Source organism: Loxodonta africana, chromosome 20 (assembly GCF_030014295.1).
Source record: "Loxodonta africana isolate mLoxAfr1 chromosome 20, mLoxAfr1.hap2, whole genome shotgun sequence".
NCBI classification, from domain to species: domain Eukaryota; kingdom Metazoa; phylum Chordata; class Mammalia; order Proboscidea; family Elephantidae; genus Loxodonta; species Loxodonta africana.
This window is the reverse complement of record NC_087361.1, coordinates 69,290,568-69,413,466: the sequence shown is the minus strand read 5'-3', so window position 1 is coordinate 69,413,466 and position 122,899 is coordinate 69,290,568. Positions and strand designations below refer to the sequence as shown.

At 47.2% G+C, this 122,899-nt stretch overlaps 3 protein-coding genes and 1 pseudogene across 5 annotated transcripts; 2 read left to right on the top strand and 2 right to left on the bottom strand.

Annotated features, from left to right (window-relative positions):
• The first annotated feature begins 36,939 nt into the window (after positions 1–36,939).
• CNTN2 (contactin 2) lies at positions 36,940–59,196 on the top strand. The gene is made up of 22 exons (XM_064273323.1): positions 36,940–37,092; positions 41,780–41,924; positions 42,056–42,231; positions 42,440–42,535; positions 42,945–43,154; positions 43,426–43,525; positions 44,686–44,861; positions 45,275–45,411; positions 45,895–46,024; positions 48,028–48,178; positions 48,280–48,407; positions 48,710–48,885; positions 49,399–49,519; positions 50,145–50,303; positions 50,735–50,884; positions 52,530–52,600; positions 52,897–53,131; positions 54,221–54,333; positions 55,986–56,172; positions 56,459–56,571; positions 57,953–58,121; positions 58,502–59,196. The coding sequence occupies exons 1-22, from the start codon at positions 37,023–37,025 to the stop codon at positions 58,609–58,611; spliced, it is 3,123 nt and encodes a 1,040-aa protein (XP_064129393.1). The 5' UTR covers positions 36,940–37,022; the 3' UTR covers positions 58,612–59,196.
• On the bottom strand, positions 59,003–69,374 carry TMEM81 (transmembrane protein 81). Its single transcript, XM_023548310.2, has one exon. The coding sequence runs from the start codon at positions 67,777–67,779 to the stop codon at positions 66,949–66,951; it is 831 nt and encodes a 276-aa protein (XP_023404078.1). The 5' UTR covers positions 67,780–69,374; the 3' UTR covers positions 59,003–66,948.
• A 123-nt stretch (positions 69,375–69,497) lies between these two features.
• Positions 69,498–117,858, bottom strand: RBBP5 (RB binding protein 5, histone lysine methyltransferase complex subunit). Of its 3 annotated transcripts, none has more exons than XM_010590251.3 (14): positions 117,713–117,858; positions 107,819–107,844; positions 106,596–106,768; positions 92,812–92,952; positions 91,872–92,034; positions 88,149–88,258; positions 86,840–86,959; positions 86,598–86,751; positions 86,430–86,501; positions 85,699–85,816; positions 84,011–84,080; positions 83,359–83,588; positions 77,395–77,586; positions 69,498–71,467 (listed from the first exon to the last, which is right to left on the bottom strand). In XM_010590251.3, exons 1-14 carry the CDS (start codon positions 117,729–117,731, stop codon positions 71,439–71,441), a joined length of 1,617 nt encoding a protein of 538 aa, XP_010588553.1. In that variant the 5' UTR covers positions 117,732–117,858; the 3' UTR covers positions 69,498–71,438. The 3 variants fall into 3 exon arrangements, with proteins under 3 accessions (XP_010588553.1, XP_010588554.1, XP_023404075.2); XM_010590252.3 differs by having other exon boundaries at positions 77,509–77,586; XM_023548307.2 differs by lacking the exon at positions 117,713–117,858 and adding an exon at positions 116,444–117,702.
• Positions 73,318–74,294, top strand: LOC135228321 (glycogenin-2-like; annotated as a pseudogene).
• Positions 117,859–122,899: the final 5,041 nt, after the last annotated feature.

Below are 122,899 nucleotides of genomic sequence, written 5' to 3'. Positions count from 1 at the left end.
GATCCCTGGTTAAGCTTTGCATGGTAAGTTAGGAGTAGCGTGTAAGGAGGTCCCTGATTTAAAAAAAAAGAAAAAATCAGAGCAGATACGCAAACCAATGAAGCAAAGAGCATGAAATGTCAGGAGACTCAGTGCGCTGGGAGACAGAGCCAAGTGAGGCAGAGCCCAGCTCCTGCATAGCCCCTCCCTTACACTAGCCAGGGGCCGCCCACGTGTCCCTATCCTGCACAGCCCAAGCCCAGGGAAGCTCCCTTCCTTCCCTACTAAGCAGGCTTTCCTGAGACAGGTTCAGAGAAGGGACAGGAGGACAAGCACCCAGGAGAGCCATGAGACTCCACCACTCAGTGTCTGAAGCCACACTCGAAACCAGTGCTCCTAAGATCTGTATATTAGTATTAAGTGGCTGTTCCATAAAGCTGAGGGTGGAAATGAAATCAGAACGAAGGCTACTAGCTCAGAACAGAATCAGATCTCAGCATGCGAAGGGACCACAGAGCTGATCTAATTGACTCATCGTCCAGACAACCCATTGCCGTCAGGTCGATTATGCTCATAGCGACAAGGAAACTAAAATCCAGGGAAGCTCACCCAAGATCACACAGCTAGGAAATGGTGAAGCTAGGGCTCCAACTCGGACCTTCTGGCTCCTCGCCCAGTGTTCTTTCATCCCACCACAGCTGCCTCTTTGAAACAAAGGTAGTACTTAAGATCTGTCCTGCTGGTTGACCCTCTCGTACCTCTTTACCACTTCTCTCCCCATCCATTCCTAACCCCTTATACAGAAACGGTTTTTCTGAGTCCAAGGCCAGTTAGTCTGTTACAGCTTGTGGTTAACCCCATCGTGCAGTTAAGAGCAGACCCGGGCCAGTAGACTAGAATGATGAGCTGATTGGTGTTTGTCACTGTGAAACCCAGCCCACTGACATGGTGTCTCTTGCTTTGTATCACAGCAGGCCCTCAGCATGCCTTCTTCCTCAGAAGTGAGGCTGTGGAGGGGCCTTTGACTACTCTCTGCCCTCTACTGCGGAGTGCTGAGGGGCTGCGGGGCCCAGTGAAGCTCTGCCACCCTGGGCTTTACTGGGCTGAGATGGGCAGATATAAAGACTTCAGTTAAGCAATAAACACAAAAATCTGGGAGAGGAAATCCAGGATTTTGTGCATACTCTTTCAAAAATGATGTAGATCTGATGACCCCACCCTGTGCTTTTTTCTGATTCCCAATGAGATGTCCTCAGTCAGTGTTGTCCCTCTGCCCGGCTCCCCAGCTCTTTGCCAACTTCACACTCCTCTTGAGCTGAGCGTCGGTCGCCTGTGGCATGGCTGCCTTCTGTCCTGGTCCCAGCCCCAACCCACACTGAACCCTGGAGGCCCTCTTCCCCGGTCCCCCACACACATTCTGCCCCACCATTCCAGTTTGTTCTTTTCAGTGGGGAAAAGCTTCCCCAACGTCTCCACCCTTCCCTCATACCCACACACCACAGATTGGTCTCATCTTCTTTCATTGGTTAAATACGTAACTTTCCATGGCGGACCTTGTTTTAACCCCTCTCACATCGTGGTCTTTCCTTTTTGTGAGTTATTTTGCATTAACCGACTTTGTCAGCGACAGACGTGTACGTGAGGGCGTCACACGCGACCTTCAACAGGGAAGACTTCTGGGCCATGGAGGACTGTCTAATACAAGGACTTATCAACTGACTGCATGAGCAATGAAAAGGCCAAATTATTCAGATTTTGGTTTTTTTTTTTTTTTTTGGAATCACTGTAAAAAAACTGATTTCTTTTGTATAGAGAACACTAAACGTATAATAAAAATTGTTCAAAATGGACTCTGGCCACTTGTTAATGTTCCTGGGTTCATGGGCAGGGGAGGGGCTTCAGGCCTACGGACAGAAGCGAATTCAAGGGTCTTTCATGGCCACCAAATAGCACACGCTTTCGGAATTCTGGGACACCAGCCCCACTTTAAAGTTGGTGTTATCCTGGTCTTGTTGTGGTCGTTAGATGCTGTCGAGTTGTCCAACTCACAGCGACCTCATGTACAATAGAATGAAACACCACCTCGTCCTGCACCATCCCCATGATCGACTGCAGATCAGACCATTGGGATCCATAAGGCTTTCAGTGGCTGATTTTCAGAAGTAGATAACCAGGCCTTCCTTCCTAGTCTGTCTTAATGTGGAAACTCTGCTGAAACCTGTTCAGCATCATAGCAATACACAAGCCTCTACTGACAGATAGGCAGTGGCTACGCATGAGATGCACTGGCCGGGAATCGAACTTGGGTCTTCCACGTGGAAGGTGAGATTGCTACCACGGAACCACCACTGCCCCCTTATCTGGCCTTATCCTTGCATAATTTGTTTTAAACATACAAGGACTGGTACGGGAATACATACAGCCATGGAGATGCCCCCAATTCAGCACAAGTGTGTGTGAGTGCACCATTTAAACGTGCCAGGTTGGGGGTTGTAGGAGAAGGGAGGAAATGTGCAGTAGAACTGTCTCCTGGCTCCCCCTCTTTTTGCACCCCTTGCCCTTGGATGGGAGAACACTAGCACACGACACCATTGTGCCTGGCACCAAATAGACATTTAATGTTGTTGAAAAGATGAGTAAAACTGCTTACAGCAAGCCAAAACCGCCTCTCAATAACACAAAGAACTCTCAATCAACAGCTATGAGGAAGGGAAAGAAGCCAGGAGGGCTGTGTTGGTGGAGGAGCAAGGCTTAACTTTTGCCACGCCTTCTTTCTTGGTACTTTTCGCCCTTAGATGTGCTACTGCTCACTGAGGAATTGCCAAAGAGCATCACCCAAGTAGGAGAGGTCAGGAAGGACCCCAGACGCTGTAACCACCTCCCTGTCCTCAGGATGCTGTGGGGGTCAGAGAGTGGGCAGGGCTGGGAAATGGCTCTGGTCATGTAGAAAGATAACTGATAGTTTATAAGCAGTAAGGGGGAATTCCCGAGTGGTGCGAATGGTTAAACACTGGGCCACTAACTGAAAAGTTGGCAGTTCAAGCCCACCCAGAGGCACTTCAGAAGAAAGGCCTGGTGATCTGCTTCCAAAAGGTCACAGCCATGAAAGCCCCGTGGAGCGCAGTTCTGCTCTGACACGCACGGGGTCGTCCTGAGTTGGAACTGATTCAAAGACAACTGGTTTGTTTTTTTGTTTTTAATGGGTAATAAGGGCAAAGGGATTCCCCCAGCTGTCTCAGACAAAGACCCACCAAGTGACCATCCAGCCCACCTGTGTTTACTCTCACTTTGAAAGTCCTTATAACAAAGCATTGATTTGAAAGGCTATGGCTTCATTAGATAAGAATGAGGCCCTATTTCTGGGTCTGGCTCCTGAATTGTTGGGTAACTTGTTGTGTGTGTCGGGCAACACCTCTGAACCTCCCTGTTCACTGCCTGGAATATGAGGAAGTCCTTTTCTCATCACTCTGGAGACCACAGATGTACCTGAAATTTACCCCTCACGTCCATTAGCGTCGTCCCCACCCTGGGTGCGAGCTCTCATGGCCTGCATTAGTAGTCTCCTGGCCTTCTACCTTGCCTACTGCCCCCTTGAAACTGTATCCAGAGGGACCGTCTAAAATGCAAATCTGATCACGTGACTTGAAATCTTTAGTTGCTACAAATGCAAAAAATCTAAACTCCTTGGCCTGGCATGCTAGATCTTTTGTGATCTGACCCTCACCTCTCCAATCTCATTTTCAGTACTCCCCACATGTACCCTAAATTCTAGTCATACCAAGCTATTTCCAGCGCCCCCGACATGCCACAATTTCTCACGCTTCCCAACTTTGGAAGTTCAATTCTACTCACAAGTATGTATCAATTACCTACTCTGTGCCATAAAATGAAGAAAGATATGTAGGATAGAGCACCAGTCCTCAGGGAGCTCAGATTGTCATGGGAAACAGTAGGCAAGCAGAGTGATGTTAGGGTGTCTTGGACAAAGGGCTCAATAAATGGGGTTCAGGGAATGAATTCGGGCCCAAAGGGGGTCTGCTCGGAACACTCTTTTCATCTTCCACACCCCTCTGGATGGTTCACTGTCATCACAGTTGATGCTCACAATCAGGCCTTGCAGCACCCAAGCCCCTTACCCCCTTCTCTCTACCGACCATCCCGCCTGGGCCCCTAGAAGGCAGACTGTGCCCTCTCTGCCAGGTCTCACACCGTTAACACTCAACTCAGGTGATGCCTTCTGAGGAAACCTTTGCTGATATCACTGTGCACACAAGCACATAAACACATTTGCACAGTCTAATTGGATCTTCCATCTGTGCCCCTGCGCACCCTGTTCTATATCTCTCAGAGGGGTTTGGCATACGACATTTATTTATCTGTTTCTTTCACTAAACTGAGAACATCTTGAGGGCAAGAGATCATGTTTTTCATCTCTATTCACAACCCCCAGTTGTATTTTGAGTGCCATCCAACCTGCAAGGCTCATCTTCTGGCACTACTGTATCAGACAATTTTCTAGTGCTATAAGCACTGGCCAATTTTTTCAGAAGTAGACTGTCAGGTCCTTCTTCCTTTTCCTTGGGGAAGAGCTGCCTCCTCAAAGTAGAGTCTTCCTTAATGACGTGGATGGAGTCAAGCTTTCTGAGCCTTCATTTGATGTTGCACGACTCAATATGAAAAGAGACTGCTGCAAACATCCATTAATAATCATAACATGGGATGTACGAAGTATATATCTAGGAAAATTGGAAGTCATCAAAAATGTAATGAAACACATAAATATCGATATCCTGGGCATTAGTGAGCTGCAATGGACTGGTATTGGGCATTTCGAACTGTACAATCACATCGTCCACTATGCCAGAAGTGACAAATTGAGGAGAAACAGCATCACATTCATCGCCAAGAAGAACATTTCAAGGTTTATCCTGAAGATACAAGGAAGACCAATCAATACAACTATTATTCAAATTTATGAAACAACCACTAATGCCAAAGATGAGGAAATTGAAGATTTTTACCAACTTGAACAGTCTGAAATTGATCAAACATGTAAGCAGGATGCATTGATAATTAGTGATGATTAGAATGCAGAAGTTGGAAACAAAGAATTGGTAGTTGGAAAATATGGCCTTGGTGATAAAAAATGATGCATGCCAGAGATCACATGATCGAATTTTGCAAGACCAAAGACTTTTTTATTGCAAATACCTTTTTCTAACAAAGTGAACAGCAACGATACACGTGGACCTCACCAGATGGAAAACAGAGGAATTAAATCAACTACATCTGTAGAAAGAGAGAATGGAAAAACTCAATGTCATCAGTCAAAACAAGGCCAGGGGCGGACTGCCTTACAAATCATCAATTGCTCATATGCAAGTTCAAAGTGAAGCTTAAGAAAATTAAAACAAGTCTGCAAGAACAAAAATATGACTGTCTTAGGCTGGGTTCTCTAGAGAAGCAAAGCCAGTAAAGTGTATAAATACATAGAGATTTATAGCAAAGAAATGGCTCATGCTGTTGGAGAGGTTGGAATGTCCCAAGTCCATGGGTCAGGCTGACTCATGTAGCCACAGAGGCTGGTGAACTCAAGATCAGCAGGTCAGACAGCAGGGCTCTTGCTCACAGGCTTCGAAAACTGAAGAATCCCAAGATTGGCAGGCCAGATGGCAGGTGAGCTGGTAGCTCTACTCCCAAGAACTGGAAGTCAGACAAACAGGAGTCAGGTGCAGGATCCAGAACGAGCAAAAGCCCACCAGCCTTGCCAGGAAATCCACCTATATTAGATGCAGGCCACACCCCTAAGGAAACTGCCTTTCAACTGATTGGCTACTCACAGCATATCCCATCATGGAGGTGATCAAATCTCCTCATGGAGGTGATCACATCATCACATCACTACCAAACTACACCGTAACTGCTAAACCACTGAGAATCATACCCCAGCCAAGTTGACACATAGCCTTAACAATCCCAATGACCTTGAGTGTATCCTTCCTGAATTTGGACACCATCTCAAGACCAGATTTGATGCACTGAACACATATGACCAAAGACCAGACCAGTTGTGGGATGACATCAAGGATATTGTACATGAAGACAGCAAAGTCATTAAAAAGACAGGGAAGAAAGAAAAAACCAAAATGGCTGTCAGAACAGACTCTGAAATGTGCTATTGAACATAGAGTAGCTAAAGTATATGGAAGATAAAATGAAGTAAAAGAGCTAAACAGAAGATTTCAAAAGGCAGCTCAAGAAGACAAAGTTAAGTATTATAACGAAATATGCAAAGACCTGGAGTTGGAAAACCAAAAGGGAAGAACACATTTGGCCTTTCTCAAGCTAAAAGAACCGAATAAAAAATTTAAGCCTCATTTTCCAATATTGAAGCATTTATGGGCAAAATACTGAACAATGTGGGAAGCATCAAAAGAAGATAGAAGGAATATACACAGTCACTGTACATAAAAGAATTGCTTGACATTCAACCACTTCAGGAGGTAGCATACGATCAAGAACCAATGATACTGAAGGAAGAAGTCCAAGCTGTACGGAAGGCATTGGCAAAAATTAAGGCTCTAGGAATTGACGGAATACCAGTTGAGATGTTTCAACAAATAGATGCAATCAATGCTGGAAAAGCCAACTGGTCTATGCTAAGAAATTTGGAAGATAGCTACCTGGCCAACAGACTGAAAGAGATCCATATTTGTACCCATTCCAAAGAAAGGTGAACCAACAGAACACAGAAATTATCAAACAACATCCTTAATATCAAATGCAAGTAAAATTTTGCTGAAGATAATTCAAAATGGTTGCAGCAGTACATCGATAGGGAACTGACAGAAATTCAGTCCAGATTCAGAAAAGGATGTTGAATGAGGGATATCATTGCTGATGTCAGATGGATCTTGGCTGAAAGCAGAGAACACCAGAAAGATGTTTACTTGTGTTTTTTTTTTTTTTTTTGATTATGCAAAGAAATTTGGCTGTGTAGATCATAACAAATTATGGATAACGTGGCAAAGAATGGGAATTCCAGAACACTTACGCTTATGCAGAACCTGTACATAGACCAGGACACAGTCGTTTGAACAGAACAGGGCGATACTGGGTGATTTAAAATCAGGAATGGTGTATGTCAAGGTTGTATCGTTTCACCATACTTATTCAATCTGTATACTGAGAAAATAATCCAAGAAGCTGGACTATAGGAAGAAGAACATGGCATCAAGATTGGAGAAAGACTCATTAACAACCTGAGATATGCCGATGACACAACCTTGCTTGCTGAAAGTGAAGAGGACTTGAAACACTTACTGATGAAGATCAAAGACCACAGCCTTCACCTTAACATAAGGAAAACAAAAATTCTCACAACTGGACCAATAAGCATCATCGTGATAAACAGAGAAAAGATTGAAGTTGTCAAGGATTTCATTTTACCTGGATCCACAATCAACGCCCATGGAAGCAGTAGTCAAGAAATCAAACAACGTATGGTAGTGGGCAAAAGACCTCTTTAAAGTGTTCAAAAGCAAAGATGTTACTTTGAAAACTAAGGTGTGCCTGACCCAAGCCATGGTATTCTCAATTCCCTCATATCCACGGGAAAGCTGGGCAATGAATAAGGAAGACCAATGAAGAATTGATGCCTTTGAATTATGGTGTTGGCAAAGAATATTGAATATACCATGGACTGCCAGAGGAACTAACGAATCTGTCTTGGAAGAAGTACAGCCAGAATGCTCCTAAAAGCAAGCATGGCGACGCTTCATCTCACGTACTTGGACATGGTATCAGGAGGGACTATTCCCTGGTGAAGGACATCATGCTTGGTAAAGTAGAGGCTCAGCAAAAAAGAGGAAGACTCCCAACAAGACGGACTGACTCAGTGGCTACAACAATGGACTCAAACGCAGCAGCAATTGTGAGGATGGTGCAGGACCAGGCAGTGTTTCGTTCTGTGTATATAGGGTCGCTGTGAGTCGGAACCGGCTCAACGGCACCTGACAATAACACCCATAGGCCTGTGCCTGCCACGTACCAAATGCCAGCTGAAGGACAGAATAAATGAATGAATGAATGGACAAGACGACTGTTCCTTTGAAAGAAATAGCTAGGTGAATTCAAAGGTTTTTTTATCATCCTGTTTGATGCAGATCTGACATTTTGGGGCTGTGGTCCATGGGCCCAGCCTTAGAGCAGGAGCCCCACTCAAGGGGGCACAAGTGGAGAGAAGAAGTAGGCATCTTGTTTGCAGAAAGCCAAACTCAATTCAACAGAGGCCAGACAAAGCGGCTGCCTCTCTTCGGAGCCCCGGAGCTCCTCAGAATATCTGTCATCCCTCATCACGCCCACCCCCCCACCCCCCACCCCCCACCCCTCCAACCCCCCCATCTCTTGAAGCCTGCGCCTCCCAGCCCATTAGATATGCTAATCTCCAGCTTGGAGCTGGATTAACCGACCCAGTGGGAGGGGACAAGTCATCTTCCAATCTTCATTAAGAAAGAAGGCTGTACCCCCTCTTGCCCACCTGCCCCCAAAGGGCTGGCATCTGGGAGTTCATTCTAGCCCCTCTCATCAAGGCCGCCTCCACGGCTCAGCACTCTGTTCAGCGGAGGAAGGCGGGGGAGGCCCATCTCAACCCCCTACCCCCACTTAATGCATCAGAGCCCATTTGTTTGATGTCAGCTCCTGCCTCGGTGCAATTTGGAGCCACAGCTGCGGCCCCACAGCCCAGCCCCAACCCCCTCTCCCACCCCAGAACCTGCTGCCAACTAGCCCCACACCCCACTGCAGAGAAGTATGGCTTTGTGTAGATCAAGGACTCGGCTGAGTCTGGTGTTGTTAGGTGCCATCAAGTCATAACAACCCCATGTGACAGAGTAGGACTGCCCCATAGGGTTTTCTAGGCTGTGATCTCTACAGGAGCAGATTGCCAGGTCTTTCTCCCATGGAACATTTGGGAGGGTCAGGCCACCAACTTTTAGGTTAGCAGCCAAGCACTTGATCGATGCACCACCAGGGCCCTTTGCTGAGTCTGGCAGGGTCCACGAACAGACCCTTGGCTCTGGCTTGGGTTCATGAGGAGTCGGCCTTACCCACACTGAGCCCAGACAGGAATTCTGACTGCGCAGCTGAACGAGCGGGGCTAGAAAACAGGAAGGTATTTTCCATTGAAACAAACAAAAAATAACATATGTTTAAAATCCCAACTGCCCCCTAAAAAGACTGAATCCTATTAAATGGAAGGCCCCTGAATTATTGAGCCATGGAATTGATCTGGGTAGAGCGTGTGCAGACAGCAGCTAGGGAGAAACCTGGATACTAGAGGGCAGAGGGGAGAAGGAAGGCCACAGCAGTGCTTCTCGAGGTGTGGGCATCATCCAGAACTTGTAGAAGTGCTGACCTACTGAACTAGAAGCTCTGGAATGGGGTCCCGCCAGCTGAGCTTTAACAAACCCTCTAGATGATGCTGATGCCGGCTCAAGTGTGAGAGCCACCAGATTAGAAAGCTCACAATGAGAAGTAGGGGCACTCTGGGGATGCCCATGCCCCCCAAATTGTCAGTCAAGTCACCCGATTCGTCAATCTGCTTTGTGAGAGGGGATTTGTTTATGCAAACTAGCAAAGTTGCTGAATTTTACACCCAAACAGATGCAGAGTGAAGCAGAGACCACATGAGAATGTGGGGGTCAAAGCACAAGTCCCCAGGAACTCACAAAAATCATGAGAGGGCCTCTGACTTTCAAAGACTGTGGCTATGTCACGGAACCAAGCCATTCATACCTTGGTGTCCCAGGGGCAAGCGGCCAGCAGAGGGGATTTGGGTCATAACACATTTAAGTGAAGTAAGAATAACGTTGGCACCTACTGCGTGAGGCTGAGTACTGGCGGCCTTATGGAAATTTTCTCTTCTAACCTGCACACCAGCCCTTGGAGGCAGGTAGCTTTATATCCTGTTACAGATGTAGAAACTGTGGCTCCACATAGCTGAGTCATTTGCCCAGGAAAGAGCAGAAACCCACTTCTGCCCAGGACTTTCTGACTCTAAAACCTCGGCTTTTTACTGCTACACTTGGGGTGTGACTAGAATCTCTCTGAAGAATTAGCCCTGGAATCTGTGCTTCAAAGGAATCACACCAGAGCTGTGCCTGCCAGCCCCCCAGTATCATCCAGCAGCTACTCACCCATCTTAGGTACCTCACGCTGCTGTCGCGCAAATACCACACGTGGGTGGATTTAAAGAACAGAAATTTATTTCTCACGTTTCCGGAGGCTAAAAGTCCAAATCAGGGTCGTGGCCATGTTGATTCATTCCTTGTAGGTTGTTGTTGGTTGTTATTCGCCGCCCAGTCAATTCCGACTCGTGGCAACCCCATGTGTAAAGAGTAGAACTGCTCTGTAGAGTTTTCAAGGATGTGAGCTTTCAGATGCAGATCGCCAGGCCTGTCTTCCAAGGCACCTCAGGGTGGGTTCGAACCGCCAACCTTTCAGCCAGTAGTTCAGCACTTATCCATTTGCATCTCCCAGGGCTCCTCCTTGTCAGTAGCTCAGGCATTCCTTGGTTCCTTGGCTTGCAGACAATCCTCACGTGGCGTCTGCCTTCCCCAGCATGTGATGTCTGTGTCTAATCTGCTAGTTTGATAACTCAGAGGTGATTAGGTTTAGCCCCTACCCAAGTCGGTTATGATCTAATTAACATAACAAAGAAAATCCTATTTCCAAGCAGGATGACATCCACAGGTATAGGGGCTGGGATCGGGTATCGGCGTTAGACTTCTAACACGTGTTTTGTGGGACACAATTTAATCCGTAACAACCCCTTACTACTCTGCTTTGCTCAGCAGGCTTCTGCCTCTGCTTCGGGGAAACCCAGGAGAGGAGTGTGGGTGCCATGCAGCCCATGGGATGAGGGGGCAGCACAGTGATGGGTGCTCACCCTTCTCCAAGTCTGCCATAAGTACTGAGTAAGAGCCAAGACTCTGCAGCCTGGTCAGGCACTAGCTGTGAGACCTCAGGCAAGTCACTTAATCTCTCTATACCTCAGTTTCTTCATCTATAAAACAGGGATTGTAATCGCAGCAGCCTTGTAGATTGTTGTAAGGATTACATCAGTGAAAATGTGTAAAGTTCTAAGAATAGTGCCTGGCACATAGTGGGGACTATATGGTAATTTGTTGAATAGACAAATCACCTTACACGTCTTCCTTTTCTGCCTACCAGATATTCTCCCCAGCCTCTACTGCTCCCTTCCAAAATTCTCCCCATCCTTCGAAAAAAACAAACAGTTGCTGTCAAGTTGACTCTGACTCACAGCACTCCCACGTGTGTCAGAGTAGAGCTGCACTCCATAGGATTTTCAATGGCTGATTTTTCAGAAGTAGGTCAGGTCACCAGATTTTTCTTCCAAGGTGCCTCTGGGTGGACTTGAACCTCCAACTTTTTGGTTAGCGTGCATTTACTGTTTGTGCCACCCAGAGGCTCCTCCCCATCCTTCAAGGCAGGCTCAAATCCCATCTTCCCCACCAACCACCTTGACACTCCTAGAGCTCTCTCCCTCCCAGTAGCTATCCTGGACCTCTTGTTCCACTTGTGTGGTGAAATGAGTACCTTTATGAGGTCTTTTGCCTTAGTTCTTTGGAAAAACAGCTTGAGAGATATGTCCCCTAATTCCTGAGGAGTTACCTTTGCCCTAATTTTCTACCCCAGAGGGTCTATTACTTTTGCTGGGTTGATTCACGTTTCCTGGCTGAGGTGTAAACAACTTGATTTTGATACTTTTCTGTCTGGGCCTGGGCTACAGCTTGCCCTGTGATTGGTATGCACCTTGCAGGGATTGGTCAATAGGCTATGCAAATGAGGTGACTTTTAGCCCACCCATGCCTACTATGCAAATGAAGGGTCTGTGGCCTACCGAGAAGGGATTGGTCAGTGGCCCTGGTAGGAGTGCCACGCCTTAAATTGACAAGCAGTTTGTGTATTTAAGCAGCCTGGCCAACAGAGTTTTAAGCAGACAGAAAGAAGAGAAGCAGCAGCAGAGACAGAAGTAGCAGGGCAACTACTAAAAGAGCTGTAACGTGGGTCAAAAGCTATAACACTAAGGCAGCAAGAGGCCCAGAAGGGGCCCAGCAGCAGAGCCAGTGGCGACAAACAACAGAGCCAAGAGGAGCCTGTCCTCAGGGAATCAAGAGGTGGCCTGGACGGTCAAGAGGAACTGAGAGAGCTGTCCTGCACTGAAGAAGGGAAACTTTGCCTGCGTGCTTCCTGATCCTGAGTTGTATCCTGTTACTTCCTTAATAAACCCTTTAAGTATCGTCTGTGAGTTCTACATGGCCATTGCAATGGATTATGGAACCCAGAAGAGAAGTAGAGAGTTTTCTGGAAGGGATGGCTGGCATCAGAATTGGTAAAAAGCTAGGAGAGTGGAGGTATGTCTGACCTTCACCTCAGAAATCAGCTTTGGGCGGATCTTGATTCTCATTATCCCCCCTGAAGTTAGACATATTCTGTTGCTACTGTTACTACTACGGCCATCTTACAACCTGGCCCTTGGCCTTCAACATGTTATTGTTGTTGTTAGGTGTCGTTGAGTCAATTTCAACTCATAGTGACCCCATGTGACCGAGTAGAAATACCCCATAGAGTTTTCTAGGCTGTAATCTTTATGGGAGTAGGCTACAGGCCTTTCTCCTACAGAGCTGCTGGGAGGATTTGAACCGCCAACTTTTTGGCTAGCAGCCAAGGGCTTAATGGTTACACCAAGACTCCTTGCCCTCCATTCCCTAATATTGCAGAGATGTGTTTCTTCTATGCCAGTCTAGGAACCTGTGAAGGGCAGAGCTGGTACCTAATGCCTCTCGCACTTTTTGTGGCACCCAGCCCTGTACCTGTGCACAGCAGGTAGTCCATAAATATGTTTTGGCTGATCTTTGGGACCCAGTGGTCCCTGCAGGGTAACCTGACCCCATTTGCATTCAATCTGTCTGCATTGCCTGGCTAGTGGTTTATAGTCTGCGTGGTATTGAAGAGGTAGGGGTGGGGGCGGGCAGATTTGTCTTCCTAAAAGCAAGTATACCAGGTTCCAAGTAGCTGAATGCAAGGGCCAGTGATGAATGTTGAGAGCTACAGGTTCATCCTATAGCCCCGTTAATTAACTTTCCCAAAGTCCCCTAAGTGCTCTGGTCTCTCTTTAAAGCCCAGGAACCCACTCTCATTTATCAGAAAGGAGTCTCTGTCTTCCACTTCCTTCCCTCCTGCCCCTTCTAGCTCCAGTCTGGCTGTTAGCACTGCCCTATACCCACCACATACTCCAGGAGGCGGAAGATGTCCAGAAGGCCTGGGCTTGTCCCAAGAGAGAATGACCACAGCACTCAGCCATTGTCCCCTCCATGAGCTCTCTCAGCACTGGCCAGGCCTGCAGCACTGGGCCAGATTAGATGGAGCTCAGCTCCTAGGGCTTAAAACCAGTTGCCATCCAGCCAATCCCAACTCATAGCACCCCATGTGTGTCAGAGCAGAACTGTGAGTCACAGAGTTTTCAGTGGCTGACCTTTTGGGTATAGATCACCGGCCTTTCTTTTGAGGGGCCTCTGGTACTTCCAATCTTTTGGTTAGCAGCAGTGTATTACCCATTTGGACCAGCCAGAGACTCCTAGGGTTTAGAGCTGGAGAAACCTCTTCCAGGCAGCAGGCGTAAGATTTGGGATTCCTTCCCTGTCCACACTGGGAACACCCCTCCCCTGGAAAGAGGAGTTTGGCAAAGCCCACTCTCAATCCAATTAACTCTGAGGTCCAGAGGACCTAAAATTTGCAGTCTTTTTCCCTACCCAGGGCCCAGCAACAACCTCCGTGAAAAACAAAACCCAAATAAATAAAAAAACAAAAAAGTCCTGGCTTCTGAGCCACAACATCGACCTCCTTCCAAGTTTTCTGCGTGGCAGGGGGAGGGGGAAGAGGGGTGTGCCCTAGCATAGCTGGTGTAGTCAAGGCCACGGACTAACTGCAGGGGAGCGAATGTGGCCTAGGGTAACACACTCGCTCGGGGGCCCTTCTTACCTCCCCATCACCAGCAGGCCTTACAAGGCTGGGTCCTCTCGGAGAGACCCAAGTTCCCTCCCAATTATGTGCACGTGGCTCAGACCCACAGAACATCAGCACTGGAGCCAGTCCTGGGCCACTCCCCTCATTCTACAGACTCCTCGCATCCAATGCTAAAGCCAAAACTGGCTCCCCAGGCTCCTTCCATATTAGCTAATGCATCCTTGGGGAAAGCAGACTCAGATTTCAAGTTATGGCAAACCAGACTGCATTTGAAAGGGTTGAGAGTTTTTCTGGAAAAAACACACACACACATACACACAAACTTACAAATATTCTTATTCCAAAAGTGTACAGAAATCATTTGAGATTTTCTGCTCTTGGACTCCCTGGCCCCCCAGCCTCCTGTCAAAGCAGACAGCTATGCCAACTGGGCTGGAGGGGCAATTGAGGACTGGGAGAGGCAGACTGGTGATTCTCAGGAATATTGTTCATTCTAAATGGAGGAGCTTGTAGGTGTAACTCCAGTTCCCAGAAGCAGGCAAGCCCAGGGTGGAGCACAGTCTCACCACCAGCTTCCCCCACTCCCCACATCCCAACCCCCAACCTTCCATTTCCAGTTCTCCAGCCCCTCAGAGCTGCCGGCCATGCTCTCAAGGGTCCATCAGGGGCTTTTAAGTGAGCCCCCGGCTTTCATCCTATTAGTGAGCACAGGAGTAATTACGACTTCATTAGCCAAATAGGTTCTCGGTTCAGAGACTCCTCCCCCCAAAACAAAACACACACCCGCTCCCCTCCATCTGAAGCCCGTCCCCTGAGGCCCAGGCTAACAATGCAGCCGGCTTCAGGGAAACCCAGCAGGAAGGAGAAGCAGCCAGGGATGGCTGGCCAATGGGGAGGAGGCCGGGAGCCCCCCTGCCCTCCTCGGTGGCGCATCTGTCGGCGCCCCCAGGAGCCCCCAGAGGGTTTTGACAGGGAGAGGGATGGCACTCAGCAAATGAGGGCCGCGACCCCTCACATCTGTCTGCAGCTCTCGCCCCCGGGCCCTGCTGGCCCACTGGGTCACAGGTTAACCCACGGGCAGTCTCCTCAGCTGGGAGAGCTCTCTGGGCCAACGCCCAGGGCCTCTAGAGTGGCTGGAGTCTCCGGTCTCCATCCTATGCTTCGGCTGCTGCAGCACCAGAGACAACGAACCCATAGGTCTGAATGTCCACTCTCCTCGGCACACTGGGCCAAGCAAGGACAAAGCTGTACTCCAGCACCACCGTCTGCTGGGGAACCCTTTAGCCAGCCCCCAGCCACCAAACCAGTCAGGCGAGTCCCTGGCACAGCTTCCCGTGGTCACTTGTCTGGCATGTCACACTGCAGTACTCAGAAGAGTTTTCCTTGGGTCTAAATTAACTTCACATTTCAGTTAAAACTATTCCCTCTTAGGAAATCGCTTATTGTCCTTCTCTTTTCCTCGTCTTTTAATAGGATTTAGGAGCATGGCATCCCATCCCCATGCCTCCTAGTAGGACCCAGCTAACCTGGTTGTTGTTAGGTGCCATCAAGTTGATTTTTGAATCATAGCAACCCATGTGACAGAGTAGAACTGCCCCGTAGGGCTTCCTACTTCACCCCAAACCTTCCTTATATACACCCAGCCATGCAGCATTCATCATGCCCTACAGTCTCTCCCCGGGAAGCATCCAGGATAAGCAGCAGCACCAGCTCTGGCCACTCCAGCCCACACCCCACCAGGAGAAGCCACAGGCTCCCTGCAGTCCTGCAGACACATGCCTCTTTGTCCAGGCAGCTTCCAGAGAGAGCTGCAAACTTCTTCTGGGGGCTTTGCAAATAACAGCTGGTGAATTCTCATTCCTGCTGTGGGCCCCTCTGCTTGGATACTCCGCCGGCAAGATGCCATCTGCTGGGGCTGGACCCAGAGGCAGGGAGATAGATGAGATGACCTCCAGACAGCCCTGCCATTTACGCGACTCCAAGCTACGTACAGCCTTGGCCCTGGCTCTGGCTCTAACCTGACTCTGTTGGCCTCCAGGTCTGCCATTACTTTCCCTCCCCCTAGCCCCACAGCCAGGCCAGAGGCCAGGCAGGGGGAACCCTGCTCCTTACCCTTCAAGGGAAGGGAGTCCCTGGAGACCAGCCCAGCTGTACACGCTGCGCCCCTGCTTGTGTTCCCTGAAAGCGACCGTCCTTTTGTTAATTCTGCAATTTCCCAAAGTGCCAGGAGCATCTCATCTGACAGTCACAGCATCTGTTCCTCGCTCTCCAGAAGGTCGGGTGGGAGCAGCGCCAGCCCCTTCCCTGAGGCTCCCCAGCCTCACACTCCTTCCTTCCATCAGTTTGGGCACCCTTCATCCAAGCCCCTGGGAGCACTACCAGCTTCTTCTCTGCATCCCTGGCCCCATGTCCATGGCTGGCAGGCACAGCCTCATACACGTCTCCTCCTCTGGGACCAAGCCCGCCTGCCCAAGCCTGTTCCTTGAGGCTCTGAAGGGAAAGAAGCTAGTCCTCTAGCTGAGGCCTGCCCAGGGACCCTCGAAGTGTAGGGGCCATAGGGTGCCAAGGAAAGGGAAAGCCCCAGGCTTGTCCTTCCCAATGCCCCCTCCCTCTGTGCACCATTCCTTCTGGATGCTCAGGTCCAGGGTAGTGGACATTCTGGCTGGTGTCCCTCAGCCCAGATAGCCTTTTGGGAGTCTGGTCTGGCCTTGCCCTGAGCTTCAGCACAGCCTTTCTCAACCTTAGCACTATTGATGCCACCACCCGTCTGTCAGGGAAAGCTTGCGTGTTGCTATGATGCTGAACAAGTTTCAGTGGAGCTTCCAGACTAAGACAGACTAGGAAGAAAGGGGTGCCAGTCTACTTCCAAAGATCAGCCAGTGAAAACCCTATAGATCACAACGGTTTGATCTGGAAACTGATCATGGGGCAGCATTTTGTTCCACTGTGAATGGGGTTGCCATGAGTCAGGGACAAAGCTGGTGGCAGCTAGCAACAACAATTCTTAGCTGGGAGGGCTGTCCTGTGGATCCTAGGATGTCTACCAGCATCCCTGGCCTCTGCCTACTAGATACCAGTAGTACACATATCCCCCACCCCCACCTATGACGATCAAAAATGTCTCCCGTTAAAACCTGTTGATTCCAACTCATGGTGACCCCATGTGCTTCAGAGTAGAATTGTGCTCCCCAGTGTTTCCTTGACTGTAATCTTACAGAAGCAGATCACCAGGCCCTTCTTCTGTGGTGCTGCTGGGTAAATTCGGTCAGCAGCTGAGATAGACCATTTACACCACCCAAAACCGAAAAAACAAACAAACCTGTTGCCATCGAGTCGATTCCAACTCATAGCAAGCCTGTAAGACAGACTAGAACTGCCCCATAGGGTTTCCAAGGAGCGCTGGTGGATTTGAACTGCTGACCTTTTGGTTAGCAGCTGAGTTCTCAACCACTGCACCACCAGGGCATCATCCAGGGACCTAAAAAACATTGCCAAATATCCCCTAGCTGAGAACCACTGAACTAAGGCAAAAAAAAAAAAAAAAAAATGATTCTGACCCTCACCCAGGTTTCTGATTGCTAGGCTCCAGGTGACAGAAGCTTATACCAGGGGTTTGCAAACATTTTCTGTCAGAGTCAGGTAGTAAATACTTTGGGCTACACAGGCCAGACAGTCTCTGCTGTAACTACTCAGCTGCCAGTGTGGTGTGAAAGCAGCCATAGACAGTACCTAAGTGAATGAGCGTGGCTGTGCTCAATAGAGTTTTATTTATAAACACCGAAATTTGAATTTCATATTATTTTTCATGTGCCATGAAATAGTCTTCTTTTCATTTTTTTTCAACCATTTAAAGATGTAAACATCACCCTTCACACGCAGACCATACCCCTAGCTTAAAGGATCTCAGATGGATCGAGACCCCAGGATCCCTGTTGACGTGCTCCCATAGGACTAACAAAGCCAAGGGCAGAGGCTGGTGTGGCCAGGGGCATCCCGCTGCCCTCAGGGGTGGGGGGTGGGGATCAGTCACCCCAGCCCCCTTTGACCTAACAACTCCAGGTGCTGTTTTTAGTGAGGCAGCCCCACTCACATCAATAGGACAACTACATAATTTGCAGGGCCCAGTACAAAATGAAAAAGTGGGGCCCTCGTCAAAATTTTATTGAAAATGTCAAGAAGACAGCAGAAGAGCATTAAACCAAGCCTGAAGCCCTTCTGAGCAAGGGACTGTGTGACCACACGAGTTGCACACCACCCAGGTTGCACACCACACAGGTTGCACACCCATGAAGCCAGCAGGGACCTCAGCCTTCCTCCCAGCCTCTACCCGCTCACAGCCTGTACCAAGCAGAGAGCTGACATGCCAGGCTGGTCTTCTGACCCTTGTGAATAGCTTCTCCCGCTGCCTTCAGGCTGGGATGCCCCATTGATGGTGCTCTGCACAAGGACAGCCGGGGCTGAGATGGTGAATGGAGGCTTAAATCCAGCCCATGCCCCCTTGCCAAGCTCTGCACACTGGTACAGTACCGATCTGCTTGGAGGAATCTGTACCACATGGGCTGGGAGTGGCCTTGTCTCCAGGGCACCCAGGGTGGGAGGGGAAGTAGCCAACTGTGCCTCAGCATGGCCCTCTCTACCCCCATCCTGAACCCGCAGAGAGGGACAGATGACCCAGTCATCAATCCATTTAATAAATAGGTATTGAGCTCCAGACACCATGCTGAGGAGGGTGCAAAGGCAGAGGCACCCCATCCCCATGCAGATTAGTAAGAGGGACGCCTATGAAGCAACGACACTGAAGAGGGCCACCTAACACCTACAGAGAGAGTCCAGGGGGCCACCTAACACCTACAGAGAGAGCCCAGGGGGCCACCTAACACCTACAGAGAGAGCCCAGGGGGCCACCTAACACCTACAGAGAGAGCCCAGGGGGCCACCTAACACCTACAGAGAGAGCCCAGGGGGCCACCTAACACCTACAGAGAGAGCCCAGGGGGCCACCTAACACCTACAGAGAGAGCCCAGGGGGCCACCTAACACCTACAGAGAGAGCCCAGGGGGCCACCTAACACCTACAGAGAGAGCCCAGGGGGTAGGCAGGTCAAACGGGGTTGATTCTTGAGGGCAGAGAGAATTTAACCAGGACGAAAGATCACTATTCCAATCAAGAACTAGCACAAAGAGAGAGAATGGAGAATCAAGCCATTTCCAGAAAGGGTAAGTGGGTCAGTATAGCTGGAGTGACATGGGGAAAGGCAAGCTAAACAGGGGACCAGATCACAAAGGGCCCTGTGTGTCACAGGAAAGAGCCTGGAATTTCACCTGGAGGCAAAAGCGACTGAGGAATGTTTAGCAGGAGAGTGACATGATCTGATTTGCATTTTTGGTAGCTTACTCTGACTGCAGTCTGGAGGGCGAATGGGAAGGGGTGAGACTGAAAACTGGAAGCCTGGTTAGGAACCCATGGTAGAATTCGGGAGGTAGAATTGGCAGCACTGAGAGGTTGGCTGGACGAAGGGGAAGGTGATGAGGGAGGGTGATGGGAGGGAGGAGTCAAGAAGGAGGGGAAGGTGTCATTCGTGGAGGCAGGAAGCCTGAGGAGTGGCAAGTAGAGAGTGAAGAGGGCACTTCAGGTCCTTTGAGGTAATGTGAGAGGCCCAGAGGCCACCAAGGGAAGACTTCTCACTTACCAACCAGCACAGGTCTGCACTCCAGGCCCAGGGCCCCTTCCAGGTCCTCATGCCCTCTCTTCAGACCCACTTCGAAGCCTGATTAGCCAGCCTCCCTTCCTACAGGTCTGTCTGCTCTGTGCACCCCACCCTGTCAGCTGCCTCCAAAGTGGACATTCCAAAGCATAAGTCTCAGCCTATGTCTTGCTTGCTCAGACTTCTCCAACAGTTCCTTGGTGCTCACAGATAAGCCCCTGCAAAGCTCATAAAGCTTTGGTGGACTGACCCCAGCCTACCCCTCCAGCCTCAACCCTGCCAGTGCCCTCCTTGCAAACCTCAACTCCAAACCAAAAACCAAACCTGCTGCGGTGAGTCAGTTCCGACTCACAACAACCCTGTAGGGAGACGTGCCAAACAACTTGCTCCCTAAGCTCAGCCTCATTTGCACTGGCTGTTCCTTCTTCCTGGGACCACCCGCTCCCCACCTCCTCCAAGCCCATACCACATACACCTGGTCTACCTGGGGAACTCAGAGTCTTCCTTCAAGACTCAATTAAAATGTGTCCTATTTTTCTGAGCCTCACTAGTCGGAGGCAGGTAGCCCCACCCCCACCATACTTTGTGCAAACCTCAATTGTAGCACTTGTCGTTGCAACCTGTCGTTGGGTCAGCCCCCCGCTCATGGCAAACCTCAGCACAACAGAACAAAACACCGCCCAGCCCTTTGCCATCCCCCTGATTGGATTATAGCACTTTCTGGGTTACACTGTGATTATTTTTAGTTCCTCCATTAGACTGTGAGCTCCTTAAGAGTGCACACTACATTCTATTCACTTGGTATCCTCACTGCTTGGCACCTGCCTGTTAAAGAGGTGCTCAATATTTGCTTGTTAAGTGAATTCATGAATGAATGGATAGATGAATGAATAAACACAAACAACCTTTCCCAACAATCTTTGGCCATATTCTATCAAGCACTTTTTTTGTTCCCAGCACTGTGCTAGGACTTTTAAGTCCTGAATCAAGCGAGATTCTTGGTTGCAGGCAGCAGAAACAGATTTTGACCATCTTCAGCAGAAAAAATAATTTATCAGAAGGCTATCAGGTAGATGGCAGAATCAAGAGGAAGGCTAACAGCCAATTCAGGAAGAGGCAGGAACCAAGGAATACCAGTCCACAGAGACACGTCACCGTTACGCCTTAAGAATGGTCTGGTCAGGACGTCATCACAGGCATCGCACAGACTGGACACTCCCTCCACTGGTGCCAGAGCCTGGCACTCCTACCATCACCTCCACTGCTGTCCAACCTCATCATGCACGTTGCCTCACGTGGTCCTCACAACCCTTGCGGCAGATAGTCTCAGCTCCATCTTACGGATGAGGCAACCGAGGTCTGGAGAAACTAAGGGCACACAGCCAATCGGTGGAGCTGCAGAGGCTGGGGTCAAGATCTGCCTGGCTCCCAAGCCCATGCCTTCCACTCTGCACGGCCTCCCTCCAGGGGCTCCACTCATGTTGTTCTGGTGTAAGTGGAGCTCCCTGGGTAGTGAGACTCAGCAGCCTTGCAACAGTGATGTGCTCAGCTTTTTTTTTTTTTAACGATATATTTTGGGGATGTTTTTGGCCCTGACAAATTGTAATAAGGAAATATAGCGAGAGCAAAGTCGGCACAAGAAGGCTGAGTAATTAGAGAGAGGGTCTACACGCTGACATGGGTTGATGGCAGCTACTTCCAAAAGGTTGTTCATCAGACATCCAGGCCTCATGGAAGATGGGGGTCCAGCCTGAGGCTCAGAGTGGTCTGTAGAATCGGGACAGGTACCCCAGTGTTTCCACTTGCTCCTCCACTCCATGATCCATGACGGCCCTTTAGCCACCCTAGGAAGGCTTAGTAAAGAAGACTCAGAGGCCTCAGCTCTGCAGCCCAACCCACTCCCAGGGTCCCAGCTGCTCCCCAAGACTGTTCCCTCAGGCATCCTCTGGTTGGCATGTTTCTTGCCAAGAACAGAAGCCCCATACGCCCCAGGAAGGACCTCCTCAGACCCAGATGCGGGGAATTGGAGCACCCAATCCTAGTCCTGGCTCTGCTTCCACCACTCTGTGACCTTGGCTCCACCATTTATTTCACCTTTCTGGGCTTCAGTTCCCTATGACTCAATCCCTCCCCCCGCCTCTGCCCTCCCAACCTCCCACCTCCCACATGGGCCAAATTGTTTCATAAAAAAGAACTCAGGGTTCTTTGAGCTCTTTGGAGAGATCACGTAAATGCAGGACATTATTAGCATCATTACTATTAAATATTAATAATGACATTAGCATTGGCTATTATAAATCTGAAAAAGAAGCTCCAAGAGTCCTAGATTGAAATGGCTTTAAGAGAATAATTAGGCCCCTCCGGGCTATAGACCCTTCAGGCCCTTCAGCAGAATTAGGAAGGCAAATGCAGACAGTGCTGAGTTCCCTCCCAACGGTCTCTTCAGCACAACTAGACTCTCCCTGGCCCCCAACAAATCATGCCCTTCCCAGCCCTGCAGCCTTTGCTCCTGCTGCACCCCACACCCTCATGCCAGGAGTACTTTCTGCACCCCGTCTCTGTCTATTGTTGCCAGGTGCTATTGGGTCCATTTTGACTCACAGTGACCCCATGTGACAGAGTAGAACCACCCCATAGGGTTTTCTAGCCTTTTTAATCTTTCTGGGAGCAGGCCATGAGGTCTTTTTCTCTCTTAGAGCCACTGGGTGGGTTCAAGCCACCAACCTTTCAGTTAGCAGCCGAGCACTTCACTGTTGCAACACCAATGCTCCTTAAATCACATCTAGGCCGGAGAATGGGGGATTGGAAAAATACAGACACTGATGAGATCATCCCTAGCCCCAAAGACTGCACCGTCCCAGGAATAAGAATCAGAATTTTGTATGGCACTTGACAGTTTAAAAACCCCTTTTAAAAAGCATCATATTTAACTCACATATTCTCACAAGCATTCTTAGAGGAGGTGAGGGAGGTTATTCCAGTTTAACTGGTGAGGAAACAGATTCTTGGGGCAATTAAGTGTCTTTAAGTGACCTGCCCAATGTCATCCAGCTGGGAGAGACAGCTGGGACTGAGCCCAGTTCTCTTGACTGCAACTCCCAAACTGCCCTAGCACTGCAACAGAGAAGGGCAGAGCTAGAAAGGCTCAGCCTCATAGTCCCACACCCTCATTTTACAGATGGGGAAGCTGAACCCCTAAAAGGCCAAAGGGATGTACTGACATTTATTGAGTGCCTACACCGTGCTAGATACTTGGTGTAATTCAATGCTCACGTCAACTCAGTGAAGTGTGTGTCTTAATCCCCACGTTCCTGACAAGGAACCTGAGGCTCTAAGGAGTTAAGTGACTTGCCTGTCACCACACAGCTTGGAAGTAACAGGATCGAGTGTCAAGCTGGTCCGACCTCAGAGCTTTGCTCTGTCTGCTTCCACGAAGCTGCAGATGGAGAGCCCCTTTACAGCTAGCAAACTGCTTCCAAAGAGATTACAGGCACTTTGAAGACCACATCCTACGGCTCTTGAATCCCCCACCATTTTAAACAGAGAAGCTGCTCTATAAATACATGGTCTCCTGGGAGCTCCAGAGAAGGGTCTGGAGTCCAAAATCAGAGGTAATGATGCTGAGGGCTGGAAAGGCCAGTCCATGAGATGGAGGCTGGGGACTGGTAAGGAAAGAGACCTCAGTGCCGGCATCAGAGCCCTGAGTCCCAGACAGGGTATCATCACCCTCTCCACCTGTCCCCTGGGGCTGGACCCTGAGGCTCCTTCTTGACTGTCTGGAGAGCCATAGGACTTCATTGCTATTGATCTGGTGGGGCTAGAGTAGGAAGGAGCAGATGGTCTGAGAAGGGTTGGGTGGCCCTCAAGATGCCTTCTGAGTGTCTCTCTCAGGGGGACACCACATGTTTACAAGCAAATTAGTGCCCCTTTTGATTAGCCACCTGATGGCCTCCGGTTGGCCCTTCTTTACCCTGTCTGGGAGTCTGTGAGACTCAACTTGGAGATCGGGTGTTCCAGCTCTAGACAGCATGAAGATGTATTCGTTATCCACAGAGAGAAGAGCTGGCCCTTACAGTCAACTGCGCTGAGTTCAGACCCCGGCAGGCACCAAAAAAGAGGAAACCCACCTGCCCCCTATCTTGCCCACCCCAGGAGGACAGACTGTGGGTGACTGAAATACATAGTGCGGCTAAACCATGGGTTCTGGAGTCAAACCACCAAGTTCCTCTTCTTCACTTGCTTAATGTTGCTTTAAACAAACTCCTAATCTCGCTGAGTGGCATCTGTAAAATGAGAATATAATAAACATGAGAACAACGATGACCCCTTGGGTAGGTAGTTTGGATCAAGTACTTAGCACAACTCTGGAGGCACTTAAAAATGTTAGTTATTTCTGTTATTATTAAACCCCACAAGCAAAACTCAGCTTAGACCCCCAAATGCCCACCGCACTCTCTTCTCAGAGACAGGAACACCTTAAAGGCTCCCATTAAGGATCCCCAATACCCCCCAAAAACCCCTCTGTTCTGGGCTCAGCTGAGAGCCTCAGACAGATGAGAAGACGAAACTTTGGGAAATATCTGTCCAAATCCAAAGCTAAGTGCTTTACCCACATCATAAGGGTATTGTTATTATTCTCATTTTACAGACGCTGCTTGGTGAGATAAAGGAAGTTGTTGTTAGCTGCCACTGAGTTGGCCCGTGACTCGCGGTGACCCCAAGCACAATGGGAAGAAATGCTGCCCGGTCCTGCACCATCCCCATGATCCATTGCAGATGGGACCCTTGTGATCTGCAGGGTTTTCATTGGCTGATTTCAGAAGTAGATCACTAGGCCTTTCTTCCTAGTCTGGAAGCTCCACTAAAGCCTGTTCAGCATCATAGCAACACTCAAGTAAATTTATCCAGAATCAAACCTGGGTCTCCTCCTATCGCTGAACCCCACCACTACCCCTCTCAACCCAAGTTTAGGCTTGGTCACTACTCTTGTTTTCACTTGTGGCTGCTGGAGTCCAGTGGGGTGAGGGAGGCTGGTTTCAGAGGGATCTGAGAAAGCCTTTGAGACCCAAGTAGGCTGTGCTAGCGAGTGGGAACCATGGTCCTCCTTAGAGACCGAGGCCCCACCACAAGGGCAGCAGCTATCCTAAAACAGTCACAAAGCCAGCTGTCTCAGGTCTAAGGTAATCCCTGCAAGCATTTCCAGGACCTTTGGCCCCTTAGCCAGCCAATCCCCAGCCCATCAGCCCCATGGCAGCAGATATACCAACCATTCTCTGGGCAAGGACCTGCTCGCAGCCCTCCAGAGCCTGACTGACCTGTGTGGCATCCATGGGCATGGCTCACCCCAGGAGCTCAGGCCCAACAAGCCTACCCCAGGAAGACAGACAGAGAGACAGACAAGGGCATCGTGGGCTGAGGGCAGGGAGGGGAAGCACATTCTGGAAGGGGTTTAATGTGCCTGGCTTTGCACAGCAGCGTTCAAAGTTATCCAGGAAACATCATCAGCAAAATCTGATGTTTCTCCATCAGAAACAAAGATTTCCCAGTTGGGAAACCCTTTGGAGGGGGAGAGAAGGGAGGGATGGGAGAGCATATGGGACTTGGGCAGGCGTTCCGGGCCTTGGAGGCTGGGCAGCAGACCCTCCACCCGTACTGGCTCCAGCTCCTTTCCCGGCCCTCTCACTCCAGCCTGGGTCTTTCCCAAGCCCCCTGCTCCGCTCCACTCGGGAAGACACGGAGCCATACTCCTGGCCTGACTGGTATGGCCATTGGAAACTCTGAGGCTGGCCTGGCCCTGCCAGCTGTTTTAGCATCTGGACCACTCACCGGTGCTGCCTGCGTGAGCTGGACAGCAGGCAGACCAGAGGGGGGTGAGACGACAGTGACAGCCTGACAGGCGCAACTGCCGCCGCAGATGGCCGGCTTCTCTGCCTGCAGGCCCCAGCTTTCCTGGGCACGCTCCCCGAATGACAGGAGCAGGAGAGGCAAGACGCGTCACTGACCTGGTGGGCACCTAGGAGTTTCAGGCTGGCAGGGACCGTGGCCATCTTTAACTGCTTCAGGCTCCCAGGAAGGCCCGGAGATGTTAGGGTACTTGGCCAGGAACACACAGTCCACCAGTAGCAGAGCCCTGACTACCCTTCAGACACTCAGATTCCCAATTGAATGAGCTTTTCATGACATCACACTGCTGATTGATTTAGAGTGGGCTTAGATCCATATGTACTGATGTGGGAAGATGCCCAAGATCTATTAGATAGTTTAAAAAATATTTTGCAAATAAGTGTGCTTTATATAATACAATTTATGTAAAATGATACTAATAACCCATATAATCATAGACATGAAAATAATAAACCTGGTGGCATGTACCCAAAATTGTTCAGGGTGGTTAAAGTTATAAGGGACTTTCACTACCTGTTTTTAAATTTTCTATAATGTTTGGATGTTTGGACAAAGAGCCCATGTCACTTTTGTGCACACGGGGACAATAAAGCTGATGGTGATGTGGGGTTGGCACTAAGTGCCCCCTTCATCCCACTTTCCCTGCACGGCAAGCCTCTGGGGATTTCTGATTCGCCCCCTCTTAGGGGATTTCTGGGGAAAACAAGAGTTTGGCTCCACCGGTCTCCAGGGTCTGGGAGCAAGAGCCACTTTCTCTTTCCCTCCTCATACCCAGCCTTTCCACCAGCTGGGGGGTCTCAGCTCTGGGCTGGGAGGAACCAGAAAGCCGGAGGGCTGGGCAGGGATGGGGAGGGTAGCAGGCCAGACAGCTCCCCCCGCGGCCGGCCGGCAGAGGTGCCCATGCATTATGGAAGACCCGGGCGCTCTGGCTCGCTCCCTGGTCCTTAAATGACAGCAAATGAGGTAAAGCCAAGAGGGTGGGGACGGAAGGGGGTGGGGGGCAGAGGAAGCCATCTCCGGGGCCCCGAGCGTTGGCTGAGGACCGGAGCCAGCCAGTGAGCGGAGCCTGCGAGAGGGAGGAGCACATCTCGATGCAGAGATGCTGCAGTGGCTCCGGGCGCGCACACACACACGCGCCCTCCGCCGCCACCGCCGCCACCGCGGCCGCCGCACCGGGACGGCGAGCGGCTGAGCCCGGCAGGGGAGGCCAGGAGGGCGGCTGAGGGAGCTGGCGGCCACGCCGGCTCCGGCTCACCGACTCAGGCAGCGTCCACCAGATCCAGCCAACACCCTCCTTTCACCCCAGGTAGGTGTCCACCGCTTTTGTCTCCTCCCGCCCGGGGGGTCTTCTTAGGGCGCTGTTACCCCTAGGTACTCCATGCTCAGTTTCTGTCAATACTCACCCCTTGCAACTTGGGTGGGGGCAAAGGCAGGAACCCCCAGCCAGCTGGGGCCAGTTGGACTTCTTGCCCTAGCCCGAAGGTGGCCGCTGGGACCCCAGAGCTCCCCTCCACCCTGTCTCTGTGGGTGGCATCCTGCAGGGCCCCAGCAGGCCCAGCCTGGACCCCAGCAGTGTGTCCAGGAATTCCAGCTGCTGGCTGGCATAGCAGCTGCCTGCGGAGAGGGCAGCCAGCTTCAGGCCTGTCCTGGGCCCTTGGTCCAGGGCCCGGCCAGTCTGTAAGGCCAGGCCCTGGGGTCCTGACCCTCCTGAGAAGTCCATGGGTGGAATGGAGCCTGACTCTGGCCATGAGGCCACCCTGGGGCTGCCTGGGCAGGGTGCTCTCTTGGCAAAGTCTTCCTTCAGTTTGACAGAGGAAGAGGCTGTGGCTGAGGGGAGAGGTCAAAGGTCTGTCCAGAAGCTGGGACTCATGGAGGAGAAACTGAGGCAGGTCTCATCCCAGAGGGTGAGAAGCTGGGCCTTTTCCTCCCTTCCCTCTTCCCCAGCCTCATCCTCTCCTCAGATCCTTCCCCCACCCCATCCTTGCTGGTGGGAAGGAAGGATGTGCACAAAGTTTGGCTTCCAGTAAGGAAAGGGCCTGGGACCAGAGTGGGCATGCAGGGGCACACTCGCGGGTCTACACAGAGAGGATAATCCTTGTGCCCAATACCCTGGGGCCTACGTACTGGGGCCAGAGGTAGGGGAAGCAGTCCCACCCAGCCAGTGTCTAGAGTATAAAGAAGCTTGTCATCTCCTCCGGGAGGGGCTCCAGGTCTGGGAAGCTAGAAAAAGGGGTAAATGAGACCATGTCTATGGAAAGAGAAGGTCCTGGTGCCACACAGGGGCAGGGCCAGGGACCTTTAGCCCGAGACTGACAAGGACTGAGCCCATGTCCCAGGAAGAAAAGCTATCAGTCAAGATGGTTTGGAGGTTTGGGATCCAGAGAGATCAGGAGGTGGTGGGCGTAAGTGTCCTTGGTCCCAGGTCCTGGAGAAGGGTGGATTTTCCATCCCCAAGGTAGCTGCCTTTACCTCTCCCCCACCACTCTGACCACCCTTTTCTTTCAGCCCTCTCTTTCCTAAGCCCCAGATGTACCTCCCCAGCCAGCCAGCATCCTTGTCTTCTGCTCAGAGGAAGGAGGGAGGGGGAGCAGCCCAAAGCATCCCAGTCCTCTGCTCTCCTGACCTCTTTCTGGGCAGCAATTTCACTCCCTTCCAGCCCTCTGCCCACAAAAAATCCCCTCGGTCCTCTCAGCCTGAGTCTCCCTGACTCTCAGCTCCATTCAGAGGGCTTGGAGAAGCACCTGAGATCAAAGGTGGCAAAGGGTGGACCACCTGTGGGAGAGGTTGGTGTGGCCACAGCTCCTCAGGGTACGGTGGGGAGCTGGCCTGGAGGTACCTTACCAGCTCCTGGCTTTGGGAGAAGGGAGCTGTGTCCTCCAGGACAGCAGCATCTAAGCCCCTCCCCAGGGGCCCCATTCATTAACTCCTTTGCAGCCAGGGTACAGCAACACTGGCAGGGTTCAGCAACTGCTTATGCCACAAGGTCAAAGTCCTTCCTGATTTCCTGTGGATCTGCCAGGAGTCCTCAGCCAGCAAGAGGGAGGCAGGAAACATAGATGGGGAGGGGGGCCCTGAGCCAGTGATATCAAAGTCACCCAAGGGCTGCCTGTCTCATACATGCCCACCATCCTTTCCATGTTCAACGTGAGCGGTGAGGAAAGCAGTGTCACTGCCCAAGGTGGGACCCTCAGACCCAAGAGCCTGCTGTCCGTGCACCCCCTCTTAGCCGTTCCTCACCTGGCCACGCTCTTCCTCCCACTCCCTTCCCTGGTCGCAGGCTCCTCCAGCTTCCGCCCTCCACCCACCCCCACACCATCCCCCCTGCCAGATTCCACTCTTTATGCAACTCCGTTCCGGCACCTTCTCTGCCAGCAGTTGTTCAAGGAGAGACACATGTGGGATGAGCCTCTGAGGAATTGTGCTCTGCGGGATGGCTGCATATCTCATTGTCTCTGGCTCGCCCCTCAGGAATCAGTGCACAGAGATGACCCAAGACATCCTCTCTGGCTCTAAGGCCAGTAAGGAAGCAATACATTTGGGGGAATTGGAGGGTGCATGCCCCCCCGCCAAATCTCCTTAAGCCAAAGGTTGATGAGAAAGTATATTCCGGGGACAATCTTCAAGGCTGAGTGTGTGTGGCATTCCTATTTTTGATGGGATTCCTACGGCAGAGCCAGGGGATTGGGAAAGGGGTGGTTCATATACTGGAAAGGGATAGCTGGGCAAACAATATGCCGGTGACGCAAAAGGATTTGAAGTTAGACTGCAGGAGGTACTTCCTGACCAGGAAGATGAGCCGTGAAGAGGTGGGACAGTCTCTTTTCAACTGATTCTAAGGGTCAGTGGAGAACTGGAGTCAGTCAGGTCTAAGGTTAGAGAAAGCTCTGCCTGGAGCAGAGGTTGGGCTGGATGATCCCACAAATTTCTTTCAGACTTGGGGTTATCATCTTTCCAGTGATGGGTGGGCCATGCCTCAGGAATCCATAAGAAGACAGACATCCTTGTCATTGTCTCCTGCATGCTGGCCCCCTCCCATCCTTCAGAAGGACTCCCCCTAATCTAAACCAAACACTTGGGTGCTGTTGCTAACCTGGAGCATTCATAGAAATGTCTGAGGGCTCTTTGCCCTGCTGGTAACAAAATTAGCTCATTTTCCCCATTTTCCAAAGAGGATGCAAACAAAAGCAGGGGTACATAATACTCTCACCCATAACCTAAACACATCCCATCCCAGGACACACTCAGGCCCAAATGCACCTGTGACCTCATTCGGTGAGCCACTTGGTTCCCCACACAGGACACCCATCCAGATGAAACCTGTCTAGGTCTCCTCCAGCCGCAGCCCACATCCTCTCAATGTCTGCCGACTTCATGGACCCCGAGGTGTCCCACTGTGCTCTGGTGGAGAGTGGCCTCCCTGCAGGGGGCCCAAGAGGTGGAGTCACACCTCAGAGCCACCCCCGCCAGGTTGGGGCTGTGAATCAACCTGCCAGCAGCCCTCTGGGAATTGAGGGGAGTCCCCTCCCGGCAGCAATGGAGGGACGTACAGAAATTGCTCTGCAGATGCCTGAGGGACTTTTCTCCCTGGCTTGATTCCTCTGGACCAACTTGAAACAATTGTTCTTATTCCTGGTGTTTCAAATAGGGACCCTCCTTCCCAAGCCCTCGCTCATTCCACCCCACATCACCCAGAGAGCAAGTAGGAAAACTGAAGGCCTAGAGGTAGCTTAGGTATGGTTTAAGGAGTGCTGGTGGCACAAATGGTCAAGGGCTTGGCTGCTAACTGAAAGGTTGGTGGTTCGAACTCACCCAGTGGCTTCGCTGGAGAAAGACTTGGCATCTATAATCTATAAAGATTACAGCATAGAAAACCCTATGGGGCAGTTCTACACTATCATATGGGGTCTATATGAGTCAGAACCAATTCCACGGGACACAACAATGGTCCTTATCCGGAGCATCCTCCCAGGAGGACATTAGACTCCCCACTTTGCTCACTCCCCACTTTGAAGGGTCTCTCCATTAAAGAGGGCAGGCGTAGGAAGGCCAGAGACCCTAGGCTGCAGATCGGGGCCAGACTCGCTCATGCCCAATGCCAAAAGCAAAGGCAAATCCCTGAGCCCATGGGCTCCGGCTCCCTCCAGAGGACGGGCCAGGGTCAGGGTTGGGGCCTTGGGGAACCAGCTGCAAATACAAGGAGCCTGCACAGAAGGTAGACGGGTGGATGGGAGGGGCTGGAAAGAGAGCACACAGAGAGGACTGAGGAGAGACTTGGCTGCACAGATCCCTGTCCCCATCTAGTCCCTGTCCCCTATTTAAGACTAGGAGGTCCCTATCCCACCCTATCTTCCCTAAGGACCTCATCCAGCTCAGGGCCCAACCTTCCCCACGGGGGGCCCTCAACACAATCTTGCTCCCCAGCCACTCCCACCTGGCCTGCACGCTGAGTACCCAGGGGACCCCACCCAGGCCACCTCAGGGGTATGGGGTGTGCAGAGCTTCCTGAAGGACAGTGATCCCATCCCAGGGGCAATTCCTTTCCCAGTCAGGGTCCCCTCTGCCATCTTAGATTCCCCACAAGGCAGGATGTGGGGATGGTTGAGAAGGGGTGTCTGCTTAGAAGAGCCCATGGGTACGTTTGTAGCCTTGTGCCCCCCTGAACCCACTTTAGCCAGTGTGATTCTGGGAACCTGCAACTCTGTAATGGGGGAGGTGTCCTTGTGTCCTTGTCTGGGTGACGTGCTTGTCTTGACCTTGTGGGCGTGGACTGTTCGTGTGTAGGAGGACTTGCCCAGGGAGAGTGGGGGATTCAGTCGGTGTCGCAAACATGGGTGAGTGCAGACTGAGTGTGGCTGACTGTGTCCCTCCGAGTGCTGGAGGCACATAAGCGAGGGCCACTAGGAGCCTCAACTACAACAGAGCTGATCTTTACTGAGCCCTAACTGCATGCCAGGCTTTGTGCTGACTTCCCAGTGGCCCCATGAGGTGGATACTGCCCTTCTCATTCCCATTTTGCAGACGGGAGACTGAGGCTCACAGAGCTTAAGTAATGAATTTAATAGCTAGGTTGTACAGCTAGTAATTGCCAAAACCAAAACACCAGTTGCCGTCGAGTGGATTCCGACTCATGGCAACTCCACATGTGTCACAGTAGGACCGTGCGCCTCAGGGTTTTCAGTGGCTGATTTTTCAGAGTATATCTCCAGGCCTTTCTTCTAAGGTGCCTCTGTGTGGACTCAAACTCCAACCTTTCGGTTAGGCAGGCGCATTGACTTCAGAGTCTTCCCTGTTACCCAGTCTACCGTGTTACCCACCCCGCCACAGTGGGGACCCAGGGGCTCCTACAGTACTTTGGTGGCTTATCATCCATTATTTAGTCTTCACCCGTGCCTGGGCTCCATATTCCCCCATTTCCTATCACCTCCCAACAAAAGCTGCCAAATCTCTCAGTGCTCAAATCTCCATTTCCTGGGGGCAGGGGGAGATAGATTCAGTGCCAAGAGCTGGGCACCCCAAGAGGCAGCATGGGGGGGCTGGTGTGCATCATTCTTTTTCTGCCTGGCTCTGTGCAGGGTCCTTAGCCCAGGAATCCCACTGTGTGCTGGAGCCCAGTTCACGCCTTCTGCCCCCAGCTGTCCCTCCGGGTCCTTTGTTTCTTGCTCCAGCAGCCCAGCCAGCTCCCTCTGGTGCTCCTGCACCCCCCAAGCGGCCAATCCCCCATGTGCTGGTGCCTCCCAGGGCAGCTCCCCATGGCAACAGCCTGTGCCTGCCTGTGCCAGGCTGTGCCTGCACCCCTGCACCAGGGCAGCTGGGCTGGGCTGGCTCAGGGCTTGCTGGGCCCCCTCTGGGCCTGGCATAGCTCCACTCCACTGGAGATTCTAGACCGTGTCATGGGGCAGATGGTGTGGGGAGGTGACCGGTCTGTGAACTCCTGAGCACGTCTTCAGGGAGCTCCCCAAAGTGGTGTCGTTATTATGGTCTCCCCAGTGCTTACCACACTGCCCGTCACGTGGCTGGTAAATGGAAGCTATGATGGAAATGGATGCAGGGCAGGACTGGATGCCCACGGCCTCACCTTCAGAGAGGCAGCAAGCACCAATCTTTAACCCAGACTCTGTGCGTACACACGTGTGTGTGTGTGTGCACATGTGTGTTCATCCAAGGCCTAGGCACACGGTGAAGCTCAGCATATATCTGATGGGGGTGGGGGTAAATGATTAGGGTGCAGGGCCTCCTGGTGGGTCAGAGGGAAACAGGACAAAGGGGCTGGGCCCTCGCACCTGTGTGTGAGCGCACACACCACCCACACACACACAGACCAGACATAACCATACAGAAGCATACACATAGACATGCAGAGACACAAAGACTAGACATACAAGATCCTCACACTCAGACACACGGAGAAACACGGGGACACAAGGACCAGACCACACATATACGCAGGGACATCTAACCACAACACACATGCACCCCTGCTCTCGCCAGCCCTGCTGGTGGACAGCAGACTCCTGGCCACTGCTCCACATCCAGGGTGAGTCTGGGGCCTGAGCACCTCCCTGGTGGGCGCCCTGCCCCCTGGCCAAGCTCCCGGGACTGGCAGGTAGACAAAGGGCAGGGAGCAAATGGTGATGGAGTACCTCCTCCGTGCCAGACGCCAGGACTTGGCGCACCAGGGGCTGTGGGACTCGTGCTCTGAAGTCCAAGCAGCGAAGCAGGTACAAGTGCAGCTGCTCTGGCTGGCGTGCGGAAGGGGGTCCCAAGCCCCCCCCTTGCTCTCTGCCCTCCATTGTGGCCCCTGGGCAAGTCCAGACACCCCTGAGGCTTCACAGCAGTCGGTGTGAAAGCTGCTCCTGGCCATTCCCTTACCCCGTTTAACGTTCAGCACAACTCCGAAAGTAAGGTATAATCTCTGTTTTGCCGATGAGAAAGCTGAGTCTCCATAAGGGGAAATAACTAGTCCAAGCTCACAAAGCTGTTCAGAGACGAAGTCAGGATTACTAATTTCTGTCTGTCAGATTCCAAAGCCTTTGACAGTTCCACAATGCCCTGGGGCTCCTTGTTCTGAGAACTCCCTACATTTGTAGAGTATCTGGGGGTCAACTTTTTTTTTTTTTGTACTTTAGATGAAGGTTTACAGAGCAAACTAGCTTCTCATTAAATAATTAGTCCACACATTGTTTTGTGATATTGGTTGCCAACCCCACAACATGTCAACGCTTTCCCCTTCTCGACCTTGGGTTCCCCATTACCAGCTTTCCTGCACCCTCCTGCCTTCTAGTCCTTGCCCCTGGGCTAGTGTGCCCCTTTAGACTCGTTTCATGGGCCTGTCCTATCTTTGGCTGAAGGGTGAACCTCAGGAGTGACCTCATTACTGAGTTAAAAGGTGTCTGGGGGTCACTGGGAGTTCGAGACACCAGACATGCTGGTGACCCTAGAGAGCTGAGTGTGTGTATGTGTGTGAGAGAGTATGTGTGCATGAGAGAATGTGAGTGTGTGACAGTGTGTGTGTGTGAGTGCATCTAAGTGTGTGAGTGTGTCAGAATGTATGAGTATGTGAAAGTATGTGAGTGTGTGACAGTATGCGAGGGGTGTGTGAGAACGTGTAAGAGTATGTGTGCCAGTGTGTGTCCACTGGCTCCTGAAGGCAGGTAATCACAGGTGTTCTCAATCAGTTAAATGCAACACACAAGTGACACCTATTGTGCAGCAGGCACTTTGCTGGGCACAGGTGACACCAGATGAACAAGACACGGTCTCTCCCCAGAGAGACACACCTGCACTGGCAGTGCTGGAACCAAGAACAGGGATGAGCTCCAGCTGCCCGTAGACAGGGACTCTGAGGGGCTCCAGGAGGGGCAGCGACGTGGACAGGGCCTTGAAGGATGAGCATGCCTTGCCTGGAAAAGGTGCACACAGAGCAGGGGAAGAGGGCTGGGTGTGCTGGTTCAAGTCTGGAAATGAAAGTGGCAAGGACAGGGAGGGGCAGGTGGTCCGGGGGAGGTGGCACCCGGGCCCCCTTCCTGACAAAGTGAAGTGGATGTGAGGTTAGAGCTGGGATGGGGGAGGGGCGTGCCATCTGCTCAAACCTCCCCCCCAACACCCACCCTCCTGGGCTCCTCCCCGGCATCCCTTGCTCACATCCTCCTTGACAGGCCCTGGGGCCACTTCTCCCCCTCCCTCCCCCCATCTCCTTCAGAGCCAGCTGTGGCTGTTGAGGAAGCAGGAAAACGTTGTGAAGTGGTCAGATATAAAGGTTTAAGGGGCTTGGGGGTTCTCTTTGCAAGGGGGTAGAGTATGAAGTGAGGCAGGGCGGACCCTGAGCTTGCATCCATTGGCATTCAGACCCCATCCTGAGCCCAGGGACAGTTATGTTATCTGCAGCCTTCCTTCTCCACCCCTGCCTGACGCCTCCCGGAGACAGCAGTCCCAGGCCCCAGGCACTCTGGGAGCATCCCACTGTCAGAGCTGGAGGGCCCTTGGAGAGCACCTATTTTACACATAAGGACACTGAGGCCCAGAGATGGAACGGGACTTGCCCCAGATCACTCAGCCAGTTAGTGGAAGAGCTGCCAGCCAGCTCGCTCCCCCACCTGGATCCCCTTCCCCTGCTCTTCTTGTTCTTCTTGTTAGCTGCCATAGAGTCAGCTCCAGCTCACAGAGAGACTCCTGGAGACCTTGTGTATAACAGAACGAAACGTTACTCAATCCTGTCCCATCTCCACGATGGCTGATATGTTTGAGGCCATTGTTGTGGCCACTGTGTATTTTGAGTGCCTTCCAACCCGAGGGGGCTCATCTTCCAGCACGATATCGGACAACACTCTCTCGTGATCCAAAAGGTTTTCACTGGCTAATTTTCAGAAGCAGATCACCAGGTCTTTCTTCCTAGTCTGTCAGCTCCACTGAAACCTGTCCGCCATGGGTGGTCCTGCTGGTATTTGAAATACAGGTGGCATAGCTTCCAGCATCCCAGCAACACACAAGCCACCCCAGTATGACAAACTGACAGGTGGTGGGTGGTCTCCCTGCTCTTAGGTGTCTGCAAAGAAGCAGGCAGGGCAGAGAAGCCCCAGCTTTGATGGGAAGCTGGCGGGAGCCCAGAGACCCAGGCTCGCTCAACCAAAACCAGGCCCTAAGATTCCGCACTCCTCCCAGGGCTCAGAAGTCAGCCTGGAGGTGGGGAGTGGGGGGCAAGGGTGGCCCTGAGCCCTGCTAAAACCAAAAAAACCCGTTGCCATGTTGAGTTGATTCCGACTCATAGCAGTTTTTTTTTAAGGTGCACAAGGCTTACAGTAAGCAAGGTACGCACAACCTTGATTGTGTTTACTTACTAATCTGTAGTGCACAATTTCGCATTGGTTTCAAAAATGTGAAAAACAGGTGAAACTGCCCTACAGATTAGTAAGTAAGCACAAATAAGCCCATGCGTACCTTGCTTGTTGGGTCATCTGTCCCTGCCCTCACCTCTCAAGAGGAGACCCTGTTTTTCAGACCGATGGGCCGGTCTCGCACTTGCTCTTAGCGCCCACCAGGGCATGGCTCCCCGTAAACAAGTGTCTGCTCATCCCCGGGCAGAGGGAGGCTCCTGCGGAAGCAACATTAACTCCTTCAGCCCAGAAGGCCTGTCTAGGCCCACTAGCCATCAGTCCATCTGGTCGGGAACTAATGGGGCCAAGGTCACGGCTTCACCCTTCTAAGTATATAACTCTCTTACCTGGGGATCAGGTGAGAGGGTGTGGACGAAACAGGGAGACCCCCCTCACTGCTAGGAAAACAAAGCTGGTTCTGAGAGACTTAATGCAGCTCCCAGAAGGGCCTATTACTCGAACCCCCCCCACCCCCCGCAAGCAGCTGGGGAGGTGGGGAGGTGGGGAGGGGGAAGTCTGCCCCAGTTGCTGCAGGAAGATGTTACTAGCTCCTGAACCCCGGCCCTGGCGTTGTTCTCCTGTACACCCAGGCGGCAAGAGCTATTACCAGAATGAGGACTCGTGGGCAGGTGGGTCCCCCCCTCCCAATTAGCCACTGCTTTCACTTCCTGAGCAGCACCCCGCTGGCTGGAGTGGGGTGGTGGGGGCCAGTAGGAGGCACTCAGCCCAGGGAAGAGCGTCTTGGTAATAGCCAAGCCCCTTCCCCTGGGGCTGGGAGGAGGATTAGTGCTGGAGCAATTCCGGCCACCCCCACCTCCCCCTACCCCCACCCTACCCTCCATGGGCCCAAGTAAAAGCTTTGCCGACCCAGATGTGCCTGGAGCTGGAAGGGAGGGCCTCCGCTCAGAGCTCTCATCCTCCTACCTCCCTAGGTCCTTCTCCGCCTCCAGCCAGAGACCTGCGCTGGACTCAGGCTCCTCTCGTCAGCTCCCCAACTCTGCCTAGGACGCCCACCATGGGGACACCCACCAGGAGGAAGCCACCCCTGCTGCTGCTGGCTGCCGCAGCCCTTCTCTCCTCTGCAGGTAAGAGGGTACATCTCTCTGGAGCTGAAGCCCAGCAGGGACAATTGTGTCGTTGTATCGGTGCTGTTATTGTGACGATGACTACAGAAATAACAGCCTGCATTGCTGTACCATCTATATTTCCTCCCTAAAAGGCTCCCATTTGTGATTCTCTGAGGTTAGAAGGAGAGGGGATGAGTCTTCCCCATATTATAGGTGAAGAAAGAATGACCCAGAGAGGGTGAGTAGCTTGCCCTGGGTCACGCAGCAAGACTAGGCACAACCAAACCAAAAATCCAAACCTGTTGCCATTGAGTTGATTCCGACTCATGGCGACCCCCTGAGTTACACAGTAGAACTGCTCCATAGGGTTTTCTTTACGGCAGCAGATCACCAGATCTTTCTTCTGCGGTGCCATTGGGTGGGTTTGAATCGCCAACCTTTAGGTTAGTAGTCAAGTGCAAACTGCACCACCCAGCGACCTCAGGCACAACCAGATCTCCATAACATCAGTCCAGAGTTGTAGCCTCTAATGCTGCACTGTCCAATAGGGGAGCCAATAAATTAAAATGAAAACTTTAGCTCCTCAGTTGCACTAGGAACTAGACCATCTCCAGTGCTCTGTAGCCATATTGGACAGTACAGGCTGTGGGGAATTTCCCTCATGGCAGAAGGTTCTACTGAGCAGTGTGTTCTAGGGGCCTGACACGAGGAGACAGGGACAAAGACTGCAGGACTCTGTAAGGATTCCTCAAGGCAACACTCACAGCTTGGCAAACAGACATAGTGGAATGAGACCTGGGAAGAGATGAGGCAAAGCAGGGGAGGCCCAGGCAAAGGCAGAGGGACCCATGTAACTGTCTCACCTTAGGGAGAAGGGAGGCTGGCAGAAGGGGGAGGGAGCGAGTTGGGAAGAAGCTGGTGAGGCCCTGGCTAGCTGGACTCTGGAAAGAGCACCGGGCGGGAAAGGCTGGAGGACAAGCATGTCCTCTAGCTGGAGGGGGGTCTCTAGCCCACCTGCTCCTCTTCTGACGGGCCTGCTGGAACCACTGCTTGGCCCTCTGCCCAGACCCCCAGCCCAGATCAACAGGCATTCCTTTCCTCCTTAAGATCTCTATGGGGGAAGGAGTACTCATCCTCCATAGTCCTTCTGGGGTCCTAGCCTCCATCTCCACCTCCCCTTCTCTTCCCACCCCCTGCCTTCACAAGGCCGCAGCCAGCAAATTTTTAGGTTCTTTTTCCCCCAGGGAAGGAGCCACTGGCACACTTTCAGAGGCCTCATTATGTCCCCAAAACCAGCTGTTGACGAGTTGATTCTGACTCATGGAGATTCCCTGTGTGTCAAAGTAGAACTGTGCTCCAGAGGGTTTTCAATGGCTGGTTTTGTGGTGCTGGAATCCAACGCCGCAACCCCAGGGCAGGTTAGCAAGGAAAGCCAAGGGCTGAGGCACCTTCCATGGGCGGGTGGGAATAAGTTATAGGGTTTTCCATGCTTGTTTCTCTGAACCTCTGGGAAGCATCTGGCCAAGTCCCCGCTCCTTGGCAGCTACCTTCCTGCCCCTCTGGGTCTAAGGACCCTGGGTTCCCATAGCCCCTGCCTCGGATGCTGTGGTTCAAGCACTGAGCTGTCCCTGAGTGACGGGGATGCGGAGAAGCCTGGAAAGTTCTTCCCCGCCCTCTCTGGGGTGGGTGTCTCCTGCTCCGTGCAGCCTGGGCTCAGAGGCAGCAGGGTCTGAGACCTGGCTCCCCAGGGAACAGCTCCTTCCAGCCCGCTGGGTCCAGGGGCAGGTAGCTGGGCATGGGAGTGCTGGCTGACTCCTCCCACTCTCCAGGTCAGGGGTGTTTCCCAGCTGCCTCTTGACTTAGGACATGATGGGACTCCCAGAGTCGTGCAAACGGTTAACGTGCTCAGCTGCTAACCAAAAGGTTGGAGGTCTGAATCCACACACAGGCATTTTGGAAGAAAGGCTTATCCATCCGCTTCCAAAACATCAGCCACGAAAACCCTATGTAGCAGATCTACTCTGCACACATGGGGCTGCCGTGAATCAACTCGACAACAACTAATGCATAGCAGGCTGATGGCACAGTGCGGTGGCTCTCCACCCCAGCTGCCCTGCGGAGTCCCCATGAGGCATTTGTAAAAATGTGGAGTCCTGGGCCTCACTGTGGTAGCTTCTGACTCAGTGCCTCTAGGATGGGAGAGGGCCCCTGATGATGGGAGACTGAGGCCAAAAGTCTGGGACACTGTGGTTAAGGATGCTGGCTGGGGGGTGAGACTGGCCCTGGTTCAAATCCCCAGATCTGCTCTTCGTGGCTGTGTGATCTGGGGTAAGTTCTTTCACCTTTCTAAGTCACGGTTTCCACGCTCCTAAGAAACCAGTAGCACCCTCCTTATACAGTGTTTACGAGAAGGAAATAGGGAGCATGGTACCTGGTAAACAGTGAGCACTCAATAAACCCATCCAGAGTTGCCTCAGAAGGCCTGGAGATCTACTTCCAAAACTCAGTCATTGAAAGCCCTAGGAGCACAGTTCTACTCCAGCACACATGGGGTTGCCATGGGTCAGATTCCACTGGAAAGCAGCTGCTTTATTTCCGTTATAGTGGATTCATGGATACACACCAAGTGAGCATAGAAGGGCATTGGAGCTGTGTGAGCATGGGCGAGTATGGGACCAATGTGTGTGTGTCTTTAGCCTGGTATGCGAGTAGCTCAGAGAGGTACACACATATACATGTATGCACGTATGCACGTGTGGTTGTGAGCACATGTAAGAAGGGCTTGTGAGCAAGGTGTGGAAGGGTATGTCTGTGGATATTTGGGTGTGCTAAGGCTGAGTGCAGAGGAGAAACTTTTCTCAGGAAGAAAGCCAGCCTCACAGCCATCAGTGTGCCTTGAGCCCACTCCACCACCCCCACCACCCAGACAGAGTTCCCAGAAGCTGGTATTGTACAAGGTGGTTCCGAGCAGCCTGGCTGCCTTGGAACCCCCTCCTCCCCTCTCCTCCCAGCAGTCCCAGCTGGGGCAAGGATGCCTACTCTCTGCCACCATCATTAATTTGGGATTAAGCTGGGCTCTCCAGCCAAGATGATGCATCAGCCACCGTGCATCTCTGAGGCCTGGGGCGGCGATGAGGGATAGTGGTGGGTGGGGGGGAGAGGGTGGGGGGGCCTGCACCAGGCCAGTTCTGGGAGCCCTGCTCCTTCCTTATTCTGAGAGCTACTAAACAGCTGCCCCCACTCCCAGGGGGCCAGGGCCTCAGCTGCAGCATGGGGGCCCCAAGCCCCACTCCGAGCTGACAGCTAGATGGTTGGGGAGAACAGGCACTAATTGGTTAATGGGGATCCCTCCCCCCATGACCCACCAAGGAGGGGCCGAAGTCAGCTGTGCTGAGGGGTAGGAGCCAATTAGGGGAGATCTGGCTCCCAAGTGATACCACCAGGCCAGGCACTAGGCCCACCAGTCTACAATCAGAGCCGCCCCACCCCTGTGGAAAGGCAGAGGAGAAGCACGGCCCCTCTGTGCTTCTGCATCCTTTGCCCCTGCCCCGTGAGGCAGGACAGTGGTCGTGGAGGCAGAGAAATCCCTGTGTGGGTGGGATACCCATGTGTTCCACAAAGTCAGGAGCCCACGGCCTAAACTTGTCAGTACCGCAGACACTGTGTGACCACGGGAAAGCCACTCCCTTTTCTGGGCCTCTCTTCCTGGAATTGTCACACGAGAATTTCCTAAAAAGGGAACTGTCCACCATCCAACAAGCCTTGCTCCTTCCCTGATCTCCGCCCACACCACGCGTGGGTCCTGCAGACACTAGCTGAGCACATTCCTCCTCAGGCGCCTCACAGCCATTGTTCTGGGACATCCTCCCACAGACCTGGGAGCTGAGTTCATATTAGTCTTACCGTTTCACAGGTGAACACACTGAGGCTCAGAAGCATTCTGTAACTTGCCCAAAGTCACACAGCTAGCAAGAGGCCCAGCCTAGCCCCAAAGCCCCAAGCAACTTCCATGGAGCCAGGCTGCCCCAGAAGGTACACACATTCTCCCTCCACCTTTCTGGCCTGGTGACATCTCATGCATCTTGCAAGGCCCATCTCAAACCCTCAGATCATCTCCTCCATGAGTCCCTCCCTGACTGTCCCCACGCAGTGTCCATTGCTTCCTCTCCAACAGCCCCCAACATCCTGGCCCTAAACCACTATCTCAGCATTGACTGTCTGCATGGACTACAAGCTCCTTATGGAAGAGGGACTGTGTCATTCATTTCTGCAACCCAGTCTCTGGCCCAGTGCCAGGTATACAGCAGTTGCTCCATACCCATGTGTAGGACAGACGACTGACTGAACTAACTTGACCAGATGGGGCCTGTCCACTCTATCTAAATTTCTGTTTATTTGTATATATAGAAATTGTTGACTTGGTTGTGTTCTGCTGTGTATATTCTCAACAACAACAAAAAATTAGTTTAAAAAATCTATATTTAACTTACTTAAAATTAAATAAAATACAGAGCTCAGTTCCTCAGCCACACTAGCCACGTGTCAAGTGCTCAATGGCCAGATGTGGATTGTGGCTGCCATATCGGACAGTGCAGAAAACAGTGTTTCCATCATCGCAGAAAGTTCTATTGATGGCTCTGCCCTAGAGGCCAGGCTCCGGCCAGTCCCAGGTCCTGAGGCCTCTGGTGGTGTCCCTGACCTGCAGCTTGGAGCTCCGCCCAGGGATCCCCAGCCACCTTTGGGCCTGTCTTTGAAGACCAGCCCCTCGGTCTGCTCTTCCCAGAGGAGTCTACAGAGGAGAAGGTCACACTGGCATGTGGCGCCCGGGCCAGCCCCCCGGCCACCTATAGGTGAGACCCCCCCCCGTGGTGGGCGCTGGGAGGCCCTGGGTAACCACTCAGTTTTTTCTCACATCTGCCCTGGTGCAGGGCTGGGTCCAGGTGGGCAGGACTCAGTTTCCGCCCTCTGCTCCCTGCTGCAGGTGGAAGATGAACGGCACCGAGATAAAGCTGGAGCCAGGTTCCCGTCACCAGCTGGTGGGGGGCAACCTGGTCATCATGAACCCCACCAAGGCCCAGGATGCCGGCGTTTACCAGTGCCTGGCCTCTAACCCAGTCGGCACTGTCGTCAGCAGGGAGGCCGTCCTCCGCTTTGGCTGTGAGACCCATGGGACACCAGGACACTGGGCAAGGGGCGGGGGGAATGCTGGGAGAGAGTGCCCAGAAAGGACAGGTGATGCCCTCAAGACAGGCTTCCCTGATCCCACAAGACATGCCCTGGTGGTTACTTTGCCATGGAGGATGAGCTGGGGAGGGGGCTCCCAAGTTTGGGGGACAGTGCCTGAGCCCCCGATGTCCACCTCCAGTTCTGCAGGAATTCTCCAAAGAGGAGCGAGACCCAGTGAAAACCCACGAAGGCTGGGGGGTGATGCTGCCCTGTAACCCACCTGCCCACTACCCAGGTGAGTGGGAGCCCTGGGCCAAGGTTAGGGGGCCCAGGAAGGGCTTCTAGACCTTCAGCAGTAGAGGTATGGAATAAAAGGTGGCAAGTGACCCGTGGAAGCACTCATCTCTGGGTCCCCATCTTTCAGTGACTTCTGTGTTTCCTTTCTGCACCTATCATTTCCTTGCTATAAGCTTTACTTCCACCTGCACTGAGAGATCCCTGAGGACTAGGGCCGTATCTCCTACATCACATTGGGAGGTCCTTGGGGACAGGAGCTGGGTGCCCCTATCAGAATGGAGCTCCCGGAGGGGACAGGGGGCTCTCAGGGACAGGGCCCACAGATTCCCACTGGGTGTTGGGGTCCCACCCAGTGCTGGTCCGTGAGCCCAGCACCCTCTGGTCTCCTCAAACTCCGCACATCCTAGGCTTGTCCTACCGCTGGCTCCTCAATGAGTTCCCCAACTTCATCCCGACGGATGGGCGTCACTTCGTGTCCCAGACCACAGGGAACCTGTACATTGCCCGAACCAATGCCTCGGACCTGGGCAACTACTCCTGCCTGGCCACCAGCCACATGGACTTCTCCACCAAGAGTGTCTTCAGCAAGTTCGCACAGCTCAACCTGGCCGCTGAAGGTCAGGATCGGGCACGGTGGGCAGGGGGGAGCCAAGAGGGTCAGCAGCTGGGAATACCTCTAGGAGATTGTGAAGACCAGTTACCATCCCCTCCTCAGGCCCCACTGCCAGGCCTCAGACCCTGGCCCCAGGCCCCCTAGGGGAAAGGGAATCTTGTGAGACTCCACTCGGCTGTCCAGACAGTCTCCTCTGAAGGGGGCTGGGATCCCACACACTGGAGCACCTGCCCTGGAGCTGTTTGCGTCTGCTGTGCAAACCCCTCTCTCCCCAGATCCCCGGCTCTTTGTGCCCAACATCAAGGCCCGGTTCCCAGCAGAGACCTATGCGCTGGTGGGGCAGCAGGTCACCCTGGAGTGCTTCGCCTTTGGGAAGTGAGTGGCGGAGGAGGGAGGGGACCTGGCCAGGGCACAGAGTCTCAGGGGCCCAGATGACCCCAGAGCGAGGGCAGGCAGGGCCTAGCAGAGTGCCCACGTCACAGCGGGGGGCCACCACCCCTCACTGCACACTAACTCTCCCATCAGACATCACACATGCCAGGGGCCTTACACATTTGGGGTCACTTGGTCCTCCCGGCAATGCTTCCCAGGCTCGCACAACTCACCCCGGGCAGGTACAGACCAGCACCATGCATGGACGCTAACCCTGCTTGGTCACTCACTTGGCCATGAGACCTTGGGTCAGCCACTTGACCTCTCTGAGCCTCAGTTTCCTATCTGTAAAATGGGAATAACAGTACCCACCTCACAGAGTCACTGTGAGGGTTAGATGAGCTATTGTGTGTCACATGCTTAGAACACTGCCCAGCAGTCAGTAAGTGCTCTATGAATGCTAGCAGTTAGCTTTTTAAAAATTATAACAGAAAGTAAGATCTATCTGGTTCATCCAGGAAAGGAGTTCCTAGAACAGGGCTAAACAAACAGCAGGTGCTCCATAAATGTTTGTTGAATGAATGAGTGTGATCTGTACTTTGATCCCCTCTTCCCTCAAATATCTCTTTCCATTACCCTGTTGTCGTGTGCTTTGTGGAAAGGTATTGGGCTTCCAGAAAATCCATATTAAAAGCACACAGAAGGGTAACATATTAAGCCTTTACAACCCAATGATGCCTCAGTTCATTTTAGCATACAGATGGCTAATACTAGAGCCCTTTGGGGAGCAGAGGCAAGACCCTGTTGGGGGAGAAGAAAAGGGGTCAGTAAAGACCCAGGTCCCAGGTGACCGCTGAGGGGGACAGACCCAGAAGGGGCACGGTGGTCAATCAGGAGATCGTCTTCACTGGCTTCACAATGGTTGCAGGAACAGGAGAGGACAGGGGAGCCCTGCCCCTCGCCCGTTCCCTGCCAGTGCCCTGAGCCATCCTGCCTTCCTTGCCCCTACCTCTGTCCCCTGCAACCCAGGCTGCCCTTGTCCTCCTCCACACGCCCACCTGCCCAGCAGCTCAGGAGGGCTGAGGGTCTGGGTGCAAGGAGGAGCAGGCACAGGGGAGAACGCCCTGCTCAGCTACCCTTTCTGACTTTGTCTCCCCTGCCAGCCCCGTACCCCGGATCAAGTGGCGCAAAGTGGACGGCTCCTTGTCCCCACAGTGGGCCACAGCCGAGCCCACCCTGCAGATCCCCAGCGTCAGCTTTGAGGATGAGGGCACCTACGAGTGCGAGGCAGAGAACTCCAAGGGCCGAGACACCGTCCAGGGCCGCATCATTGTGCAGGGTACGGAGCTTGGGACACCCGTCCCTCTGCTTTCATGTTTGGCCCTGAGAAGACAGACCCAAAAGTCAAGGAGGCACTGGAAGGTCCCTGCTGAGGCCTCTTACTCCAGGGTTGCACTGTGTGGGGGGAAGAGATCGGTGCTGTGGCCAGCTCGGAGCTCTGGCAGAGGCTCCAGAAAGAGCACATGGAAGGCGTTAGAATGATTTAAGTTGCTAAAACAGCCACAAAGTGCCAACTTTCTTGTACCTGCTTCTTCCTTCCCTCTCGCTCCTTTGTCCTCACCATCCCGGGATGTTGGCAGCGCCCTCTGCTGTCCAGTACAAGTACTGCAGCCCTGCAGTTAGCTCGTATTTAATGAGCTTGGAGGCCCCTCTCAGTTCATCCGAAGGCTTTCTCTCCCTTGTCCCACACAGCTCAGCCGGAATGGCTCAAGGTGATCTCGGACACGGAGGCCGACATCGGCTCCAACCTGTGGTGGGGCTGCGCAGCTGCAGGCAAGCCCCGGCCCACAGTGCGCTGGCTGCGGAATGGGGAGCCTCTGGTCTCCCAGGTAGGAGACCTGGGGCTTCTTCCCACACACCACCTCCCTGTGTGCTCACCTGGTTCCTCAGCCCAGCCCCTACCCCTCCAATGGCAGCTCCTCTGGGCCAGTTAGGGTCCCAGAGGCTGGTTCTAGCTGCTTCTTTCTACTCTAGAGTCACATGGCCACAGACTGGTCAAGGCAGCCCACTGGATGGAGTCCTGACTGCAGGGTCAGCGGGTCCAGCCAAGACTCGCCTGTGGTCCTAAGTGGGTGACCACACCCCCTGGCTTTAGTCTCCTGAGTGCAGGGAGGTCCCTCCCAGGACTCCCACCCTGGGATTCCAGGAGGCCCTGAGATAGAACTGGACACAGGAACCCACCTCCACTTCTCCTTGAGGGAGCTGGCAGCTTAGAGTCTCCAAGGTGCCCGCCCCCGCCGGCACCTCCATCGTGGTCGTACAGTGGTCCTGACCCCCCACCCTGCCCTGCCCTGGGCTGGGCTCTCTCACAGAGCCGGCTGGAGGTGTCGGCTGGAGACCTGCGCTTCTCCAAGCTGAGCCTGGAGGACTCTGGCATGTACCAGTGTGTGGCTGAGAACAAGCATGGCACCATCTATGCCAGTGCCGAGCTGGCCGTGCAAGGTAAAGGCCCAGAATGGCCAGGGAACTTCCCTGGGGGGACACAGCTGGCTTTAGGAGTTCTGAGCTGCAGCACAGCCAGCTTTCTACGCACAAACCCATTCGCGCACGCACACGCACACACATGCACGCACACACACACGCATGCCCACACACATGCACAGGCACACACACACACAGTTTTCCTTAGCTTTCCAAATCGGAGAACTTAGGAATTTGAGAAAGGAAGTGAAACGCTAGGCTGTGCGTGCTTGGGGGACAGGGTCTCTGACTTGTTCCTGTCTGCCACAGAGTAAATGTTTGCTGTTGGGAGAAAAAATTGGCAAAAGTCATTTAAAACCAAATCCATTAGTCTGTGTTTGAACCCTTTCAACTCTGTCACCTTTGGCCAATTACTTAGCCTCTTTCTGTCTCCATTTCTGGGTTTATAAAATGTGGGCAGTAGTAGGGCTAACTTCACAGGGGCGTTGTGAAGATTAAATAGGATCAAAAACCAATCCTGTTGCTGTAGAGTCAATTCTGACTTACAGCGACCCTACAGGGCAGAGTAGAACTGCCCCATTCGGTTTCCAAGGGGCGCCGGATGGATTTGAACTGCTGAACTTTCAGTTAGCAACCACAGCTCTCAACCACTATGTCACCAGGGTTTCCAAAAATATGATCAAGGTAAAGTGTAAAAGACCTGTCCATCACATAACCAGGAAAAAAAAAAAACTCTCGTTGCTGTCAAGTTGGACTCACAGCCACTCCACATGTTATAAAGTAGAACTGCTCCACAGAGTTTTCTTGGCTGTAATCTTTATGGAAGCAGATAACCAGTCCTTTCTTTCACGACACTGCTGGATGGGCTCAAACCACCAACTTTTCGGTTAGTAGTCAGGCACAAACCGTTTGCACCACACAGGTGCCCAGTAATTGTTGGTTGGTGTTAGTATTCTTAGTTGCATGACTTGAGCTCGCTGAGCCTCAGTTTTTTCATCTGTAAAATGGACTTAATGATCCCTACCTCATAAGTTATACTTAGGCTTAGCTAAGATTTGTTCATTTATCCGTTCAGCCAATATTATTCAACACTTCCTAAAGAGTTAACTTGATAGATAAGGTCTCGGCCTTCAAGTAGTTTACAACCCAGTGGAGGGACATAGACAAATAAACACAAAATCAAATCACATAATTTCAGACAGCCACACTGCGTAAAGGACATACAGTAATGCGGGGTAGAGGGTGGGTTGGTTAAATGGAGTGGGTCAGGGATGTGACCTGAGGGTTAAGAAGGAGCAAGCCGTAAGATCTGGGGGGCTTACAGACAAAATGTATAGCAAGTGCAAAGGTCCTGAGTCTGGGAAAAGCTTGGCATGTTCAAAGTAAAAAAAAAAAAAAAAAAGGCCCAGGTGACTGCAACATAATGAGGGAGGGAGAAGGCATCAAGGTGTGATCAGAGGTGGAGGACTGACTTGTCTGTGTGGGAGAAGTATGCGTAACAAGACATGTGCCAAGTCAACAGCTTCTACACATTCAATTCCGTGACACTGATTGTGCTCATCATGTGCAGCCATCACCCCCGTCCTTTTCCCAATTACGGGTACTGACTTTTGAGCTGCTGTGAGGAGCTGGACTTCATTCCAAGCTCCGAAGGAAGCTACTGGAGGGTTTGAAAGTGCAGAGTGACATGGCCTGATTTATGTTCTTAAAAAGATCATCCTGGCTGCTGGGTAGAAAAAGAGAGTGTAGGCAGGAAGCACCCAAACAGGAAGGCCAGTGAGGGGTTTTCAATAGTCCAGGCAGGAAACCCAGTGGCTTGGACCAGAGCAATGGCGGGGGGCTAGTGGTGGTGAGAGGGGCTGGATTCTGGGTGCACTCTGGAAGCAGTGCTGCTGGGAGTCTCTCTTGGCTGGCCCCCAGCGTATGTAAAGTGCTTAGTGCATGGCCAGGTGAAGTACGTAACCAAGGGTGCCTGGTACCGTTCTTCTCCCACGGGTGACTGTGGGCTTCCCCTTTCCTTCCAGCACTGGCCCCAGATTTCAGGCTGAATCCCGTAAGGCGTCTGATTCCCGCGGCCCGGGGGGGAGAGATCATTATCCCATGCCAGCCCCGAGCAGCTCCAAAGGCCGTGGTGCTCTGGAGCAAAGGCACTGAGATTTTGGTCAACAGCAGCAGGTACCACCCCAGCCCACCCCGAATGGCTCCTGCCCGTCCTCATTCCCCTTGGAGGCAAGTCCCCTTCCCGTAACTACAGGGCTGCTTTGGCCTCACTGCAGAGTGACTGTGACTCCAGATGGCACCCTGATCATAAGAAACATCAGTCGGTCAGATGAAGGCAAATATACCTGCTTTGCTGAGAATTCCATGGGCAAAGCCAACAGCACCGGCACCCTTTCTGTACGAGGTAAGGGCTCAGCCACCACAGGCTGGCTGTCATCTCTCCTCGTGGCCCTGCTCTTGTGTCCCCATATTCCTCCCAGTTTAGTTCTGAAGCCACTCCAGGATCCAGTTTTGCTTGGGGCCACGATCTAGAATCTAGTCTTGCCCCCTCTCACACATGCATGGGACTGCTGAGGCATCAGGACACCTGTCACCACACTGCCTCTTTCCTTCCCTGGGGCTGAGGACACAACCTCTCACCTGTCCTTCTGCACCTGCCTGGCCTGTTACCTCCCATCCACCCAGGGTCCTCGTGTTTCTTGGCAGATGCAACCAAGATTACTCTAGCCCCCTCAAGTGCTGACATCAACCTGGGGGATAACCTGACCCTGCAGTGCCACGCCTCCCATGACCCCACCATGGACCTCACCTTCACCTGGACCCTGGATGACTTCCCCATCGACTTTGATAAGCCCAGGGGTCACTACCAGAGGGCCAGTGTGGTGAGCTGGGCCCTCAGGGCTCCACCCTCATCCTGGATAGACAGGGAACCCAAGACATCCGTAAACACCACCACCTTCAGGGTTCCTGAAGCCCTTTCATTCCCTCAGGCCATGCACAGGGAGCGCAGCCTTGGGTTAATAACCTCGCTTAGGCAGCCCGTTCCCCAGATGCCACCCGACGGCCATAAAGCTAGGAGAGGGTGAGGGGCAAACCTGGGATCCCAGGAGCCCTGCAAGACTCCCTCCCCATGGCTGTTTTTGCTGTCTCACAGATGACATTATTAACTTGGACAATCGGTGATTGTCTTCCACAACAAATTCTGCTGTTTAGCCCCCAGGGGTACGAAGTGGGGGAGTAGCTGATTCCTACCATTGAATAGACAAGAAAACTGAGATGCTGAGGAGCCTGTGGGCCTAATGGAGCAGGGACTCCCAAGCTCTGTCTCACAGCTTACTGCACCAGCCAGGGCTGCTCTCCCTGACCTCCCCCTCCTTGCTTTCTGCCCTGTGCAGAAGGAGACAGTCGGGGATCTGACCATCCTGAACGCCCAGCTGCGCCACAGTGGGAAGTACACGTGTGTAGCCCAGACGGTGGTGGACAGCGCATCCAAGGAGGCCACGGTCCTGGTCCGAGGTGATGGGGGTTCCCACCTCCACCCCCACCCCAGACTTCCTGAGAGCACCAACTGAACTATCCTGCCCTTCCACCCCTGCCCTCCCCTCCCTGCAAGCTGTCGGGGTTTCTGGCAGAAGTCCATTGAGCTGGACATGGTTCTTTGCGGGTTCTAAATGAGATTATTCCTTCAAAGGGAAACTTTTAAAAACTCACTTTTTAAAACAGATCCCCCAAACCAGAGTGCCATGCTAAGGCCAGAAGTTTTCAAAGACTGAAAAACCACTGCCGATTCCTACTCATAGTGACCCTCTGTGACAGAGCAGAACTGCCCCATACAGTTTCCGAGGCTGTCATCTTTTTTCAAAGACTAGTCCTGGGAAATCTACCCACACATCTATTTGAGGGCTTCCGTGAGCCCCTCCTGCCTTGAGACCAGGGGTCTAAACACATCCCTCCCACCACACAACCCCACAGTCACCAACTCCCTGCCTCATTCCTTGCCCTCCCGCCTGGGGGGGGGTTCACTGTGCCCTCTGCTGCCCCCTCTTCATACCGCACCAGCTCTAGCCGGGCCTGGAAGAGGTTGGCTCAAATTTGAAGCTCCCCAATTCTGACCCAGTGTGTGTCGGACCTCTTGATGCAGGTCCACCAGGTCCCCCGGGAGGTGTGGTGGTGAGGGACATCAGTGATACCACTGTCCAGCTCAGCTGGAGCCGTGGCTTTGACAACCACAGCCCCATTGCCAAGTACACCCTGCAAGCTCGAACTCCACTGGCAGGGAAGTGGAAGCACGTTCGGACCAGTAAGTGTGAGGCCCTGCCCTCGTAGGTGCTGATGGGGAGGTGGTGGTGGACAGGAGAGGGAGTGCTGAGCCTGCAGCTTCACAGAGGACAAGCATAGGCCCTCTGCCTGTTGGGAGCTCCCAGACCAGGAGGGAGGAGAGTGGGGGAGGAGGCGCCCAGTCTGCACTCTTGAAGGATTGTGAGTCTATTCCAGGGGCAAGAAGAATATTAGTGCAGGGAGGGTGTGCCCAGCTAAGGTGCCAAGGCAGGGAGCCTCGTGCTGCTGCCCCAAAACGCTAGTGTTTCCATCATTTCTGAAGCACGTGGCAGGCACCGTGGTGAGCACTGGGTACAAAGGGGAGACTCAGGCCCAGGCCCCGCCCTCTGTATCCAGACCGATACACAAGTGCTGTGAGGTGGACTTAAAGCCTCCACTCCCGCTGCCTTGCAGATCCTGCCAACATCGAGGGCAACGCCGAGACCGCCCAGGTGCTGGGCCTCACGCCCTGGATGGACTATGAGTTCCGGGTCGTAGCCAGCAACATCTTGGGCACCGGCGAGCCCAGCGGGCCTTCCAGCAAAATCCGGACCAAGGAAGCTGGTGAGAGTCACGGGTCTCCCAAAGTGAACTAACGTCAGGGCAGTGCCCCTGGTCCTCCTTAAAAGGAGCCCAGGCAAGCAGCAAGCCAACTCTGAGTTACAGCCCTGCTCTCCCAGCGGCCTCGGACTCTCCGACATACACATGGAAGAGGAGCACCAGGCAGGACCAGGGCCACGGCACCGCATGATGCCTGTCAGGGATAGGAGGACCAGCCAGTCCAAAGCCCTCATTTCAAAAATGGGCCAACCTTACAATTGCATATGAATCTACAATTATCTCAAAATAAAAGGTTTAAATTTTTTTTTTTTAATGGAAAAACCACAGTTTGGAGACGGGAAGGGTCACACTGGCAGAGTGTGGACTCAAACCCAGGATCATGGGTGGTGGGCAGATGACCTCCTGGGAAGGCTTCAGCTGCTGACATCAGTTAATGAGGAAGGTGTGTGTGTATAAGTTGTGCAGGCGGGTAGGGAAGCAGCCAGTGTTTGCAAGTCCTGCTTCCTTAGCCCTAACAGGATCAGTATCTGCCCACCACCCTCAGAGCCTGAGCCGGGAAGGAAGGGAGGAGAGAGCAGACAGCCACAGGCCCTGGTCAGCACCTGCTGGGAGTACCCTGTCCACTCTGCAGTGGAGCCCTCCCTGTGGCTGCCGTGGCCCTGGAGCCATCGGGGGAAGGCCAGAAATAAAAGCCCTGGGGTCCTGGGAGGGGCTGCAGCACAAAATCAGGACTCTGCCTCCCCTCCTCCCACCCAGCCAACCTGCCCCACTGCCTGCTCAGTGGATGTACAGTGAGGGTCTGCTTTCTGGTCTCCCTGAGACGTGTTTCCCTATATGCTCCCAGCTGACTCTCCACACTCTTTTTGGAATCACGGAGCATCTTCAGCGGGTACCTCTACTAAATAAGGAATTCCAGGAGAGCACTTCCTTTGATAGACCCTAAACTTCTTTCAGAGTCAAATGTGGGTGGCCAGGGGTCTCCTTCATTCTAGCATCCCAGGAGTTGATGGGCTCAAAGACAACTGGGATGCAGAGGAAAGATGGTGGACTTTGAAATAAGAAGAACTGAGTTCAAATTTTGGCTGTGCCACTTATTAGCTGTGTGACCTTGGGCAAGTCACATAACTGCTCTGGGCCTGAGTCTTTCTACCTGGAAATAATAACTCCCACCTCATAGCATCAAATGGGCAATGTGTTAGGGCAAATTTTTTAAGCTATCACCATCAGAACCAAGTGAAAAGTCTCCAATTGCTAGATACTCTGCTGAAATATTTTGACCCTCAGCCAAGCCACCCCCTTCTAAGTGGTGCATGCTGATAAAATACATTCTTCTTTTAATATCAGCCTTGTTTAATACTAGAGACAACTAGGAAATTAAATCTGCCACGAAAAGAAAAATAATAATAAAATACCCTGGAATCGCCAAAGAAATGCCTTTTGTATTAACTGCAGTTCTGGGTTATTTATCCCATTTAATTTAAAGCAAACAAGAATTGATCTGTTTAGTTTAAGCCAACAGGAGAGAAGAGGAAAATGATCTTTTATGGAACATCTAATGTTGCAGGATGTTTTACAGACACGGGCTCAGCATTTTTGTTGCTTCGTTGCGCATTAACAAGCCACATCTGTGTACCTTGTCCCCTCACAGCCCCCTCGGTGGCCCCCTCAGGGCTCAGCGGAGGAGGTGGAGCCCCGGGAGAACTCATCATCAACTGGACGGTAAGCTGCCCAGGACAGAAGCAGAATGTGCCTCCGATTCTCTGGGGGGCGAGTCCTGCCCTCCCTGCCACCCCCACACACTGGTCTCCGGGCTGGAGTAGAAAGGGTCTAAATAGAGCTGCTGCCCCGTACCGACTCAGGGGCTGACTACGTCCTCTTCCCCTCCCCGGCCCTGCGTCCCAGCTGCTAGCCCAGGAGGCTCAGGCTGTCCCTCTCGTGAAGGTTGGGTGGAGCCAGAGGATGGGCAGGGAAGCGCGCCCACGGCCCCACAACCATGCCACGCTCTTGCCCCTCAGCCCATGTCGCGGGAGTACCAGAACGGAGACGGCTTCGGCTACCTGCTGTCCTTCCGCAGGCAGGGCAGCGCTAGCTGGCAGACCGCCCGGGTGCCCGGCGCCGACGCCAGGCACTTCGTCTACAGCAACGAGAGCGTTCGGCCCTACACGCCCTTTCAGGTCAAGATCCGCAGCTACAACCGCCGCGGAGAAGGGCCCGAGAGCCTCACTGCGCTCGTGTACTCGGCTGAGGAAGGTGGGCTGCCCCTGGCACGGTCCAGCTCTGCCACTTACTAGCTGTGTTACCCTGGGCAAGTTACTCAACCCTTCTGAGCCTGTTTCCCCTCTCCATAAAATGAGGATAACAGTTCTCTCACAGGCTGTAAACTAAGCCAAACCCATTGCCGTGGAGTCGACCTGCCTCACAGCAACTCTATAGGACAGAGTAGAACTGCCCCATGAGGTTCCAAGGAGCCACTGGTGGATTCCAACCACTGACTCTTTTTTTTAATTGCATTCTACATGAAGGTTTACAGAACAAACTAGTTTCTCATTAAATAGTACACACACTGTTTTATGACACTGGTTAACAACCCCATGACATGTCAACACTCTCCCTTTTCAATCCTGGATTCCCTATTACCAGCTTTCCTGTTCCCTCCTGCCTTCCAGTCCCTGCCTCTGGGCTGGTGTGCCCCTTTAGTCTTGTTTTGTTCCATGGGTCTGTCCAATCTTTGGCTCAAGGGTGAACCTCAGGAGTGGCCTCACTACTGAGTTGAAAAGGTGTCCGGGGGCCATACTCTCAGGGTTTCTCCAGTCTGTCAGGCCAGCAAGACTGGTCTTTGAGTTAGAATTTTGTTCATTTTCTCCAGCTCTGTCTGGGACCCTCTATTGTGATCCCCATCACAGCAAAGAACTGGGGACCTTTTGGTTAGCAGCCAAGCTCTTAACCACTGTGCCGCCAGGGCTCAGGGCTGTAGTGAGAATAAAATTAAACAAGACAGTGATTAGCATACAGGAGATGCTCCCTAAGTGAGCTACGGTCCCTGAGGTGGGGCTTGTGGAGAATGCTACTCCAGATCCCACTCAATACCATTGGAGGAGGTTAAGTGAACACCTGGGCCCTAGGCCATTAGCCTCATTTCTGCAACCCCTCCCCCCTTTTTCTCCCTGGTCAGGGCTGAAGAGGGAGGTTCTCTGGGGAAGGCCGAGGGTCAGAAAATGGGCTCTGGGGGTGTCCTGGGCTCTACTCTAAAACCCTAGCAAGGATGCTCTCAGGTTGGGGCTGATCTGTAGGGCACAGGGAGGCCGTGGGAGACCAAACTCATTCTTTTCTGGTCCCCAGAGCCCAGGCTGGCCCCTGCCAAGGTCTGGGCCAACGGAATCTCATCCTCGGAGATGAATGTGACGTGGGAACCAGTGCAGCGGGACATGAATGGTGTCCTCCTGGGGTATGAGGTGAGCACTGACCCCTGGGCCTGGGGAAGGAGGGTGCTGGCTTCAAGGCCAGGTGGGGGCAATGCACAGCTAGGAACACCCCCTGACAAGTCACTCCCCCTGCAATCATCCACTCGCTGACTTGGCAGAGAGGACCCAGTCTAGGCAGCACTGTGGATACAGACTGAGCGCCCCCCGCCCTCTATGTCTGACATAGATGGCCGCACAGGAAGCGTTGGCTCAAGGCCAGCATTGGAAGCAGCGGAGCCCAAGTGGGGAGGAGCAGGCTCTGGAAGGGGCATGGCCTGAGAGACTCCTTCCCACCTCTGCTGGGGAGCCCTCCCTGGGGCTGCTGTTGCCCCAGGATTCAGCCTGGCACCCCTGGAGGGCACAGGGAACATGGGCCAGCTGATCTTCCAGTCCTGGGAGAACTCTGGGCCTAGCAGTCAGTGACCTAGCTCTAGGCCCATGGATGACTCTACGCGTAGGTACCTGTGGAGCAGATGTAACACAAATGAGAGTAAGAGAAGGAAAGAACATTAGTCCGAACTGTCATTGTCTGAGGGAGACTCATCAGGCTGGGTGTACTGGTGATATTGTAAATTCCATTCCAGTAAGCGAGCTCTGCACAACAGCTGAGGCAAGACACAGTGAAGAGAGAAATCCAAACTCTGCCCTTGATTTTAAACGTTGTTGCTGTTAGGTGCTGTCGAGTCGGTTCCGACTCACAGTGACCCTATGTACAACAGAATGAAACACTGCCTGGTCCTGCGCCATCCTCACAATCGTTGCTATGCTGGGCCCACTGCTGTAGCCACTGTGTCAGTCCATCTCATTGAAGATCTTCCTCTTTTTCGCTGACCTTAACATGCCCATGATATTAAGCCTTAATATCATGATTGCTATTAAAAAATGGGTTTGCATTTACTGAGCAGCCATCATAAGCTCGTTAGGGGTTGGAGGGCTACCTTGCAAGTACAGATAGGCACTTCACGCTGCTGTGGTGACTTCTTCAGCTCTGGTCCAGTGCAGCTCACGCACACTGAGTCATGTCAGTCAGTGGAGACGTGCATGTTGCTATGACACTGAACGGGTTTCAGTGGGGCTTCCAGACTAAAATGGGCTAGGAAGAAAGGCCTGGCAACCACTTCCTAAAGTCAGCCAATTAAAATCCTGTGGATCACAGTGGTCCAATATGCAATCACGGGAATGACACAGGACTGGGCAGTTTTCATTCCGTTGTGCATAGGGTTGCCATAGTTAGGGCCCAACTTGATGGCAGCTAATAACAACGACAAGAAGTCCTTAGCAGAATCCCCATGGTAGTCCCTGATATAATTAAATGGGAGTGGGCTCTGGCAGGCCGCTGCTAGGAGGAGTCTGTGTACACCCCGACTCATCACCCACCCATGCCCTCATTTAGTCCACGTATTAAGCATCTTCCTTGGGCAGGGCACTCTGCTGAGCACCCAGAAGACAAAAGTGACCACCACTGACTTGGGTCTGTTCTCTGAAACGCACAGCTTAGTGTCCAGGCTCTGAGACCCATGACCGAGTCACTAGGGCCAGGGTGAGGAGGAGAGGGCAGTATGTTAGTGTCCAGGGCCTGGGTCAGGTAGCCCTGAGGTCCTGGGCCTGATCCTGGATGCTAGGGCACCCCTGCCCCCCTTCAGATCCGCTACTGGAAAGCTGGGGACAAAGAAGCAGCCGCTGACCGAGTGAGGACCGCAGGGCTGGACACCAGTGCCCGAGTCACCGGCCTGCACCCCAACACCAAGTACCACGTGACTGTGCGGGCCTACAACCGGGCCGGCACTGGGCCTGCCAGCCCTTCTGACAGTGCCATGACCATGAAGCCCCGTGAGTCCATCTACCTGGGGTAGAGTAGGGGGGTGGGGCTGATAAGACAAAAGCTCCAGCCCACAAGCCCTGGGCCGGACAGAAACATGGCAGCCAGCCTAGCGGAACGCATGGCCTCTGAAGCGCCTCTCTCTCTTGGCTTTGCATGGGGCTTGTTTCTCATACAGTGGTGACAGAGTATAACTGCTATAGGCAGACCTCCAGAAAAGGGCTGGCTAAAGAGCAGGGGGCAGGGTGGAGTGGGGAAACATCATCAAGTCTCCCCAACTCTCCACCTCCCTGGCAGCTCCACAGCGACCTCCTGGCAACATCTCCTGGACTTTCTCAAGCTCCAGTCTTAGCATTAAGTGGGACCCGGTGGTCTCTCTGCGGAACGAGTCTGCAGTCACTGGCTATAAGGTGAGGAAGGGACCAACCAGGCATCAAATGGTGAGGAACAACTTATCTGCCTTTCCAGTAGATTCAAGGGCTTCCCTGGGTGGCACAAATGGTTAAGCGCTGAAAAGGCTGGCAGTTGGGACCCACCCAGAGGTGACTCAGAAGACAGGCCTGGCAATCTGCTTCTGAAGAATTACAGCCATTGAAAGCCCTGTACAGCACAGTCCTACTCTGCACACATGGGCTCACCATGAGTAGCTACTGATTTGATGGCAGCTAACAACAACACAAGGGAGCTGCAACTTATATTAAGAAGGATCTAAGTTAGATGTCAGCAACAATTTGTGATTGTGAGAGGCAGGAAATACGCCAGTGGTTCTCCGGGTAGATTGTAGTAGAGACCAAAAAGGGGGCAGATATCCCACTTTGGTTAAGTGGTGTCTGGGGTCTCAAAAGCCAGCAAGCGGCCACCTAAGATGCATCAATTAATTGGTCTCAACCCACCTGGGGCAAAGGAGAAAGAAGAACACCAAAGATACAAGGGAAACATGAGCCCAAGAGACAGAATGGGCCACATAAACCAGAGACTCCATCAGACTGAGACCAGAAGAACTAGATGGTGCCCGGCTACCACCGAAGACTGCCCTGACAGGGAACACAACAGAGAACCCCTGAGGGAGAAGAAGAGCAGTGGGATGCAGACTCCAAATTCTGGTAGAAAGACCAGACTTAATGGTCTGACCAAGGCTAGAAAGACCCTAGAGGTCATGGTCCCCAGACCTTCTGTTAGCCAAAGACTGGAACCATTCCCAAAGCCAACTCTTCAGACAGGGATTGGACTGGACTATGGGATAGAAAATGACACTGATGAAGAGTGAGCTTCTTGGCTCAAGTAGACACATGAGACTATGTGGGCAGCTCCTGTCTGGAAAGGAGATGAGAGGGCAGAGGGGGTCAGAAGCTGGCTGAATGGACACAGGGAATACAAGGTGGGGAGAAGGAATGTGCCATCTCGTTAGGGGGAGTGCAGCTAGGAGTTACATAGCAAGTTGTTTATAAGTTTTTGTATGACAGACTGACTTGATTTGTAAACTTTCACTTAAAGCACAGTAAACAGAAAAAAGGGGGGGGGGCAGATAGTATCACTGTGGAAAGGCAGGGGTAAAGCCTTAGAGGTCCTCCTAGCCTAAGGACTCCGCATAAAGAGTTAGCTGCTTATGAGCTTTCCTCCCCCAAATGAAGAGCTTGTTCAAAAGCTTAGTCCTGGGCAGTGGAGACAGAAGGATGGGTGAGTGGGAGGGCCTTGGAAACCGTTGGGCCCCTCCCAGTGACTGGAGCTGGGGAGGAGAGAATGATCAACCCTGGTATAAGAAATCTCCACCTGGCTAACCCCTTCCTACAGATGCTGTACCAGAATGACTTACACCCGACGCCCACACTTCATCTCACCAACAAGAACTGGATAGAAATTGCAGTACCTGAAGACTTTGGCCATGCCCTGGTGCAGATTCGGACCACAGGGCCCGGAGGCGACGGGATCCCGGCAGAAGTCCACATCGTGAGGAATGGAGGTGCTGCCTCTCCCTCACCCAATCCCCAGGAGTATCAGGGTCCACCGAGATGCCAATCCCAACTCGGCCAAACACAAAGGCGAATGAGGAAGACAGGCAGTACCCACTTACAGAGCAGTCCTGGAATTACCCCGTCATTGCCTCCCCCCACAAAGCATCCCCGAAGGCCAGGGAAGTTAGGGTGCTCCTTTTACAAGGTGCAGGGAAGGCTGAGGGTCCCACAAAATGCTTTAGGGCTGAAAAGACCACCCAGCCATCTACACTCCCCATCCTGACACTGGCCCTCTATGTGTCTCCTTAGGAAAGACCTTGATCCTATCCAGAGGTGGGTGGGGTGGTCCAGCTGGCTGCAACTGCACATTTCTGCCTGCTGATTTCAGGAACAAGCATGATGGTGGAGAACTCAGGAGTCCGTCCAGCAGCATATCCTGGTGCCATCCTCTCCCACTCCATGACAATGCTGATCGTCCTTAGCTACCTGGAGCTCTGATCTCGACCCCCCTCCCTCTCTGCCACAGCTGGACGCCCACCTCTGAGGGACACCGCCAGCTGGCCCCGGCCCCTTCCAGACACCAAGGTGGCCCAACACTGTGCCCAAGAGTGGTTGGTTTTAAATACCTACTTTAAACAGTGCCCTTTTTGTAGGAGGTAAGATGTTCCAAATTCTGCCTCAGGATAGAACCCACGCGAGGATTGTTTTCCGTAAATTGAGAGGCAACAGGCAGTAACTTCCATGGTAATACCGGACTCTACGCCTGGGCCCTCTAGGGCACCTGGATGGAAGGAAGGAACAGACCTGTGGGAAGAAGGGGGTTTTTTAACATGATCTTTAGATCAGCAGATATGGCACTCTGGGATCCCTTCTGGACCCTGCCCCTCAGAGAAGAGTCCTGGGCCCGACAGGAACATGAGTGGACTGAAGAAACGAGACAAACCCTGGGACCAAGGGCTCTCCTACCTTCTCCTCTTGTGGGGTGGCCCAGCTGGACCCTGGCATTGTCCTTGATGACTCCACAGAGGCCCCTGGTACCACCTGGGCAGCTGAGAACCAGGGCCCTGATGTCTGCAGCCAGGGGATGATACTCCAGGCTGGGGGGTGGGGACAGGAGCTGAAAAGGGCTGAGAGGCTGATACTCCTGGGAAAGGGCATCAGCCTGGGCCTGGGACACAGTCACAATCCAGGTGAAGTTGCTCTCAGCCAACACTGCCAACCTGACCCTGTCACCTCCAGAGTGACAGAAGCCACTACACATGACTGGATGACTAAAAGGGCTGTCTTGGGGAGGTTTCCCCACTCCAAGACCCATCCTCACAGGCCCTCCCAGGGTTTGGGCAGCATGTGGGGGGACAGGAGACCACCTCCAGCTCCCCCCACCGGCCTGTGGTCACCTCCTCATCCCTCAGGCCCCAGGACCCTGCTCCAGCACCACTGACAAGCCTGGGAGAGTAATGGGAGCATTCGTTCTTTGTTTTGGAATCAGAAGTCTTCTGAGCCAAGCTGTGGTTCTGACTGCTCCCCGGGAGTGCCCTGGGACTGCTCTTTTGACAGGGTGGTCCCTTTGTGTTTCCCCAGAAGGACAGGGGTTAATAAATGGGACACGCTATCTTGCACTCTGAGTATATTACAGTTACAAAACCTCCGAGTGCAAGAGTCCTTAGAGCTCAACTTGTCCAAGCCCCTCACTTTACAGATGAGGAAACGAAGGTCCAGAGAGGGTTAGGGACTTCCCAAAGTCACACAGGCTGTAAGTGATGGAGCTGGAATAAGAGCTTGAGTCTCCTACCTTCTGGTTCAAGGCTCCCTGACCGTGCAGAGGAAGGGGGCACAAGCTGCTCCAAGGGGGCAGAGCTGAGCAGCTCTGGACTGGTTAAGAGGGCAGTCAGGGCAGTAGGGTGTGAAAACTCTGCTTCAAGATGTCCAGGTTGTTGACCGTGGGGCTCAGCAGTGGCTGTTCCTAGCCCAAGGTGCAAGCAGACTCCGGGAGACATCCAGCCTGTTCTGTCTTCTCAGCCTGGCTGTGCTATGACCTCAATCGCAGTGCTGGCTTGAAGCCCCCACCCCTTGCTCCAAGAAAAGAGGCCAAAGCAAGGACAGGGATGCCCCAAGCCACTGCTGACAGGCGGCCCTTCATGTGCGGCAGCACAAAGCAGGCATCCATGGGCACAGACACTTGGGGACTCCCTGAGCCTGTGTGCTGTCCTTTACAGGCAGAGCTCAATTTTGTTACAGTTTTGTAAACTTCCACCTCCTGCTCTCTTTTGCTGGGCAGGTTTATGTTAAATGTTTACCACTACAGTTTTTTGTTTAAACATCTGCTCATATCTCTACTCCCTACCGCCACCCAGCACCCCAGGCCAGGACTGCCTCCCTGGAGCCAGGACGGCCAAATCCTGCTCCCATGCCCACCCCCTACATGCAAGCCTCGGAGGGCTCAGCTATGCGACCCTTCTGCCATGACAGGGACCCAACATGGCCCAGCCTCCCTCCAGGCCCTGTTGGTTGTGATTTGGTCTGTGCCCAGCTCTCCATCAGGAAGGGAGTGCTGGGAGAAAGAGGTGTCCTTCCAAGGGTAAGCTGGTTCTTTCCTCATTCAGGGTTGTGGTGGGGAGGCAAGGGTCAGGTATCTTGGTGCTGGGCCCAGAAGGATAAAGTAAATTGGCACAGATCCTAACCAGTGTAGCTGGAGGATGCAGCCCCTCAGCTTGCTTGAAGCAAATATAAAAGATACTCATGACTCAATATTTTAGTTCTAGTGAGGCCCAGGGAACAGTGGTCAAGCACTTGACTGCTAACCGAAAGGTTGGTCGTTCGAACCCACCAGCCACTTCATGGGAGGAAGATGCGGCATCTTCCGTAAAGGTCACAGTCTCGGAGACCCTATGGGGCGGCTCTCCTCTGTCTACACGGTCGATAGGAGTCAAATCCACTCAACGGCAGCGAGTTTGGTTTTTTGGTTTAATGAGGTCCAGTACAAATGGAAAGGAAGGCAACTTGCTGGGAAAGGGTTTTAACCAGGAAAACAAGCCCCAGGAAAAGCTAACCCCTGTGCGGGGAGCAGTGGTTTGGGGGGTGTAGGACGATACTGACACAGATGACGCTGCAGCGTGACGTCCCTTAGATGACTGGCTAAGGAGTAATACGACCATAGGCGGCTTGAGGATATGTAGGCGTTTAGGACGGAACAGCCTCTTGTCGCGGTGGCTTGTACGCGAGCTGGCTTGAAAGGGGAAAACCAGACTGGATGGCTTTTCAGAGTCCCTTCCTGCCCCAGAGGCCTCTGGTTTTCTTCTCTGCTGGGATGGGCCAGGGGAGTAGAAGTTTGGCTCCCTCTAGCTGTGATCACTAACCTTACCCTGGCTTTCCCTCTGACACACACCAGGCTAGTTTTGCCAGCTTGGCAGCCCCAAAGGCAGCCCCAAAGTCAGCAAGGGACAGCAGCCACAAACAAGTCCTTTACCACCCAGCTTAGTGACCAATACGTGCCTTGAGGACCAGCGACACAGCCTGCAAACACCGCTTCAGGGTCTGCGCACACCAGGCTCTGCCTTCAAGGCCCTTTGCCCTTGCCGTGGTTACTTAGTCCTTGTTGCTCTCACAGTGCAGATGTGTATCAGGGGCGGGCAGCTCTCAGGATCCAGGTCTCAGGACCCAGGAAGGTCAAGTGACTCTACGGTTATTCAGGGCATCAAAGGGTAGAGATGGTGCCGGGGAGTGGGAGGACCATCTCTGAAGACGGGAAGTGAGAGCGGATTGGGAGCCCACTCTTCTCATGGCCCTCCAGACCTCAGTGCCGAGCTCTTGGGCTCGTTCCATCGTCCAACCAGCTATGTGTTCGGTTTGCGGGGGAAGGGAATTCTTTCTCTTTTTTGGTAAAGTAACAACAGGTGAGACTGGGGTTAGACATCAGAAAGAACTTCTGCAGTGAGACCCTGGAATGACTGGCCTTGGAAGGACTAAGGGGCTCCTTTCTTTTTTAGGGATCACTGAAGAAAGTTTTGACAGCTGCTGGTCATGGTCTAGGTTAGGTGAAATCAGGACTGGAGGGAGAGTCTTAGAATCAAAGTCTTTAGCAAGGAAGAGTCTTGGGGACACATCTACTGTAGCCCCTGCTCCTTGAGGAAGTGACTGAAGTCACACAGCCAATAAGAGGGAGGGCTCACCCCAGGCATTCTGTTTACAACTGCTTTTCTCAGTCCCTAGAGCCATCCAGCGTGTACCTGACTACAGGAGCCCAATATCGCCAAGAATGCTTTACTCCTGTGGTCCCTTCCCCAGCTATACAGGAACCTCTTTTCGCCTCCTGGTCCCAAAATGTGACTGCCAGCTGGGCCCGAGTCAGAGGGATGGCAGTACTCTCTCACCTGTGTTCTCTGGCACAGATGTGGTACCCTATTTCTGAGTCAGCCCTAACCCAAGCTTCATCCTGGGCATGCGGGAGGTTGCCAAGAGGTTCCTGAGGTGGTATGCCAGATGGACTAAAAGGCATTTTCTAAGGGGCTTCAAAGAGCTCGGTGGAAACAGGTGCCCGGTAGCTGAGGGGCACCTAGTGGACTTGTATATATTTATAGGGTCATATGGCTTTGGGAGGGGTAAAAACAGGGCCAGAGAGCTTTGCCAGCAGCCCAGGTAGCCACAGGGGCGTAAGGATTTAGTGCCCTTAGATGGGGTACACCGTGCCTTGGCCTCAGACTCCTCCAGCTTCCCCACCCCCCCTAGACCTGCACGGCTCAGAGCTGCTCACAGCGGGGCTGTGCTAGGGACTCCACTATTGCTGACGTGGAACCATGCCCTTGGCCTACTGTCTCTCCTGTACTTCTTGTAATGTAGTTATTTATTGACTGTGGTAGCAGGCAGTTCTTAAATAAAGTTGGATTCTCAACTTGTTGAGGCAGCTGGAACCAGCTGTGGGTGTTTTTATCTCCAGGCTAATGCACACCTCTTTTGTCCTGTCCTCTAGCCCTACAGGTTTTTATCCCACATCTCACTCCTCACACGGTCAACTCTAAGGAAGTTACAAAATACAGTCCACATTGCTTCATTCATTCCTGAGCAAAAGAAAAATTAAGCTCAGACATTTTAAGGCAGGCAAGAGTTGGTTTTTCTAAACAGGGCTGCCTTTCCCTAACACAATGGCAGTAACCTGTGTGTGCAGTAGTACTGCTTCAGGCTTCCCTGATTTCCAGGACATCTGAGGTGTTGACTCAATGGTCCCAAAGGCAAGTTTTCTCCCTGTAGTAAAGTGGCCCCTAACTGTAAGAACTTGACTGCTGCCTTTGCCCAAACCGGCCAAAAGGGTTTGAATCGCTGAAGTCACATTTCCCAGCCACGACATTCTCTCAGGCATTCAACAAGCATTTATCAGATTTCCATTTACATATGTGACATGTTCAACTTGTCCAGTGCAACGTGGGCAGGACGCCATGCCGGGAAGAGGCCTTTGGTGGAGATGAAGGTGAGCAGAGGCCCCACTACTCGGTGCTTGGCCATCTGCCCAGGACCCATGCAGCATGAGAAGCCCAGGCTGACAGCGAGCCCACAGAAGGGACCAGTAGAGACACTGGCAGATACTGCAATTGGGTCAGCTCCGCTCTGCGCCCAAAAGGGCTGCTCAGGCACTGGCCACCCTAGAGCCCACATCTTAGGACATTCATCATCCCCTCGACCCTCCAGAGGCAGATTACACGTACAGAACTCAATGAATGGAACTGGGTTTTGGTCTTCACTAACACATCTGATTCCCACTCATAGGGAGGTCCTTTGTTCTCCTCCCTACTCAACCCCTCCGTATGCTTAGAGTCAAAATTCAAGTGCCCAGTGAACAGAGGGCTATAAACCTAGAGCTGTTTAAAAGTCCAGCCCATGCTTGACCACTGGCTTGCAACAGAATGCTGGAGATGTTATTTAGCTCTTCTTGGGCCTCAGTCTCTCCATCCCTAAAATGGGAAACACTACCCCCTCAGCCCTCCTCCCTCCTCAGCAGTGTAATATTGAGTTCATTAAGTACAGAGAGAGATGCTATAATTCTACCGTCTTCTTCAAAATACAGCAAGCTATTTCCTAATTGCTTTGGCACATTGTCCTACTGGATTAAGACCAGAACTGAGGTCTGAAGTCCATCCTTTCAGAGACAGACAGTACGTGGGACAGGGCATGTGGAAAATTTAAGATCTTCTTAAACTATGAGCAACAGTAAGGTAGACTCCCTATGCGTGGGCCTAGGTCAGTGGTTCTCAATCTTGGCTATCTATCAGAATCACCTATAAAACTTCTAAAAACGAAGACGCTTAGAACTCATGACTTCAGATCTCAGTTCTAGTCCTGGTCTCCTATCCCCTATGTGATGGCACAAGCTGTCTGACCCTTCATAGATCTCATCTTTGGTTGTAAGGATCAAATGAGGTCCTTTGGGGTATAGTGCTTTGTAAACTGAAGTGCTGGACATGAGTTAGGGAATGTTATTACTGAACCATCTCAGTCCAGTGAGACTTTGAGCATTTCGTTCTTTCTAGTACAAGATGTCCCAGGTCCACATTTGGACTTTCCTTACCCCAAACCTGAATCTGCTCTTCCTCCAGGAGACCACATTTGCTCAAAGTCAAATGGGGCTGCATGAAAAGGACAAAAGGGGCTCCTCCTGGCCAAAACTTAGGACAATTTGAGCACCAAAAAAATGACATCAGTAATGGATTATATAATTCACTGAATAAAAAAGAGAATGCATTGACACCCCAGAAATAACAAGAGGGTAAAAAGGGTAAGCTCTTCTTTACAGAAAAATGCAGACTAATCGAAGGAACAGAAGGAATGATGGACTTAGAAGATTCACCATTTTGCAACACCCAACATAAGGGAGGGATCACCAATGGAAACCAAAACCTTGGTGGGAATGCTTGTCGGGGAGCCAGATAATCAACCTCCCAAGTATCATTGCCCAGATTATTAATTACAAAGGGAAAAAAATACGCCTTAGAAGAGGGCTGACCGTCACTACCATAAGCAAATGAACACTCTATCATCACCAACAGTGGATCAGCCTGACGTTATGTACCTGCTGATGTAGCGTCGTAGGTACTATCATCTATGTAGGGCTCCTGTCAAAATGTCTAAGCTGAATCCACTAGTGAGGAAATGACAAATCCAGATTGTAGAACAACAGACAAATGGCCTAGCTAGAGTCTTCAATAAAATCAATGTCATGAAAAACCAAATGCAAAGGACCTGTAATAAAATAGGAGACTAAAGAGAAATAACCAAATGTAACATGTGAACCTTCATTTGATCCTGGATCAAAAAATAACATACAATAAAAAAAAGCTGTAAGGTTTTAGAAACTGGGGAAATCTGAGCGTAGACTACACATCAGATCAGGGAGTTACTGCTCATTTTCTTAGGTGTGATATGACATGGTGGTTACACGGGAGAATGTCCTTATTAGGAGATGCATGCATGAGTTAGGGGTGAAGGGATACAATGCCTAACTTCCAGTTGGTTCCGCAAAATCTACAGGTATTTAGGAAGAAAGATAAATGTGGCAAAAATGTGAACTACTGGTGAGTCTCGGTCAAGGGTCAATAGATGTCATCAAATATTTCTTCCAACTTTCCTATGGGTTTGAATTTTAACTAAAAAAAGTAGAGAAACTAATACAGATTCTTTGGCCATACTTTAAATTGAACTAACATCTTCAGAGCTGGGGCTCAGGAATCTTAATTTTTCAAAAGCTCATCCAGGCAATTCTAACGTACAGCTAGAGAAAGAACCACCGTCTGAGTCTCTGGTTTCTGCTATCTCCTTCTGCGAACTAGAGACAAGTGATGAGAAGAAATGCTATAATTCTCTCAGTAAAATTAGCTCAGCTGGTGGTCGGGCCTGTTCACCAATGGTTCCACAAGCCAGTTATCTCAGAGTCTGAATGGCCCTTAGGTCTTAAGATTGGATTTCCTACGGAGGGATGTGGGTACTACTCCTCCCTTAGGGGGCCCTGGCTGCCAGAAGAAACCAATCCACTTGAACTTTCCCAGGAACGCAAGCTTCAGGACACTGAGAAAGCTGAAGGGAGAGAACTAGGAGCAAGCCAAGGAGCTGTGTGAATCATCAGGAGACACCTACCAGACAAGAATCCAGTGTTTTGCCAGGAAATTCAATTTAACTCTGAACAGAGAGGGTTCACCTGGGGCAGGGCCTGTAATTTATTAACACTGAGTGACTGCATGTCTATTACATACCCTAGTCTATTACATACATAATGGCATTATAACAACCTCAGCTCTACCACACAAGGGTATGTGGCCCCCTACAAAGCAGATAATTTGTTCAATGTTTATTCTAAGAAACTTGAGGGAAATGACAGCCAGACCAATCATGGGAAAATTTAAACAGACACAAGGAATTTTTAACTAAAGAGCAGAAAAGAAAAGGTTAGGTCATCATACAGCTACTGTGAATCAAGTATTTTTATTGACGAGGAAAAAAAATGTTTTCACTAGAAAAGCTATTAATACATCCTTCTACGTGAACATATTGTGGAGATGGCGAGGCCGACAAGTTGTAAAAGGTGGAAAATGAATGCCAGCTTGGAAGACAGAACTCCTTCCAGGAACAGGTGAGATGCCTGCCGTCAGTTTCCTAGGCACCTAGGGAGCAGGGGAGATCAGGAAGAGATCCATCTGGTACACAAATATATTAGAGATTACTGCCCGCAGCTACCATGATGTTACCCCTCTCCATGTCCCGCCCCCCAGACCCCCCCACATACACTCTTTTAACAGTGGGACTCCTCCCTCACGGCCCATCCACAATCTGGCAGCCAGAACACTCTCTAGAATGCTAGCTCGGCTTCCTGAACAGCCAGTCCTTCAGACGCAAAGCGTTTCTGCTGTGAAGGCTGTTGTCGCTGTAGAGCACCCTCAGGCCCCTGCAGAGCGCTAAGCTCAGCAACGCACCACCGGCCACACCACTGGCGACGCCTACTCTCAAGGCAGATGCCACATCCTTTTTCCACGTTGGATGGGGAGGCCTGGAATGGTTGTCCAGATTCACTTCCAGGCCCTCATCTACTAACTTCTGATCCTCAGTCAGGGACTGATCGAAATTCAGGTTTACCAAGTGGGGAGGGAGGACCCTCAGCCCGTAATAGAGCCTTTTGACAAGTTTCAAGTTTTTTAGCAGCTGCACGTCACACCGGTAGGTCCCAGAGTCAAACTCCCAAGCAGGTTCAAACTTCACAAAGTGGGAATTGGCTCGGAAGGGTTTGAAGAGCTCATCGTCAGTTGAGATGATACCTCGAGCAAGCCTCCAGGTAAAGCGGAAAGCTTCCTGCCCAACATCCAGGAGGTCTGAACTCAGACAACTCAGCTCAAACTCCTTCCCCATGGGAACGGTGAAATGGAGCATCCCACAGATCCAGCTCATCAGACATTCCAAGCGCTGAAACTTACACTTCCTTCTCACTCCATCAGGGCCCACCTCACAGACGGTCTCCTCCTTATAGCCAAGGCCACAGGTGACAGTACAGGTGGTGGCATTGACAACGACTTTCCCTACAGCTTCTTGCAGCTTCTTGGGGATGGCCAGTGTTTTAGGTAAAGTCACCACAAAAGGCATATAGAAGGCCAACAACAGGCTCACAAGGATGATACCAGTGGCCAAACGCTTCATGTCTCAGTAGGAATTTCACCTCAGCCAACACCCCAAGGTATTCCAGTTGAATCTTCTTCAATATTATAACTTAACTTCTTCAACATGAGATATCCTTCAAAGTCAAAAAGTATGATGCATGCATTGTCAAACAGTATACTGTAATAAACAAAAATCCAGTCCTTTTTAACAGGTTAAGCCGTAAGACAGGAAAAAAAAAATCACAATGTTGTTGTTTTATTGTCTATGCTTCTTAATCACTACCTCGCCAGTCTTCCTCCTTTTCACATCCTTTAGCAAATTTAAATCCACCTCTTAGGAAGACAAAGATGAAGACTTCAGAAGCTAAAATGAACTTCCAAATTACCTCAAATGCACAGTAAAGCTATACTGTTCTTGACCGCTTCCCCTCCCCTCTAAACTGTGGGATCTAAATTAAGGGTTTCAAAAGTTCAGTTAAATCTGACCAAACGAGAAATCAAATATTGAAGTCTAAAAAAGAGGATTAATTTGAATTAAGTTATTAACAACTTTAAAAGCTCCTAAACCTTCTGTAGTAAGGATTAAGAGCACTGTACCGGGAGGCAAGTGCCTGATCCTCCCGCATTTCTATTTCCTCCTCTGTAAATTAAGACTTCCTTGCCTACTGCAGGAAGGTCACTTTGAGCATCAAATGATACACTGTACATGAAAATATTGTGTAAAGTGTGAAACACTGTCACGTGTAAGGAATTTTAAACAGAAATAAAAATTCATGAAGGGCCAAGATGCCCTTTTAGAATTAGAATGTGTTATCAGCAAAATAAATGTTATATATATGTAGCTCCTCTCCCCTTTTTAGGTACTCTTCCTTCTCACGGGTACTGAAGATATTTTCTGGGTGAGAGGACACCTAATTCTCTCTGACTCTATACCTACTCCCTTTACTCCATAGAACAGAGGATCTCATTGTTTGCTTGGGTCAGGTTGCTAAGAGACAGCTATGATGTCAAAGAAGGATTCTCAGTCACTTAGAAAAGATTAAGTAGACACTCGGATTTGAAGATGATTAAAATTAAGGACTTAAATAGACTTTAGGAAACGTTCTTTAGGAGACAATGAATATTCAATGGATTTTAAAACAATTTAATCGAGAAAAAAAAAGGCTAATAAGGAAGAATTTAACTGTGTACTAGGTTCTGACACCCTGGTGGTGAGGAGGTTAAGAACTCGGCTGCTAATCAAAAGGTTGGCAGTTCAAATCCACCAGGCGCTCCTTGGAAGCCCCGTGGGGCAGCTCTACTCTGTCCTATAGGGTCACTATGAGTCGGAATCAACTTAACACAGGTTTTTTTTTTTTTTTTTTTTTTGGTCTTAGGTTGTGAAAAAGGTCCGTAGAAGGCAGGAGCCTCCTCCCATTCGTTTCTGTAACCATCCGAGTGCCCAGCAGTGTGGCTGCTACAAAGCAAGTCACACAAATGCCTACTGAGTAAAAAATTGGAAGAGACACTGTGGAACCTCTTTCTAGATGATCTCTTTGGTTAACACCAACTTTCTGCTTAAATCTTTATTTATAATCTTGTCTAGAAGCAGAAATCTGGACTATCCGACATCTTCTAGGCCTTCCAGTTCTGTATTTCTACCCAGAGTAGAGATCTAGCGTCCTCTCGACACAGAAAGCTGCATTTTCCACAGTACAAGGCAAAGCAGAGTTGGATGTTTAGAAGTGATCGGTGCTTACAAACAAACATCTACATCTGTTCTTTAATAAACATCCAATTTTATTTACAAAGCATTAAAGCTTCAGCAAGAAATACCCAAGTCTAAGTCTCATCTTGTACAAAACTACCAAACATTAAAAAACCCAACGGGAGCTGGGGGAACCGGGGAAGAAGATATACATACATTGTACAACTCGAGAAATTCAAACAGAAATGGACAGAAAGCTTCAGGAGCTGAACAAAAAAACCCAAAGCATAAATAATTATTAGGAGCTGCTGTCAGAGACAGTCTGACAAGGCTTCAGCTGCTTTTCTCAGTAGCCAGTTCAGGAGGTGGACAGAGCATAAAATCCAAATGCACAGGAAGAGGAAACCAAGGTACTTCGTGCACAGAAACAAGACAGAAACCCTCGGTATCACAGTTTGCACACGCTTGCAGCATCAGTGTAGAGAGAAATGGAATGGGTATAATGTACACAAGACAAACACCCACCTAGTGAGCCACCTACCAATCTCTACTACTGGTACAGCTCACATCAAATTTATAGGATGGACACTGGAGGAAAAATGGCCTTTAAAAACACAGATGTTTTGCAGCTGACTGAGAGAGAGCTCTCTCCTTCAACCACTAAGGGAACTGGCTCTGAAGACGGAATAGGACCGACTGATGTGTTCCACCTTGATTTCTACCCAAAATCCCAAAGCCAATCAACTTGTTCAGCTGCTTACAGGAGCACTTGCCAGCTGATGTGGATTTCACAATATGCATGGTGTTTAAACTCTCCTTTGAAAATACTAAAAGGACCACCAGGGTAACCAACTCTCGGTCAGCTAAAAAAAGCTCCACTCAGAGAGGCTAGCAGGCCCTTTCACACCCAGTTTCTTCACTCTGGATTTTCAGGGAACTTCAACCATCTAAGGTACATGTCCATCCAATCTGCTACCTTTCATATAAAGAGCAGTAAAAGCGAAAAAAAAAAAAAAAAAGAGAGAGAGCTAAGCAACCTTTCACAGAAAGGAAGTGACTGAAAACATGTAGTAAGAAACTGGGAGCATGGATACAGGAAGGAAAGGTTGATAAAAAAAAATTTACCTTCATCTTTGATTTGAATTATGTTGTTGCTGCTTTGATTTGGGACAGTTTTACTTTAGTCCTTGCATAGATTCCCCCACCCCAGTTAAAAAAAAAAAAGCTTATTTTGAGACACCTTGGTTTGTTTCTATCTCTGCAAGCCAGCATACATAGTGCAATATAAACTACTGATGATTCTTTGCTGGAGACAGATGAAACTAGTTATCTTCAAAACCCATGATCAATGCAAACAAACCAGTGCTAGAGGGAAACACAGAATGAAAGGAAAACAAGAAAAAAATCCAGCTTCTTGGGCAAAATGCGGCATGGCAGGAAGAGGGGCCGTCTTATCTTTCCTCTCTTTCTGAAAGCTTTGAAGCACTTTCTTCTGCTGTGTATCCTCTGCACACAGTACAGAAACATAGGCGTATATGGTGGGAGTGCAAAGTTAAAAACGGAAGAAAGAAAATATCCAGCGCAAGTTTCTCTAGGACACTGGCAGTAAAACAAGTCACTCCAGGACACGCACTGAGGAGAGACGGCAAACGAAGACAGGAAATAACAGGTCTCAATGATGCTAGGTTAGATGCGTAAAAACCATAGTTATCTTTTCTCCAGCAACATAACTAAACATTAAGTTTCAATGAGTCAAAGCTCCTCTGTGGTATGTTCACAAATCCTCATTCCTGAGAGCCTATTTGGACTTATGCTTGAAAGGGAAGGGAAGGGGCTTATACTTTTCTTCCATAATTCACTTCTTCATTCAAACATAAAATTCACTCCTTCCACCTCCTGGGCGGGAGGCAGAGGCCTTTGTTTTAAATTAAAGTCAATCTCAAATGATTGACCACAGTGTCCAGAGGCCACATGATGGCAAAGTGGGGAAGAACGAAGAACTTCACAGGTCTTCACAACAGTTCTGAGATTGCTCCCCCTGCTAAAGAGATTAGACACAAAAAGATTTTTTTTAGCATTACTTAGATTAGTTACATACAAGAACAAAAATGCTTGATGGATGCCGGGTGATACGTTACAGGCATACAGGGGCTAAAAATTTCTCCCTTTATGAAAAGTAATAACCAACTCCAACTCCCTATTACCCTTTACTAAAACTACAAATAATCCCAACCTCAACCCCTCACCCCAATACTTTTCTAGTACTGTCCCAAAGGGGGGAAAAAATGATCAGAGTTCTACACATTCTCTAAACTGCTGACCATTGTCTTAGGTGTTAACAAATAACGTTTAACACATCACAAAGCGTAGTAAGCAGTGGGAAGGAAATTCTAGGGTACCGCGCCTCTCAAACTCTCACATCCAACACTCAGTTGCTAAAGGATTAACAGTGAGCTACAGGCCCTTTCCCAAGCACCTCTGTTCCTGAAGTGATATTCTCTCACCACCTCTGAATTCCAAATATGGTGCAATGTTCATGAGAGACACTAACCACATCTCTGTGCACCAACAACCGATCGACTAGTAAAATCGAATGAACACTTCCCTGATTATTCCATAGAAGCTGTCCAACCTCTGAGGGGACATCCTTAAATGGGCTGCTGTGAAATATTAACTAGGAAGTGTAAAAAGAGAACAAGGTGAAGAAAATCTTCCCAGATGCCATTTGGAACAGTAAAACGGTTAAAAATTAATTGCCCAAGCTATGAAAGAAAGTAACCATTTACGATACTTTTTTTAATAGTAAAATTTTTAAAGTAAAGCTCAGGTTTTACTGGTTTTTAAAGTAAAGCTCAAGCACAGCTGACAGCTGGCAACGAAAGCATTCACATCTTCCTGACAGCAGACTGACATTATAATGAAGTCAAACTCTCCGCTGAGTACTACACTGTTAAAAATCAAACTTTCTATTGTTCAGCAAGATAAAAGCTTAGCACATGTTTTACAACTGGCTGTCAACATAAAACAGAATCATTAACCTCTTTTTAAAAAATCCTGAGGTAGAGGAATCTGTTCCACAGGGCTCAATACGCGCCTTCACCACTCTAAGGCTAGCTTTGCTGGCTGTTCCCAGGGGTACCCTGGTCATTTAGTGTTAACAGTTTTTAAATGGACACAACACTGACACTGTAAGCTGAAAGCCACGACGGGAGAAACTGACGTGATCGCAGGTCAAGAGTAATAGGCACTCAAGATGACTAATGAGCTCCCTGAGATACCTGGCTGGCTACCTGAAATCAGTTCATGTTTATGTATCATCCTCATTCTTGTCCTGGTGAGGCATCAGCAATAAACCAAAGCCAGAGCAAGCAATACTCAAAGCAAGATACACAGAAATAGAAGACCTCCAGGCAATCTAAAAATCTGAAGCAGCAACTGCTCCAAGGACATATACTATTTATAGTATTTCACTACAACATAAAGGAAATCTCCAGTAATTTAAAATTAAGAAAAATTCAGTTCATGATGAACACTCATTGGAGTACCTCCCAACAGCAGTCTGAGCCAGGGCGGCCTGAGAGAACCCTGGATCATGACTTTCAAGCATTGCCTTAGTCAGTTAATAAGATCACATGAAATGAGGAAAAATATTTAACTAATCATCTAATTTTAGGGGGAATTCATAATCAATCTTAGAGACTGTTCATCACATAAAAGGTAGAAAGTAACATGATGCAGCCCCGTGGAACAGCCTGGCAGTCCCTCAGGAAGTGACCAGGGAGTGGCTCAGAGCCCTGGGGCAGAGTGGGCAGCGGGCTGACACCAGGAAGGCAGTGGTGCAGCGTGGCCGACGGCAGGGAGATCCTCAGTGCCAGTCTGCCTCTGGAAGCCATGCCTCTGCTGGCTGTAACCTATGCCCAGGAGAGGCCCTCAGCTGACCCAGGAGCACACCAGCCCCTTCATGCCTTTAGGCTCTGTCTGTGACAGACCACACCTTTGTCACACTTGCTGTTAACGAAGTTTATTGCCAGTGAGCTCCGGTTCCGGGCGAATCCTTGAGAAAACAAGGGCAGTGAAGCAAGCGGTGATTCTGCTTATATCTCAAGTCTCTGGTCTGCTGAGGGCTGTGTTCTGGAAAGTATCTGAGGGGGGTAATTGAGGGGAATTTGATAGATGGTGCTGAACATGCCAACGTGGCCTTTCCAAAAAGTCCCAATCTCAGGGTCACCCTCGCCAAGCTTCACTGATGGGTCCTCACTCATCACAGCAAGTGTATCTTCATGGACGCAGGCACTGTGGTGCCACCCAGTACTGACAAGCTGTTATTGGGAAAGATTTTCTGTAGCCCCAGATTCCAGATGGCGAGATGACTGCTACAGTGGTGATTCTGTCTTCCAGCCTTCCCTTGAAATGCAGAACCTCCTGTTGCAACATGCAACAAACTATGACAGCTTTGTTGGGGCTAATCAAGCTTATTGCACAGTTTCTTCAGTAAGTGGTCAACTGCAGATATTAACAGTATTTGTCACTCATCTAACTTGAATAGCAACAGAGCCTACACGTCTGATCCTGCTTTCAAACAATTTGGCTCTAATGCAAAAGCAGTCCCTTTTGGGGAGTGGGGGGTACAAAACCTTGGATTTACAAATACTATCCTCAGATTGGATTGATTTTTTTAAAAAATGCCTCAGGCATTCTGGATTAGGTTTTACTTCTTAATATCTGGTGGGAAGTTTGCAATGGCTACATAGTGCCTTTTATTGGCAATCTCCAAGATATGGAGAATTAGGAGACCCAATACCACAGAGCTTGCCTCAGTGGCCTTGGGAGACCATATGCAAATCAGCAAGTGCCGGCCAGCCCTTGCCCGCTCAGGGCCCTCCAAGCCAACCATGATATTGGATGACGTCCCACCGTCACCCAAGGACTCTCACATGGGAGGTCTCATACGTTGCCCTGAAACTGAGGCTTCTGATGGAGTTATCTGTGATCCAGTTTCACCACTCTCCCCCAAATTTGTAGACTTGCAAAATTCAAACCACGCTGCAGCCAGTCATAAAGCCAAATCCAGCCCTTCAGAGAAAGTCTTAGAACCAAGACACGAACCCTTGTTGATGTTTATCAGTGACCCTGCTCCTCAGCACACTCTGGAGTGTGATCTGGCTGTTTCTGTTGTGGACATTCCCACTCAGGAAAAGGTCAAGGAATCAAAGCCAGCGAAGAAGGAAGAAAATGGGGAGAAAGACGGAGAGGTCATGTGGGGAAGGATACACGGTATGCAATCAGAAGACGCTGGTGAGATGTCTGTGGTAATCTGTGCAGTTGTTTGGTCTGGGTGTTTCCAGAAAATGAATCGTCATCCTGGCCCTGCTATGTGAATATCTCCTCTAGTCCATTTAAGAGGTAACGCTGTTAAAATAGCTGCCTATGTTTAAGGCTGACCAACCTAAGTGTCTAACAAAAATAACGAGAAACCAAAACTCCAGTATGAAGCACCTGCTGTTCTGAGATTCAAGCTCTAGCCTTTAGTGAGAGGTCAGGACCTCATTTAGGCTTGTCAGCAAAGTGAGGAAAAGGAAACATCTAATGCCAAAACCAAGCCAAACCCACTGCTGTCAAGTCGATTCCAACACAGCAGCCCCACAGGACAGAGCAGAATTGCCCCATAGGGTTTCCATGGCTGTAATCTTTATGGAAACAGACTGCCACAGCTTTCTCCCACAGAGTGGCCAGTGGGTTCGAACCACCAACCTTTCGGTTAGCAGCCAAGGACTTAACCACTGCACCACAAGGGCTCATAATGGTATCCTCTCGCTCATTTCACTGCAAACTTCCCTTCTGTCACTAAGCTAACAACACTAGTATATGTATTCAGTAAGGAGCCCTGCTGGTTCAGTGGTTAAGTGCTTGGCTGCTAACTGAAAGGTTGGAGGTTCAAACCCACAGCAGCTCCCGTGGGAGAATGACGTGGCAGTCTGCTTTCATAAAGATTACAGCCTTGGAAACCCTATGGGGCAGGTTCTACTCTGTCCTGTAGGGTCACTAGGAGCCAGAATCCACTCAACGGGAAGTATATGTATTCAGTGCTTTGAAAATTTTAGGGAATAAAAAGGCCCACATCTTTCAGGCCAAGTCAACATTTTGATTTTTTTTCTCATTTAGACATTTTTGAAGCATAGGTGAGAGACACAACTACTGCTGTGGTCTCAGCTGTAAAACCTAAGAGTACTTCATACAGCCTTCACAGAAACCCAATGTGGGAAACACCAGAGAGATTAAGTCACTGTTAGCAGCCACATCTACTATGATTAGCAGTTAAAATCACTGTATAATAGAGAGGAAAATGCGATTCTTAACAAACTTTAAAAGATTTCATTATTGTATAATTACTATTGAAAAGCAAATAATTATTAGACACAGGTTTTGAAGAAACTGTGTCCTAGAGTGTTTTAATTAATTGAATATGTTTGGTCACATTTTAAATCACCCTGAAGCATCTTAGTTCTTTGGGCCAGGGAAATCTATTTGAACTTCAAATTGTTTCTTCTGTAGTGGCATCAGCTTGTGCAAGAAGCAGGTTATGGAAGGATCATTTTTATTTACCTCTGGTTGATTATCGATCTGAAATCTTTGTTGGCAATGTACGTATGACTCTTCAGGACAATTTTTAAATATATACAGACATGGCCTTAGGTGGACTGAATGTGGAGGGGGTAACTGATTATCAGTGGTGTACGGTAAAGTCTTGTTGGAAAAAGGATGCTGGTCCTCAGTGGTACGGTGTTAGGCTACTGAAAACTCAAGTCTGAATCTAAGAAACCTGAGGCAGAATAATCAAAATGGTGACTAAGTGAGTCTATTTCAGCTTCTCTGTAGAAGAGAATTCACGTTCACGGACAATGGTTAGCTGATTTAAGGTCTAAGTGAGATAAGGAATTCTGTTTTACATTCTATAGTGTATATTCACATTTGGAATAACCCATTTAAATTGAAATTTTAAAGTAGCAAAAACAAAAACAAGCAAACAATATTAAATACAATCACTGATATTTAATCAATCCTGCCTGAGCCTACTGACCTAGCCACAGAAAGTCAAGAGCATCATACCAACTAAAGCATGCTTATATATAAAACGAAATCAAAAACCTGCAAAGCCCAACAATGTCTGAATAGAAATGGACTCGAATTTGATCAATATTTTCCAAACAAGAGACCGTATAGCCTAGGTTCACAAGTATTTGACAGGAAACTGCAATTGTTCTTCATCCCCCAAAACACCCCTCAATCAAACAAAAGTAAGAAAGACTATTAAATTTCAAAAGGCTTAGGTGTTAAGATGTTACATAGACACTGTAAGTTTCTATCTTTTTAATAGTCTCCTCCTGTTTATAGATCCTGAAAAAAACACCTCATCTTCTTTAACATGATGGTACTATTAACAATTTAAATATTGCTTCTAGACTACCAGGAGAAAGCAAAACACCAACTTGGGATTGAGGGAGAAAAGCTGCCACAGTTAAACAGTCAGGGGCTGCATAAAGCAAGCTTTTATTTCTGGTTTTGTCTACTCTTTCATTTGAGGAGGGAGGAAAAAAAAAAAAAATTGCAGCAAATACAGACCAAGAAATGAATTAAACCAGGAGTTCTTACCCTGTTTTAAGTCACGGGTTCTTACTGGAATCTGATGAAAACCATGGACATAGTCTCCAGAAAAAAAATCACACAATATTTTGTATATAATGTCAGGGGAATGTAGATCCTTGAAACTTATTTACGGATGCAAGGGTAAGAGCCACTGAATTAAGCCAAATCTGGTTTAGCCTGCTCTTAGCAGCAGTTTCAAACTCAGAATATACGCCACTGGGAAAAGGAGGGGAGAAGAAGGGAGTGGTGCAGTGAAACGCAGTCAAGGGCTGGATAAAGCAAGGCCGCAAAGCAAGCCAGCCGGCGCGCCCAGCGTGTCCTTACCTGTCAGGGGCTGGCTGAGCTCCGCCTGCACTCTACCCTTCGCGGATCCTTCCAGAGGTAAACCTCTGTCCCCTTTGTAGAGTTTCGGTTTAAATGGAGAATCTTTCTCTTTACCTTTTGATCCTTTAGGTCGGCCTGCTTGCTTCTTCTTGGATTTGCCATCCCCCTTCACACCCAGTAGTGGATGGACTTCTGTAAAAGGACAGATAGACATGGAAAGGAATCCACACACCACCAGTGCCATCACCCCAATCAGGACACCTGCCATGTCACCTATCAACAGGCAAACAATGTTGCTCTAGTGTCCCAGGTTCCCTAATAGAAGGAGAAAAACACTAAGAGTGCCCATAAAATGAGAAATAGTTACCTGGCCAAAAGACACACATGGCCTGTATAGTTCACACCACACCCTATCAGCTCTCAACTGAAAAGGTGGCCGAGATACACACTGATACTATACCCAGTCAAGCCAAGGCAGGAATGCACACACACACTGGCATGGGAATGGGCCCTGGAACTACAGAGACCAAAGTAAGCATCCTCACTTCCCCGCTTCCTATGAGACCTGGAGCAAGTTAGATAACGTCTCAAAGCCTAAATTTTCTCCTCTGTAAAGCAGGGATAGTAAAACTACCTGTAGGTTGATGTAAAAATCAGCCATTGTACATAAACTATAAAAAAGTGCCTCAATCAGAGTAGGAGACGAGGTACACAATCCATACAAAAAATCTTTTTTTTTTTTTTACACAATCCATACCATCAGTGAAATGTGCAGCTGTGTAATTAATTGATCTGGTCTAAGAGTAAACACACACACACATCCCTACCCATCCCAGGAAGTGAAAGCAAAGGCTTCCATACTCAGAGTGGAAAAGTAAGCAGGAAGGAGGAAAAGACTGTCCACATCTGATCAGTGCTTTGCTACCTAATAAATACAGTCCAGGGAAAAAGAAAAGAAAAAGGAAAGTTATGTGAAATGAACTCTGAGCCAGGTATCAGAAGATTTAAAGTGTGTCTGCCATCTTAGGCAAGGTACTAAAGTGCAGAATTTCCCCATTTTAAAAGAAAAATACCTCTCAGAAAAGCTAACTGAAAATGGATCAAGGACCTAAATGTTAAACCTAAAACCATAAAGTTCTTGAGAAAAAATACAGGGGCAAAACTATGGGACCTAGTTTTTCTCAATGACAGATTATCAAATACAACAACAAATCCATGTGCAACAGAAGACAAAGTAACTAGGACCTCATAAAAAGTAAATACTTATATTCATCAAAGGACTTTATCAAAAGAGTAAAAAAGGCAAACCTATAGACGGGGAAACAACCTTTGGGAACCATATATCCGATAAGGGTCTAATATGCAAAACATAGGAAAACTGCTACAACTTAACAACAAAAAGACAAATAACCCAATCAAAAATGGGCAAAGGACATAAGCAGACACTTCACCAAAGAAGATATCCAAGTGGCCAACTAATACATGAAAAAACGCTCTGTATCATTAGCCAGTAGACAGATGCAAATCAAAACGACAAAGAGATACCACCTCAGCCCTATGAGAACGGCAATTATCAAAAAAAGACCCAGAACACAGCAAATATTGGTAAGGATGTGAGGTGACAAGAATCCTTATACATTGCTGGTGGGAATATAAAATGGTACAACCATTGTGGAAAACAGTATAGTTATTCCTCAAAAAAGTAAAAATTAAACTACCATATCATCCAGCAATCCCACTCCTAGGTTTATACCCTAGGGGCCTAAAAGTAGTAACATGAACAGATATATACCTATTTTATATACTACTCACAAAAGCATGGTGGAAACACCTAAGTGTCTATCAACGGATGAATGGATAAACAAAATGTGGTCCATACATACAACAGACTACTACTCGGCCATGAATAGAAATGAAGTTCTGATGCACGCTACGACATGGATGAACCTTGAGAATACCGTGCTGAGTGAAATAAGTCAGTCACAAAAGGACGATACCATATGACCTCATTTATATGAGATGACAAGAATAGGTAAATATATAGAGACCAACGTTATTAGTAGTTATCTAGGGTGGGAGGAAGGACAGAGAGAGGGAATCATTCCCTGAAAAGTAGTGAGTTTATATCTATGGTGCTGGGAAAATTGGCATCAATTAAGGGTACTGCTTACACCACCTGACTAATGTAACTGATATCACTACGCTGTATGCCAGAAAAAGGGCAAAATGGCAAATGTTGTGTTACGTATAATTTTACAACAGCAGCAAACAAACAAAAAAAAGAGGACGCAGTTTCTATAACTACTTAGGTAGAAACAAACACTTCATGGGATTAGTTCTTTTGGTTCAAAGGCTTAGGCTCATGGCTTCATGGGACTATCTAGCCAAGTGTCCTAACAGATTTTAGAGTTTCTGTTCTACCCCCCAGTTTGGTGAGTAGTACCTGGGTCTTAAACGCTTGCGATCCAAGATACAACAGTTGGTCTCTATTTGCCTGGAGCAGCAGAGGAAGGGGATCCAGGGATTGGAAAATGAACTGGACTGCAGGTCTCCCGTTACTGAAAGTTTTGATCAAGGACTCAATGGAGGAGCCCTGATCAAAGCGGGGGCGGGGGGGGATGTGGAACAGAATTTCAAATTTCTTATAGAACCCAGACTTACTAGACCCATTGAAACTGGAGGAACCCCTGAATCTGTTGCCCTGAGAAAATTTCTGAACCTTAAGCCAAAACTATCCCGAGGACCATGATCTTGGGGCATACCTAGCTCAATTGGCATAACATAGTTTATAAAGAACATGTTCTACATTCTACTTTGGTGAGTAGCGTCTGGGGTCTTAAAAGCCTGTGAGCGGCCATCTAGGATACTCCACTGGTCTCACCCCTTCCGGAGTAAGGAAGAATGAAGAAAACTAAAGATACAAGGGAAAGATTTGTCCAAAGGACTAATGGACCACATCTACCATGGCCTCCACCACACTGAGTCTGGTACAACTAGATGGTGCCTGGCTATCACCACTGACTGCTCTGACAAGAATCACAATAGAGGGTCTGGGACAGAACTGGAGAAAAATATAGAACAAAATTCTAACTCAAAAAGAAAGACCAGGCTTGCTGGCCTGACAGAGACTGGAGAAACTCTGGCCCCTGACACCCTTTCAGCTCAGTAATGAAGTCACTCCTGGGGTTCACTCTTCAGCCAACGATTAAACAGGCCCATGGAACAAAACAAGACTAAAGGGGTGCACCAGCCCTGGGACAGGAACTGGAAGGCAGGAGGGAACAGGAAAGCTGGTAATAGGAAACCCAGGGTTGAGAAGGTAGAGTGCTGACATATCATGGGGTGGTTAACCAATGTCATAAAACAATGTGCGTACTAACTGATGAGAAACTAGTTTGTTCTGTAAACCTTCATCTAAAGTACAAAAAAAAAAAAAAAAAAAACCTATCCCCTAAAGTCATCTTCAAACTAAATAACCAAAAAAACCAACCCCACTGCTGTTGAGTTGATTCTGACTCATAGCAACCCTATAGGACAGAGTAGAGCTGCACCACGGAGTTTCCAGAGGAGCTCCTGGTGGATTCAAACTGCCGACCTTTTTTTTTTTTTTAATCATTTTTATTGAGCTTTAAGTGAACGTTTACAAATCAAGTCAGTCTGTCACATATAAGTTTATATACACCTTACTCCATACTCCCACTTACTCTCCCCCTAATGAGTCAGCCCTTCCAGTCTCTCCTTTCGTGACAATTTTGCCAGTTTCTAACCCTCTCTACCTTCCTATCTCCCCTCCAAACAGGAGATGCCAACACAGTCTCAAGTGTCCACCTGATACAAGTAGCTCACTCTTCATCAGCATCTCTCTCTAACCCATTGTCCAGTTCCTTCCATGTCTGATGAGTTGTCTTCGGGAATGGTTCCTGTCCTGGGCCAACAGAAGGTTTGGGGACCATGACCGCCAGGATTCCTCTAGTCTCAGTCAGACCATTAAGTCTAGTCTTTTTATGAGAATTTGGGGTCTGCATCCCACTGATCTCCTGCTCCCTCAGGGGTTCTCTGTTGTGCTCCCTGTCACGGCAGTCATCGGTTGTGGCCGGGCACCATCTAGTTCTTCTGGTCTCAAGATGATGTAGGTCTCTGGTTCATGTGGCCCTTTCTGTCTCTTGGGCTCATAGTTATCCTGTGACCTTCGTGTTCTTCATTCTCCTTTGATCCAGGTGGGTTGAGACCAATTGATACATCTTAGATGGCTGCTTGTTAGCATTTAAGACCCCAGGCGCCACATTTCAAAGTGGGATGTAGAATGTCAAACTGCTGACCTCTTGGTTAGCAGCCGTAGCACTTAACCACTATGCCACCAGGGTTTCCAACTAAACTACTGTTCAGCTAAATTAGTAAAAAATGTTCACCTTGAGCACTGCACTCTTTTGAAGAATTATCTATATCGGATCAAATCAACAACAGTAATAGATAAGTAGTTTATGGGGCAGTGAGTCTCCATCAATGGTGGGGATGGGCAGAGACAGTGAGAATGGTGACACAACATGAAGAATGTAACCAATGTCACTGACCTGTACACGTAGAAATTGTTGAATGGGTGTATCATGTGTGTGTACATTTTCACCAAAAATAAAATAAATATTAAAAAAAAAGAAAGCACAAATAGAAGGCTATGGACACAATTAAAGGGAATGCTGACAAACTGTGATAAATGTAACTAATGTCAATGAACGATTTATCTGGAAATTGAAAAAAAAATTATTGGGAGATATACAATTTTGCAACAACAGTAGTAAGTAAAAAATGTGTGTTTGGTTACACAGATATATAGCTTTGCATAAACGTACAGAAAGGCATATACGAATAACTGTAGGCATATGTATATGCATGTTTATGTGTGCTGCATATATTTGCAAGTATAAAGTAATGCACATGGGGGCACAGTTATGGATACTTCCTAGACACAACCAAACATCTCACAGAAGTGGTCTGCTGAGTTCGAGGGCTTAGGACCATAGTCTCATGGAGCAACTCAGTCAACTGGCACAACATAGTGCATAAAAACAATGACCTACATCCTACTTTGGTAAGTAGCGCCTGGGGTCTTAAAAGCTTGCAAGCAGCCATCTAAGATACAACTATTGGTCTCTACTTGTCTGAAACTAAAGAGAAACAAGGAAACCAAAGCCTGAAAGAAGAAAACTAGTCTTCTACCTCAAGGGCAATAATCTACACAAACAACAACATCACCTACCTCAAGACAAGAAAAACTAGATGGTGCGTGGCTAACACTACTGACCATTCTGCCAAGGGACTCAATAGATGGTCCCAGGTAGAATGGGAGAAAAATGTAGAACAAAACTCAAATTCCCCCCGCAAAAAGGCCAAACTCACTGCGCCGGTAGAGACTAAATAAACTTCTGAGATTATTGCCCTGAGATACTCTCTAAACTTGGAACTCAAACTACTCCCAGAGGTCCCCTTTCAGCCAAATGACAGATTGGCCCATATAGTAAATAATATCACCTGTGAGTACTGTGTTCCTTAAAATTATCATCTAGATGAAGCCAAATGGTTAACATCTACCCTAGACCAAAGATGAGAAGGTTAGGGGGAACAGGGAAGCTAGATTAATGGAAACAGAACAACCAAAATGGAAATGAGAACGCTAATATATTGTGAAGAATGTAACCTGTAACCAATGTCATTGAACAATACGTACAGAAACTGTTAAATGAGAACCTACTTTCCTTTGTAAACTTTCACCAAAAATACAGTAAAATATTTTTTAAAAAGAGAGAAATGAATGTAGATAAAATCACTACAAAGCTGTAAAGCACTATAAAAAAGACTAAAGGGAAAATTCTTTTAAAGGTAAAATCTCCCAAACAGGAAATTATCAGATCATGCTGGCCAGTAAAAGGTGGCATCTGTAAGACAACAGAGAGAAGATGTGGCTCTTACCATCATTTGGTACTCCTTGAAGTTCTATATTGGTTGTTTTGGGTTTCTTCTTAGGTGGCTGGGACCCATCTGCTGAAGACTGCCTCTTCTTCTCTGAACTAGCCCCTTCGTCCATCAGAGACGTTTGGACTGCATCCGGCGGGGGGCCGTAAGGATTTTCTTCCGGGTCTTCTACCTCAGGGGCAATGGGTAAATACAATAGAGCCTTTGAATCTTCCAGCTCTTCATCACTATTTGGAACAGGATCAGACAGGGATTGGAAAAAAGAGGAAATAGTTGCTTAAACCATGAACCCTTCCTTTAGGCCAGAATCACCTATATTAACCATAAGCAGCAGGTATGTGAATCTACAACTTTAAGAGAGGCAAGATGAGAAAATGGAAATGGGACAGCACGATTAATAAAATTAGTAGCAAAAATAAAATAAATGGTACAAATGGATTATTTCAGTTTCTTAAAATTCTCTATTGAGGGAGAAGAGAGCGCAAACTAAGAGAATAAAGACTAAATGTGTTTCTTGTAAAGTGAAGAAGTTATCTTTTGGCTAATAAGCAGACAGGGCTGAAGGCACAGCCAGGGGGAATTTAGTAGTTTAATGCCAGAAGCTGAAGACAGGGAGAGGCCTAGACCTCAGCCCTCAGTGCTGGCTCACCTGCTACAGAAGGCAGCGATAGGATCCACACTGGTGACATCCACTTCTTCATCCTCGGCAGCATCAGCTCCTGCAGGACACGAACACAGAAGAGAATTGAGAAGACGTGGAAAGCCTTTTTTTTTAACTTGCAGGTTAATGATTTTCAAACATCGAAATCCACGAGAAACAGAGGAGGAAAGTCAACCAGTCCATTTAATCGATCATTCAACAAACATCTGCTAAATTTCCACCATGTGGTAGGCACTCTGGACAGAGTGGTGAGACAGCAAGAGCTGGGGCTGGTTCGTCAGGAAAGCTTCATCATCTGACTGGGGAGACAGATGCAAATAGATGATTTCAATTTAATGCTTCAGTAAGGGTGTGTGCAATATGCTAAGGAGACAGAAGGGAGAACAATAAATTCTAGCTGTGGAATCTGGAAAACCTTTCAGAGAATATAATCCAAAAATACCAATAAAATCTCAAATATTCTGCATCCCTGGTGGTCCTAAAACACATCGAGTGTACAAGTTAGCTAATACCACAGAGTAAGGCTCAGCACTTCCACAGTGGAGAGAACTCACTACCTGCGATCATGATCCCAGCACCTGCAGCGGCCCAGCAGTCAGCGGTCTGCGCGTTGCACTGCTCACTGACAGCACTAACTGGGCACTCAGCAGTCACACACACAAACCTCTACTAGGTGTAATGCCCTGCATAAGTTGCCATGGAGATAAAAAGTCCAATCTTGATGAAGCCCTGAAACTATTACCCTGAGATAATCTTTAAACCTTAAAACAAAAATATCCCCTGAAGTCTTCTTAGCTTAGTTTAGCTTAACTAGTAAAAAATGTCTGCCTTGAGCATTACACTTTAAGATCTATATGGAATCGAATTAATAATAGCAACTTGAAAGATCAGACAGGAACCTTAGGGAACAGTGAATATAAATTAATGGAGAAGGAACAACTCAGAAAAGGAGGGTGAGAATGGCTGCATAACTCGAAGAATGTAGTCAATGCCACTGAATTGTACATGCAGAAACCTCTGAAGTGGTGTATCTCAACAACAAAATATATAAAATTTTTAAAATGGTGAGAAAAAATCAAATCTTTATTCTCAAGGAGCTTCTCACCTAGTTCAGAAGACAAGAGAGAAAAATCACAACGATTCTCGCCATCACACAGAGAATGCCACCTGCACACTTCAGAGTCCAGCAGCTAGGGACTCCTCTAAGCACTTTACCGGAATTATCTCATTTATCTCCACAATGCTAACAGGTAAGTACTATTACTACCTCTATATTATAGATGAGGAAATTCAGGAGTAAGTACTCTGCCCAAGGCAGTCTGACTTCAGTCCCTGCTCTTCCCCTCACCTGACTCACAAAGGAGGGACTGGTGCTGAAACTGCCCACGTAAAAAAAATAAAAGCCTCCCTAATCACCCGCAGCTAAACAGGAAATTACAATGTACAAAGTTCAGAGAGCTGCTTGAGCCCTAATAATGCCCAGGTAAGCCCCTGGTTAATACCTTACAAATTAAGGCTCTCAAAACACTATCAAAACTTATTAGTAAGCTTCAAGGAAAATAAAAGGCATCTTAGACTAAGTGTTGAAATATATTTGCCACACGAATTCAGAGAGGGTATTATGCAAAACAATCAGTCTTCCTTTAGTAATACCATCTGCGACTGAGAAATATTACCTGTCTGCTCAGGCTCACTCTTATCTTCATCTTCAATATCAAACTCTGATTCCCTCTCCTCATATTCCACGTTCTCGTCCAATTCCTTGAAATCTGGTGCAAATGCACTCCAATTTTCCTATGCCACAAACAAAATATACTGTGTAACATAGTGAGAAAGCAAGCTAATCTGTAATCTGGACATTAATGACATAAATGAAAATTTGAACATGAAAGAGACGCAATTCTGAAATCAAATTTGGCAGATAGGAATAAAATTAAGATACATTTTACTATTTTAAGACATTTCCTATCTTAACCATTCCATGTTACTGACTGTAGCTCTGACATAAACGGAAAACCTGGTAGCGCAGTGGTTAAGAGTTCGGCTGCTAACCAAAAGGTTGCCAGTTTGAATCCACCAGGTGCTCCATGGAAACTCTATGGGGCAGTTCTACTCTGTCCTATAGGGTCACTATGAGTCGGAATCGACCGGACAGCAATGTTTCTGGTTTTTTTTCCTGATATAAATAAATGCTTTCTCCAGTCTTTTTAAAGATGTGATTTTGAGGTAAAATGTAATCAGAGTACTTATAAGAAAATTTAACATTTAGCTCAGTTAGTTCTGTTTTACATCTTGATTTTACTTAACTGAGCTAAATAAATGAAAAGCAAAGGAAAACTACGTCTATGACAGGTAACAGAAAAATTTAACAGCAATTTCAAAGCAATTAAACCATAAAAATACTCACTACTTGATTTTGTGCCCAGATAGACACCACTCCACTAGAAATGGATGCTATGATGGGTCGAACAGGATGCCACTAAATTATAATGAAGGAAAGAAAAACAGGTTCTAAGACAGATTCAAGGTTTTCTGGATTATACACCTAACAAAAACCACCTCCCATTGTACTCACAGCCACATCCAGGAGGAGCTCTCCCCTGGTCCCATGGAGAATCTTCACCAGGTTGCCAATACTCTTCTCCCAGATGTACAGGGCGTGCTGCCGGGCTGACCCCGCCACTATGTACTCCCCATCCCCGGAGAAACAGCACTTCTTCCACGGGGTCCTAAGGGACAAAGGAAGCACCCATGGAGAATGGGAACTCAAGTCCAGGTTATGAATCATCACATATTCTTCTTGGCTGGTATACATACCTATTCACCAAGTCCTGCAATTTCTGCATAGGTTCCGGTTCTCCATCTCTCCCACAGGTTAAGATTTCTCTGCCATCATAGACTCTGATTATTCGATCTGCTGTGTTAATTAAAAAGCAACTGTGGAAAGGATAAAAACATCAATACCAGAGGTCAGAAATCTCTTTCTGTTAACATTTCCCATTACTACCAGTTATTTAGAACAGTAAAGCAACTACTAAGTCGAGGACAGATTGGGTAAACATCTAAGTAATGGACTAGAACACTTACGCATTTACTTGTTACCTTTCAAATCAAAATATAATTTGAAGTGAGAATGTTTTAGGCACTCTACATGCACAAATGATCAGTATCTGACTGAGACCCAAGGCCTCTAAATTGAAACTAACTTACTAAATTCACAAGCCTATAGTTAAATATATACAATATATTCTTCCTAATGAGTTAGTAAACTGTTGTTTTAAAATGCCTAACTCTTCACTGTAATGACACCAGTGGAAATCTGTCTAAAGTATAAGTTACCTCATCACCTTACAGACCACTGACGGAAAACTTCGCTAGCTTCGGTGATTGTGAGCACTTGTGCCCTGAGTGTGCAGGGCTGTCCCTGTGTAAACAGGATGCCTGCCACCTCTCCAACTGACAATTTATTTCTTCTTGTTTGTGTTGGTATATCTACTCTAACTAGGCAACCAAATTTATCAGAATAACATCTGGCATCACAAAGGTAAAACAGATTTTATGTGAGTAAAGCACACGCTCAGTTATTACGTGAATTCTGTAACATCAATTCTAATTCCAACAGTAACTAACCTTACCCAGCGCTGTGTGCCGGTGCTTTCGGCTCTAAGCACTAACCACTACGGTGTCATTTCTGGCTGCTAACCTCCAGATGAGGAAGGAAGATGTGGCTGGTAGTTCAAGGAGGTAAATATTATGAACACATGAACTAAATACTGAAGGCTTCTACAGTATTTTCACAAAAATAACACGTGCCTTCTACATTTGCCAGCCACGCCCTCCCCTCCCCTAGGTATTTTCATAAGCGTGCAATGCTAATTTTTTTACAGCAACATGTAAAAAAAAAAACCGGCATAGCTGCGCCTAGGAAAATACTTCCCTGGCACAGTTGGCAGACAAACACAGAAGGTTCAAGTTATTCGTGTAAAAATATGTCACCTTTTTTCACTAAACTTTTTTAAAAAACGGGAGCATAATATACAGAAAAACTGTGGCTCTCAAGGCATGTTTAACATCCACTCACTGGTAAAGCCTAAAGCTGTCCCGAGAATGACAAGGTCTCGCTTACCTCCCCTTCCGGGCAAACTCTATGGACTTAATGGCTGTGGTATTGCTGGTTCCAGTTGTTACTCTGAAGGAGGCCACAAGATCCTGAGAGTCTGTTTTTAGGACCAAAATCTAAAGTTTAAAGGAGAAAAAAATGAGCATTTTGGTAACTTACAGTAATGAGATCTGGTTTCTGTTTCCAAAATTGGAGAGTAGATAAAAACCTAAGTATCTCTATTCCCATTTATTCAACCTGATTAACTAGAATTGCATTTTACCCTTTCAAAGAAAGGACAGTGTCTTCATCTATTCAAATATAATGTTTACCTTATATTCTTTTTGTTACTGCACACTCAAACCCAAACCCACTGCCACCAAGTCGATTCCAACTCATAGTGACCCTACAGGACACAGCCGAACTGCCCCATGGACTTTCCAAGGCTGTAATCTTTACAGAAGCAGACTGTGACATCTTTCTCCTGAGGAGCAGCTGGTGGGATAAAAAGGCCAGCCTTTCTGTTAGCAACTTAGTGCTTTAACCACTGAGCCATCAGGGCTCTGTGCACACCCACAGAGGAAAAAATACCTCACGATGGAATTACAGTATCATTACTAGGCTGAAAATGAAATGATTGGTCTTTAAAGAAAGAAAGTCTATCTGAAGGGAAAACAATCGCTATGTCAGAACTTTACGGGGTCTCAAGGAGGGAAAAAACCACAGGATCAAATAACTACTTTCTAAAGTAGTCATGAAGCTATACACCATGAAATTATACTAGCCCATATGTACCCAGTCCAAAAAAATCAAGGCATCTAATGGAATTACAGACTCGGCTTAAAAGGGACCTTAAAGCTCACCTAGTCTGACTTCCAATTCCATAGAAGAAATGCCTTCTAAAACATATCTCAGACAGAAGGTCCTGGACCTTCCCAACACTCTAAAAGACAAGGCCAGAAATTTCACAGATAGGAAAAAAAAAGAGAATAAAGTCTTAGGACTATAGGCTAAGCTGCCCTGAATGATACAATATTTACAGAACCAGATATCAGACATTTCATTAAGAGTGTTCCATTTGATAATATGACATTTCAATTTTATAATTTGGAAATGACCCTACGTTACTAGCATTCAGCAAAGGCCTCTCACCCTTTTCTCGATCAAATAAACTCTGAGTGCTCAAAATCCAAAGAACAGAAATTATCACTAAAGCATGTCAGGAAAACAAGCTACGCTGCTACAGGGAGGAGCTGTGCTCTTAGTCCACAGACAGAAGAAACCTCAGGCTACATTGCTACACGGAGGAGCTGTAGTCTTAGTCCACGGACAGAAGAAACCTCAGGCTACACTGCTACACGGAGGAGCTGTGCTCTTAGTCCACGGACAGAAGAAACCTCAGGCTACACTGCTAAAGGGAGAAGCTGTGGTCTTAGTACAGACCGAAGAAACCTCAGGCTACTCTGCTACAGGGAGGAGCTGTGCTTAGTCCACGGACAGAAGAAACCTCAGGCTATATTGCTACAGGGAGGAGCTGTGCTCTTAGTCCATGGACGGAAGAATCCTCAGGCTACGCTGCTACAGGGAGGAGCTGTGCTCTTAGTCCACGGACAGAAGAAGCCTCACACTACACTGCCATAGGGAGGAGCTGTGCTCTTAGTCCACGGATAAAAGAAACCTCAGGCTACACTGCTACAGGGAGGAGCTGTGCTCTTAGTCCACAGACAGAAGAAACCTCAGGCTACACTGCTACAGGGAGGAGCTGTGCTTAGTCCACAGACAGAAGAAACCTCAGGCTGTACTGCTACAGGGAGGAGCTGTGCTTAGTCCACAGACAGAAGAAACCTCAGCCTGCACTGCTACCGGTAGGAGCTGTGCTTAGTCCACAGACAGAAGAAACCTCAGGCTACACTGCTACAGGGAGGAGCTGTGCTTAGTCCACAGACAGAAGAAACCTCAGGCTACACTGCTACAGGGAGGAGCTGTGCGTAGTCCACAGACAGAAGAAACCTCAGGCTGTACTGCTACAGGGAGGAGCTGTGCTCAGTCCACAGACAGAAGAAACCTCAGGCTGTACTGCTACCGGGAGGAGCTGTGCTTAGTCCACAGACAGAAGAAACCTCAGGCTGTACTGCTACAGGGAGGAGCTGTGCTTAGTCCACAGACAGAAGAAACCTCAGGCTACACTGCTACAGGGAGGAGCTGTGCTTAGTCCACAGACAGAAGAAACCTCAGGCTACACTGCTACCGGGAGGAGCTGTGCTCTTAGTCCACAGACAGAAGAAACCTCAGGCTACACTGGTACCGGGAGGAGCTGTGCTTAGTCCACAGACAGAAGAAACCTCAGGCTACACTGCTACAGAGAGAACTGTGCTCTTAGTCCACAGACAGAAGAAACCTCAGGCTACACTGCTACAGGGAGGAGCTGTGCTTAGTCCACAGACAGAAGAAACTTCAGGCTACACTGCTACAGGGAGGAGCTGTGCTTAGTCTACAGACAGAAGAAACCTCAGGCTGTACTGCTACAGGGAGAAGCTGTGCTTAGTCCACAGACAGAGGAAACCTCAGGCTGTACTGCTACAGGGAGGAGCTGTGCTTAGTCCACAGACAGAAGAAACCTCAGGCTACACTGCTACAGGGAGAAGCTGTGCTTAGTCCACAGACAGAGGAAACCTCAGGCTGTACTGCTACAGGGAGGAGCTGTGCTTAGTCCACAGACAGAAGAAACCTCAGGCTGTACTGCTACAGGGAGGAGCTGTGCTTAGTCCACAGACAGAAGAAACCTCAGGCTGTACTGCTACCGGGAGGAGCTGTGCTTAGTCCACAGACAGAAGAAACCTCAGGCTACACTGCTACCGGGAGGAGCTGTGCTCTTAGTTCACAGACAGAAGACATCTCAGGCTACACTGCTACCGGGAGGAGCTGTGCTTAGTCCACAGACAGAAGACACCTCAGGCTACACTGCTACAGGGAGGAGCTGTGCTCTTAGTCCACAGACAGAAGACACCTCAGGCTACACTGCTACAGGGAGGAGCTGTGCTTAGTCCACAGACAGAAGAAACCTCAGGCTACACTGCTACAGGGAGAAGCTGTGCTTAGTCCACAGACAGAGGAAACCTCAGGCTGTACTGCTACAGGGAGGAGCTGTGCTTAGTCCATAGACAGAAGAAACCTCAGGCTGTACTGCTACAGGGAGGAGCTGTGCTTAGTCCACAGACAGAAGAAACCTCAGGCTGTACTGCTACCGGGAGGAGCTGTGCTTAGTCCACAGACAGAAGAAACCTCAGGCTACACTGCTACCGGGAGGAGCTGTGCTTAGTCCACAGACAGAAGAAACCTCAGGCTACACTGCTACCGGGAGGAGCTGTGCTTAGTCCACAGACAGAAGAAACCTCAGGCTACACTGCTACCGGGAGGAGCTGTGCTCTTAGTTCACAGACAGAAGACACCTCAGGCTACACTGCTACCGGGAGGAGCTGTGCTTAGTCCACAGACAGAAGAAACCTCAGGCTACACTGCTACAGGGAGGAGCTGTGCTCTTAGTCCACAGACAGAAGACACCTCAGGCTACACTGCTACAGGGAGGAGCTGTGCTTAGTCCACAGACAGAAGAAACCTCAGGCTGTACTGCTACAGGGAGGAGCTGTGCTTAGTCCACAGACAGAAAAAACCTAAGAGGAACAACAAGTAACCGGGAATGAGGCAATGCACGGGGTGAAAGATGCTTATTTCACCACCTTCCAGGCTTACCTTGCCTTTTGCATTTCCCGTATAGATATATTCTCCTCGCCTATCAAAAGATGCAACCACGTTCAAATCGGAGTCGTCATCTACCGGCAGAACAACGTGTTTGGAATCTGAAAGGGTCAACATGACAGGAGCGGATTTCATGGGACACACGAGCACCTTGTTCCTGTTTAAAAAGATGAACAGTGCGTTGGCTGGTTGCTTTGCTGTCAGAAGGCGGATTCTCCACCCTCTTCTCCGATCCCTGGTCTCTCTCCTATCAACTTCCCCAGCCCAAGCAAATTTAAGATACCAAAAAAGCATAAGACTTGAATGTCTAATAACAGGGAAATGACAGAGCAAAATTATGGGATCTACCTTGACAAAATAATATGTAATCATTAAAAATAAATATGAAGAACTAGTAAAATACATAGCAAATAAAGTGAAAAAACAAAGTACTGATTACAACAATATAAAAAATACATATTTCTATATACTGAGTATATGTGCGTTGCTTTATGTTTAAAGACAATGTGACTAAAAGGGAACCCAGAGAAATGAAAACAGTTATACCTGTAATGTCTGGGTAATGAGATGGTAGGTCATTTTTCTTCTTAAATGCAGTTGTAATATTAAACTATTTTCCCCCCACTAAAGAAATTCAAATATTTCTTGAGGGGTTGGGAGGGAGTGCCAAGTCAAAGCCCAGTTATCATACTTATTCCCACATTCGTCCATTTCCAAAGTTTTAATATGGTCAGTTTTTAATGATATAATACAAAACTCCCCTTAAAATCTATGCAATAGAGCCAACCTAGACATAGAGACTATTTTCTATAGAAGGTCTGAAGAGGTGTTTTTGGCCCCCTAAAACCTTACACTGAAATTTTCATGAGCCTGGCACTAATCCATAGGGTATTAAACCCCACCCCGGGAAAGGAACAGCTTAGGTTAAACATACTGATCTCGTGGGTGATACTGGACTTTTAAAATGGGCGAAGGGAACCGGAACCTCTGGTCACAGTCTCCTGAAAGAACATCCCACTGTGACACTATGTTATCCGTGGAAGCACTCACAAGCTTATGACCATCTCGACTCCAGCTGGGAAGAAAAAAGGGTAACTCAGCACATATTCTAAGTTAAAGTATATTCACTTGTTTATGGATATAAATGCTTGACCTAAATGCCTAGGTCAACAGTGTTTTTTTTTTACATATACTCAAATCCACAAAAAGCTTTCACAATTAAGCGATAAATAAACGTTTCATGACATTTTCATACCTAGTAATAGTAGCTCTTAATATTTTAAGATAATAACACAAGTGGCTCTGTGACGTAGTAGAGAGATTACATCATTTCAGAAGAATCTAAAATCAGCTGACCAAACAAGGGCTGATGTAATGAAAAACAGGTTTTCCTTTGGAGGGGGGAGTATCTGAGCTTTCTGAAGTTGTCACAGAAATAGCACCACAGTGACAGTGAGACCGAAGCAATAAGAAAGTATTCATTATTTAAAATAATTAGGAAAGGAATTAAAACTTCAGGGAAATAGCAAAAAGAACATTAAATACTTGATTATCAGTTTACCATGGGGCACAAAACACATAGAAACAGAAAATTTACCAAACGTGAATCTGAGAAATAAAGAAATGTATGTGTAAATGAAGACAGACCAAGTTCTGGCCAAGAACCCAATACTGTCTAGTTCATCTATAAAAATAATTAATCCAAATTACAGCCCAAGGGCTTACTTATAGAATTTGTAAAAAATGAATAATGAAATTCATCTAAATTTTTTTTTAAAGGTATCCCTGTTACCAGGCATTTAGACATATTGCAAAACAAACCATATAAACACAGACAACCACCACCACAAAACCAGTGGCCTAGACTCCAAAGCAGTTTTAAACTTTCATAAAGAAGGGAAGCCAAGTTTCTGAATACCTATAATGTGCACTTGCACAAGTTACCCTCATTGGGTCATTTATGAAGACAGGTACTGTCTTCTCTGTTTTTGGAACTGAGCCTCAAGGAGATTACAGGTAACCTGCCTAAGGCCATTTTGCTAACAACCGGCAGGGCTAGGATTCAAATGGGTCTGCCTAACACCAAATGCCTTGTCCTTTTACGTGGAAAGTAAAAGCAATAAAACCAATATTGGAAGAGGACTTGCTTTTAATAAATGTTGTCAGTAAAATTAGAGACCCATGGCCACACCATGAATAGGGATATATTTAAGGTAAGTCAAAAAACTACACATGGGAAAAAATATTTAAAAATATTTATCAGATTTCCACTTCCAGAAAGACAGAGTAGACAGATGCACATTTCCCTATTCCTCCTGCTGAAACTACAGCTAAACGCCCTGGACATTATATGTAAAACGAACATAAAAAGACTTAGAAAGGTGAAGAGACAGCATACTGGCAAGAGATCAGAGAACCCAGGAAACGACACAGTGATGAGTTCCCTGAATTTTCTTGTGCCTCACATAACCCAGACCAGGTGCTGGAGAAGCTGGCAATCCAGAAACACCAACGGACACAAAAGAGAAAGCCTAAAGAAAAGCTGACTTTCTCCTGCCAAAGGACCAGGGGAGAGAAAGCCTAACAAGATAGAAAACTTTGTCAATCACACAAATCCAGCAAAACACACTTTAATCCCAGCCCCACCATTATGGGCTGAACTGTGTCCCCCCAAAATATGCACTCCCCCACGTGTCTGTTAGTTTGTCGTACTGTGGGGGCTTGCGTGTTGCTGTGATACTGGAAGCTATGCCACCTGTATTCAGATACCAGCAGGGTCATCCATGGAGGACAGGTTTCAGCTGACCTTCTAGACTAAGACAGACTAGGAAGAAGGACCCGGCAGTCTACTTCTGAAAAGCATTAGCCAGTGAAAACCTTATGAATAGCAGTGGAACACTGTCTGATACAGTGCTGGAACATGAGCCCCCCAGGTTGGAAGGTACTCAGAAGATGACTGGGGGAGAGCTGCCTCCTCAAAGTAGAGTCGACCTTAATGACGTGGATGGAGTAAAGCTTTCGGGACCTTAATTTGCTGATGTGGCATGACTCAAAATGAGAAGAAACAGCTGCAAACATCCATTAATAATTGGAACCTGGAATGTATGAATCTAGTAAAATAGGAAATCGTCAAAAATGAAATGGAACGCATAAACATTGATATCCTAGGCATTAGTGAGCTGAAATGGACTGTACTGGCCATTTTGAATCAGACAATCATACAGTCTACTACACTGGGAATGACAACTCGAAGAGGAATGGTGTTGCATTCATCACCAAAAAGAACATTTCAAGATCTATCCTGAACTACAATGCTGTCGGTGATAGGATAACATCTATACGCCTACAAGGAAGACCAGTTAATATGACTATTATTCAGATTTATGCACCAACCACTAAGGCCAAAGATGAAATAGATTTTCATCAGCTGCTGCAGTCTGAAATTGATTGAACATGCAATCAAGATGCATTGATAATTACTAGTGACTGGAATGCAAAAGCTGGAAACAAAGAAGGATCAGTAGTTGGAAAATATGGCCTTGGTGATAGAAACAATGCCAGAGATCAACTGATAGAATTTTGCAAGACCAATGACTTCATTGCAAATACCTTCTTTCACCAAAATCAATAGCAACTATACACATGGACCTAGCCAGATGGAACACACAGAAATCAAATTGACTACATCTGTGGAAAGAGATGATGGAAAAGCTCAATATCATCAGTCAGAACAAGGCCACTGGCCAACTGTGGAACAGATAGACCATCAGTTGCTCATATGCAAGTTCAAGCTGAAACTGAAGAAAATCAGAGCAAGCCCACAAGAGCCAAAATATGACCTTGAGTATATCCCACCTGAATTTAGAGACCATCTGAAGAATAGATTTGACGCATTGAACACTAGTAACTGAAGACCAGACGAGTTGTGGAATGACATCAAGGACATCATCCATGAAGAAAGCAAGAGGTCACTGAAAAGACAGGAAAGAAAGAAAAGACCAAGATGGATGTCAGAGGAGACTCTGAAACTTCCTCACAAACGTCAAGCAGCTAAAGCAAAACAAAGAAATGATGAAGTAAAAGAACTGAACAGGAGATTTCAAAGGGCGGCTCGAGAAGACAAAGTATTCAAACGACAGGTGCAAAGAGCTGGAGACAGAAAACCAAAACGGAAGAACATGCTCAGCATTTCTCAAGCTGAAAGAACTGAAGAAAAAATTCAAGCCTCGAGTTGCAATAGTGAAGGATTCTATGGGGAAAACACTAAACGACGCAGGAAGCATCAAAAGAAGATGCAAGGAATACACAGAGTCATTATACCAAAAAGAATTAGTCGATGTTCAACCATCTCAAGAGGAAGCATATGATCAGGAACTGATGGTACTGAAGAAAGAAGTCCAAGCTGCTCTGAAGGCACTGGTGGAAAAACAAGGAGTTGATGGAATATCAACTGAGATGTTTCAACAAACAGATGCAGTGCTGAAGGTGCTCACTCATCTATGCCAAGAAATATGGAAGACAGCTTCCTGGCCAACTGACTGAAGAGATCCGTATTTATGCCTATTCCTAAGAAACATGATTCAACCGAACGTGGAAATTATTGAACAATATCATTAATATCACACACAAGCAAAATTTTGCTGAAGATCATTCAAAAGTGGTTGCAGCAGTATTATCAACATGGAACTACCAGAAATTCAGGCTGGTTTCAGAAGAGGACATGGAACCAGGGATACCATTGCTGATGTCAGATAGATCCTGGCTGAAAGCAGAAAATACCAGAAGGATGTTTGCCTGTGTTTTATTGACTATGCAAAGGCATTTGACTGTGTGGATTATAACAAATTATGGATAACATTGTGAAGAATGGGAATTCCAGAACACTTAATTGTGCTCATGAGGAACCTGTACATAGATCAAGAGGCAGTTGGTCGGACAGAACAAGGGGATACTGACGGATTTAAAATCAGGAAAGGCGTGCATCAGGATTGTATCCTTTCACCATACCTATTCAATCTGGACTATATGAAGAAGAAACGGGGCATCAGGATTGGAGGAAGACTAACAACCTGCGTTATTCCTTGCTGAAAATGAAAAATACTTCAAGTACTTACTAATGAGGATCAAAGATCACAGCCTTCGGTATGGATTGCACCTCAACATAAAGAAAACAAAAATCCTTGCAACTGGACCAATTAGCAACATCATGATAAACGGAGAAAAGACTGAAGTTGTCGAGGATTTCATCCTACTTGGATCCACAATCAACAGCCATGGAAGCAGCAGTCAAGAAATCAAAAGACACATTGCATTGGGTAAATCTGCTGCAAAGGACCCCTTTAAAGTGTTGAAAAGCAAAGATGTCACCTTGAATAAGGTGCGCCTTCCCCAAGCCATGGTATTTTCAATCTCATCATATGCATGTGAAAGCTGGACAATGAATAAGGAAGACCAAAGAAGAATTGACGCCCTTGAATTGTGGTGCTGGTGAAGAATACTGACTATACCATGGGCTGCCAAAAGAACAAACAAATCTGTGTTGGGAGAAGTACAACCAGAATGCTCCTTAGAAGCAAGGATGGTGAGACTGTATCTTACATACTTTGGACACGTTGTCAGGAGGGATCAGTCCCTGGAGAAGGGCCTCATGCTTGGTAAAGTACAGGGTCAGCAGAAAAGAGGAAGACCCTCAACAAAGTGGACTGACACAGTGGCTCCAACAATAAGCTCAACCAAAACAACAATTGTAAGGATGGCGCAGGATGGGGCAGTGTTTTGTTCTGTTGTGCATAGGGTTACTGTGAGTCAGAACTGACTCTATGGCACCTAACAACAACAAAATATGCATTGTAAATCCCAACCTCAACACCTGTTGTTATAATCCCATTTCGGGGGAATAGGTTGTCCTTGTTATGTTAATGAGGCAGGATTAGTATAAAGCGTACCCTGAGTCACTCTCTTTTGAGATAAGAGATTAAACAAGGGAGCAGAGCAGAGATGGCAGAAGACTGATGCCAAGCCACATGAAGATCTCCAAGGACCCAGGTAACAAGCTGAAGAGACAAGGGCCTTCTCCCAGAGCCAACAGAGAGAAAGCCTTCCCCTGGAGCTGATGCCCTGTATTTGGACTTCTAGCCTCCTAAGCTATGAGAGAATAAACTTCTGTTTGTTGAAGCCACCCACTTGCGGTATTTCTGTTATAGCAGCACTAGATAACTAAGACACTCACCCACATCAACAAAGTCCACGTGAGAGTCTAGACCCCCATCCTTGCCTGGCTATATAATGAGACACCCCTCCTCCCTCACTTGGGTGATAACGGAGAAGGGTAAGTGGGGAACCAGGACTTTCATTCCTGCCAGGCAGTTAATGAGTCAGTGGAGGCTGCTGGGGACCAGCAACTAGGCACCCTTAGCCCTCCCAGTCACAGTGACCTCAGTGGAGGCACTGCAATAATGAGGCCAAGTAAGGAACCTGTACTTCCACCATATCTGGCAGTAACAAATGGCACTCTCCCTTTCCCTACAAGTGCAGTTTGAGAAGGCGGCATGCTAGCACAGAGGCTTTAAATAAGACACAAAGTCTCATAACACAATAACCACAATGTCCACACTTCAAATGAAAATCACTCATCAACTCCAAAACCATGAAAATCTCAACCTGAATGAGAAAAAGATAATCAACAGACAGTAACACTGAGATGACACAGATGTCAGAATTATCTGATAAGGATTTTAATTCAGCCGACATAAAAATGTTTCAACAGGTAATTATGAACACACTTGAAACAACTGAAAAAAATTAAAAATCTCAGCAAAGATATAGAAGATATAAAGAACCAAAAGGAAATTTTAGAACTGAAAAAATAGAATAACCACAACTAAAATTGAAGAGATGGGTTCAATAGCAGAATGGAGATGACAGAGGGACAAATCAATGAACTGGACGGTAGAACAATAGAAATTACCCGATCTGAACCACAGAGAGAAATCAGACCCAGGGGAAGAAAGGGACAGAGCCTCAAGGACCTGTGGGACTATAACAAAAGATCTAACATTCATGTCATCAGAGTCCTGGAAGGGAAGAAGAAAGTAGAGCTATAGAAGTATTTGAAGACAGAGTGGCTGAAATTTCCCCCAAATTTGGCAAAAGATACAAGCCTAGAGATTCAAGAAGCTGAGCAAACCTCGAACAAGATAAACCCAAAGAAATGCATGCTGAGACACACAAACTTCTGAACACTAAAAAGCAAACAAAAATCTTGAAAGCAGCAAGAGAGAAATGACACCTTATCGACAGGGGAACAACAATTTGAATGACAGCAGATTTTTCCTCAGAAACCACAGAGGCCAGAAGGAAGGAGCATGTTTTCAAAAGCTGAAAGAATTATCAACCCAATTCTATATGCAACAAAAATACCCCTCAGGAATGAAAGGGGTACCAAGAGAATTTGTCACCAGCAAGACCTACTCTAAAAGAATGGCTAAAGGAAGTTCTCTAAACAGAAAGGAAATATAAAACAAGGAATCTTAAAACATGAGGGAGACAGGAAAGAAGAACTACTGAAGAGTAAAAACATGAGTAAATACAATAGGCTTTCTTCTCTTCTAGAGTTTTCTAAATTACATTTGAAATTTGAAACAAAAAACACTGCTCTGGTTCTCCTGTATCTATGTACACAGAGGAAACTATGTAAGGCAACTATGTTAAAACAGGGGAGGATACATGGACACAAAGCGAGGTTAGGTTTCTGTACTTCACTCACATTGGTAAATGTCAACATCAGCAGACTGTGATAAGTTATTATACATAACGTAATATTTAGTAACCCCTCATTACACACACACACACAAAGAAATGCACTAAAAAACACTATGGAAAAATCAAAATGGAATTCTAAATTATGTTCAAGTGACCCACAGAAAGGCAGGAAAAGAAAACAGAAATAAAAATCGAAGAAAGAAACAGAAAACAAAACCAAACAACCATCTTACTTTTGGAATGAAGAGGAGTTTCTACTGAGGAACTGGCTGCTAATACAGTATCGTGGTTAAGAACACGGGCTCAAGAGTTAGACTTGTACTCAAGCTAGGGTCTCCCCCTTGTAGCTATGCGATCTTAGGCAAGTTGCATAACCTTTCTGAACTTCGATTTCATCTATAACATAGGAATAATAATTGTATCTATCCTTGGAGGACTGTTGATAAAATTAAATACATATAGATATACACACACACGTATATATAAAACTCTTAGCCCAATGCCTGGCACACAATGAGTGTTCAATATACATTAATAAATAATTATTTGTATCAGAGACAAGATAAATGTATTGTTAGATTCAAGGTCCAGGGACACAGGAAGGCAGGAGTAAGCTAAGGATGAAGTATAAGTCTGCGTACAAAAGGGCTCTGGTGCCTTTCTCCCACAAGCTCTGGAGTGACTGCAGTCAGGCTCAGGAAGGCCATCAGAGGATCCTTCTACAGAAGGTGAACCCCAGAGAAGTAGTCTACAGAGGCTGAAACTTAAGGATTCACAACAAAAAAACAGGCTATCCACCCAATTTTGATGCCAGGAGGGGAAGAGGGTGAGCTAAAATTCACATATACTGTAACGGGAAGTCCACAGATAAGTCAGAAAATGAACAAACCAAGAAAAAGCCGTATACGCACGTTATTTAGCTATATGAAGTATCAGAAGAAACAGCTGAAAAAATTGGAAGAGCACTGGAAATAGGACAAGATCAGGAGTGGGGAGAAAGGAAGAGCAGCGTTTACCGTTGTTCTTGTCACCAATTTGAAGTAGAACAGAAAGAACGTTAGGTATGATTCCATTTTCCCTTTAAACTCTTCTGCACTATAATATTTTTTTCTTTCACAAGTTGTAGTCCTGTTATAATGATGGGGAATCTAATTTTTAAAATTACATCATAAAGAAGTTAAAACTAAGAGTGGTTCTGCATTAAAAAAAAATTTATTCTTCAATTCCAAATTCCATAAAGTCAAGAATTATGAATTATCATGCTTTCTTACATCTGACAAAAGACAGATGTAGATTTACCAAGTCCAGTGTCAGCATCTTAAAATCATTTAGTCGTACCCACGGCCCCCACCTAGTACTTGAATTTATTCTGTAGCATCTCCAAGAAGGGGACAACAAGCCTAAGCAGGGACAGTACCACTGAGAGTTCTTTCTGGGCAGTCCACCCCACCCATGGCACCTCTGCTTGGGAGCTCTTCCCAATTCTGACCTAACACTTGTTTCTTTAACTTCTGCTCACTATCTACCAGTCCTGCTTCTACTCCTTGGGTCAATCTTCTTCTCTTTCACACACCAGCCCTTTACACAGTTGAAGACAACCAACATGCCTACCCACACCTTCTCTTGATGAAACATTCTTGTCCCTAATATGTTCCAATATTACATAACGAAGATATATTCTAAATAAGCTTAAACCAAAGAAAAATGAAAAATATGTATAACCACTAATTTTAACTACTATAACTATACTTATGTGTGCCAAAAATAAGGGAGCAATTAAATATTTATGGTGCATGCATACTATGCAATACTATCTATACACTACTTAAAATAATGAGATAGAACTATATAGACACCAAGAGAGAAAAACATTCACTAAACACTAGGTGGAAAAGCAAGCTACAGAACAAAATATATAGCAGGATCCATTTTTGTTTAAAAACACATAAATGTGTATGTATATTTCTTACACACATAGACAAAAAGATAGATAAATCTTACACATGAAAGACACATTCCATATCCCACACTCCTAACAGTGGTTACCTTAAGAAGCAAAGGACTTTCGTTTTTCACTTTACATACTTACATGTTGTTTGAATTAAAAAAAAAAAAAAAAATTCAACAATAAGCAAGTATAACTTTTGTGACAAAAAAAGGTAAAAAGTTGGAAGGAAAAAAGAAAATCCTTCACTGTTATTGTACTTCTAGAAATCTACTCTAATGAAAAATCAGAGACCAAATGCTTATTGGGTATCCCCACTCATCTAACAAATCTCTGAATTTCTATTACATACCAGGTACAGTGTTAGCAGCTGGGAACACAGCCATGAAAAGACAGACTAGGTCCATACACTCACAGCACTTACCATTTCGCAGCACAGATACTCATGAAACAAATATTTACAATAAAATATGACTATGTCAGAAGACATGCCACCATGATCTCAAACCATTCCCCCTTTAAACCTTCTATTGACTATCTTCTTCCAAATCAGAAACCTGAAGACCATCTTAACTTCTCCACCTCCCTCACATCCCTTATCCAAGGAAGGACTGAGACCTATCATTTCTACCATTTCTCCTATCTGCCTCACTCAGCTCCATTCCTCTGCAGCTATCCTTGGCTCAATTCCCCACCACCTCTAGCCTAAACACTGCAATTCTCCTATCTTCACATGCTGTCCCTTCACAAGCCACTCTAGAGATCTTTCTAAAATAAAAGCTCATCCTGTCACTTTTCTGCCTAAAACCTTGTAATGGCTTAATAGTGCCATTTGATGCACTGGATAAAGTACAAATTCATGAGTACAGCATACAAGGTCCTCCAGGACAGGGTCTTGGGTAACCCTGGCTCTTGCCATATCACACCTCCCATTCCACAATCCAGCTACCCTGACCTACTTGCAGTTCCCCATCTTACCACCCTGTTTCAAGCCAATGTGCCTTTGCCTGTGCGGCTCCCTCTGCCTAGAATACACCTGGCAGACACCTACTCATCTTACCACCCACCAGCTGCTCGGTGGGAGAAAGCTGTGGCAGTCTCCTTCCATAAAGATTACAGCCTTGGAAACCCTGTGGGGCAGTTCTACTCTGTCCCACAGGGTCACTATGAGTTGAAATCAATTCGACAGCAATGTGTTTGGTTTGGGTTATCCCCTCTACACAGCTGACCACCTCCTCCTTTGCAGCTTCTTCTCCACTAAATCTCAAATACAGCTCTTGTATAGGACCATAAAGCTTTATTATACATACCTGTGTACACATGTCCCTCCCACTACTAATCACAAACTTCTTATTTGTTTTTGTGTCCCCAGTGCCTAACACAGTACCTGTTCAATGTCTGCTGAAAAAACAAAAGAATATAGAGAGAAAAATTTTAGACACAAAGACATTCACCAAACACTACGTGGCAGAAAGCAAAAAAAAAAAAAAAATGGTTAAGCAAATTATGGTTTATCTATCAGAAGGTATGGAAATCTTGGTGGCACAGTGGTTGAGTGCTATGGCTGCTAACCAAAGGGTCGGCAGATCGAATCCACCAGGTGCTCCTTGGCAACTCTATGGGGCAGTTCTACTCTGTCCTATAGAGTCGCTATGAGTCGGAATCGACTCGACGGCACTGGGTTTGGTTTTGGTTATCAGAAGGTATATTATACAGCCGTAAGAAAGTTTTTAAAAACTACACAAACAGGAAAATGCCTGGACAGTGTTAAGGAGGAAAAAAAAGCAAAATATAAAATAGAATATGGCACAATTACAAACTATGTTTTTAAAAAACTCTATACAGCAACTTATTAAAGTATTGACGGTAACAAAAAAAAAAAACAAACCAAACCCACTGCCATCGAGATTCTGACTCATAGCAACCGATCCCGACTCAGATCCCGACTCATAGCAACCATATAGGACAGAGTAGAGCTGCCTCATGGGGTTTCCAAGGAGCGCCTGGTAGATTTGAACTGATGACCTTTTGGTTACCAGCCATAGCTCTTAACCACTAAAAACCACTACTCCACCTTAAATATTTAATTTAGTAAATTAAATATTAAAATATTTACAGTAGTAATATTTGGGTGATGGGACTATGGGAGACATCAGTTCTTTCGTCTACTTTGCTGTATTTTTCATAATTTTCTAAATTAGCATATATTATTTTATAATAAAAATATATTTTTTTAGTGCATATGAGGTTCTAACCCTAGATTGTGATGGCTGCACAACTCTAAATACAATGTAACCACAAAATAGCACATATTTAAATAGATGGATTTTATGTATGTGAATTATATATATACACACATATTAATAAAACTTAAAAATATACGTATATATTTAAATCTTTCTTGCAACAACACAACAAAAAAGAAATGAAACGCAAAGGTGCTGGGAGGGACCTACGAGAGCATCCAGGCCAGCGGTCTCATTTCAGGTATTAGAGAAGAATTCTGCTCAAAGCCACCAATCAGTCCACTGGTGGCCAAGCCTACACTGGGATTCAGGCCTCTTCCCAATCCAGTGTATTATGGTATCATTGCTGCTTCCAATTAAACAAAAGGAAATATTTACAGTTTCATAAACCTAGATCTGATTAGGTGCTTTTTGAGGCTCCAAATTTACTTAAAAAAAAAAAGGTGCTGCCCCAAAATAAAATTTTTTGAAATAGTTTGAGACAGTAAGAGTGAAATCAATGAGAATTTATATAACAGCAGATTTCAGCTCAATGTATTTGGTAGAAAGCTCTTAGTAACTTTAATTCAGTGAAGGAATAGTGTCATGGATTGAATTATGTCCCCCCAAAAATACAAAAGTATTTTTTGTTACCGTAAATAATAAGTTGCTGTATAGAGTTTTTTAAAAACATAGTTCGTAATTGTGCCATATTCTATTTTATATTTTGCTTTTTTTTCCTCCTTAACACTGTCCAGGCATTTTCCTGTTTGTGTAGTTTTTAAAAACTTTCTTACGGCTGTATAATATACCTTCTGATAACCATTGCTTAGGCCATGATTCCCAGTATTCTGTGGTTGTCCTCCATTTTGTGATTGCAATTTTACATTAAAAAGGATTAGGGTGGGACCGTAAAACCCTCACCAGGTCACATCCCTGATCCAACGTAAAGGGAGTTCCCCTGGGGTGTGGCCTGCACCACATTTTGTCTTACAGGAGATAAAAGAAAAGGGAAGCAAGCAGAAAGTTGCAGACCTCAGACTACCAAGAAAGCACTGCCAGGAGCAGAGCACATCCTTTGGGCCTGAGGTTCCTGTGCCGAGATGCTCCCAGACGAAGGAAAGACTGAAGACAAGGACCTTCCTCCAGAAACAAGAGAGAGAAAGCCTTCCCCTGGAGCTGGCACCCTGATTTTGGACTTCTAGCCTACTGGACTGCGAGAGAATAAACTTCTCTTTGGTAAAGCCATCCACTTGTGGTATTTCTGTTAAAGCAGCACTAGATGACTAAGAAAAATAGGCACACTTGTGATCACTGAAACTGTTGGAATCCAAGATAAATTGGATAAGGCGAGATTAAATGACAAACTTCCCTCCGAACTCCAAAGTTTTTCATTCTAAATTAAAGGTCAGTATCACAATCATGGAAACCCTGGTGACGTAGTGGTTAAGTGCTACAGCTGCTAACCAGAGGGTCAGCGGTTTGAATCCACCAGGCACTCCTTGGAAACTCTATGGGGCATTTCTACTCTGTCCTATAGGGTCGCTATGAGTAAGAATCAACTCGGCGGCACTGGGTTTTTGGTTTTGGATCACAATTATGGAGCCCTGGTGGCCCAGTGGAGCCCTGGCAGCTCAGTGCTTAAGAGCTGGGATGCTCCCACTTTGGAGAGTGGCGTCTGTGGTCTTAAACGCTAGCAAGTGGCCATCTAAGATGCTTCAATTGGTCTCAACCCACCTGGATCAAATAAGAAGGAAGAACACCAAACACACAGGGTAATTACGAGTCCAGGAGACAGAAAGGGCCACATAAACCAGGGACTACATCAGCCTGAGACCAGAAGAACTAGATGGTGCCCAGCTACAACCGATGACTGCCCTGACAGGGAACACAACAGAGAACCCCTGAGGGAGCAGGAGAGCAGTGGGATGCAGACCCCAAATTCTCGTAAAAAGACCAGACTTAATGGCCTGACTGAGACTAGAAGGACGCCAGAGGTCATGGTTCCCAGACCTTCTGTTAGCCCAAGACAGGAACCATTCCTAAAGCTAACTCTTCAGACAGGGATTGGAGTAGACTATGAGATAGACAATGATAGTGGTGAAGAATGAGCTTCTTGGATCAAGTAAACACACGAGACTATGTTGGCATCGCCTATCTGAAGGGGAGATGAGAGGGTAGAGAGGGTCAGAAACTGGCTGGATAGACTCAAAAAGAAATAGAGGAGGGAAGGAGTATGCTGTCTCATTAGGAGGAGAGCAATTAGGAGTACATAGCGAGGTGTTTAGAAATTTTTGTATGAGAGTCCGACATGATTTGTAAACTTTCACTTAAAGCACAATAAAAATTAAAAAAAAAAAAAAAGAGTTGGGATGCTAACCAAAAGGTCAGCAGTTCAAATCATCAGCTGCTCCTTGGAAATCCTATGCAGCAGTTCTATTCTGTCCTGTAGGGTCACTATGAGTCCGAATCAACTCAACAGCCATCGTTTGGTTTTTTTTAATCACAATTATACTACAGCTGCAATTTGTAAATATCTCATTTTAGCACTGAAATCTTCTGAGAGGCAGCCTGACCGAGGTCCATGTTACACTGAATTTCTCCCTACAAAAGTGTTTCAAGGTACAGCGTGGGTTCAGGATATATATAAGCTATGAAAAAAATATTAATGCCCCAATATTTAAAACTCTATTAAAATATACACATTGAGATTAGCAAATATACAGTCACCATTTATTCCTCTAACTTAAGTCATATTTTTAATGTATTCATGAAAAAGCTCCTTACCATAAAGAACAGACGGGATGGATGTGTGCACTGATTATTTTAGCAATTCCTCTTGTCAAAAAATCCCAGATGACAATTCGGCCATCATTACAGCCAACTGCAAGCAGTGTGCCCCACCTGTTAAAGGTGCAAGTCAGGGCCATGCTGATACAGTCCAAAGTGCCATCAGCTTCCTAAAAGTTACAACGAAGACAAGAAGAGTGACAACAACAGCCAGTATCCAAATTACTTCTTAGAGCTTCTCTATCACTTCAGACACTTCTCTTAAATTTAAATTGTAATGTATATCAAAATCATCTCTATGTGTCTTTTTAGACCTATTAAACTAGCCAAAATGAAGAAACATTTACAAAAGCCAACAGAGGCCTTTGGGAACCACGTGTGAGCTATCCCTTACCTTACCATATAACTATGGAAAAACTTTTTGGAGGGCAATTAAGCAAATTATAACAAAAGTCATTAAAAGAATCATGCCTATTGGGCCAGAAATCTAATTTCTTGGGCTTTATTTAAAAAAATAATAATTTCAAACAAAAAAACCTAGAATGGCCTGTATGCACAACATTAACCAAAACCAAACCCAGTGCCGTCGAGTCAATTCTGACTCATAGCGGCCCTACAGGACAGAGTAGAACTGCCCCATAGAGTTTCCAAGGAGCACCTGGCGGATTCGAACTGCCAACCCTTTGGTTAGTAGCTGTAGCACTTAACCACTACACCACCAGGGTTTCCATGCATAACATTAGGAAAATCAAATTCTTTTCTATCAATACGAAATCATTTAAAATAACCATAAAGACTACACTTAAACATATTCAAGTGTTACATTTTACATTTTAAAAAGTAGAACACACATAGCATACAGGTAGATTATTACTATGGAAAAACATGAATCAAAACTAGAAAAGCACACGGGAACAAAAACTAATGTTCAGGTAATGGCACTGTGAAAATTCTACAATCTAAAAACAAAAAAAGCTCTTTTAATATAGAGGTAAATGAACTACAAGGTTTAAACGATTACGGTGAGATTTCTAGCCAAAGCTGCCTATCCACTTTTCCCCCAGCTCAAAATTAAACATTTAGTTCCTTATTATAGCAAAAAATATATTATCACACTTCATGCTTTTGATGTCAAAAAACGAGGATCAAAATGCATTTTCCCTCAAACATAAACACTAGGTAATTACCACGTTCCTAACATCACAATAGTATACTCTTACCTCTGGATAGTTCTGCCCGAATGACTCTGCAAGAAAGCAAAGAAAGAGTGTTGATGGAGTGTGTGCAGCACAGCAGGGCTCATACAGCTCAGAAACGGGACACAGCAGTGCTTCGCAAAGGTGGGCCCAGGCCTGAGGCCCTGTCAGACAGGTAAAATCTATTTTTACCGTAACTCTAAAATGATATTTGCTTTTTTCACTCTCGCTATCTCATAAGTATACAGATGAGTGTTCCAGAGGCTACATGACCTGTGATATCATGACAGACTGAATTAGAATCCAGCCAACTTCTACTAAGGCACACATGAAGGAAATTTGTAAAAAGGTAAAATAATATCACCCTTCTCACTAAATATTCTTTGGTTCAGAAGATGGTCATTTTTCACAAAAATACATTTTTTTATATAAACATGCAATGGGCTTATTATGGCTATTTTTAAATAACAAACTTCAAAATTTCTGCTTTAATTTCGAAATGAGTAAGCACTGACAGACCTAAAAATGTTTATGACCCACCTAAACTAAAGTTCTCTGGAGTCCTAAAGTTTTTAGGAGTATCAAGGGGTCCTATGACCAAAAAGCTGAAACCTGCTGGCATATCCAGGTCTAACAATATTCTTTCTCCTCCACACTCTTTGGGCAGTTCACAATTTATTTCTATATTTACTAAGATGAAACACAAGAATCAAACTTGCCACATTATCTGAAGTCTTAACCACTCTGAAGCCTTTCAGATAAAGCATTTGGGCTGTAACACAACCTGGCAGTTTCTTGAACACTGGATTCCCTACATTCATTTCTTGAGCAAATAATACTTTGATACATACATCCCTAAATGCCTTTCCTGTGTTCAGTGATATTTGCACGTTAGAAACAAATATTTCAAGCTATAATATGAGGGTGTGATGATAAGAGGAATTTAATTTCAGCAGCAGAACCGTCATTGTCAGTATTTATGTAATTACCTAGATTACTTTATTACAGTGGTTTTTCAGTTATTCTCTAGGAACTACAGGTCTGAAGAAGCTGCTTTACATACTGGGCATCCAAATAAGATTTCATTTTAAAAAGAGGTCTGCAGCTTAAAAAAAAGTTTGAAAATCAGTTCTATTGCATTTTGTCCTTATTTTACAAAAATTAATGGAAAACTAAAGAGTGAAAACTGATTTGAAGGTCTTAAGTTAAGAAAACTGAAACAAAGATTAAAAAAATAACTACGTGCCCGAAAGGTCAATCATTTGGTTTATGTAAAGTGCAGCAAACCTACGGCGGCTGACTGCGCGCAATCACGAGAGAATGAAACGCAGCACTGGAGCCAGTAACCCAGAGACACACGATTTAAAAATCAGACCTTCCCCTCTCCACCCCACTCACCAAGGTGAAAGCTTAAAAAGCTAAAAATATTTGCATATTTAACTTGTTTTTTAATAAAATACTACACATATTTTTCTGTGACTCGATTCTTCGATTTAACAATGAATCTTATACATCCTTCCAAATCAGTCATACATCTACATTTACAGGGTTGAGAAACAAAAAACAAAAGGACTGCTTATTCAGAAATTAAAAACAAAACAAAAGAGTCCAAACTAAGTGGAAAGTACTCACTCTGTGAAGGCGCAGAGTGCAATCTCTTGGTTGGGGGAAGGGAACCCTAACTTCTTATCCAGCGCTACAGCATCAAGGATCCAGACACCAATTCAACCTCTGTTTCAACATGGCTTATCCCGATTTTATTTTGTTTGGGAGTTTCTTGTTTTATCTGTCTGTTTTTTGAGGGCCTGTCTAGTCAATGGAATTAGAGTAAGGAGTTTAAAGGAGCACCAGAGAAAGTGACTCATAAAAAAGGCGAAGCCGATTTAGGGCACTTTGGCTGAACGGCCAGAGCAAGAATCCCGGTAAATGGGGCTATGGGAGTGTGAGGCCATTCCTTAGAGAAAACTCAAGACCACGTTTATATTCCCCACCTTCCAGCTGCCCACAACACTGTGTTACAATTATACTAATTACCAGGTATGCTTGGTTTTGAAGATCATGAAAAAAAAGATTCCCAAAGATGTGTAGACCAAAGGGTATAAACACGAGTAATCAAAACAAATTTTAAGAGATTTAACTTCATAATATCTTGCTAATTCAGAAAACATGAATGACTTTTATAGCAAAACATAATTGCCAAAATTGATTTAAAAAAAAAAAAAAAACCCTACTGTTGTCGAGTTGATCCCAACTTACAGCCACCCTATGGGACAGAGTAGAACTGTCCCATAGGGTTTCCAAGGAGCAGCTGGTGGATTCAAACTGTCGACCTTTTGGTTGGTTAGCAGCTGAATGCTTAACCACTGCACCACCAGGGCTCCCCAAGATGGATTACAGAAGAAAAATTCTTGACCGGATCAATGAGTGAGGAACACATTGAAAAACTGTTTAAGTTCCACCACTGAAAAAAAAAAAAAAGCAATAGGCCCAAATGGTTTTGTGGGCAATTTCCCCTAAATCTCAAGGAGCAGATAATTACTAAGTTATTCAAACTATTCCTGAGCAGATAGGGGGAAAAAAATGAAAGGCTTCACTCTTGGTTTTTATTAAAGCCAACATAATTCTTCATACCAAAACCTGATAAAGATGGTACAAAAAGAAAACAGTTCTGTTCACTTAAGAACATAAAATGGTACACAGTATTTCACCTTTAGATTCTGCAGACTAGAACAGTGCTTCCCAGCAGTTACAACCAAATTCTAAACATAAAGAATCTGGGATTTGTTATTCTACCATACAAGGCATTCATGGGTACAGCAGAAACAAAACAGGAACAGGACTGCAGACAAGGAAGCATTAGGGCAAGACCGCTCCAAACACACTCACAGCACAATGCAAACTGATGCAAATCTCTAGTCAGGAATGTAAAAAAGCATCAGTAGATTCTGAAAACCCATTTGATAGAACTGAACAGCCATCTCTACTAACAGGAATAGAAGACTATAGAAATGATTTTTTAAAAATCTACCAAAAAACACAAACAGTATTCTAAAGGCAAAACATTAAAATCATTTCAGTTAATATCCGTAACTAGAAAGGGATACTACCATCATTATTAATCAATATCATCTTAGAGGGTCTAGCCAATGGAATAAGATAGGAAAATGAAATAATTGGTCTAAACGTTAAATAAAGAGAAAACTACTTCTCATTTGCTAATATCGTTGAGCACCTGGCAAACAGAAGAAACTATAACTTAAAAAGTGACTCAAATTCCCAAATTCTCATAAAAAGACCAGACTTAATGGTCTGACTGAGACTGGAAGGACCCCGGTGGTCATGGCCCCCAGACCTTCTGTTGGCCCAGGACAGGAACCATTCCCGAAGCCAACTCTTCAGACATGGATTGGACTGGACAGTGGGTTGGAAAGGGATGCTGGTGAGGAGGGAGCTTCTTGGATCAGGTGGACACTTGAGACTATGTTGGCAACTCCTGCCTGGAGGGGAAATGAGAGGGTGGAGGGGGTTAGTAGCGGGCGAAAACGACATGAAGAGAGAGGGTGGAGGGAGAGAGCCGGCTGTCTCATTAGGGCGAGAGTAATTGGGAGTGTGTAGCAAGGTGTATACGGGGTTTTTGTGTGAGAGAATGACTTGATTTGTAAACTTTCACTTAATGCACAATAAAAATTATTTTAAAAAACAAGGGACTCAAATTAGTAAGAAATAAGGTAAGGTGGTTTGATATAAGAGAAATATTCAAAAATAGCTTTTCTTTACATTAGCAGTTAGTACCCAGAAATGGAAAACATGACCAAAAAGGGGGAAAAAAAATATATGAGTAAATAAGTCTTAGAACAAAATCAGATGGCCTCTTACCAATGTAGAAACTTGCTTTATAATGTATCAACTCTGTTATCTGCATTGCAATTTTTTTCTAAGTCTTCTGACTGTTTATGGAAACTATTGCCATGCAAAATGTTCTAATTTTTATAGACCAAACCAAACTCGTTGCTGTCAATTCCAACTCCCAGAAACCCTACAGGACACAGCAGAACTGCCCCACTTGGTTTCCAAGGCTGTAATCTTTACAGAAGCACACTGTCTCATCTTCCTCCTGAGGAGCGGCTAGTGGGTTCCAACTGCTGACCATCTGGTTAGCAGCCAGGCACTTAACTACTGTGCCACCAGGTCTCCTCAATTTTAATAGAGTCAAGTATATTTCTCTTTTCTCTCAGAGCTTCTGGTTTTCCTTTCTAAGTTAGGGTCTTCACCATCCCTAGATTACACATGTGCTCTCCTAAATGTCTTCTAAGATTCTTGTTCTTTAAAAACACTTTTTTATTTTACCTAGAATTTAGTTTTACATGTGGTGTAAGACAAGAATTGTAACTTTTTTCTTCCAGATGCACAGTTAGCTGTAATCCTATACATTAAATTTTAAAAATCAGGGAGAAAAATAAAAAGTTGTTGAAGAGTCAATTCCAACTCACAGCGACCCCATTTGTGTCAGAGTAGAACTGTGCTCCTAACATAGGGTTTTCAATGCCTTTGATTTTTTTGGAAGGAGGTTGCCACACCCTTTCTTCTGAGGCACCTCTGGGGTGACTTGAACCTCCGTTCTGGTGAGCAGACAAGCATATTAACAATTTGCACCACCCAAGGACTCCATATAAATAAACTCCTCACTAAATGGCCTTACAGTACATTTGTCTTTGTTCCATCTGAAATTGCATAAAATTTATCACTTTTTTTTAACTGTGCTTAAAGTGAAAGTTTATAGAGCAAGTTAGTTCTTCATTCAAAGATTTATATGCAAATTGTTTTGTGACACTGGTTGCAATCCCTACAATGTGCCATCACTCTCCCCCTTTCCACCCTGTTCCCTGTTTTTCATTCATCCAGTTTTCCTGTCCCTTCCTGCGCTCCTCTTTTTGGGCAGGTGTTTGCATGCTGTACATACAAATAAGTATGTAAAAATATCTACAGCCTAACCTGTATATGCATTTGGGTAAATTCCTATACGCCCTTCTTCTCCTATCCAGAATACGTGGTATCTGGGGTCTTAAACACTAGTGAGCAGCCATCTAAGATGCATCAATTGGTCTCAACCCACCTGGAGCACAGGAGAACGAAGAACACCAAAGACACAAGGTAAACATGAGCCCAGGAGACAGAAAGGGCCACATAAACCAGAGAATACAACAGCCTGAGACCAGAAGAACTAGATGGTGCCCGGCTACCACCAATGACTGCCCTCACAGAGAACACAACAGAGAATCGTGATGGAGCAGGAGTGTAGTGGGATGCAGACCTCGAATTCTCCTAAAAAGACCAGACTTAATGGTCTGATTGAGACTGGAGGGACCCCAGAGGTCATGGCCCTCAGATCCTCTGTTAGCCCAAGACTGGAACCATTTCCAAAGCCAACTCCTAAGACAGGTATTGGACTAGACTATAAGACAGAAAATGATACTGGAGAGGAGTGGGCGTCTTGGCTCAAACAATGAGACTATGTGGGTAGCTCCTGTCTGGAGGCGAGATGAGAGAGCAGAGGGGGACAGGAGTTGGTTGAATGGACATGCGGAATACAGGGTGGAGAGGAGGAGTGTGCAGTCTCATTGCGGGGAGAGCAGCTAGGGGTACATAGCAAGGGGTTGGTTTTTGTATGAGAGACTGACTTGATTTGTAAACTTTCACTTAAAGCACAATTAAAAAAAAAAAATTTGGTGTTACACCATCTAACCCAAGCAGATTTACTGCTCTTCATATCCTACATATAAACTCTCTTGCTCTTCCTACCATATAATTTTAAAAACCTTTTTTTTTTTTAGCCTCATTTTTACAGTTTCAGCCTCCAATGTGTTAGCTTTCCTGACATGAACCTTAAAAACTCGTGTTCCCCCTCACACATGGCTGCATCCACTTCTCTTCTACAGGTGTTTTTTGAATCTGAATTTAGACAGCATTCAGTACAACCACACCGGCTTCTTCTGGTACCTCTTCTGTTTTTTCCTATCAGGATCCTTTCTCCAAACTGCTTTCCAGGCCTCTGCAGCCTTCTTCTGCCCACTCTCACGACGTTCAATAGTGTCTATTCTCTGAATTTTTTAACATTCACCTCCCTGAAGACTTGATCACCATGAGCTCTAAGATTTCACAGACCCCGTCTCCCAAAGATCCTATTATTTTCTCCTTGCCAGCCAATCCCTCCCTGTTGCAACTGTTAGGTCCAGATCAGTAATTTCCATTTTGCCTCCTCTATCTACCAGGTGGTGACAATGCCAACATTTCTGCTAAAGAAACGCGCCTTGCAGGTGTCTCAGTAACTGATTCCACCCAAATCCTATGCCATCATTACCATGATTACATTTTCCTTGCTCCAGTCTTGCCTCCCTCAATCAATCCTTCAGAAAGCTGCCAGAGTCAATTTACTAAGTCTCAAATCTCATCAGGTTAGTCACCTGCTTAAAAACCTTCCCTCCTAAACAATACACTAAATTCCTAAGTATAATGCTAAAAAGCAATTTCATTTCCACTCCAACCAGTATTTCCAATTTTTATCATTGGCTAATTCCCAGCACCTAGTCTTGAACCTTGCACAACCCACCCTATGCACCAGCTGCAGACTAACAACCATTCCTGAACATGACACACACATTCAGGCCACAGAAATTTTGTTCATGTCATTCTTTCCACCGGAAATTATCTTCTCCAACTTGTCCCTCAGGAAAAATCCTCCTCTGCCTTTAATGTTTCAGTTAAACAGCACTTCTTCCGTAAAGCTATCCCCAAATTCTACTGCCAGCCCCACTGCCGCCAATGCAGAATTGATCACTCTTTTAATTATATGGATTTCAAATATCTGAATTCCCATGATATATTCTTTTATTATAGTTCTGTACTATATACAGTTACTTGTTTGTCTCTCCTGCTAGTACTATGCATTCATCCAGGGCAAAGGCTGTGTTTCATTTCAATGTTTTCCAAACTGTAAGACTCAATCCACCATAAATCATCATTTTAGTGAGCTGCAAAGTTTTTGAATAGAATAGAAAATATAAGCAGACAGTGAGTGTAAGGGCAAGTATAATTTCAAGAAACTGAGTTCTATGTGTATATATGCATAAGGAGTTGTGGTATAAAATAGCATAATGAGTTATAATACAGAATAGATTTCTTACTGTGAGTCATGGTAAAATACGTGTAAAAACTCATCTTATTTAACTCTGTATCCCCACTGCATACTGCCTGATACACAGCAAGAGCTCAAACAGTGATTACCCACCCACCAAAAAATTACAGAAGTGAAAAATTAGTGCCCTGTCTATGGGCCACTTGGGTGGCCTACATTACACTAATTTCCTTTATCTGGCCAGATGTCTTTTAATATGTTCCCACAATCATATCACTTCTGCTCCTTTTTATCTGCAACCATTAACTTGCTCATTTTAAAACCCAGAATCATTTCACAAAGATTTATATCTTTTAAACCTAGTCTTCTTTTAAACTATCTAATCTTCCAAAGCTAAGTATGTCTTCTTAAGTTTCACCCTCATGAATCTTCTGTATCATTCAAGAAAAAGCCTTTCCCATAATCCTGCTATCTCTTTCAAGGTCCAAAAAAAAAACCAAACCCACTGCCGCTGAGTTGATTCCGACTCATAGTGACCCTACCGGACAGAGTAGAACTGCCCCATAGAGTTTCCAAGGAGTGCCTGGCGGATTTGAACTGCCAACCTCTTGGTTAGCAGCCATATCACTTGACCACTACGCCACCAGGGTTTCCCAGCCTATTATTACCTTTCCTTCAATCTTAACTTTTTAAAAATAAGTCAACCCTTTGCCTCCATTTCACCTCCCATATCCTCCTAAGTCTACTGCAATCTGTCTTCTGTTCAAGTCACTGAGGGCTCCCAAGCTGCATAAGGACTAAAAAGAGCAGCCCTTTCCCAGCTCTCAGCCTCAATTGCTCTATAATTGGTTTCTAGCACTTCCATACCAACCTGGATTCTCCTCTACCTCTACGTGGATAAAGATAGGAAAAGCACTTGAAAAGATGCCTAGCTCATATTAAGTACTATATAACTAACTGTTAGCTAATTTGTTATTATTACTACTATTACATCTGACCTTCTATTCCTCCTCTCCCTCCCTACATATAATTATCAAAGATTCTGTCCTTGGCAGTTTTCTCTTCTGCCCTCCCACCTTCTCCCTTGGCTATGGCATCTACTCACAAGATTTCAATTATCCCACCTGCAAAATGATTACGAATCTCACTCATAAATCCAAATCTGTCTCCCGAACCCCAGACCCACAATTCTAAGTGTGGGACACTCAGTATCCAAAGCTAACTGTCCTTCCCACAGTCCTTAAATATTAATAACACCATCATTAGCTCCCACCATTGTTCACTCCACTTTCTTCCTCACCACCACCACAGTCAGTAATTCTCAAATTTCCTCAACGTCTTTTCTTTCCATTTCCTAGCTCAGTCTTTTCTTATCCTTCATCTATACTAGTCCTTCAAATGGGTCTCACCCGCCTCCAAGACTCGACTACACATTGCTGTCAGGTAAGTCTTACAAAATCATACCTTTGATTGAGTCACTTATCAGGTCAAAACCCTTCTCAATGGATATGCCTTACCTTCCTTAAAAAGCACGAACTTCTCAGATGAGTATTCTAGTGTTTCCACGAAACAGATGGCACCAACCCCATCTCTGGGCCTTCCCTTTATTCACAGTACCCACAACTTGTCCAATCAGGAAAATCTCTTAGGTATCCAGACACTTTCTCACTAGGGTCTTGGCTCAAGCACATTCCTAGTGAGCAATCCTCCCTGTATCTTCAAAGTCAGCCTGTCACTGTTTTACCACCCTCAAGTGCCCACTTAAAACACCAACTCCTCAACAGGGTTTTTTTCTAATCGCCTCTCTTCCTCTGCCCCAGAGATATTCATTCCCTCTTCTAAATCTTCTTACAGGCCTTACTATGTTCTGTGGTATATTACGACTATTTACGGAATCACCTTAATCTCTCTGCTTAACAAAAGGTCCTCAAAGGCAAAAACCATTTCTTAAATATCTTTCTAGCCCTTTGGACAATCAGCACATTGTATACATCTTTTTACTTTTTTTTTTTTTTTTAAGAGAAACTTGATTATTGAGGACAGCAAGTCGTTTAAAGGTTCTTGGACACTTTCTCAGACCACGCTAAACTTTCCCTAGGCCACCATGCTAAACATCACTTAATGAAAGCTCAGAAGGATCTACAGTTTTTAAACAAGGTGGGTACGGGGCAAGGGTGAAAAAACAACCAGAGAATGACAAACGGCAACTAACTGCCTCAGCAGTTCACACCTCAGTGTTTTACACATCCTCCCTGGTAGTTAAGGACCTGAAACACGAAGCTAAGATAACTGGATCCCAGTGCCAAGTATGCCTTCAAGTCCCTACCCTCTGAGCCTTTTCTCATCGGTTCAATGAGACCTACTCCTACAAGATTTCTAAGTTCCCTTCCTTAGATATTCACGTTTCTACAAAAAGAATGAGGCTGCCCAGGTACCCAACCCCCTTGCAAGTCTTCAAAGCTGCAGCCCAAGTCTGACTTCTCCAGCAACTCTGGTCCTGTCTGCTCTGAGCTACTTCTGCACCTGCGATACTCGCGATCACTTAGTCACACACAGTCTCTCCCTATCGCTCCACAACTAATCTGAAAGTGGCCTCAGGAAAGGCAATGCACTCTGCTAGGGCAGGAGCGGGGCTTCCTCCTGGTGCTGCTGCTCCCTACCAGGGGCGCCCAATGAGCCATCGCCGAACCGTGCCCCTAAGGTTGCAGCCAGAGCCTACTCCCATCCGGGTTCCTTCCTTTGCAGGACCAAAGCGTTCTCTAAGACGCAACCATAGCCCTCCTCACCCAGCAACTCGAGGTTCATCCCTGCGGACGCTGGCCGCCTGGTCTCCGCTCCGGCAGCAACGCCTTCTCCCCCTCCCGGCCTGCGTCTAAGTGGGATACTGCGAACAGCCTGGCGCAAGCTCCAAAGACTTTCTGGCTTAGAAGGCCCGCGGCTTCCGCTTTCTTTTCCCCGCCTTCCTTAGTCGCTTCAAGTGGGCTGTCCATAATTATGCCTAACAAACAAAAAAAAAAAACTAACTAACTTAAAATTATTTTATTATGGTCATCTTTAAGAGATAAAAATGGAATAATTTTTTGGTACTTTAAAAAGTGCAAGTATTTAAAGCCGTTTTCCACGGGAGCATGTAAATGAGCCATAAATTTCAGGCACACCGTTAGACTACTTGTCCTTCTATGTTGTGTGTTCAGCCTCATTGGCCCGGCGGGCTGCATCAGGTTCAGCAGAAAAGGTTCCGGGCAAGTCTAGCTGACAGAGGAAAAGCGGGAAAGGTCTCCCCTCAGAGCTCGGCTGTTCGCGCTGTTGAGGTTGTCTGGGCGTGTACTCACCTGGTATATTGGCTAATTCCCGTTTATCTAGTTCAGCCTCGCGGAAATTATTTCACATTTGTAAGTATATGCCATTAATCCCTGAGAAACGCATCCTGTACGCTACGCAGGGCTTTCATCTCCAAGACTATACCGCGGACCCAGCGTTGACAGGACACCATGAAAATGAAACGGGATGAGAGGTGGGCTGAGTCCCGGGACCTCAGGCAGATAGGACTGTGATAAGATTAGAGGCCTGTTGATGGTGACTGACGAGGGGGGCAAGTTTTATATAAACAAGTTCCAGAAGGTACATTACAGACTGGATTCTGCGGGCTAAAACAAAAAAGAAAGAGCAGTGGAGGCTCGCTGCAGAAAATAGGACTCGAGCTAGATCCCCACGTGGATTTAGTGGCAATAATCCCAGTTCTGTCCTGTACTAACTCCACCCCTTGGGCAATATTTCATCCTCTGTGCCTCAGTTTTCTTATGCATAAAGTGAGGATTATAATGACAGTAGTATTTACAGGTTTGCTGTGAGGATGAAATGAGTTAACACGTATAAAACACTTAGAACAGTAAGTGCCCAGTAAATATTAGCTATTATTATTTACAAATCTCTTTCCACTAAATTATCTCACTGAGTTCTCACTTCCTTGAGGCAGTTAGAGCAGTTATTAGCCCCGTTTGAGCAAACACAATTGAGACTCAGAGACATTAGACACTTTGCCTCCTTGACATATCTGAAACAATGCCAAAATGCATCCCAAATATTATACTACCAACAATGGTGTAGTGTATCTCTGCACATTCTTGCTGTCACTCATTGTTACCGATTCTTTGCCAATCAGGTGAAAAATATATATTATTATTACATTTGTGTCTTACTGAGAATGAACAGCTTTTCACATGTACAAGCGTGTATTTTTCTCTTTTGTGAGGTTGCCTGTTCATGTTCTCTGCCTTTTTTCGGTTGAGTTATTCATCTTGTAGTATTCTTAAGCAAGGAATAATATGATCAGATTGGTGTTTAAGAAAGAAAACTATTAAGGACAATGCAGAGTAGTGATTGATTGACTGTTGTTAGTTGGCTCCTACACATGACAACCCCAGCAGAATGAAATGTTGCCTGGTCCTGCACCAGCTCCTCGATAGTTGGTATGCTTGAGTCTATTGTAGCTGCTCTGTATTTTTCCTACCTTCCAATCTACACGGCTCTTCTTTTACCAGAACTATATTGAACAATATTCTGTTGTGATCCATAGGATTTTCATTGGTTAATTTTCAGAAGTAGATTGCCAGGCTTTCCTTCCTAGCCTGTCTTAGTCTGGAAGCTCCGCTGAAACCCATCCACCGTAGGTGACCCTGCTCGCATTTGAAGTACCGCCAGCATAGCTTCTAGTATCATAGCAACACACACGCCACTACAGTAAAACAAACTGACAAGCAGGTGGGCGGGGGGCAGAAAGCAGTTAGGAGGTTACTGCGGTAATTCTGTGGAGAGATGAGGAATATCGGTAGAGGTAAAAGAGAGAAGGCAATACATTCAGGAAAAATGTAGGAGACAGAATTGACAGTATGGGAGAGGTCATTTGTATTTGGAAAGTAATAAGAGAGCCAGGGGTCTGGCATGACTCTCTTATTTCTAGTTTGGGTAGTTGCATTAACCTGTGCAGAGAATGCAGGGAAAGGCACAGCTCTGGCAAGGAAGGTGAGGAGTCCAGTTGGAATATGTTACATTTAAGGAGCTCGTGAGCAATCCAAGTGACCACACGGGCTTAGAGTTGGAGGAAGAGGTCTAGAGATCTACTATATCCCATTCATTCTAATATGTACATTTTTTCACATTTTAAAATCTCTGAAATAGAAATATATTTTATAATTGAAAATATCTCATAATTTAGCTGGGAGTATAATTTTCTTTCTTAGTTCTTCATAGGATAACTGTGTGTCTTATAACTCATGGTATCTTTGATTTGATGAAAAACAGCGTAATTAGTGGACTTTGCTTTACGAGTGTTAGTTGGAGCTTATTAATGTTACCAATTACCAAAGTAGGGTACAAAGATTTGTGTGTTGAAGGGGAACAGGGGAATTTTAATAGTCTTCCTGCGCAGCCTGAAGCAACTTGCACCTGTCATTCAGATCTTATGTGAGAAAAGAGATCTTGGTTCTCAGCTAGACTGAACTTGTATCCATTAAAGACTTTTACAGATTCTCCCTAAATTAGGCCAGCTGCTACTTACCTCCCCTCCAGGTAAAGGTCAGGAATTCTTTTAGTGGAGTACCTGCCACTTAGCCAGGATACATTGTGGTAGCTGCGTCAAATCACAGGGAACATGGTGGGGGCCAGGAGACTGTTATGACATTCCAAGGATCTAGCCCAGTGGTTCTCAATTTTAGCTGCATTTTGGAATTTCTGATGAGCTTCAAAAAATAAAGATCCCTGAGTCTCACTCCTGGACATTCAGAATTAATTGCATAATCTGCCTAAGGTGCTCCTCTGCATCAGGATATCTAAGTGTCTGGGTGATTCTCATGTGCAGCCAAAGTTTAGAACCACCACTCTAGTACAAGGCTAGTGGCACCGCCAATATCAGTCCCCAAGATATGAAGTGAAGACTGAGAAAATGTGCTCTTGACCACAACCTGTCCTTATTAGTGAGATTACAGACTTCTAAGAAAGAAAAAAAATCATATGGGCAATGAAATAAACACAGCTCTGAGTTCCCTGGAGAGAAGGATTGGAGGGGAAGAGCGAGCCAATTTTTTTTAAGGACATTAACCTGAAAATACAATGTAAAATTTATATGAACAAAAGTATTCATTTCAGTATTGTTTGTAATTGCAGAATATTGGAAACAATCTAAATGCTCATACATCTATGGTATATCACACAATGGAGTACTCTGCAGATGTAAAAAAACAAAAAGATGAGGAAGAACTGTCTGAACTGACACAGAGCAACTGGCCTACTACATCAGACTGTCAGTGAAAAAAAGTAAAAAGATTATCTACAGCATACTACCCTAAGAAAGAAAGGAGTATAAGAAAGTACACTGTATCTGCTCATCTGTGCAAAAGACATAGAAGAAGGATAAGCCAGAAACTAAGGAGATTTGTTAAGTGTAGGGGATAGTTAGGAAAAGGGTAGAAAGAAGGGAGAAATGGGAACCATTTATAAAACCAAACCCAACCATTCAAAATCATTTTAAATAACAGTAGCCCACAATTGCTGTTCTTCAAAAACATAGGGAAACATTGCATAAATGTTAAAAACATTGCATAAAGGTAGAAAAAACAAAGTAAGAGATTACATGAAGATAGCAGGCCAGTTTCAGTTTTCTGACTTTCCAGTCCAGTGTAATTGTTGTGATCATCTTTACTAGGGGGGGTGTTAATATAGCTGATGAAGTTAAAACCCTTTAAGAACAGTGGGGTTACAAAAATATCAAGAACAGGGCCTGGCATGTACCGCCATGCACCACATAACATCCATTTGGGCAACATCCAGCTGCATATATGTCAGTGGTCTCATAAGGTTATAACAGAGTTCAGAAATCCTAATTGGAGAATGGCCGTAGTGGATGTAACCAGTCACGTGAACCCAACAGCATCCCTCACACAGCACATGTATCTCACATCTCCCGCGTATGAAGCGATTACGCTGCCAGGCATATAATGGTACAGTACATATATAACCTAGAACATATATGTCTTGATAGTCATAATAAATGCCCTGTTACTGGCTTATGTATGTTCTGTACTGTATCTCTGTCATTATTTTAACATGTAATTCCCTCCTTACAAATAAAAACTTGATCGTGTAATAGTATACACAACAGCATCTAATCTTGTGTATCTTGAGTCTCTTCAGTGTTGTAGCTTTATCTCTGTTTAATTTCCTTTCAAAAATATTACCGCGAAGTTCGTCATGGCTGCCAAATGCAGCGAAATCAGTGCTAGTGATAGCAGCAGCAAGAGGCAAAGAAGTATTGATTTGGAAGTGAAACAAAAGATTATTAAACAACACGAAGGTAGAAAATCCGTGAATGCTGCTGCTGGAGATTTAGGCATGTTCACATAACGTCCTGTTTCACAGAACATATCATGGATGTTAAGCGATGCCTGACTGTAGTATTCACCAAGATAGGAAAAAAAAAAAAAAAGGAACAGAGGGAGGGAGGGAAGGGAAGTAGTCCTAGCCGCAAGCCAAGAACACTGAGCATTGCTGGTAACCACTAGAAACTAGGAGAGTGATTTGGAACGGTTCCTCTCTCACAGCCCTCAGAAGGAATCAACACAGCCAGCATGGCACCTTGATTTGGACTTCTAGTCTCCAGAATTGTGAGACAACAAATTTCTCTTCTTTAAAGCCACCCACTTTGTGGTATTTTGTTACAGCAGCCCTAGCAGACTAAGACAGGCACCAAAGTCTGTGCTCTTTTCGTGCCATCTTGTTACTCCCCTGGAGGCTATTAAGGGCTGCAATGTACTCCACTCTGTCCCAAGCACTGCGCCAATTACTAAACCTTCTTTAGTTCGTTCAGTCATCATTTCACCCCAGCAAGGTGGGAAGATTATCCCAATTCTAGAATATGAATGGGTGGGAAGGGAATGTCTACCTGGAGCTCCCCATTTCTTGGAAAGTGAAATAATTGA

Bases quoted from the DNA above. Each gene is read 5' to 3' on its own strand.
- RBBP5 (XM_010590251.3), bottom strand. The intron at 84,081-85,698 runs GTAATATTTCTC...CGTGTCCTGCAG, and splicing joins GAGTGAGCCTGAGCAGACAG to GAGCTGATGCTGCCGAGGAT. The intron at 71,468-77,394 runs GTAAGGACACGC...TAATCTCTTTAG, and splicing joins GCTCAGCCAGCCCCTGACAG to CAGGGGGAGCAATCTCAGAA.
- TMEM81 (XM_023548310.2), bottom strand. From the start codon at position 67,779: ATGAAGCGTTTGGCCACTGGTATCATCCTTGTGAGCCTGTTGTTGGCC.
- CNTN2 (XM_064273323.1), top strand. From the start codon at position 37,023: ATGGGGACACCCACCAGGAGGAAGCCACCCCTGCTGCTGCTGGCTGCC. The intron at 45,412-45,894 runs GTAGGAGACCTG...GCTCTCTCACAG, and splicing joins GGGAGCCTCTGGTCTCCCAG to AGCCGGCTGGAGGTGTCGGC. The intron at 48,886-49,398 runs GTGAGCTGGGCC...TGCCCTGTGCAG, and splicing joins ACTACCAGAGGGCCAGTGTG to AAGGAGACAGTCGGGGATCT.